Source organism: Sus scrofa, chromosome 9 (assembly GCF_054392235.1).
Source record: "Sus scrofa isolate SSC_HxYL_T2T_F1_AM1 chromosome 9, Sscrofa_HxYL_maternal_Yorkshire_Landrace_v2.0, whole genome shotgun sequence".
NCBI lineage: Eukaryota > Metazoa > Chordata > Mammalia > Artiodactyla > Suidae > Sus > Sus scrofa.
In genome coordinates this window covers 46,930,244-47,070,629 of record NC_139391.1, presented here as the reverse complement: position 1 = coordinate 47,070,629, position 140,386 = coordinate 46,930,244, and the positions used below count along the sequence as shown (strand labels likewise).

General features: G+C 54.7%; 3 protein-coding genes across 10 annotated transcripts; 2 read left to right on the top strand and 1 right to left on the bottom strand.

The window, feature by feature from the left end:
• Nucleotides 1-40,104: 40,104 nt before the first annotated feature.
• On the bottom strand, nt 40,105-49,580 carry LOC146399887 (uncharacterized). 7 transcript variants are annotated; one of them, XR_014816735.1, is made up of 6 exons: nt 49,444-49,580; nt 48,229-48,418; nt 44,556-44,611; nt 43,706-43,800; nt 41,948-42,079; nt 40,105-41,830 (listed from the first exon to the last, which is right to left on the bottom strand). XR_014816735.1 is itself a non-coding variant. In XM_084978353.1 (6 exons), exons 1-5 carry the CDS (start codon nt 49,319-49,321, stop codon nt 41,984-41,986), a joined length of 513 nt encoding a protein of 170 aa, XP_084834479.1. In that variant the 3' UTR covers nt 41,695-41,830; nt 41,948-41,983. The 7 variants fall into 7 exon arrangements, 2 of the variants coding, with proteins under 2 accessions (XP_084834478.1, XP_084834479.1); XR_014816736.1 differs by having other exon boundaries at nt 48,250-48,418; XR_014816734.1 differs by lacking the exon at nt 49,444-49,580 and adding an exon at nt 49,082-49,220 and having other exon boundaries at nt 48,250-48,418.
• On the top strand, nt 48,898-116,562 carry NECTIN1 (nectin cell adhesion molecule 1). Its single transcript, NM_001001262.2, is given in 6 exon segments — nt 48,898-49,637; nt 100,003-100,353; nt 100,893-101,195; nt 101,588-101,705; nt 103,237-103,388; nt 112,257-116,562. Coding segments are annotated over 6 exon segments (1,548 nt in total). The 5' UTR covers nt 48,898-49,558; the 3' UTR covers nt 112,802-116,562.
• Nucleotides 89,683-96,656, top strand: LOC146399886 (uncharacterized). Of its 2 annotated transcripts, XM_084978354.1 has the most exons (3): nt 89,683-91,572; nt 94,551-94,712; nt 94,755-96,650. In XM_084978354.1, exons 2-3 carry the CDS (start codon nt 94,557-94,559, stop codon nt 94,896-94,898), a joined length of 300 nt encoding a protein of 99 aa, XP_084834480.1. In that variant the 5' UTR covers nt 89,683-91,572; nt 94,551-94,556; the 3' UTR covers nt 94,899-96,650. The 2 variants fall into 2 exon arrangements, with proteins under 2 accessions (XP_084834480.1, XP_084834481.1); XM_084978355.1 differs by lacking the exon at nt 89,683-91,572 and having other exon boundaries at nt 94,436-94,643; nt 94,785-96,656.
• Nucleotides 116,563-140,386: the final 23,824 nt, after the last annotated feature.

Genomic DNA, 140,386 nt, shown 5'->3' with positions numbered 1-140,386 from the left:
GTAAGCTGCGGTGGGAAGAAACGCTTGACAAGGATGCAGGAGGCCTGGGCTGTGGTTCTAGGTGTGTCAGTAACTCAGAAGGTCCCCTTCCCCTCTCTGGTCTCTCTTTCCCATTTGCCGGCACAGGAGCTTGATTTAGCAGGGCTGGCTTTTGAGAGTCTGTGGGGGCAGATGCTGGGGACAGGGGCAGGTTGGAGAACAGAGTTTCTGCAATTTGATTTCATTCAGTGGTTTTCTAGGCAGCTTGCCTAGACCAGATGGGCACCTGCCCCTAGACCAGGCCAGGGGAGACCGATCTTGTAAGATTCTGCCTCACCCCTCTTTTTGCAAACATATTGCTCGTTCAACAAAGGGTGGATCCTGGGTGCCGGCCCCTCAGATAGGGGTCCAGGAGTGAAGTCACAGCATGCTCTGGGACCAAGAATCTTTAGTACCTTGGCAAAGTCCAGGCTACCCTCAGGGGAAACAAGGAAACAGTGTAGTTTCCACCCTGCTCAGCAAGATCACGCATGTGGGTTTGAAAGCCAGAAAATGTCAGAAAGCTGCTTTATCCAGTTCTAAGCTGGTGACCAAGCTCCCACGACAGGCTTAACTGTTCTGTTCCAAAGCTCACTTTTCAGCATAGGGGCCAATAAGCTTTGTGGTTTTGTCCATCTGTCACTTCCCTGAAGTGGTTGCACCTCAGCCTCCCACAGACTGGCCACCTTAAGGAAACACAGGCAAGATGACCACCCCCCAGCCCTTGTACCAGGAACACAGAACAGCCCAGTGCGACTGGTACTGAGGGTGACTTGGAAAGAAATGAGACCAGAGTAATCCATAAAGGTCCGATCACGGAAGATCTTACATGATGGGCTGAGGAGTTAGGTGTCAGAGTGGAGGAGTGGCTGATGGGACATGAGCTTAGGAAAATATGCCGACAGCAGTGAGTGACACGGACCAGTATCAGAGGGTGGGAGGGGGCCCCAGCAGCCAGGAGAACACTAGGTGGGGGCCTGAACCAGGCAGAGGGAGTAGAGCTGAAAAGGAGCAGGAGCGGGCAGATGGGAGAGATTATTTACAAGGCAGAACACACAGGACTTAACCACTGACCAGAAGTGGGAGGCCAAGGGGAGGGAGGAAAGGGGAGGTAGCCTTGGAAAGTTCCAACTTTCCTCCCAGCATAGATCCAGCAAATCACACACCTCAAATCACAAAACACTATAGGACTGTCTACACAGCACAAAATACTGCTGACTCGAAACATTCAGAAAGCCCTCAGATGCCATCAGGTCCCCAAATATCTGGAGAGCCGCTCTGCCTTTTGTCTAAATGCTTGCAAAGGGCATGGGAGTCATTTGGCATCTCTGTCTTTAGCCCTCACGGTCCCCACAAAGCACTCGGCAGGCAGCAAGGCAGCTGAGAGCCAAGGTGCCCAGCAGTGGGGGAGTCAAGCCCCTGCTCTCATCAGAAGCCACGCCGGTATTTTTAGCGCTGCAATCAACAGCAGGGCCCGCCTCTGGTTGGGCTCAGGCAGCAGCCTAGGCCGAGCAGGGCTGTTAAAAATGGAATGGCACACACAGCAATCAGTTGTGGCGGGCAAGGGGGACTGACAGGGCAGCAGCTGTGGCATCTGAAGCTATTGGCCCTCGAGCTGGCAGGTGGATGGGGGAGCAGCCTCCCAGAGCTGGAGTTTCAAGGTCCCGCTGCCGTCCCATATCTCAGGTCCCATATCCACCTATGATGTCCCCGAGGCATCCAGGATTCAGGCCCCTGCCCTAAAGCACTGCCTTCCCCCCCTGCTCTTTACTGGGCCAGGAGCCCCAGAGTTAGCATCCACACCCTGCAGGCTTCTCTGTTACCCGCCAGGGTCTCTGGGGAGCCTTGGGCCAAGGACGGGAGGGGTTGTAGACCAGTGGTGCCCAGGGCCGGAGGACAGGACAGAGAGGGCCATCGGGTCCTCTGAAATGGGGGGGAACCAGCCATTGCTGCCTCTGCCTCTGCTGCACTTCACTGCCCTGTTTCGAGGGGAAAGGGAGCTGCACAGGGAGCCCCGGCCAGGACAGTGTCCCTTCCAGTAGGGGGTGCTGCAGCAGGTAGCCTGCGACAGTGCTGGTTCACCACACTGAGGCCCAAGAGGCCCGGGTTTGGAGCCATTTCTACCAGTCTGTCATAGCTTTGGGGCCTCGGGTTGCCCCCCTCCACCGCCCCAGCCTCCACGGCTTTATCTGTCAATGACGGGGGTAGGGGGACAGTGGAACACAGACATCCTGGATTCTCTGAACTGGCAGCAGGCTGGCTGCAGAGTGATGGATGCTTTGGGGCCCTGGTCACACCCTCTCCCCCATCCCAGAGCAGCGGACTCCTGAACGAGGCGGGCTGGGCCCCACAAGAGGGGGTGCTCTGGGTGTCACCTTCCAGACCAGGAGCCCTGGGGACCGACTGAAATGGGATGCTTTTGGCATCATGGTCCTGCCCCACCAGGAGCTGAGAGGTCCTTGGGTGGGTGCAGGGAAAACTGGAAGTGGGTCGGGAACCCAGGACACCAGAGTTATCAGAGTAAAGGCCATGCAGTCCCTACCCTTGTTTCACAAAGTCTAGAGCTCCAGTGACCCAGGCAGTGTGCCCGCACGGAGGCGGGCATAGGCAACCAAGGGCCACGAAGCCAGGCCAGCTTCCTCAATACTTCCCCTGGACCCTGCGATCTTCAAGTGCCCCTTCTCTTGGGTCTTCAGAACCCTACTCTGCCCCAACTGAGCCCTCAGCCTCACAGATAGGCTGTGGGCCTTTGCAGTCATCTGCCAGCCTGCATGCAGGAGGGCGGGGGCTGCGGTGTTTATTGAATCCGAGGAGGAACATAAATCTGCTTCGACCTGCCTCAAAACAGTGTTCAGCCAGCAGGCGTGCTGTCTTGGGAAGATGCTTCACTGCCTGTCCTAGAACCTTTACCCCCTGTGAGACAGTTTCAGGCCTGACTAGCTGGGCGCCACGCCTGAAGAGGCACATTGGCAGGTCATTCCTTCCATCCCCCTGGCTTACTTCTCTGGCTGCAGCCATGCCAAGTCAGCATCTCCTTCGCGGCATGCCCTGGACACATGTGCCCCAGAGCTGGTTGGCCCTGCAGATGTTCGGCAGCTGGATGAGTCCCCCTCTGGGCACAGGAAGCTCCCTGCTGCCTTCTCCGCCAGGGCCCAGGGAGCCCACGCTCCTGGAGTCGGTGGCAGGAGAAAACACCCCTGTTCTCCCCCCACCCATCTCTGGCTGCCCTGCAGGTATCACATCCTCCCATCTGGAAGGTGGGTACCTGCACCCAGGGCGGGCAGACTCGAGCACCCCAAGGCTGGCATATGGCAGAGCCAAGTACGTCACCGTGGTGTGGGTTGGTGGTGCATCTCGTGTTTCCTCAACACCTCAGAAGGCGGGATGAGAATCTGCTGTCTGACAGCCTCAGGCCCCGCAGCTTGCCGAGGGCTCAGTCACAAACCTAGTGCTGCAGATGGCTGGGCTGCGTTGGGGGGCGGGGCGGTTGGCTCTCGCTGCTGCTGCTGCTGCTGCTGCTGCTGCTGCTGCTGCTGCTGCTCAGCCTGAGAAATGGGTGTCACCCCCTTCCTCTGTAGCCAGAGGAGAGCTGAGCCCCACCCCCACACTGGGGCTGGCCTGCTGGACTGCAGCGGTTTGGCTACACCCCTTTGAGTCTGGGGAGGCTCTGCTGAGGGTTCAAAGTCCCCAGAAGCTGTGGGAGACCAAGAGAGGAGCTGTCTGGGACTTAGCAGCCAGGGAAGGAAGGAAAGAAGGAGGGAAGGAAGGTAGGAAGGAAGGAAGGAAGGAAAGAAAGGAAAGGAAAGGAAAGGAAATGAAAGGAAAGGAAAGGAGGGAGGAAGGGAGGATAGAGAGAAGGAAGAAGGGCAACAAGAAGACTGGCGTCTTTCCAAAAATAGCTGAGGAGACAGCAACTTCTCCCAGGAGGCTGGAGAGCATCCACCCTCCAAGCCAAGGACCATTCAGGGCTGAAAGAGAGGAGGTTCCCAGGAGGGCAGAGCACCACAAAGGACTGAGAAGAGTCGGGGACAGTGGGTGGGAATGCTTCTGTGTCGCCCCCTCACAATGCAGGGACCGCATTAGGAGATCCATGAGGCTCTCCCAGCTCTGACTTTATGGTTGTAGAAAGGAAAAAACACTGGTCAGTGACTCCATCCCCAACCTTTCCCTCCCCCCCTCTGGAGAAGGGGCAGTGTCATGTACTTAAGTCTACAAATGCTTATAAAATGCTGTGTCCCCATCGCTCTTTCAAGTCCCTGGCCCAACTATTAACTCTTTATATTTTCATGACGACTGTGTGGGACAGGCACTATGATCAGCCCGCTTGTACAGATAAGAAAACTGCAGCAGAGAGGGTGTTTCCATATGGCTCAGAGGGCTAAGAACTGGACTAGTATCCATGAGGATGAGGGTTCAATCCCTGGCCTTGCTCAATGGGTTAAGGATCTGGAGCTGTCACAGAAGTTGCAAATGCAACTCAGATCCTGCGTTGCTGTGGCTGTGGTGTAGGCCAGCAGCTGCTGCTCCGACTCAACCCCTTGCCTGTGAATTTCCATATGAGGCAGGTGCTGCTGGAATGGAAAGGAAGGAAAGGAAAGGAAAAGAAAGGAAGGGAAAGGAAAAAGGGGAGTTCCTGTTGTGGCTCAGTGGAAGTGAATCCAACTAAATCCAACTAGTATCCATGAGGATGTGCGTTCGGTCCCTGGCCTCACTCAGTGGGTCAGGGATCTGGCATTGTCATGAGCTGTGGTGTAAGTCATTGACGTGGCTCAAAGCTGGTGTTGCTGTGTGACCGTGGTGTAGGCCAGCAGCTGCAGCTCTGACTTGACCCCTAGCCTGGGAACTTCCATATACTGTGGGTGTGGCCCTAAAAAAAAAAAAGAAAGAAAAGAAAAAACAAAGAAAACTGTGGCAGAGTTGCTTACTCATCCCCCAGGAGGTAAATCGTGCAGGCAGGACTTAAATCTGGGAGATCCAACTCCAGAATCCACACTCCTAACCCCTGGACTCCACTGTCTTCCTCACACACAGAGCTGTGAAGGAATAGGGAGTCTTTAGCCTGCAGAGGCGACTCAAGAGCAGCCGACAGAGGGCTGCCTGTCCTGCAGGCTGTGGTGGGATCAGTGCTGGGCGACCCAAGACAGCAGCTCAGCCGGGGCATCAGGAAATGCGCAGGAGACAGAATACAGCTCTGTAGGGGGAAGGATGCTGGGTCCTCCTCACGCACCCTCACTCTGTGCTGCTTCTGAGGTTCCCAGGCTCTCCCAGTCCTCTAGGGCACTTATGCCAGATCCTAATTTTTCTAGAGATTTACTGCATATCTGTTTTGTCTCCCCAACTGAACATTACATTGTCTTTAAGGCCAGAAGCTGTATTTTATGTCTCTTTAGACACTCCACTGTCTACTTCCACTCTAAATGACAGATGGAATCATAGAATCTCAAAGTGGGAAGTGACTCCCTGGGGTTCTCCTGCTTGACTTTTCATCCATGGAGAATTCCCCTTTGCATCAGCCCAGCTGCAAGAATATACTAGCCTTGGTCACCTCCAGTAATGGAGAGCTCAGTACCACTTGAGGTACCTATTTCAGTAGTGGGTGGGCAAGTCCATCAGAATGAGAGCTTCTCAATATTCTAGGACATCTTGGGGGTGCAGGGGTATGAGAGGAGGGAAAGGTGATGCAAAATAGAATGTGGGGCCATATAGGCTGAAATCTTCTATGCAAAAGGAAATATAGCACCTTCTATTTGTGGGCAAGCTGAGAAAGCAGGTTAGAGCCTTCTGGTGCTACAGAGAGGAAGCAGAAATGCCCCACCCCCCTTTACAGGAGCAGGTGACAGAGACACAGAGGACCATTCCCAGCTAGTAACAGAGTGAAGAACAGGAGAGATAGAGCATGAACTCAAGATTCGGCTTCCCACAGACTTTCTAACCCACTGACACCCAGCAAAAGGGGTTGGGGTGGCACTTCATACCACATGCATTCAGATGGCCTGTTCTCACCACCAAAAGCTGTTCAAACATGCTGTCCACCCTACCTGGGGCTACTGAGCTCTGGAAAGGCAAACAGTGTGAAATGAGATGTGCTCAAGGTATAAAATCCACCATAGGTTTTGAAAAGAAGAATGTTAAATATCTCATTAATATTTTTTTAATATTGAACACATTGAAATGATACTATTGGGTTACATAAAATATATTATTAAATTTTTAAAAAGACTGTCTAAGCTTAGGCATTGCCAAAATGGAATTAAGACACATATATAAAAGATGAACTCCTTGTCGGTATTAAGGAGTCCAGAGAATCAGGGACCCAGGAATTTAGGAAAGAGAAAACTCATGGCTGTGTGATGAAAGTGTCAGATAAGGGTGAGGTAGTGGCCTTGGGAGAAGCCTTGAAGGATAGATCGGAGGTGGACAGATGTCAAGAGGAAGAAACACACATGGTGCAGGAAAGTAGGGTACAACGAGGAGACTGGCAAGGTTGGGAGAGAAGTTCCTGGTGAGAACAGTATGAAATTCATCAGAGCAGGGAAGATAGCTCTCAACAGAGGTCCACCCCAAATCCTATCTTTATTCCTATCAAACTCCCAATCCAAATTTCACCCTCTGTGGCCTCTTTCCTCAAAATTCAGGCAATAATTAATCATTGAAGAGTACCTACCATGTGCCAGGCATTCTGTTAGGTGTTAGGGGCACAGCAATGAACAGGATTTTCTTGATTCCTGTCCTCAAGGAACTTACAGCTGGGACATCAAACAGCAGAATATGACCTTCCCAAACCCAGTTCCAGTACCTGCAGTCCTGGTAGCACATCCATGAGTCCCCTTCAAAGGAAGAGCCCAACCCGAGGACTCCCTCTTGTTTGCTGACCAGTTCTAGGCAGTCAAGTCTTCTGAGAGTCCAGTTGCAAAAGCCCAATCCACCCAGTATCCTCAGGGCCCAGATCTAGATCTACTGGGAGCTCTGAACATTGGTACCCATGACCACTAGACCCACAGGCCTGGTGTGGGCACCCAAGGACATGAAGGGTGTTCCTGCCTTCTTAGCCCTATGTGGACCCTGTCCAAGGTGCTGAATTTACTGAGGTTCTCCAAAGAGAGAAAGCACTGCTTGACTCTACTACCCAGTCAAACAGTCCTCAAGAAAATAGAGCCATGGACTTTAACTCAAGTTCTCAGATCTGCCATACATGTATTCCCAGTCCTGTCTCTCCCTCTTCTTCAACCAAGTTCACTGAGGGACAAAGCCACAGAAGGCAGAAAGATGGGAGCTGGACACAGTCCTCTCCCTGAACCTCCTAGCCTGACCCAGAGGAAGCCAAAAAATATCAGGAATAAAGCATTCCTGTCTTGCCTGGGTTGGGCTCTAGAACCCATTTACATGAATCCTTGGATCTCCCCAAAACAAGGGGAGACCCCACTGTCATATCGCAGAAATCAGCAATTGAGCTTGGAGTTCTGCATGCATATTAGTACAATGTGTACACAATTAGTACACATTCCACAGCCCTTCCTGACCACCCACCCCCATACACACACACACACCTGGACGCAATAAAAAAGACTAAGGAAACCGTCCACTGTATGGAGGCTTCCTCAGTGTAAGAGGCTCTATCACATCCTGGGCCCCATCAATAGGCTGGCAGCCCATCCTAGTCTTTAAGACAAGGCCCATTACTCAAAGAGGAACCTGGGTGAAGTTGCTCAGAGGTGGGTGTTGGGAAAGGCCATCCTCATGCTTGAAATCTCCTTCACTAAAGACCTTTAACCCACTTTACCCTTTACCTTGCAGCTCTGAACAAACCTATCTGAGACCCTGCCCCTGCTTCCAGAGAATACAAACACAGCAGGAGAAATGGGAGCTGGATAGGAAAACAAACTCTAGAGAAAGAGTCAGGAGAAGCCAGCTTTGTGTGACCTTGAATAAGTCATTTTTCCTTGGGGCCTCCATCCCACCCTTTCAAGGAAAGTGAATGATTGCTGAGGTCCCTGACAGCCTTGACACTGAAGGCTCCTGGGTTACAAGGGCTTGTCCTCTGGAGCCTGGCACACAGACAACACATACATCAGAGAGAACATGAGCAACATATGTGCCAAAGGATGGCAATTGTGTCTGCGGGAAATCAGCCTGGCACTGCCCTCTGTGAGGACATGGAAAGAACACAAAAGCATTCCCCACATTCCAGGATACCCCCCACGGCATCTCTCTGTGTACATTGTTAAATGAGAACAAATGAAAGAGTCTGGCACAGTGCCTGACCCATAGCAGCTACTCCAGAAGGGCCCAATTCCCCTTCCTTCCCCTCTCAAGCCTGGAATGTTTATCTCTTTTCTTAGAAGATGATGGTGACAGGAGGAACTGGAAAGAGCAGGGGAAAGAACAAGGTCAGGGAGGCTGGGAGAATGAGAGGGACCACAGCTGCCATCATTAATCACCTTCCTTGGCAACCTGCATCTTGTGAATCAGCATCTGTGATACTGATAAAGGCTTCTGGAGGGATGGAGGTGACATAGTCACAGGCAGGATGTGATTGCATGGGGGAGGAGGAGGCAAGGGTGAGTTCTGCTTTCAGGGTTTAATCTCAGTTGGATACACACACACACACACACACACACACACACACATACACACACGCACACAAACATTGCCATTCTGCAGGCTGCAGAGCCCCCTCCTCCTGCTGCCACCCCATCTGTGCTCAGACTGCAGCCCCTCTGTTAACTCCCCATGGCCAAGCAGGATGAGGAAGGCAACTGCTATTTAATATTTTATACATTAAAAATTCTATGAGGCCAGTCCCATTAGATGGTCAGGGACTGCGTAATGGGGCAAACTTGTATCGTGGAAAGTGCATGAGATGGCTGAGCACACAGCTGCCCCCTCCCAGTCCTCAAATAGAACCTGCTTGTTGAAAGAGTGGGTATTGGTGGCTTCCCAGTAAACTTTCCTACCAACCAGCTGTGTGCCCTCACACAGCTCACATCTCCTCTCTGGGCCTCAGTTCCATCATCTGTGCAATGTCTGGGTTGGATTACAAGATCCCCAAAACCCCTGCTGGCTCCAACAGTCTGTAATCTTCTGATTCTATAAGCTATTTGCGCATCCCAGCAGATGGCCAACAGCAATAGTCATTGGTTGAGCTGGTTCCCACCAATTCCCCGTAAGAAATGAGCACATACAGCAAATGCTCTTTTTGGTTCCTATCCATGTGACAGCCACTGTTTATAATTAAAATTCTGAATTATCAACTGTTTTCATTATAAGCAAAGAAGAGGAGAGCAGAGCAGAACAGAACTGCAGGTGAGCTCTCAGCAACTCTTTTGTTCTCTACCCACCACTCCCCCTTATCTTTAAATATCCAATTTCTCTTTCTCTCAGTAAAATATTGTGATAGGCAGAATTCTAAGGTTGCCCCAAAATTCCTGCCTCTTTGTGCACATGTCCTGTATAATTTTCTTCCTGCAGGGTGGGTGGGACTCATGAAGATGATGGAGTGAAGTAATTAAGGTCTCAAGTGAGTTCATTTTGAGTTAACTAAATGGAAGGTTATCCTGAGTGGACCTGACTCAACCAGCGAAAGCCCTTACAAGAGGGACTGGGCCTTCCTGAGCAGAGAGAAGGTCTCCTGGTGACCTTAGAAAAGTTAACTGCCATGTGGTGGGGGAAGCTGCGAGAACACTACGGGGCAAGAAACTGTGCACTTCTAGGAGCCAGGAAACGCCCTTGCAAGGCAATTGGGACTCCAGTCTTACAGCTACAAGGAACTGGATTCTGCCAACAACCACATGAGCTTAAAAGAAGACCCCACTCCAGAAAGAACTCCAGGCCAGTCAACCCCTAGATTTCAGCTTTGCGAAAACTTGAGCCAGGAGCCAGTTCGGCTGCGCTTGGACTCCTGACCTACGGAAACTATGAGATGATAAAAGGCATGTTGTTTTAAGCTGGTCAGTTTGTAAGAATTTGTTACCCAGCAATAGAAAATGAATACAAATATCTAATAAATAAGACACCATACACCAGCACTACCTAATAGGATTTGCCCATACCCTGCTCTGATGCCAATCGCAAGTGACCCACCTTCTCCCTGCTACTTGGGAATCGATTAAGACACTCCCTCTGACCCCAATCACTGAGACTAGACCACAAAGACAGCTACTCTACCCAGGGAGATGCTGCCTTCTCCCATATGAAGGCAATGACATCTGTCCAGCCCAGTGTCAACATAGGATGGCACAGACCACCCCAGGGGACAAGTGCCCTTCTATTTCTCCCAGCCAATCGGGTAATGGCAGGCAAATGACTCTATTAGCTCCCAGGGCAACTGACAGCCAAGCCATGCATTATGTAAATTGACTCCAGGGAGGTGCCCCCCCCCCAATTCAGCTACTTGGCCCTCAGTGCTGACGCCTGTCCTCTGCCCTTCCTCCTTCTGCGCTCCCTCCTGCTCCCCTCTCTGCCTGCCCCACGGGGCACCAGCCCTCCCTGCCTCTGCCTGCCGCTTCTGCCTACTGTAGCAGAAGCCTCATCCAATATGACACCAGAGGGCAGGGGGACAGGGAACCCAGCTGAGGCTTTGGACTGTGCCATACCGAGGCCCAGGAGAAGAGGGTGGAGCACAGGGCCCATCCCCCTTAGCCAAGCCCCCCACCCATCCCCTGTCATTCCCACCACATGTACCCCACTCCTTACCTGATCTGTACAGGTTGAGGGGGAGTCAGGAGAACTTCCAGACATGAATAGATCCTATGGTGCCATCCCAGGGCCCAGAGTCTCTTCATTTTCCCCACTCCCCTCCCCTGAATATGCTAAAAGGGCAGCTACCCCCAAGTCCCTGAGCAGAGGTACCTGCTAATTAAGCCTTTCCCTAAAAAGTGGCCCAGAACTTCTCTGTTCACCCCGTCTTCCTTCCCTCATGTCCCTGTCCCCACTTCCCCTTGGAACCAGGCAGGAAGTGAGGAATGCCACTACTAAACAGGGCAGTGAGGTTTCTAGGACTTACCCAAGAAGGGTTTGAAAGTCCTCTATAGTTTATCATTTTATTAAAAGCAGCAAAATTGCATGGGCCCTACCTATCTCTGGAAACTTGAGAAACACAAGAGTAGAAGGAAAAGGAGTTGGCTCATAAAGAAGCCACTGGCCCTGAAAAAGGACCGGCTGGGGTTGATTTGGCCCTCGGGGCTTGCTTGTGCATATCTATAAATGCCCACCCTCCAAGGTCGAGGTCCTAAACACTCAGAAATTGCAACCATTCGCTCCAGCGTCTCTGGGTCCATCTACACCAAGCACCCCCTCCTTCCCCGAACAGGTCAGACCTTCCACTTTCCCTTCATTCACACAGGCTGGGTCAGAGCCTTTCAAAGTGTGGGGCTTGTTAGAGACACAGATTCTTGGCTTTCCGTTGCATACACACCAAAGTTTGAGACCCATTGTCTAGTTTCTCTGCAGGCTTTTACATTTTGCTACCCAGGAAATACCCAGAGAGAAAACCATGTGGGAGCAAGATTACATACTTGATTAATTTGTTGGATTGTGTGGTACTTACCAGGCAGTTTACATAACATCTCTAGGCCTCGGTTTGCCCAAGTATAAAATGGGAATACCCACGTTGCAGTGTTCTTGTAAACATTAAAATAACATCTACTCATTCCACAACTATTAATTGAGTCCATACTCTGTGCCAAGTACGAAAGTAAAATGAGATCGGCCTAATAGGCGAAAATGTCTTAGATACAACACCAAAATGCGTGATCCATAAAGAAGGATATAGAAAATTTTGACTGCAATGAAATTAATAACTTCTGTTCTTTGGAAGACACTAAGAGAATGAAGACACACCAGAGACTGGGAGGAAATATTTACAGATCACAAATCTTATAAAGGACTTATATCCAGAATATAAAAAGTGCATCCCACCACTCAATAAGAAAACAACCTAATTTTGAAAAAGGGATGCAAAATACTTGACAGTTCACTAAAGGAGATCTCTAAATGGCAAAGAAGCACATGAAAAGATACTTAATATCACTAGGGAAGTGGAAATTAAAACCACAATGAGAAACTACTGCATAGCTATTAGAGTAGCTACAAATAAAAGGACTGACCACACCAATTTTTGTCAAGGATATAGAAGAACTGATCTCTCTCATTCATGGCTGGTGGGAATGTGAAATGATGCAACCACTTTGCAAAACAGTTTGGATACTTTCTTTAAAAGTTAAATGGGATTCAGCCCTTTCCCTCTTGGGTATTTACCAAAGAGAAACGACTTGTACATAAATGACCATGCAGTTTAATTTATAACAGCCAGTCCCTGGAAACAACCCAATTGCCCATCAATAGGCGAATGGGTAAACTATGGTGCATCTGTCTGTTCAGTGGAATGCCTCTCAGGGATATAAACAAATAGGAGTTTCCTGGTGGCCCAGCAGGTTAAGGATCCATTGTTGTCACTCCTAAGGCTTGGGTCGCTGCTGTGGCATGGGTTTGATCCCTGGCCTGGGAATTTCTGTATATTGCAGGTGCGGCCATATATATATAAGGAATAGCAATACATGCAATATGGATGATTCTCTAAGTAATTATGCTTTGTGGGGAAAAAAACAACTTTCCTCCCTAAAAAAGAGTATATCCTACAAAACTCCATTTATATGAAATTCTAGAAAATGAAAACTAATGTACAGGACAGAAAGCAGATTAATGTTTGTAAGGGGTGGGGAGAGAAGCCTGGGAGGGATTACAAAGGTGTATGAAGAAAATTTGGGGGTGATGGATGTATTGACAATCTTGATGGTGGTGATGTTTTCACAGGTGCATATGTATGTAGAAATGTATCCACTCGTACATTTTGAATATATGTAACGTGTTTTATGTCAATTATATCTCAATAAATCTGCATTTAAAAATACGGTGATAGGATAAGGAATGTCTCATATCTCACAGGTCGTTTAGATTAGCAATCAGGGAAGACCTCTCTGAGGAGGTGACATTAAGCTGAGATATGGTTGATAAGAAGCAGCAGCCAAACAGAGGTCTGGGGAAGAGCATAACAGGCAGTTGGAACAGCATGAGCAAAAGTCATGGGAGCTGGGGAGACTGGACTATTTGAGGAGCAGACTGGTTTCTTGTCAGGGAGCAGAGAAGTGATGCAAAATAGGATCAGAGGGGCAGGCAGACCCCAAGTCAGGGAGGGCTTTTAGGCCACGCAGAACGGGGGAGGGGGGGCTGTTCTAAGTAGAAGAGAATTCGGTGGATAGTTCCTAAGCAAACGAGGGACATGATCTCACTTCCATTTTTAAAAATCTTTCTGTTTTGTACCAAAGGCATATATTACTTTTTATTTTTTTTAATTTTTATTTATTTATTTACTTTTTGTCTTTTTGCTATTTCTTTGGGCCGCTCCTGTGGCATATGGAGGTTCCCAGGCTAGGGGTCGAATCGGAGCTGTAGCCACCGGCCTACGCCAGAGCCACAGCAATGCCGGATCCAAGCCGCGTCTGCAACCTACACCACAGCTCACAGCAACGCCGGATTGTTAACCCACTGAGCAAGGGCAGGGACGGAACCCGCAACCTCATGGTTCCTAGTCGGATTCGTTAACCACTGCGCCACGACGGGAACTCCTATATTACTTTTTAAAACTAAAACATATATTAGAACAAAATCACTGTCACTGTTATGCAGAAACTAGATTGTGAAAAGGAGCCCCATTAAAAGGCAGCTGCAGCTGCAATTGCTGGGTGAGAGGGGGCTTGGACCGGGGTGGCAGCCATGCACGTTGCAAGGATGCCTTTGGGATCTCATTTGGAGCTAAGGCCTGGAGCATATCCTTGGGAGCAAGATGCAGGGGGGGAGTAAAGTGCGGTTCCTGCAATAGTGTGAGCAGCTGGCCCTCGGACATGGTGGCCCTCTGACCTCCACAGACCTTCTCGGTTGTCCTCTTGCCTGGGCAGCCTAGGGCATCTGGTGCAAACCCTGGCATCACTGTGGTGCATCTTACCATCCTTGTTATATGTCTGGCCCAAGAGCTCTTCTTCCAAGTCCAGCACCTAGTACAGAGCCCAGCACAAGGCGAACACAATAAACGTTTGTTGAGTAAACAAGAAAAAGAATGAATGTCTGATCAGCAAGTTCATTCACGAGAGTGGAGTGAGGGAAGCCCTGCCACCTGCCTTGGCCTCAGCATCAGACCTTCTCCTCCATCCCTGCCCCCCTCCAGCTACTACCCCTCCTCCCCACCAGCAACTTCCCTGTCTTGCTCCCCAGGAGCTGCAACCACGTGGCCAGGCCGCTGGGCAGTCCATGCTGGCCAACTCCTGCTGGCCGGCAGCAGGGCCTGACCTAGTTTGAGGCTGGCCGAGGTGCATGAGCCAGAGCGATGCAGGTCCTCGGGGCTCAGCCTGCTGGGCTCTGAGGCTGGATTCTGCTTTGAATGTCAGAAATTTGGAAAGAGCCCTGTCTGGGGGGATATCTGAGAATGATGGGGGGCAGCTCTGGGGGAGGGTCTTTGGAGAGGCTGCTCGTCTCCTCGGATTGCAGTCTTGGGTTTCTGAGCCCCCTTTGGGGGATCTGGATTGTGGGCTCTGAGAGCTGTCTCACCTGTGCCATGGGGAGGGGGCAGGGACACAGAGAAGGAACAAGGATGGGGAGGACTCCTAGAGCATCTCTCCCATGGCCCTCATCATTGATTATTAATTTGAGCATCTTCTAAACATTTATTAAACCTCAGAAACGTAGGCTGGGCACAGAGCTACTCCTGAGGCAATGAAGACATTGTCCCAATCCTCAGTCATTCCCTGTCAAGAGTCAGGGAGAAACCTCAACCACTAACCATATAGGCAGATATAGTTACAGTGGAGGTGGGCCTGCCAGGGCGGTGTTGGGAGGCAGGACAGGGATAGCGAGAGAGACCATTTCTGCCATCTCCCAGCACGATGCCCAGCATCCCGGCATGACAGCTTTATTCCATCAGAGAACCCATCATTCTCTCTCTGGGCTTTCTTTTCAGAGTCATATGCTCGACCAGGTGAAACGGGCCAGTTTTATGGGCAAGCTGAGAGTACAAAGCTGAAGCCCACCTTGACAGAGCATGGGTGCTCAGTGTCCTACTGAAAGAAGTCTGGGCCCAGGGAAATGATCCAGAGAGGGGGCACCGAAGATAAGGAGGCCAAGGGAGGCCGCACAGTGGAAGTGAGTCTTGTGAAGAGATGCAAAGGACCGGTAGAATCTTTTCAGGTGATGAGGTCAGTCCTAGCAGAGGGGTCAGGCTTTAGGGTGTCAGCAGCCCAGTGGACACAGTGGAAGAGGGAGGTGTTAAGGCTGCAGGCAGAGAAGGGGAGACTAGAGCACAAGGGCTGATGAAGCTGGAAAGGAGGGCTCAGGCCAGACCCCAAGGGGACAGTTAGGAAGGGCTGGGGAGAAGGGGAGGACGCAGCCTCCCGTGCACTGGGGCTCATACACTGACGCACCCCCCCCCCCATGCACTGGAGCCAGGCTCATGCCCTCTACATCCCCAGGCCATCACTCTTCAGGCTGGGTACCTGCAGAGCCCTGTGTGCCCCAAACCCTTTCTGCCCCAGGGACATGACCTGTGTCCTCTCCACTCTCCCTTGGCTGCCCATTGCCCCCTCATCCTCAACCTAAAGCCATGTACAGAGGACATGGGGGAGAGTGGCAGACACAAAGCTGAAGACAAGCAAGGCAGGAGGGGGAGCCATGCTGGGGCAGAGCCTCAGGTCTCCCCGTGAGCCTATCAGCATTCTCCCCTGGAGGAGGTAAGGGCGGAGGGTCTGCCCCATCACAGGGTGCCCCTGCATCCAGGACTCTGTAGGGCATCACCTCTGGGCTGAGCCCATAGAGACAGATTGAGGGGTTCTCGAAGCTTGGACTCTCCCCACCAAACCAGGACCTAGGTGCCTGCCGCTGGGGAGGCCAGGTGGAGCTGTTAAGGGGTCAAACCTTCTTGTCCCCAATTGAACACTCAGTCCCTACAAAGTGGCACCTCCCAAAGGCACCCAAGAGAGGCTAACTGTATCCCCAGGGGTCAGGAATGCCACGGGGAACAGCATCCAACAGGAGGAAGGGAGAGCGGGCCAGACAGCTGATCTCTTGGCTGGCGGGGGTAGGCCCTGTGTGCCCGCCTAATGCGGTATGACACCCAGGCCCCCATGGCAGCATAAACACTCTGTGTCATAGTAACTGAATCTGACATCTCTACCCTGGCACTCCTGGTGTGCGCCTTCCCCAGCCGTGTCTACTCCTAGACCCCCCAGGAGGCAGGGCCAGGCAAGCCAAGGCCCCAAGCCCCACTGTTGTCACAACAGGTTTCCCCTGCAGGAGCAGGCCTGCCGCTACACCAGCACAGCGGGATGGGAGGGGATTCTCCTAGGCCTGTGAGTCAGCCGGATGAAGCGAAGGGCAGTGACGGAGGAGAGAGGGATCAGAAGAACGGATGTGTTGGTTCAACGGAGGCAGGGGAAGAAAGGCAGTTCGGTAGGACAGAAAGAGCCTGGGACGTAAGAAACCCTGTTCTCACCCCGGCTGGGACACTCACTTTGGCCGAGTCACTGAGCCTCCCTGAACCTCAGTATCTTCATCTGTAAAAGGGAACAGTAGCACCACTGCCACATGTACCACAAGTAACAGTACCACCACTCCTGTGGAAAATGGATACATAAGGGAGAGCTCATTGAAAAGAAAACGCTAGACAAAGATCAGTCAAGGTTATGGAGAGATGAAGACAATTCCAATGGCAATAAGTTGAGGGCAGCCAGGCTGGGCAGGAAAGTCAAATTCTCCCTCCCAGTAAACAGAGGTGCCCATTGGGGAAGGCAGTGTTGAGACTGCTGGATGGGATTGGCCCCATCCTTTACCCAGGGAATGGTCAAGGATTAAGATTCTGGGGGTTCAGCCTCCTCAAGTCCTAATAAACTGTCCCTTGCCACAGTCTAAAGGGAGGAGGCAAAGATTAGTCAGCACCCCCCCCCCAAGGCCACAGATAACCCCATCACTCAGCCCACTCACCCTGGGCCTTTCTGATGGACCGCTTTAAAATCCACCTTGACCTTCAAGAATCAAACCACTGTTATCACAGAAACTACCTGTCAGTTAAATTGTACCAAGCAGAACTAAGTAACGATATATGTCCAGCCATAACAGTAGCAATAGCTACTGGCATTTGAACAGCACTATAGAATTTGCATAGCTCCTCCGCCTTTAATTATCTCCTTTAAACCTCACTGCCGCCCTAGGAAGTAGATGCTAAATTATTATGCCCATTTTTCAGATGAGGAAACTGAGGCCTAAGGAAGTAAATGAGTTGCCCAATTTCACACAGTTGTGTGGCAACTGAACTCCCTCTGCTGCCCCCACACCACCAGCTAGCAGACATTGCCTAAGTATCTGTTTACAGATGCTGTGGGGGCCACTGGTGATATGAGTGCGACATGGACACTCAAGGACAGATTCACAAGCTCTGGGATGCAAAATCCCATGACTTCACCTCAGGAACCTTTGCAGGGTGTAACCCAGGCTCCTCATTTCACAGGTGAAGAAAGGGAGAGGCAGACAGAAGCTTCTAGACAAGGGACAGAAAACACTTTCTGTAAAACCCCAGACAGTAAGTATTTTAGGCTCTGCAGCCATAGATGTCTCTGCAGCATATTATTCTTGGATTTTTTTTTTTTAACAATCCACCCCTTTAAAAATGTAGAAACCCTTCTTAGCTTGAGGGCTATACAAAATAACCTGGCTGTAGGCAGGATTGGACCCGCAGGCTAGAGTTTGCCAGCCCCCGATCTAGGGGCTCACAGAGCCAGTTGCTTCCTGAGCTGGGGTTCATTCAACCAAACAAATAATTTTTTGAGCCCCTGCTGTGTTTCAAGCACTGAGCCAAGAGGTGGAGGTACAGAAATGATGTCACCCAGCCTGTGCCCTCGGGTTGCCTGCAGTTGGCGGAGAAGGCAGACAGGTAAGGAAATAAGGTCGCCTCAGCGCCTGATAGAAGGCTGGGCAGGACAAGATTCTCAGAGCAGGGAGAGGCCAGCCAGCTCTTCCTGGGGTGTCCTGGGTTCTGCCCCCCATGGCAGCAGATCCCAGGGTATTTTAATCCCTGTTTTCTTCTCTGTGCTCACACCCCCGGTCTGTATGTTACCTGGAGTCAATGGCCTGTGTCCTTGTTGTCCACTATGCCATCCCAGCACCTGGGACAGTGCCTGGCAGTGGTACACATGCAACATTTGCTGAATGAATGAATGAGTAGTAGCAACTTCAGAGCTCCAGCTCCAGTGCCAGGGTGGGGCGGCTGGGGAGATTGAAGGCTTGTTCACCCTGTCCCCCTCAATTGTGGAACAAAGTGGGTTGATGGAGCCCGGAAATCCAGCCCCAGGCACCAACAGCCTTCTCTTCACTCTCTCTGCATCCCCGCCGCCGGTCCTCTCCCGGTCCTGGCCCTCTGCTGACTCATAGCAGCTGCTAATCACACCCCAGTCAAGCATCCTTAATTAAGCCCCAGTTACCCACAGCTTCCTAGCAAGAGGAAAGGCTGGGACTCCAGTTGCGTGTGGAGCCGGAGGGGGCTGGGCTGGGTGTGGGATCTGGCGAGGAGACACATGCGGGTGACAGGCAGGCTTTCAGTGGGATCCTGCCATAGACAAGGAAATGATAATAATGATAATGCAGATTTTCAGAACACCTACTCTACGCCAGGGACGACTCTAGTGCTTTCTCTGTGTTACCCTAAGTGTCTTCACAGCAAACTTACATCAGTATTATTATCAGCTCCCTTTACAGGTGAGGAAATAAGGCTCAGAGAGACTCCAGGACCTGCCCAGAGTCATACAACTAGTAAGTAACAGAATTGAAAGGAGTCCCCTTTCCTGTTTTCCGTGGCCCTGGGGGAGGGAGTGTTCAGGAAGAGGAGGGGCAACCATGTCCAGGGCCCTGACCCTGCTGCCCAGCAGCCTGGGCTCCTCCAGGGAGTAAGGCCACCCATGTCTAGAGATGCAAATCCATTTTAAACTCAACCCACATTTATCATACATCGACTGTGTGCCAGCTCCTGAAGACAGGATTTGAGGAAACAGAGTCCCTCCCACAGAAAGCTCGCAGACCCACAGCGGGCAGGTGTCCCCACTGTGGGAGCAGCGCTACACACACAGCAATAAATACACGTCCTGGTGCACAGGACTGGAGCAGGGATGGAAAGGAGCATCTACTGGATACCTCAGGGATCAGGCACCAAGGATATCACACCCTTCACTTTTCCTTTGCAACCTATAATTATACAAGTATTGGTGCCATGTTTATTGCGGTTACTGGTATGATAGACTGTTTCACACGAGACCATGTGCTCTGTGACACGGGCCAAGTGTCCCAGCATCATGCACGGTGCCTGGCATAAAGGTGGCGCTCAATAAGCATTTTTAAATGAGTGAACGGGGGTTCCCACTGTGGCTCAACAGGTTAAGTCTCCAACATAGTCCTGGAGAGAATGTGGGTTTGATCCTTGGCCTCGCTCAGTGGGTTAAGGATCCAGGGTTGCCACAAGCTGTGGTGTAGGTCACAGATGCGGCTCAGATCTGGCATTGCCGTGGCTGTGGCATAAGCTGGCAACTGTGGCTCTGATTTGACCCCTAGCCCAGGAACTTCCATACGCTGCAAGTGTGGCTGTACAAAGGAAAAAAAGAGTGAATGAATGAATAACACAGTTCCTGCCCTCAGAAACGTGCAGTCTTGGAGGGGAAGTAGAGATTTTCAGCGATGATTGCAACGCAGTGCAGTGGATCCAATACAGGAACAAGAAGACATAGGTGCATGGGAGGGGGGAGAAGGGACCCACCGGGAGCAGGAAAGCTAGCAAGGTGTCCCTGGGGCAGATGCAGAAGCCTGGTCTTGAAGAAAGAGCCGGGGCATCCCAGGGAGATGGGGAAGGGGCAGGAGATGAAGGGAGGACCTCGGAGCTGAGAGCAGGCTTGGAGATACAACCCATCAGCTCTGCTAGAGAAGCTCTCGGCGGCTTCATGAGGCTTTATAATGCGTGGGGTGCGAGTGGAGAGGGAAACAAGAGGCACAGCTGGGGAGAGGGCTGGGACCAGATCTCAGAGGGCCTTGCTGCCTCACAGGGACATTGGACCTCATCCCTTAGACAGTACGGAGTTCTCATTCCACCTGAGCCGTGGGATGCAGGGTTCAACGTCTGTTTTAGAAAATGGCCCTGGCAGGGTGTGCAGGCTGCGCCGGAAGATGAGCTCGGGGGCAGGCAGCCCCATTAGGAGCCTGGACAAAGCCGTGGGTGTTTAAAGTGACAGAAACAGTAAGGATGACAAGGAAGCGAAAAGAGGCATGAAAATGAGACTGAATGGACAGACTGAGTGACCATTTGGCTGTGAAAGAGGAAAGAGGTCACTTAAGCTCTTAGAGTCGCAGTCTCCCCCGCCCCTCATAACATGAGAATAAGATGATCTACCCCCCCACACCCCACCCCGGGTCCTGGCAACCCTTCATCGAGCAGACACTAAAGGACTGCATGGGGTCTGGTGGGCAGCAGATGGCTTTCTCCTCTTCGCACCTCGCTGTTCCTTTGTGCCATGTCTTAGGCTTTTGCAGCAGAGTCAGAGAGAATGAGCGATACTGGGACAGGAGGAAGGCGCCCCGGGCTCCAGCAGCACAGGGGCACGTGCCCCAGCAGCGGGACAGTGTGTTTTGCCCAGAACAAGCCCTCCACGTCTGTGGGATTCCAGGTCCCAGGCAGATCACACCTGCTCAGACCCGCTGCTCATACACGGGCTTCCCTCTGCAAGGAGGACCCAGCACAGCCCCTCACACATCCCACTGAGCTCAGAGAGAAAACAGAAGCCAGTTCAGGGCTTTCAAGCAGAGGGATTTAAATGAGGGGGTTGGTTGTACAGGCAGCAGAAGAGGAAGAACAACCCAGAGGTCAGCAATAGCAAGAAGCCTCCACCTTCCTGGGGCTGGATGGAGGAGGCAGGGTTCCAGGAGCCCAAGAGCTGTGGTCCCCAGGCAGAGCTGGACCGGCTGCGGACCTTTCAGAGGGAGCTGGGCTGTGTAGGAAGAGGCTGTCCTGCAGGAACAAAAAGGAGACCTGGATGCCACAGAGACCTGGCTGGAAACAGAGCAAGGGAAGAAAGGGCTCTTCCCCCTCCTCCCACCCTCTACCTTCTCCCAGCACCTCTTATTGGCTGAACCCATCCAGAAAGCCAGTAGGTAAGGGAGCCTGGGAAATGTAGTTCCCTGTGCCTCAAAACGGGGCAGAGGAGGCCAGAAATGGATCTTGGAGCAATAGGAAACGACCAGCACCCTCACTGATCCCTTCACTCACTCATTCAGTAAACATTTACTGAGCGCCCAGGTGCTAGGGAGGTAATGACAAACAAGGGCTTGGCGTCCTGCAGCACCCAGACTGCACCCCTTCCTGCCCATGCCCCAGCCAGCCGTGGGTGCCTGCCCAGCTAGCCTTCAGAGTCGGGTGGGTGCAGAGCCTCTGGGACCCTTGGTAGCTTCCAGGGTGCAGGAAGGATGGAGCCAGGCTCTGCTCAGGCTATGGATCTGGAGGAGCAGCCTCTCAGCCAGCTCTGCTTCCTCCCCAGCTGAAAGCTCACAGCTCAGAAGGAAATGCCTCCAAAAAGGAAAGAAAACCCTTAAATCCCACTGTTTGTCTTTGGAGCCTGGGAAGCGAGGATCTAATGAACATGAAACGTGCGGGCCGCTCAGAAGTTGCCTTTGAAACCTCCCCAGGCCGGCTTTGTCAAGGAGCAGCATTGCCTTTCAAAGCTGCCTGGCTCCAAACTCTCCTCTCCTCCTTCCTCGGTAGCAGGCAATGGCTAATTAGCCAGAGATGTTAAATGCTCCCTAATTCATGGAAGTCCCCGGGCTTCTGGAGAACTGATAGCAGGGCTGGTGAGCTGAGTATTTCCACTCCTCCTTCCCCCCCAACCCAGGGCCTCCACGTTCTCCCTGCCGGCCCCACGCCCAGCTCCCACCCTGAGCCTCCTGGGTCTCCTGCTCCAGGGCCAGGCTTGCCCTCTCCACCTCCTCGCACTAGCCTGTGTGTAACCACAACCCCTGTTTCCTGAAGTCTTGTCTTCTGGAATCTGCCTCTTCCAAGACGTCTCCCCAGATGTACCGCATAAGGGATGACCAGCCACGCCCTGACGCTTCGCCCTCAGTGGGGCCCTTATACACACGTCTCGTCACGTGTGCAGACCCGTGGGTTCCCTCACTGCCCACCACTCGGTGTGGCCCACCCCAGATTTCTGATTCAGCAGGACAGGGGTGGGGTCTCCTGAGAACTTGCACTGCTGATGAGTCTCCAGCTGCTGCTGCTTCTTCTGGTCCAGGGGCCACACTGGAGAACAGGGCTCGAGGGAGGGATTTTAAGCTGTGTTTTTCAAAGCTCTAAACCCATTCACCGAAGAGGCAGCAGGAATGGTGATGGGGGGGTGATGCTGGGTAGGCTGGTCCCCCGCCCCCACCACCTTACCCCCAGCAGTTTGACTTTCATCAGTTTTGTTTGTTTGCATGTCCAGGTAAGGGCTGGTCTGAACCAAGGATCTTTGCTTTAAGTGAAATATTTGGAACCTGCCGACTAGACTAGCCGTCAAGGCGGCCCCTTCCTGCTCATTCCCAGGCCCTCTGGCTCATTCCTTACACCCTCCTGGGCTTCTCCCACCTCCTTTTCTTCTTTGCAGTTGGGGAGTATGAGGAGCACAGCAAGAACAGGACTGTGGATTCAGTCTTTACTATCAGGGGAGGGGGTGTGGGAATGGGTGGAGGGGCTGGCTCGCGAAGTCCCGAGTCATTGTCATTACGGAGAGCACGTTCCACCCAGAGACGTACTCAAAGTGATGTGCGTGTGTGTGTGCATGTGCATGCATGTAAATGCATTTGCATATGCCTCACACATGCACACAGATAGCCTTCTACGTGCAACCCCCACCCTGAAAAGGGGCCTGGGGCCCAGCTGAGTTGAGGAAGTTCCTGGAAAACATAGCGCAGCTGCATTTGGAGGGGGTGGGTGGTGCATGCGTGTGTCTACATGTTTGCATGGATGGTGCCTGTGCATGCAAATGAGCTACAAAGAGCGATCAGGAAGGATCAGGGTGTAGACAGATTTTAAATTAAGCAAAGGTCTCCTAGAGTCTCAGCGTTTCCAAACTACACTAGAAATCATCCGCTCCAAGGCCCTGGAATATCTGATGAGGAAACCAATGTTCTGGAGCTGGAACCAGGGTTTCCTAACTCCGGGTCAGCACGCTGCACCCCTCCTCACCCCCACCTTCATGCTCTACATGGACGTCAAGCCTCTCCCAGGCACCAGAATGACATCAGCTGAAACCAATGAAACCTCATGGCAAGTGGACAGAAATGCTCACAGAAAAGAATCCAAGGCAAACAAACGGCTTCCCAGCCCTGCCCGCCCCCACCCACAGAGCCGTTCCCTGGCCAGCTGCTCCTGGGGATGCCACTGCCAGGAGGGGCCTGCCCAGCCCCGTGGCCAGGCTCAGGCAGCCTGCAAGGATAGTGGTAAGGAGGAAAACAAGAGACGAAATCGCCCAGTCCTTTAAAGATGCATGCAGTTCTCTGGAACCTAGAGTTGTGCCTGGATTAGAGAGAAAGACCAGTGGACAAACAGCTGAGAAGCAGAGGGCTAAAAGGAGGGAGTTGTGTGTGTGTGTGTGTGTGTGTGTCAAGGAGACACACAACAGAGATTATCAGACTGTGCATATATGTTTATGCAAACCCAAGAGAAGCCAACAAACAGTGGAGCATTCTGCAAGCTGAGAAAGAAGACATGCACGTGCATGCGTGCACACACACACATACACACACACACGCAGACTAGATGTGGGAGGGGCTGGGAACAGAAGAACCAAGGTGAGCACCAGGAGTGAAGCAGATGGAGCCAGGGCGCAGGCCGTGTCTATGACGGGGGGTGTGACACTGGAGGTCAGAGCACGCCTGGGCATGTGTGCGGTGTGAGCCTGCTCCCGGGACCTGGCAAGGGAGCAGGGAGGGCGGGCAGTCTGCAGCACCAGAGGCCCTTCGCAGACACGTTCTCACACTTCTGGGGGCCTGGCATCCTGCCACCCGTGTCCCCTTCCCTGGGACCGAGGCTGACAGTCTCTCTCAGGGACTACAAGGGGTCCTCTCCTGCTTTCACCTCCCACAATCAGCCCCCCACCCCTCAGCCAGGGAGTTTCCTCCTTCCTCCCCAAGGGTGAAAGTCCCTGCAATATGATAGTCTCCAGCCTGGGACAAGTCTCCGCTGTCCGTACAGCAGCCACTGTCCCGGCCCACGCCCAGCCCCACACCCCCACCCCTGCACCCACTTCTGCCTCCAAGCAGGGCACCCAAGGCAAACCTTGAGTTACACAACCGCAACCTGAGATTTTATCTCTGCTTCTTATACTGTGTGACCTTGAGCCATACTTAGGCCTTTCTGTCTTGGTTTCTTCTGTTTAAAAAAAGAAGAAGAATAGAGCTCTTGTGAGGATTAAATGAGATAACGTGCGTGAAGCCCCTGGCCTTGTGCCAACTGCAAAGCAGGTCCTGCCCTTTCTAGCCTCTTAATTCATATTCCTGGGGGGGTGGTTTTTGTTTCAAAGCCCCAGGGCCTCCCCAAGCAGCACCAACTTCTTGAATCCCTAAAGCTGGAAGGAACCTTCAAAGTCACGTGGTCTAAATAATATAAGGGAAGACACGAGGCTTGAAGAGACGTAACTTGTTTTAATAATGGAGCTGAGACCAAAATACAGCTCCTCTGCTTCACAACCACCAACTTTCAGCTTTCTCCCTTCAGCCAGGGCTAGAGCATGTCCCCCACAGTGATCTACTTGGAAGGTTTATTCCATGTTGGTTTGTGGGTGAGACCAAGCCCTGACGTGCGGGCTGGGGCATTGGGCAGAGAAGGAGCCCTCTGCAGAACAGAGCCCTGACTCCCTCAAGTCCTGAGCAGTTCAGCTCTGGCCCCCAACTTGCATTCCCAAGCAGTGAAGCCAAAGCTCTATGGCGAATTGGATTCCCTCCCCACTCCCCGCACTGCCACTTAGAAGGCCGTTCCATGCCATCTCTGCGGTCCCTCTCATGGGATCCCTTGGGGGTTCCATTGTAAGTGATCAAAGGATTTTGTCCACCTACACCCTATACTCTCCCTGAAAGAAAAAATCTCAAGCCATGCCAGGCTTCTTCACTTAATATTTCTGCAGTACAGACCAGTGCCCCTGTCTCACCAGGCCTGCATGTGGCTCTTTAACCTGGCTCTTCTCCTCAGTCATGGCCAACGGGATCCACAGTGCTGAGCACTTCAGGCTGTGCTCAAACATGCCCCCTCCCTGGAGGACAGGAGTCCTAGGGGAGGAGCTAAGGCTGGTTGCCCAGAGGATGTTCCTTGCGTTTGCTCATGGCACAGGAGGAGAAGGTTCCTGGGAGACGCTCGTGCATGGGCAGGAAGTGACTGCAGCAGGGGGAGGTCTGGCCCCCAAAAGAGCAGGACACACCAGGAACCACGTGTGGGGAAGAGAAATGCTGAAGGGGGTACAAGGATATCAGGCAGGCATGGGGCACAACTGGGGGACCAATGTGTAAGAACCAGGGACCAAGGAGTAGAAGTATTTCCAGATTCATCTTCCTCACCCCCTCCTGCAATGACAAAGCAGTCTCCCCAGCCCCACCCCCATCAACAGGTGCTTCTTTGGACACAAAAAGCCTGGGAAGAGGCGGAGTCCAGGACAGGAAATTCAGGTTCCCAAGCCCATGCCTGTTCTCCTGGAATTTCCTTAATCCTAGAGAGAGAAAGACAGGAACCAGGGCAAGTTAGAGCCCCCTGATGTGCAGCGCCACCCCCACCCCCACCCCACCATTCAGCACCTGCCTGAGGAGAGGCTGGGCATTAGGCAGGAGAGTTTCTCCAGAGGGTCCTTAAAGACCATTAGAGTTCTGTTCATCAGGCGCATGCAGCCTAATCTGCAGGAGTCACGCCATCCACACTCTCCCCCAAAACTCATCTGTCTAAATACAGTGCCCATGAGAAACAACTAATGTGCGCCCTTCATTCATCCCTTTAGAGGACTGGTATGGCACTGCCACTGAAAGCGTGAACTCCGGAGGCAAACTGCCTGGCTTGGTGGTTGTGTGACCTTGGACAAGTAACTCAACCCCTCTGAACCTCAGTTTCCTCCTCTGTAAAATAGGGATAATATCAGTAACTTCCTCCTAAGAGTACCATGAGGTTTAAATTGATCAAGGCACGTTGAGTGCTTAGGATCATGGCTGGCACATAATAAAAGCTAAACAAGTACTAGTTACTATTATTATTTATTCAGTCATCGAAAAGTGATTAAGCACTGAGTGCATGCCAGGTGCTGGTCCGAACCCTGGGAGCCCACGGTGAGCTGACCAGACGTGATCGCTGCTCTCAGGCACTTAGGTTTTAGGTGGGGAGACAAACATGCAATATTCACGAAAAAAAATTTACATATTTACAAATTGTGACAAGAGCTGTAAAGACAAAAATAGAGAGCTGTGAGGGCGTGTAACAGGCGACCTGACAGATTTGCCGGCCAGGGAAGGCTCTTTGGGGTGTGATGTTTCTCTCGATCTTCCCCCTGAGTCTGACCATTCTGGGTGTGCCAACCCCGTTAGCAGGCGCCCATCCGTGCCTTTCACGGGGCTGCCCACAGCAGTGCATCTGCTCCCTCTTGGTGTGAGGAGCCCAGCAGAGCCAAATCCCCAGTACGTCACCTGTCACCACTGCCACCCCACTTCTGGACTTGGGAGGGCCGGGAACAGAACCAGCAGTCCTGCTCCGGGTGTTCACAGTGTTCAAGCCAGAGCAGCTACTCAGAAGGACATGACTGTCAGGATCCCGGGGTTCCCATCATGGCTCAGTGGTTAACGAATCCGACTAGGAACCATGAGGTTGCAGGTTCGATCTCTGGCCTCGCTCAGTGGGTTAAGGAGCCGGTGTTGCCGTGAGCTGTGGTGTAGGTTGCAGACGCAGCTTGGAACCCGCGTTGCTGTGACTGTGGTAGGCCGGCCGCTAAGCTCCAATTAGACCCTTAAACTGGGAACCTCCATATGCCGTGGGTGTGGCCCTAGAAAAGGCAAAAAAAAAAAAAAAAAAAGACGGTCAGGATCCCCACCTGCTCCCTTAGAGACAGTCCTTAATCTAATAACAGCCAGGAAGAGGAAGCAATGTATTATGCTAGGCGCATTTAGTAAATTTATTTAGATGTCTCATTTAATCATCACGACTCCAAGAAGTTGTCGTTATCATTATTATTATTATTATTATTATTAATTAGATCTATTTTACAGAAAAAGAAAAGGATAAGCCACTTGCTCAGGGTCACAGAGCTTATTCATGGAACAGCTAGGACTCCAACCTAGGTCTGCTGGACTCCAGACCCTACAGTCTTAAAATAACTTAATAAGGGCCCCCCCCCCAAAAAAAAGGCGAAAAGACAACAACAACAAAAAAGTAACATGGTCTTTTTAATAACATGAGTGATAGTATAATAGCTAATACCTCTATAAAACTTTCTATACGACAGGTGCCATTTTATATGTTTCATGTAATTTAATCACTTAATCATAACAATCTCATGATGTGGATATTATTCTTGTTCTTATTTTACGGCGGGGAAACCAAAGCACAGAGGGGTGAAGCCATGTGCCCAGGGCCAGTTAGAGGAGCCACAGGTCAGGTGGAACACAGAATGGTGGCATCCAAGGACCTTAGCAGCCTCAGGTGGAAGCTGAGGGAGGAAGAGTGGACTCTCAGCTGCGGTGGAGCTGCTGGTACCTGGGCAGAGCCTGGGCCACTCCCCACTGTCCCCACATATCCAGGTCTGGGCTTCCCTGGGGACCTGGTCCTCTCCTCCCCTCCCCCCAGTTCACGTGTGAGCCAGGGCATGGGCACTGCCCCATCCAGCTCCGTCTCTCTTCCATGTTCAACACACCACCTGGCCCTGGTGTTCAACACACCTGCGAGGCTGGGCGTCCAGGGCTGCCCCGCCCACTGTGACAGAAAAAGCAAAGGAAGAGGGTCCGCGGATGGCCCTAGGGGCAGGGTGGCCCCTCCAGCTCACTTGGGTCCCTTTCTCCAGAAGGGGACCTCAACCCAGCACAGCACCTATGGTAGAAAACCAGACCCCGGGGCAGCACAGGGGCGAGGGGTGCCCCTTGGAATGTCACGGCTCCTACTCACAGAAGGGTTCAGACAACATTTCCTCTGTCTCAGATACCCCTGCACCCCTCCTGCCCCATTCCAGCTAAGACTCTGCCCTTATCAGGCCCTTTCGGTGCCAGCCCTCCCCATGGGGCACAGGCCCGCCTCTGTCCCTGTCACAGGAAGAGCATAGAGTTATGGACAAGCATGGGGAGGCAAGGATTAAAGGTGGCCGAGGACCTGGGAAGCTGGAGAATTCATCTTATTTTTTTTTTTTTTTTTTGGTTTTTTTAGCTATTTCTTGGGCCGCTCCCGCGGCATATGGAGGTTCCCAGGCTAGGGGTCGAATCGGAGCTGTAGCCACACGGCCTACACCAGAGCCACAGCAACGCCGGATCCGAGCCGCGTCTGCAACCTACACCACAGCTCACGGCAACGCCGGATCCTTAACCCACTGAGCAAGGGCAGAGACTGAACCCGCAACCTCATGGTTCCTAGTTGGATTCGTTAACCACTGCGCCACGACGGGAACTCCCATCTTACTTTTGTCCTTGCCTCTATGGCACCACCTTGGTTTCCTTCTACTCGGTCTGTGCACCTCTAGAGAGCCCAGCCCCCGCAAGGGGAAGGGTTTGATGGGAAGTCATCCCAGCAGGAAAGTGGGAGCCCTTCCAGCAGGCGGGGCAGGTGATGTGGGAGCTCAGAGGGGGAAGGGACAGGGGCAGGCAGCAAGGTGACTTGTTATTGTGTTTCTCCCACCTCTGGCTCCTGGGCTTGAGTCTCCAGAGGTCTTATGTGGAGGACGAAGCTGAGTATGAAGAAAAAGGAGCCACCAAGCGAGGCTGAAAGGGCCCCGTGGACTGGATGCTGATTCTAGCCATCCCCGCAGACAGGAAAGCAAGGCCTGTGTGGGTTGGGGAGGGGGCTGCCAATCCTATTGAGGGGGCGCCCTCCCTCCACGTTGCTCAGAAGCATCTAGATGAGTCCTTGTGCTGAACCAGCGTGTTTCTGCCTCCCAGCTGGACCACAAAATGGGAGGAAACATCCATAAAGTACCCGAGCTGCCTCTGTGGCCGGAAGCTCTGCCAAGGGGCTGCTGGTTCCCTCTCTAATTGGTCTTAATTTCCATGATTTGCAGGTCCCAAGTTCACCCAGGGCCCATTCGCCATCATGATGGGGGGACAGGAAGAGTCAGCCTGGCAAGCCGGCCCCCAAGGGCTCTGGGCTGGTCCAGCAGAGTCCTGCAGAGGGCAGGGCAACCCAGTCCTCCACCTGAGCCCACCCAGAGTCCCAGGCCCTACGCCCACTAGAGCCCAAGGCTTTCTCCCAGCTAACCTCCCAGCTAGAGGGCTCCACCCCTTCACACAACAATAGGAAAGAGAATGAGCTTAGTACCGGGGCTACCACTGGCATTTCATCCCACCCTTCCGGAGGCCCCTCCCAGGACCTGGCACTTAGTAGGTTCTCAATAAACACCAATGGAGCCACTGCTCAGCCGATCTAGGGGGACTTTCCCTTATACCATGTGAAACTTGGACATCTTCTGCTTCCTGCTCTCTGCTTTTTTTCTCAGCCACTAAGGTACAACTCTGGAGTCCGGCTGCCTTAATATGAATCCCGAATACATTGCTACTTGCAAGGTAACCTAGCTTCTCTGTGCCTCAGTTCCCTTATCTGTGAAGTGAAGGTAATTATTCTACTGACCTCATGCGTCCATTATATGAAAAAGTTCATGTCAACGGTAGCAGCAGAAGAGTGGACCCTGCAGATGTCTGTGCCTAATCCCCAGGCCCTGTGAATGTGTTTCTCACATGGCAAAGGAACTCTGCAGATGTGTCTAAAGTAAGCCCCTTGAGATGGAGGGATTATCATGGATTATCCCGTTGGGTCCAACCTAATCACATGAGTCCTTAAAAGCAGAGAGGCTTTCCAGGCTGGGCTGCAGAGAGAGATGTGATGACAGAAGCATCCGAGGGATACAATGTTGCTGGCTTTGAAGATGGAGGAGGGGGCCACGAGCCAAGGGCTGCAGGCTCTGGAAGCCATAAAAGAAGGAGGAACGGAATTGCCTCTAGCATCAGTAGGAAACGAATGTGGCCCTTCTGCACCTAGATTTTTAGTCCAGTAAGATCCATGTCAGACCTCAACCTACAGAACTGTAAGATAATTTTGTGCTATTTTAGACCATGAAGTCTGGGGTCGCTTGTTACAGCAGCAACAGCAAACTGATACATATTAGTGAGTAAGCGCTTAGAATGGTGTCTGGTACGTAAATGCTAGCTCTTGATTATCATTATCATCATCATCACTGTTATTGCTGTTGTAATGCAGGTAGAGGACCCACTCTTGCTTCCGTCTCAGGGCAGCTCCTTCTCCAGTTCGAGCTGCTCAGAGCCCAGATCCCAATTCCCTGGATTCTGGAGACTGAATGCAGGTTGTCCAGGGGGCAGGGAACATCCTCAAAACAAAATGGCCCTTGGCACACCCCCGCTGTGAGTGCGAGACACACGACCAGCCTCCCTGTGGCCCCTTTCTTGTAAAGAACACGAGTTGGGGCACCGGGGAGTAGGGTGCGCCTGCCTGGCCCAGGCACAAGGACGGGCCTGTGCTCCATTCCATCTCCACCCAACTGGGACTGCCCAGGAGACAGGCTTGGCACCCAAACTTGTGCTCGCCAGACTGTGTGGGAACGAGCAGGAACTGCAGTATGAACAACCCGAGTTAGACATTGGGAGGACTTTCCCTTGTGAAAAAGCATCAGATGCCAGGTAATGCAGGGTGTCAGATTTACTCAGGAAGGGGGAGGGACACGAAATGTAACAAGCCCCGCTCGGTGCCCCCTTCCCATGTCCCACCTTCTCAGTCAACCCCTCCCCCAACCAAGTGAAAATGGGGCTTTGCCCCCCTCAGAGACCTCCCGAGCCTGTGCACCTCCCCTCCTCCCTTCCAGAAGCCCTTCATCCGCAGGTTTCCTCCAAAGTGACCCCGCATCCTCCCTGGGTGCTGGGGGGGCCTCAGAAATATGTCCCCACTCCATCTCTTACTTCCCAGGAGCCAATGAGGCCCAAATCAGTGGCCTCTCATACTCCTCAGATGGAGGTAAGACCCTTTGCCTCAGACCAGACTGAGCCCCGGGGAGGGCCAGGCCTGTCCCACAATGTCCACAGACCTCCCGTCTCTGGGGACAAAGGCCATTTCCTTTTAGACCCGTGGACAAAAGCACTGTGAGACCGTAAGCTTCCTGAGGGCAGCTTCATTCACCACAGGGCCGGGCCCAGAGAGGGCCTCCAAAACCATGTGCTGGGTTAAGAAATACCCTCTAAAAGCCTACAGCCCTCTCGGGGGGCCCTGGGGAAAAACCCTTCCCACTCCCTCTATTGGGGGCCCAGCAAAAAAAGGTACCCCCAAGGGACCGACTGCATTGGGGTGACAGGATACAGGAGTAAGCCAGGCTCGGGGGACAGGGAAAACCACTTCTCCCAGGAACACCTTGACCTCAGCCCAAGAGACATCCATATGGGTTGCCCACTCTCAGCTCAGACTTGCCTCCCTCCCTTCCCCTCCCCACCTGTTTAGCTGAGAGCTGGTATTTCCCCACTGCTCACCCAGAATTTTCTAGACGTTCATGGACCATGAAACCTCTCTTTGGAGTTCCTGTTGTGGCTCAGCGGGTTATGAACCCAACTAGTATCCATGAGGATGCAGATTAGATCCCTGGCCCTGCTCAGTGGGTTCAGGATCTGAGGTTGCTGTGGCTGTGGCCAACAGCTGCAGCTCTGATTCAACCCCTAGCCTGGGAACCTCCATGTGCTGCAGGTGCGGCCCTAAAAAGCAAAAAAAAAAAAAAAAAAAAAAAAACTCTCCTTGTCCCTCCTTCCATATCCCAACCCACGATCTCACTTTCTGATTTAAAAAACAAGAGTTCTCCTCCCACCACCCCAACTCTACCTCCCACTATGGGAACCCTTGCCTATGCTGACCCATATGCGATACCTCATCATGATTTAGACAGATGTGGGTCCCATTGCCATGTGCAGCCTGATGAGAAAAGCATAGGCTGGATTTTAGTCCCCATCTCTTGGCTGAGTATGCTTGCACAGTGCACAACCTGCCCAGCTGTACACAACAGCCTGGTTGGACAGACCTCAGATAGTACACCCCCTGAAGGGGCCTGAGAGACCAGCAAGTCTTGACCCTTCATTTTACAAGTGAGGAAGTGGAGACCCAGGAGGGCAGGGTAACTTATCAAAGGTCTCACACCAAGTTGGTGGCAGACCCAAGGCCAAAGAGCCAGGTGTCCCAACTCCCCATCCAGTGCTTGTTCCCTTGCCCTCCTCTACCCAGTTCACAGTCTTGGGAGCAGATGGCAAAGCCAAGACAGCAGGAGAGCTCCCGATAGCAGCGCCTGGGGAAGCCTTCTCACACTAATTAGAGGAGAAGTGATCACCTCATCCCAAACTCTGTCTAGACATAAAATTGAACATAAAACTCTCTGAACCGTGCACCACCTCACCCTTGGCTGGTGTGGAAGGTAAATGTAGCTCTTCCCCAGTTATTCCCCATCTACAACCACGTCTAGCCGACGCTGCTGTGAGGCTGTCCCCTATCGTCTGTCTAGGCCCGTACATCTGTCTTGGCCTGCAGACTCCCAGGTCTTGCTTCCGGAGAACCCTGAGCACACATGCATGCTCAAAAGATGACTTTCGATTTAGATGAAGGTGAAGGCGAGGGTGACGAAGAAGGGGGAGGGGGAGGAGGAGAAGCAGTTTGGGACAAGGAGAAAAAGAAGAAGAAGGGCAATTGCTAATATATTCATTTCTTGCCCTGGGTTCCTGGTTGCCTGCGATATAACTGAGCTGTGCTTCCTGGAAATGGAGGTGAAGCATTTCTCTCTCTCTCTCTCTCTCTCTCTCTCTCTCTCTCTCTCTCTCCCCTTCTCTCTCTCTCTCTTTGTGGTGCCTACAGTAAAATGTGGTGATTAAACTAAGGCAGAGCCAAACCTCCTGTTTTTTGCTTGTTTGTTTTTTCACCTCTGCCATAGGGAGTTCCCAGACCAGGGCTCAAATCCAAGCTGCAGCTTCAGCAACCCTGGATCCCTAACCCACTGTGCCAGGCTGGGGATCAAACCCGCATCCCCGCTAACCAACATGCCGCCAATACTGTTGTGCCACAGCAGGAACTCCAGACCTGCTGGTTTTGAATCCTGGCTTTGCCACTACTAGGCTGTGAAATTTCAGGCAAAGACCTTAACTTCTCTGTACCTCAGTTTCCTCTTCAATAAAATGGACCAACAACAAACATGACCTCATAGCGTTTTCTGAAGATTATGAGGGTGGCTATATGGGCAACATTCAGTGCAGGGCCTGGCTGAGAACAGGTATGCAGTAAGCACTGATTATAAACATAGTGGGGTGCTATTTCCTAACACCTTGCCTCGGCCCTGTTTTCCTACGGTGTTGAGGTGGGGGGTTATCCAGGCTGCCTGGAACAATTACCAGCTCAGTATCCCAACTATCAGAGCAGGGATGGACCGCCTTAAGAACTAGTGAGCTCCCTGTCACTAGGAACGATCAAGCAGAATCCAGATGAGCATTTGGCAAGGAGGAGGCACAAGCGGGGTCGGGGTGAGGGATCTCTTTCAAAGTCTTTCCGGGCCCAGTAGACTGTGCATGTGTGAATAAATGCACATCTCCCGACACCCACACGGGCAGAGCTTTGCCCACAATGGGGACGTACATTCAAGGACTTACATCCCACACTGGCTTTGGGGACCAGGAAGAAGCTTTGAAGCCAGGCGAGCCGGCATCCCCAGCGAGCCCCTCCCCCGCACGCAGCCTATGCCTGTGTACACACAGGCATCCGGGTGGCCAGCAGGAGCTTTCAGGGAGCCCCAGGTGGGTTTTCAAGGCGCTTCTTTCCTACTGCTCCCAGTCGTCTTTTTCTAGGCACCAACAGCCAGCCTCCCCACCCCCACTGCAGGCCAGCTCTGAGACAGCGTGGGGGCAGGCGACCAGGAATCGGGCAAGGTAGTTGGATGTGGGCTCTACCTCTGATGTAAGTGGACTGATTGAAAACCTGAGGCAGTCCTGGCAGCTCTGGCCTTTAAAGGGCCAGGGTGCCCAGAATTCGGATGTCATGAACGATAAGGATCTCCCTTATCACCAAAGGAATAAAGCAGGAATTTGTAGGAGGGTCAGAAGCACCCCTCCCAGCCAAAATTACTCCTCTCCTTGCCTTCTTCCATCTGGCACACGCCTCACACAACACCTCCCCCCAACACTCCCCCGGGTGCTGTGTACCATCTATTAGCCATTCCATGGTGAGGGCAAAGGGCTGATAAACCAGAGCAGCAGCACATTCAAACCTTCCCATCAGCCGGGGATGCATTACTGCATATTATTTGTCTGCAGCAGCTGCAACAGTGGTTCCTAACAATATTGGCTTCGCCTGGCATTAAAAAGAGACGCTAAGGGCCACCAACATTTTTGCTAGGAGAAGAGGCCATACCCTGGCGGGAATGGGCATGTGGGCTAGCCTGGGATGAACCTTTTGCTCCGGATCAGTCCAAAGGTGGATGCAGAAATGAGGTGGGGGAGGAGGAGGCAGAGCAGGAGAGAAATGAGGAAGCTGCCTGAGCCACAGAGCTTCTCTGAGGACCAGTACACCCAGCCTCAGTCTGCGAGAGGCAGAGGGTGTGTGTGTGTGTGTGTGTGAATGAGTGTGTGTGTGTGTCTCGGCCACACGTCCTCTTCAGCTTCCCTACCACAACCCAGCTACTCTTCCCAATCAATGGCCTCTTTGTGGCTGAGAAGGTACGGGAATCAGTACAAGAAGTGGGGGGCAGGGAGACCTCATAGACACTCAGGCCCGTACGACCCAGACTTGCTGCCTTCGGGGCCAGGGCTCCCGAGAAGGGTCTCCACATCTCCAAGCAGGGGATGGGGTGGCCAAGGGCAATGGCTGGATCCTCCCCCACTCCCCAGTGAGGCAGTAGCCTGCCTGTCCCACAGTCCCAGACGATGCGCTCTCCCAGCCCACGCCCACTAGGTGGCGCTGGGCAGTCGTGCTCCTCCCACCCCGGGCCGCCCCAGCAGCCTCAGAGGCCCTGAGGTGCCTGCCTGGACTGGAGGGGGGCTGGGATGGCAGGTTCTTGGTCAAGGGTGCACCACGACAGGGGTGGGGCTTGGGGGGGGTGGTTTAGGAGTAGCGTTCCTTCCTTCACTGATTCATGTCTGGTGAATTTCTGAGGCCTCGGTGCTGGGTTGCATGTCCTTCTCTTGAAGGTCTCAATGCTCCAGTTGTCTGAGAGACAAGAGATCCAGGAAAAGTTAATACAAGGTAATCTATGTAAAAGGCCAAGTGGCAGGTACAGCCAGAGCTCTGAATTCAGAAACAGCCCACAATGGGGACTTACATTCAAGGACGCACTCTCCTCACTGGCTTTGGGGACCAGGAAGAAGCTTTGAAGCCAGGCCCTCCCCCGCACGCAGCCTGTGCCTGGCACAGGCATCCAGGTGGCCATCCAAACCCCAGCCCGGCCCAGTGGGTTATGTTTCTGTGGGATAAGACACCACGGAGCTCTGATAAGGGGTTATCTTGACCATTCTGCTCTGGACCAATCAGCAGGGTGAGAGTTGGAGTTCCCCAGGTAGCTCAGTGGTATCCATGAGGATTCATCCTTGGTCCCACTCAGTGGGTTAAGCATCCTGCGTTGCCCTGAACTGCAGTGTAGATCTCGAATGTGGCTTGGATCTTGCGTGACTGTAGCTGTGGTGTAAGGCAGCGGCTGCATCTCCAATTTGACCCCTAGCCTGGGAACTTTCATATAAGCCACAGGCGCAGCCATAAAAAGAGCAAGAAAAAAAAAAAAAGGTAAGAGTCAGCCATTCCATTCCTTCCTGAGCCAGGAAGCTTATGACCAAGCATCAGCTTATGACCAGGTAACACAGTCCCTGTCCTCAGAGAATTTGTAGCCGAGTGAGGGAGAGAGACATCAGGCAGATAGCCACACAAATAATTAACTGACTACTATTGCCATGCATGTATAGGTGTATAAAGAGGAGGAAGATTCCATACTCACCCTGGGTTGCCTGCTCCAGCCCCAAGCAGGGCTGGAAGTGAGAAAGTTTGCATTATAAAGAATGTGAAGAGTTCCCATTGTGGCTCAGCAGGTTAAGAACCCAACTAGTATCCATGAGGATGTGGGTTCAATCCCTGGCCTTGCTCAGTGGGTTAAAGATCCGGCATTGCCACAAGCTGCAGCATAGGTTGAAGACATGGCTTGGATCTGGCATTGCTGTGGCTGTGGTGTAGGCCATCAGCTGCAGCTCCGATTCGACCCCTAGCCTGGGAACTTCCAGGTGTGGCCCTGGGGGTGGGGGGGGGAATAAAAGGAACATGAGCCCACTTCCTCTTAGTAGACATAAGAAAGAGTTGCCTGACATCCAAAGCACAGTCAAGGCCAGGGCGACACTCTTCCTCTGGATAAACTGGGAAAAGAACCCATGTTTCCTGAGTGCTGAGTTCCATGTACCAGCGTGGTTGATGTCTTCTCCTTCAGTCTTCATTTCACTCTGTGGTATGGAGATTAAATCGGCTCACAAAAGAGGAGACTGAGGCTCAGGGAGGTTAAGGAATTAGCCCAAGTTGCCAAGAACCAGCCTGTGGCGGTGCTAGGACCGGAACCCCGAAGTGCCTGAGTCCAAATCGCATCCCTCTTCTGCTGTAACATGCTGCCTCTGGGGCCACGTCCTCATGCCTTGCTGGGGCCAATGCCGGGAGTGTAGGGGAGGGGAGAGAGAAAAAGAAAGAAGAAACTTGTAGGCTCAGAGACCACAAGATGGGGGCCCTGTCGCCAGCTCTTGTTTGTCACAGCTAGCCCTTTCCCGACATCCTGACCAAACCACCACCCGTTTAACATTCCGCTCAGTTTCCACTCCATTCCGACTCCAAATGTTTATCAACACATGCTGTAATGTAATCAGCTCCTGGGAAAATACACACCAGGTAACGGATGCTGACAAGAGTGTCAAACAGATGTCCCTACCCTGTCCCTCCCTCCCTCCCTCCCCGCCACAGCCGGCACTCCCTCTTGCCACACTACTCCTCCAGCCCCTGCAGGGGAAGCCCTCCCTCATCAGGAGACTGGCCATGCAGCGGTGTGCCAGGCGCAGTGCTCAGGGCTCAGGACTCGGGACTCACACACCGCAACTCATCTCACCCCCTGGGCGGCACTGTAGGTTGGTCTTCTGAAGCCCATTTTGCAGATGGAAAAACTAAGGCACACAGTGACCATGAAACCAAAGTGAAGCAACAACACGATCAGAAGCAAAAGCAGGGATGACTGCCCTCTCTGCTCTTTCACCAGGAGGCCACCTCCCCTGCAGAGCACCGGCCTTTGAAGAAAGTTGTCTGTCACTTTCGAAGTGGTTGGATCTGAGGCTTCGGGGCCTGGGCTCCATGGACTCGGCAGGCCAGGTGTAGGGCTGGCAGTCTGTTCTTCATTTCTGCCCCAGCCAGACTGGGGACAGGATGCTGAAGGCTCAGGACAGAGCAAAAGAGAGAGGCGCCCCCTGCAGTGAGGAGGAGACAGGGGTCCGAGGCAGGTGGAGGTGGCTTCCTCCTTTCCTCTCCCTTTCTCCCAGGACCCAAAGGCCAGCCCACCAGAGGAGAGGGAAGTGCCCAGAGACGACAGCGAGATCTCAGAGGGGACAGGACTCCCTACCCAGGACCTCTGGATCAGCTGTTCGGAGCAATCCTAAAGGAAACTGGTGTTTGCTTTTCTCTCCTATGCGGTCAATGGCTCCTTCCCTCTGACAGGAGTTGTAAATGAGACTTTATGGGATTTCTAATCATGGCAGTTTCCCTTTATCAGCCTCCAATTCCCACTTCTCAGCCCCGGTTGACTCTGGGAAAGGTTTTGAACCAGGAATTCCAATTCCAGCAGCACCCCACCCCACCCCACCCCCACCCCCTGCTTTCCATAGCGAGAGCTGAAGTCATCGAGCGGGCATGGGAGGCCAGGCAAAGCTCACGACGGAGAAGTCAGATCTGGGTTCCAGGCCGCCTCCCAGATGGTGTATTTAACCTCTCTGGCTTCTGCTTCTTCAACCATAAACCGGGGCTAATAATGCCTGCTCCACCCACCTACCTCACCCGGCTGCTGTGAGGATCAAATGAGATTATAGGCCTGAAAGCCCTTTGAAAAATATAAAGCAATCACCCAGCCTGGTTTTGCTATTATTATTATTGCTGTTGTGATTGTGTGTAGGTGCAACTGGGAAAGAAAATTATGACAACCCATGTGTCTCTGAGAGTGAGCTTGTTTGTGGACACAGGGGTATGTGTACCAGCTTCGTGGTAGGATGGAGTTCTTGTGTCGGCATCTGCCTTTAAAGGCATATATGGTTAGTTTCCCAGTCAGGGGACCCCCCCCCCAAAAAAAGGCACATTCGGAGCAATGTATGTGGCTGTGAGGTTCCTGGCACCTGGGCACACATTCAAGCGTCTTAGTATCAAATCTAAATACAACAGTAGGGAGTTCCCATTGTGGCTCAGCGGAAACAAATCTGACTAGCATCCGTGAGGATGCAGGTTCTACCCATGGCCTCACTCAGGGGGTTAAGGGTCCGGCATTGCCTCCGTGAGTTGTGGGGTAGGTCACAGACACAGCTTGGATCCCCTGTTTCTGTGGCTGGGGTGTAGGCCAGCAGCTACAGCTCTGATTCAACCCCTAGCCTGGGAACCTCCATATGCCACAGGTGCAGCCCTAAAAAGACCAATATACATATATATATATATAATATATGAAATAATCCTATGTGTCAGGCATTTTGCTCAAGACTTGATACAGAGGTTGGGTCAGCGCAGCTGTCCACATCTACGTGAGGCTGGCGTGGAGCATCTGTAACAGCTGCATGTCAGTGCTGGGTGAACGTGACACAACGTGAGCCTGTCCCGCTCATGTACATAGCAGGGCATCTCTCTGTGTGCTGGCTTGAGTTTCAGGGAACGTGTGGACATAAATATTAGTGGATCTGAGCGTGTGCACGCAAGCGTATGTGTGTGCACGTATGTGCATGTGGGTGTACACCCATCTCCCTGCACTCGGGTTGATGGTATAATTGTTCATTATTTGTCAGCTGCCGGGGCTGCACGAGCCCCCAGCAGGCCCTCAGCTCATTGCCACTTAGCCATCAAGCCCACACACACATTGTGGTGACAGCAGCATGCCTGGGAGGGGGGCACCACTCTACTCTCTGGAGCCCCAGTCTGTGCCAGGCAGCAGGGGCCCTGCCAGGGGAAGGTACAGATTGACTACCCCATGCTTGAAGCCACAGGAGCACTCAGCAGATGGGCCAGGCTCGGGGGGCCTTGGACGCAGAAAAGACAGCTGGCACCTTCAGATCCAGAGGACATAGCCATAACAGGCTCAACCCGGTGCCTGGCACAGGGCACTCCATCTTAGCACAACACAGGTTGGGGCTTCCGGGTGGCCAGGTGTGAAACATCCTTGCTCTGCTAGGCCTACCACGTTTCCTCACTGCTCTCAGGATTAAGTCCAAAGACCATAACGGTGTGCAAGGCCCCAGCCCCCGCCCTCCGCCCCCCCGCCCCCGGCACCTTGCCCTGCACCCAGGGTGCTAAGGCTATACTCCTCCCAGTCCTTTGATGTACCCAGCTCCCTGGGACTCCCTGTTGCCTTTCCTCCTTACAGATGCCTCTACATCCCTGGCTCGTCAGTCCTCACCTCTCCAGGCTCCACTCACCTCTGCAGGAAAGCCCCCCTGACCCCACCCACCTGACTCTCCTATAGCCCCTAGATTTCCTTATCACCCCATATCCTAGTAGATCCTTTCTTCCCCATTAGACTTTGGCCCCGGGAAGGAAGGGAGTATATCTCAGTAGTACATGGCTTTATTCCAATGCCTAGCATGGTACTTGGTCATAGGTGGTGCATCAATATTTGTTGAATGAATTGTCGTTACAAGTCTCTTGAGAGAGAGTGGCTGGCTCAAGCTCTCTACATATACATCACAGGGTGCTTCGAAGAGGCCCCTGGTCTCTTTGATCTCAAGGTTCCCCGACTCCTGGCCCCGGTTCCACACCACCAGTAATAACCATCATCCTCATCCGGCGTGAAGATGGTGGAGTCCCCAGAGTGCTTTTACAAAGGTTCTGAAAGTCAGCAGCATCCTTTTACAAATGAGGAAACTGAAGCAGAGAGAGGTTAATATATACATAGGATGAACTAGCTCCCTCTGGCTTGCCCAGAACGTTCTCCTGGTTTTAAGACAGAAAGATCCATATCCCAGGAACCCTTGCTCAGGCCCAGGCAAAATGGGACAACTGGTCACCCTTCTTGCCCAGGACACAAAGCTAGGACTCTGGACTCCAACCACATGCCCGCCACCTGCTCGACTGCCTCCTGAGGATCCTCAAAAGTCAGTGACCCACCCTTTGGACGTCCTCTCCAGGCCACCTGGCTCCATCCTGGAGCATCTTTCCCCAGAAGCATGTGCTCAAAGCACACAGGGCATTGATATTAACCTAAATCAAATTCAATTCATAGGCTTATTTTTTGGAAGAAAAGCACTTTACATAATATAGAAAAAGTTAAATCATTAAATCGTATCATTAAAGTAACTTCATGATATCAAAGCAAAATTTCAAAATAAAAACCCTTTACCCACAAATTGTTTTCCTTTCTCTATGTTGCCTCTGAATTTTTCTCTTTCTAGGTGGGGATTTTTCACAGACCTGACCTGCAATGAAGTGTGTATCAGGCTTGTTCTTTTTTTTCACTTTACGTTTCAGAACTCTGCTTCAGATGTGTCTCATTCTGGATCCTTCATGTCACGAACACCCCTCATTAGCCTGGATCACAGGGACTTTGGGTTCAGGGTTGCCTCCTGCCTGAAATACCCTTTCTCAGCAGGGACTGCTAAGTCAGGGCCGCAGCTGGGCTCCTGCAGGTTGCCATGTAAACACTGACCTTGTGCATGTGTGCCGTTTGCAGGGCAGAGGGACACAGCTTTCATCAGATCCTAAAAAGATCAGCGCCCTGGAGAAGGGTGCTTGGCTTCACCTCCACTTCCAGCATGTCTACCAGGCACTTTCTCAGCAGGGCTTGGGCTGACTCAAGAGCACTGGTCCTCCCTTACAATAAGTTCCATTCTGGGGGCTTCCGTATGGCTCTCAAAAAATATCAGGTTCCTCTCAACAAGTAGTCCATCCTGATAATTATCGTGGCCACAGTGCCCCCTCCACCCTGGATCTAAAGGCACCATCGAAGGAGAGAGAGTACGGGTGGGAGGTTGAGGGTCTTTTTTTCTCTAAGTCTTTTCCCTGTCACCTCTTTCTGCAATAGATGTGCTCCAGGCTAGAGCTCCACCCAGCCCCGTCCCATCTCTCTGTCTAAGCTCCCTGGGCCACACGGATCCTCACCAAAACCCTCTTCTCAGTTCCAATTGAGTTTTAGGCACTCCCGCCGCAAACCAAGAATGCACCTGCAAGTCCATCCAGAATTCCTTAGGATTTGGGATATGATTATTCACAGGAACGTGCTGAGGGCCTTCTGACCAGAAATGGGGTGCTGGCTAATTTTCCTTCTGGAATCCCTTCTTCCTGGAGAATTGGGTGGTTCAAGAGGGAACTGGATCTTTCAATCACTGCTCAGACCTCCAACACCCAAAGCCAGGAGACCCCTGGGATGCCACGGCCCACAAGGGAGAGGCTGGCTACCTGTTAGCCACTGGGGTACCACTTTGACATAGTAGATCATTGGACCGGGGGGTGGGGGCAGCTGCCTTCAGCTGATCTATCGTCTTGAAGAGCAGTGGCAATCGTGGCAATAGGGAGGCTCTGCAGGGATCTCTGTAAGAATAACAATAATTAAATGTTGCTAAGCACTGTGGGATACAGAGGCACCATCATAATCACCACAGCTACCAGGGTGATGATAACAGTAATTAGATGCTGTGGTTTCCCAACTACCCCCCAGGAGTACCGCCTGGGGCGAGGCTGGCCTGGCAGGTTAGGGAAGGGGGCGCCCATGCCAGTGGGTCCTCTTCCCAGCTGCTGAGGGCTTTGGCCATACTTTCTCCTCCAGATTCCTCCTCCTCCCCTTCTCTCCCCTTGTCCTCAGCCTTAGCTTTGCCTAGAGGAGACTGGAGACAGAGGAGAGGTGACTCCACCTCTAATATACGTTTGAGTTTATCTAGTCCTATCAACAGATTTCAGAGGATTAGGGAATCTTGGGGACTTTTTAACAGCAGTCCCCTCACATCCAAGTGGGCTTTATTAGCCAATTACTGAATGACACAGAGGGGCCTGGGAGATGGCCAGGAGGAGAAGTCATTATTGTATTGTATAGCCTTTCCCCAGCCCAACAGCTGCCTCTCTGGAAGAGCCCGTGGAACTGAAGGAGGGCAGTGGGGACAGGTCCTGGGGAGGGCACCTTCCTCAGGACTGGTCTCTGTCTGCCCACTGTCCCCAGCCACAAGGAAGGTAAGAAAGGTGAGTCTGAGTGCCTGTCTGTTGAGCCGGCCACCATTCCTGAAGTCATGGAGCCTGAGTTCATTCCTTGTCCCTTCCCCAAACAGTCTTTCTTAGACACACTGAAAGCTACTTCCCAACACCCCCTGCCCATTGGTCATGACTCTCCTCTATGAAAGCACACAGGCTGTGTGTGTTCCTTTCCCCTCGGGGTTTTAGAAGCTTGCTAATCACGCCTCCCTTCCACCTCCTTTGGCTTTCTCCTTGATAAGATCTGAAGCCACCTTCCAGTTCTCTCTGCACTTAACTCCAACTCCTAACTGACTGCAATGACCTTCTAAAGAACTGCCCTGATTTCCACCCCAAAACTTCCATCTCCACTGCTCGCATCACCTTTCTTCCTGGCTCAGAGAAAGATAAGTCCTTTCCTTGCCAAGGCTGACCCCTCACCCACCCTAGTCCCGCCAGCCACGCCTCCTCCAGGGTCTGCTCCGCGACAAGCCCTCCTCTTTCGCTTCTTGCACTGGTTTTGCCAACCCTCGCTGGCCACCAGCTCTCTTCTTCCTGCCTCAAGATGCTCAGGAGCTTTTGATTTCCCATCACAAAGGGATAAATAAGCCCCTTGCTCTCTGTCGTGCTAAGCCTCTCCAAGCTTCTGATCCATGTTGCCCATTCTGTCCACCACCAAACTTCTCAAGAGCAGCGTGGACACCAGCTGCCTCTGCGTTTTCACTTTCCACATCCTTCTCTTCCCACTTTGATCTGGGTTCTGCTCTTACTCTGCCCCCAGCCCTACTCTCTCAAAGGTCACTGGGGTTTTCGCCACTGTATCCAAAGCCTTCCTCTGATCCCCCCCGCCACCCGCCCCGCGCTCTGTAGCATCAGACACTGTTGGCAGCCTCCTCCTCCTCCTCCACTAAATCCTCTCCTCACTTGGCTTCCATGACAACCTTCTCTTTTCGCTGCCCTCCTGCTCCCTGACCAATCCTCCTCTGACCGTCCTACCCATGTTATTGCCAGATTCATCTCCTGGAAGCACAGCTCCGACAGCTCCCAATAAGCACTTCTCTGTTCAGAAACCTTCAATGGCTCACCATTGCCTGCAGGAAAAAAAAAAAATCATGGAGTTATAAGATGATGCAACTATATGTGATACATAATGTACAGTGTAATAATATGTCAGGGGGTCAAACCTCTTTACTCAGCAGAATCCACTTAAGAAGACCCTTTCTCAGAGTTCCTGCTGTGGCATAGTGGGTTAAAAATCTGACTACAGCTGGAGTCACTGTGGATGTGTGGGTTCAATCCCCAGCCTGGCATAGTGGGTTAAGGATCTGGCACTGCCACCACTGAGGCATAGCAGCAACTGAGGCTGCAACTCAGACTCGATCCTGGCCTAGGAACTTTTGTATGCTGCGGCTGCAGCCAAAAAAATAAGAAGAAGGTTCTCCGAAGCCTAATGTTTAAAGAGCATGAAAACAGTGTGCTCTTTAAACATGATGCCTATTGAAGCAGGAAATGGGGGTCCCAGGAAACTCTAGGACTTTCAAACCACAATTGGAAACCACGGAAAAAATTAAATTCCTTAGTCTATAGATGAGAAAACGGGCCCAGAGAGGAGAAGTAATTGGTTGAAAGTGGCCTAAGATGTGAATTAATCAATCAACACATTTTCATTAAGTGCCCGCTGAGTGCCAGGCACATCCTAGGTGCTGGGACTAAAGCAGAGGACAAGGCCGAAGTGGTCCTACCCTGCGGGGCCGGCAGCCCGGTGGGGAGTGAAGCAAGTGTTAGAAACAACTACTGACATGGTCACAAGTATGCAGACTGTGAAACTGTACAGGAAGGGACTCACCTGGTCCGAAGGGCAGAGTGGGCTCCACGGAGGGAGCGACAGGTGTAAACTGAGCCCTAAAGGAGAGATAAGTAGCTGGTCAACAGAAGCGGAAGAGCATTAGGGCAGATGGAACAGCCTGGGTGAAGGCCAAGGAAGAGAGGTTGGTGGCTGGAAAGCCAGGAAAGCTCAGTGCTCCTGCTCAAAGCCCTGGAGCAGGGTGACACAGGGCTGCAGTAGCAGGCAGCCCCGTTGGCCTTGCTGAGAATTTGACACTGGCCTCAGAGGCTGGCTGGCCAAGGAAGCATTCTCAGGCATTAGGACCTAATCATTTGTCTTAGAAGAGGGTCCACTGCCAAATGCAGTCGTGTTGTAGCTTGGATCCAGGAACATAAAACAGACATTATTGGAAAGACAAGAAATCTGAATAAATTCTGTACTTCAGTTAATAGTATCATACCAATGCTTATTTCCTAGTTTTGACAAAGGGACCACAGTTACATAAAACATTAATATTGGAGGAAGTTGGATGAAGGATGAATGGAAACTGTACCACTTTTGCAACTCTTCTGTCAATCCAAAACTATTTCACAATTTAAAGATTTTAAAATGCACATATGCAGAGTTCCCACTGTGGCTCAGTGGGTTAAGAACCTGACATGGTGTCCATAAGAATGCAGGTTTGATCCCTGGCCTCACTCAGTGGGTTAAGGATTCGGCATTGCCTCAAGTTGCAGCATAGGTCACAGATGCAGCTCGGATCTATTTTTTGCTATGGCTGTGGCATATGCCAGCTGCTGCAGCTCTGATTCAACCCCTAACCTGGAAACGGCCCTAAAAAGAAAGAAATATATATATATATATATCCTTCTGACACCCTGGCAAAGAGGAGCAAACTGGATTCAGGGAGAGAGATTACAGTAATGATGATGACTAACACTGAAAGAGTTCTTCCTGTACATGAGGCATTGTTCCAAGCACTTAATGTGTTTAACTCACTTAATCCTCACAACTCCATGAGCTAAGTACTTTATTTCCCTTCATTTTGCAGATGAGGAAGCTGAGCACAGAGAGGTTAAGTCAGTGGCCTGAGAACACACAGCTACTGAGTGGCAGAGCCAGGGGTTAAGGATTCAAATCCAGGCAGTCTAGCTCCAGAGTCCCCCGTGCTTGACCATTACTTTGTATCCCATCCCCTCAGGCAGAAATCATGAGTGCACGGACGAGGGAGAAGCCGTAGAAATGGAGCCATGTCCCTAGACTTAAGACATATTCGGAGGGAGTTCCCGTCGTGGATCGGAGGTTAACAAACCCAACTAGCATCCATGAGGATGTGGGTTCGGTCCCTGGCCTCGCTCAGTGGGTTAAGGATCCAGCATTGCCATGAGCTGTGTGTAGGTCAGGTCATAGACGCAGCTAGGATCCCGCATTGCTGTGGCTATGGTGTAGGCTGGCAGCTGAAGCTCCAAATCGACCCCTAGCTCGGGAAACTCCATATGTCATGGGTGTGGTCCTAAAAAGACAAAAAAAAGAGACGTATATGAAGGCACACTCAACATTTGTTTTTGAATTGGGATGTGGTGGTCGAAGAAAAAGGAAGAAGCAGGAATGACTCCTGGGCTTCCTTCCAGCTTAAGAGTAGGGACCAGAACTTAGTCTCCTGATGCTTGGTCCTGTGCTTCTTCCTGTCACTGCGAGAAACATTCCAGATCTTTCACAGTCTGATTGCACCTCTCAGTCTCTTTTTCTTATCATCTTCAAAATGCAAAACAACTGGAGAGCCTGTTGTTCCCAAAGGGCCCCCGACCGCTCCCACCTCCATGTCCTGGTACAAGCTGTTCCCTCCGCTGAAATTCCCTCCTCCATTCCCCTTGGTCTGAATCTGATCCACCCTTCAGGGCCACCTCTTCCAGAAGACTTCCTGGCTCTCCACTGTGAGAAGCACTCACTCTCTCTGCTAGATGCAGGCAGTTGAGGGCTCTCTTTGGTAGCTAACAACTTCCATCTTAGAATTATTTGAGTAGGGTCTTGGTTCTAGCTCGATACATAGCATAGTAGGTGCTCAAAAATATGTTTGTTCAATGACTCATCTATCTGAGTAAGCAAGCTCTATCTTAGTTCTATTTGCCCATTCCTGGCTCCGTTTCCTGCCCACTACAACCCACAACACACTCACACACACACACACACACACACACACACACACACCTGGCACTCATGGTGGTGCTTTGCATGTTTCAGGGACTTGTTTAAAGATGAGGGAACAAGCATACGCTCTCATTTACCCACTTCCATCTTCTCCACCCAACCCATCCCGAGGCAGCCCCCATATCAACCGCCAGACACAGTCTCTTTGGAAGCCTATTGAAGAGCAGAAGGTCAAAAACGCCTTACTCAAGGATGGAGAGGTAGGAGAACAGAAGCAGGGAACCAGTGGGCCTTGGGGGAACTGCTCCCCCTCACCCATCCATTCAGCTCCTACAACGTGCCTGCACTGGAGGAGACAACAGCCCAGTGGGAAATGAATCAAGTATTCAAAGGCAGCGTCTGAGACCACTGCCGTGAACTCAATCCAGCTCTGATCCTTAAAGTCTTTAGGGGCAGACTGGACGACCACAAGCCACACTGATAAGGCATTCCAGCATAAAACCTTCCTGGTGGCTCATGGCATTTCATTCACTGTAGGGCTCACCTTTCCCCAAGTCTTAGGCTCAGGCTACAGCTACCTTGAATCCAGCCTCCTCAATGCCTCTGCCCTCCAGCACATGTCTGATAAATGACTCCCGCAGCCCCTGTGTCCCTTCCCCCTAGAAGCCTCCCCTGATCCTCACCCCACCCCAGGCTGAACGGGGCATTTGCTCTGAGACCCATCAAATGCTGTGTGTGCATCTCTGGAACACACCACGCACATTAAATGCCTGTTTATAACATCTGCTTCTGTCTGTCTCCACACACGCCCCCCCCCCAACCAGACTGAGTGCCCTTAGGGCAATGATGACATCTCTGTATCCCCAAGCTTGGTATGGTCTTTGGTACAAAAAAAGCATTTGTTAAACGTAAAAGATGCGCACATGAATGCGAGTGTTCAGTGAGCACTGAATTAGTCTGCGGACCTCAGCAGGAAACCAAGAGACACTCCACGAACAGATCCCAAAGAGTGGGCAAGGGGTGCCTTCTTTGCCCATCCTCCTGCTGTTCCTACTCCCAGGAACTAGCGTTTACATTTTATCAGGAACGCACCACTTCCCTTCCGTTCCTGCCTGCTGGGCAAAGGGCAGCAATGGGCAAAGGGAGCATTGTCTGGTCAGGAGTCTGGGGAGAACATTTTTCTCCTCCATAGTGGGAACTCTGTCTGTCTGTCTGTCTGTCTGCCTCCTCCTGGGGGAGAGGATAGGGTCCACAGGAAAGGAACAGAGGGCAGGCTTGGGCTGCCAAGAGCCCAGAGGGCCCAGGCGCCTTGGCAGGAAGCCAAGCACACCCGGATGTGGAGAGTCCCTGCCTTGCTACCCACGCGGACTGGATGGGTCACTTTCTCGGGAATCCTGCAAATCCCTCAAAACAGAAGTTCTGCAAAGGGGACAGAGCTCAATTTCTTGCACTATTTAGGGAGAGGCGGGGCTTCGGTTTTGGAAAAGGAACTCCCAAAGGGAGCGTGAATTAGAAAAGACCAGAAACCTCAGTGACCCGATCTCACCCACTAATGCCCATCACCGACATTTCTGGCAGCTTCCGGAGAGTCCTCGCATAGCTGCCTCTTCATTTAGCGTTCCGTGATGCAGAGGAGAGGGAGCTCAGGCTACTCGTTTCTAGTCCAAACCGTGCCACGTTCTGCTCGAGCCCCTGGGCGAGTCGCCTTACCAGTCTTTGCGCCTTTGTTTCCTCATCTGTAAAATGGGGCGAGGGTCGGAGGAGAGGGCTTGTAGAAGCCCTTTGGGCTCGGACATTGCTGGGTCCTGGATTCTCCATACTGCACGCCCCCTCCTCCACAGTGCCCCCTCCCCGCCCCGCCTCCACCCGGCCCTAACTCCACCCCCACCCAACAGCTTCTCCCCCGACGCTGGCCGCTAGGGGTCACTGCCTCCCTTTGTCAGCGACAGAGGAGGGCGGCTGGCCCTCCGGCCCTCTTCCCCGCGGAAAGGCGACCGAAGGGGCATCTCCCGAGCCATTGGGCCTGAACGCGACCCCACGGCCCTCGCTGGGGACCCGCCTCCGTCTCGGGCCGGAAGGTGTGCGCGGTGAGGCGGAGGCCGGGGCCAAGCGCGGGCCGCGCGTGGGAGCCAGGAGGGGGTTAACGCCAACCCCTCCCGCTCGGGCTGACATCACGGGGAGAGCGGCTGAGAGGCTGGAGCTCGGCGAGTGAGAGAAAGAGAGGGAGAGGAGCAAGCGAGGCTCTACTCGGCGCCCGAGCAGCTCCACATTGTTGCGGATCGCCGGGATCCGGCACAGCGAGCCGCAGCAGCGCGGCAGGGACGCGGCACCCCCGGCTTGCTCTTCTCCCGCGGAGCCGCACCGCCAGATCGCCCCCTCCGCCTGGGCCCCGAGCTCACCGCGCCACTCGACCCGCCGCCCTCGCTTGTCCCGCCGCCCTCGGAGGACGGCCGGCCATGGATGCCTGCAAGTTGGAGCCGAGCGGGAGAGTGTGAGAGCGCCGGGGGCCGGGAGCCCGCGCCGCGCAGCGGGGCAGCCGGGCGCGCCGGGGGTGGGTCCCTCTCCCCAGGCCGGCTTTGCGTGGAAGAAGAGGGCGGGGACCGGCGCGGGGAGGAGAGCAGAGGAGGAGAAGGGGGCATGACTCGTGCAACTTGCGGCGGGCATCTGCCGAGCCTCTGAGCCGGCGGCGGCCCGGGGCCCGGATTGCGGCCGCGCGGATCCCACCCAGCCCACCCCGCCCCGGCCGACGGCTGAGGCTGACCTGGATCCTCCGAGAACCCGCCGGCCGGCAGGGATCGCCTTCGTCTTCCGGGCTGCTTTCTGGAGAGCGAGGAGCGCTCTCCTCGCGGCTCCTCTCTCCGGACCCCCGGACCCCGATGGCTCGGATGGGGCTTGCGGGCGCCGCTGGACGCTGGTGGGGACTCGCTTTAGGTTTGACCGCCTTCTTCCTCCCAGGTAAGCGCGTTCCGCCTCTGCTTTCCACCCCCCCCCCCTTCCTCCCATCCACTGCCTCCCAGGGGCTGGGAGCTGGATGGCGGGCACGTCAGGGTTGTAGGGAGTGAAAGGAGCCAGAAAAGTTGGGTCACGGCTTAGGTAAGGGGGGTGCGGGTGGCACGGCGGAGAAAGAGAGGTCGAGGAACCGAACAGCCAGCCCTGCAGGGAAGCAGTCGGATGCACGTCTCTGTATAGCAAGAAAGCACTTTCTCCGCGCAGTTTTTCACACAAAAATAATAATATGTAATAGCGTTCTATTTATTTAATAACCAGCTCTCAGCTCGGGAAGCAGTTTGGAAACACTGCATGTTACATAAATGCAAAATAATCACCGTAATCACCGTCTCGGGGTACGAGACAACAGCCCCAGGGGGAGGGCGTCAGTCTCGGCGCTGGTGGGCTCTGGGCTTGGAGGATGGCAGGGGGGCTTCGTTTCTCCAGTCCGCCCATTTGCCAGGCTGTTCCGGGCGCTTGAGCCCCCTCCCGCACCGCGTCGCCCCACCACCGGCGCGGAGAGCCGGCTCCTGCGGCAGAGGCGGCTTCTCGCTCACCTGCGGTTCCTTCCCCGGAGGGTGAGGCCCGGGCCGCGCGGGATCGCAGCCTCCCCGCCTTGCGCGGGGCTGGGCTTAGCCTCGGAACTCCAATCCCAGTTTGGTGGGCTCTCCCCGGGAGAGGCGCTGCGGGCTTCGTGCCAGCCAGGTGGCTGCATGACCCACTTTCCCGAGGGTGCCCCTCGTGTCCTTCCTCGAGATGCTGGCGGCCAAGGGGTTAACCCGACGCCCGACCCCAGGGGTGGCCCGCGGTGGCCTCGCTGACGGGTGGGGTGGGGGCGGAGGCTGGGACCGGCCCCGGGCGTATTGTGCTGGGGAATGAACTGGAAAATGCGTTTAGGAGGCAAATCCGACCGAGTCCCCTTGCCTGGATTTAACCCTTTGTGTCCCCGGGGAACCTGCCCAGCTCCCACGGTAGCTAACGACACCAGCGCAGGTCCCGGCAGGAACTGGGGGCGAGGAGGGGGCATTCCTCCAGCCTTGGTGGAAGAAACCTGAGACAACCTCCCGCCTTAGCTAGCAGGGGCCTTGGAGGGGGGCGGGGTAGGGTGGGGGCTTGCCTGGAGCACGTGGCCCTGGCCTTAGGTGGCAAAATAAGGGGTCGGAGTCCAGAGAGACCAGGTCTGCGTGGGGCAAGAATGTAGAATCTGGCGGCGCTGGCAGCCACAGGGAGGAGATGCCTGCGATGCCCAAGACTTGCAGGGCAGTTTGTTATCTGAGGGGCCCGCCTGGCTGCCGAGCTGTGGGGCCGGGGTGCACTCCTGGAAGGCAGAAACCTGGCCTCATTCACTTTTGCACCAGGTCTGCCGCCCGCTCACCGCCAGGGCGCTGCAAACGTCTCCCAGTGGCGAGTGGCTGATGGCTCGGCAAGCGGTTTGTGAAAGCCGGCACCGTAGTGCCCCCAGCCCTGCACCCTTGGGAGTGCTGCCCTGCTGGGTGTGTGGGGGGTGGGGTGGGGGTAAGTTCCAGGGCACCCAGGTGTCCCTGCTCCTTTCAAAGAGGCGTGACCAAGTCCCTCCCCAGCAGGAGGTTCTGGTGAGAGTGAGAGGTTTTTATTTCACACTGGACCTCCTGGAAGGCCAGCAGGAGATATTAGAAGCTCAGGCTCTGACACTTACTTGTCTGACCACCAGGGTTTGGGCTTCTGGAACCCCGCAATTCCATATTGCCCACACCCGGAACCCAGCAAAAGGACAGCTTCCCTGGGGCCTGGTTGGTCCGGCATACCAGGGGTTAACCTAATCCTGGGTGGACAAAGAGCGGGAAGGTTTGGGGAGGGGGAGCAGACTCACCCCCATTCCAGGCTCCTTTTGTTATTCCCTTCTCCAGCTTTGTGTGCCTTGCATGGTAGTTAATTCCTTCTTTGGAGCAGCTGAAGACCTGCCCCTATTCCATCCCACCCAGGATTGGGGGCAGGGAGGTGACACTCTCACCTGGCTCAAGCGTAGATACTACCTCCCCAAAAATCCAGATTGAGGGGATGGGACACAGAGAAGGAACCACAGCTCAGACAGGCACTTAATAAGCGCTCCTTGATTGATGGTAATTGTTATGGCTGGGTAGCGTCAGCCAGCAGGGCAGCCAAAGTTCCCCAACCAGCCGAGCTCCTCTGTGAAGTGCCTGTGCCCCGGTGTCCCTGTAAAGGGAGGCAGGTGGACATAGTAGTGCCCAGATGACCCTTGGACACAGGCTGGTAGGCCCAGAAGTTGCCCTCCCACACCCCGTTCACCATCACCCCCAGACACCCTCCTGATTGCCCGCTGCTGCTGCTGCCTCTCTCCAGGGACTTGTCAGCCTGATGTTCTTTTCTGGGTTGGGGGGGTGGTGCTGTGGCAGAGAGCACGGGAGGGTGAAGAGAGGAGCCCCAGGGAGGGGTGGGGGTGGGGGAGGGTGCCGTGCAGTGACCCTGCTGACTTCAAAACACTCCAGATCTGGCTATTGATATGTAAGCACAGCAGTCTGTTTTTTGACCACACAGACTTTATGAGGCAGGTGGTGAAGCTCTACAAACCTCTGAGATGCTGGTCTCAGGGGTTCCTGCCTGTTCAGTCAGAGGAGGGGGCCAGTGGGGCCTGGGGGCTGCCTCCCAAAGGGACGGGAGGAGCCCAGGAGTGGAGCGAGAACCTGCCTTGGAAGCAGGTGCGCTGAGCTGGTGTCCCATGTACACCACACCCTCCCTAATTGGCTTCCCCAAACCTTTTGTCTGGAAAGAGCACACCCCCCCAGGTGTCATGCACATCCTGGGAAGACCTGTCAGGGCCACAACACACCCCTTCCCTGCAGCCCATGCAGAGCTCGCCAGGGTGGTGGTTTCCTTCGAAACCCAGGATGTCAGGACTGCTGGGTGATTCCCCATCGCTCACAGACAGCGATGTGCTCAGGCTTGCTGGGCTGGACATTAGAGCAAAACCAATTCTGCTGGCCTGGGGTTTGCAGTGCAGGGAGGCAGGAATCCCAGGTCCATTTCAGAGGCAGCGCTGGAGTGTCTCAGAAACAGATCCAAGGCCAAACAGCCAAGGCCTGAAGGGAGAAGATACTGCAGAGCTGGGCCTAGTGCCCTGGGCTGAGCGGTCTAGAAGGTGTCTTTGAGCCCGACTTTCTGTGCTTATGGGACAAGCAGCCCCTTTCTGCTGGATGCTGGCAGAGACTGTTATCCATTCCCTTCTCGGCCACTCAGCTTCACTCAGTGAATCTACCTCATTGGCCTGACCCCGGACCCAGTTGTATGCTGCCAGGATGGTCTTGGGCCAGAACCTTCATGCAAGTGGGCCAGGCTTGTTGGGGGGGGGGGTCCAGCCCCAGTTTTGTCTGTGATACTGCTATTGTTTAGCAGCTGACTAATGTTCATTGTTCAGCACAAACAGAAAATACCCAAGGGAGGGGTGAACATACCTTCGATTTTCCTGATTATATCTGTCCCTGTTAACCTGATAAATTGAATGACTCCTACCTGCTGGGGTGGGGGGGGGACAAAGAGGCTGTCTGTATATTCACCTGTTTTGCTGATTTTTTTTTTGCACTTTGACTGTTAGCCAGTGGGCCAGGCCAGAATGGTCATTAGCCGGCTATGGGACTTAGGCTATAACATTTCCAACAATCGTCTACGACCTCACCTTCGGTACAGAAGAAGCTACACACACGTGTGCAAAACTATGTGTGCGTGTGTTGGTTATCAACAGTTCACCATGCATATGCCGACCCATGGCACTAGTGCCATAAATATACATCCAAGGTATATTCATATGTAACTGATTTTGATGGCTTTGTGAGTGGCTCTGAGCCTTAACTATGTCAGAATGTCAGCAAGGGTGACTCTGGAGGAGACCTAGGATTTGCCCTCCGCCAGCTCCTCCCAAGAGGAGCTGCCATGTCCTTTGGGAGTGGGAAGGCTAGACACTGCTTGCTTTTTTTTTTTTTTTTTTTTTTGGCTTTTTAGGGCTGCCCCTGCCACATATGGAGGTTCCCAAGCTAGGGGTCGAATCAGTGCTACAGCTGCCAGTCTACACCACAGCCAAAGCAACAGCAGGCTCAAGCCATGTCTGCAACCTACACCACAGGTCACGGCAACGTGGGATCCTTAACCCACTGAGCAAGGCCAGAGATTGAACCCACAACCTCGTGGTTCCCAGTCAGATTGGTTTCTGCTGCGCCACAATGGGAACTCCTAGACACTGCTTTCTTTTCTGCTCTGCCCTTGGCTTTAGACTGGGCCTTTGCATCCTCAAGAGGAAATGCTCACCTGGAGAGCCTCGCCTCTCCTGTCAGCTTCCTCTTGCCTCCCTGGCACACAGAGCAGTGCTGGAACTGGTGTTAAGGGAGGCCTGGCTTGCCCCACAGCTTCTCAGGATTCCCAAACGGCTGGGAGGGGCTGCAGGAAATAGGTTTTCAGCTACTACTTTGGCCTCTTTGCTTCCTACATGAATACTTGGGGGAAAGGATCATCTGGGGAAAGATGATGTACTCTGGGCCTGTAAAAAGGAGCACGAGTTGGGGGCTCTGGCCCTCCGTGAGCAGCCCCGCAGAACCGTGTGTGTGACCAGGTTGGCAACATAACGTGCCTGGAAGCATCCCGGTTTGGGCAGCAGAAATCAGGAGCCCCCTTGTTGGAAAGGCTAGTGGGAATGACAGGCAAGGAGCTGGGAGGAGGGCGGTCTGGGAGCCCAGGACCCTCTGCCCAAGTCCAGCTGGCAAGTGTTTCTCCTGCATGATGCCCACCCCTCTCCATAGAGACCAGGTCGGCAGAGCCAGCAGCAGATGTGCTGGCTGGGGCTGGAGGTAACTTAAGATCTGAGCAGGGATCACCTTGCAAAGGGAAAGCCCTGAGCTGGAGAGAACACCCCTTAGTCCAGTTAACCCTTTAAGTTCTGGATCCTCTCACGCTGTTTGGAGCTGGGCAACGGGGAGAGGGAAAAGATAGGAGAAAATACACCGAACCTAATATCTGAACCCCGACCCATTCCACAAGGAGAGGTGAACACAGTGCAACAGGAGGGACCCAAGAAGAACACAAAGAAGGTCTTCCTGACAGGAGACTGTAGGCTTTTCAAGGCAATGGATAATCCCAAGGTTTAATCCCTGGGTGGGGGAGGGGAAATGGGTATGTATCCTGAGGGGCTCCTGAGATCCGTGCCTTTCGCAGTCTTCTGGGGCAGAGCAGCCATGGCACCAGCCAAGAGGGAGGGAAACATAGCTCGCCTCCTTTCCCCACAAGCGGGAGACCACCCCCATCTTTTCACCCAGCAGAGTGAGACAGAAAAGTGAGGCCTGGTGGACTGGGTTTGAGCCCAGCTCCACCAATTGCCAGCCGCGTGGACTTGGTTAAGTCACTTGGTAGGCCTCTGTTTTCCCATCTGTCAAATGGGTTTCTGCTGCTATAGCTTTCAAAGGAGGTTTGTGAAGATTAGATCAATAGTAATGCATGAAAAGCACTTAGTGCTTTGCTAGGCGTGTGATAAATATGCAGCCCTGGTAACTACTCCTGTTCCCTCTGCCTTTCCTCTGAGAGCTCCTAGCCCCCTCTGTGTCTGCCAGCTGGGCAATGCCAACTTCACACTCCCTTGAGAAAGACCCACTCAGCTGCCTGCCCACTGCTGACCTCACGTCCCCACTAGGAAATGATGGCAAAGGCTCTAGCAGCCCCGGGGGACTCAGGTGGCCTGGTAGGCGGCAGGCACCTGCCTGAACCCAGCTCTGGTGGTCGTGTACTACGTGAGCAGCAGGTGCCGCGTGGCTTTGTTCTGCAGCGTGTCACCAAGGGCTCTCCCTGTCTCCTGCCCCGCTGCCTGGCTGGGGCCCAAATGAGCGCCACAGCCCATCTGGAGCTCTGGCTGTGGTGGCAGCCTGGGCTGGCATGGAGGGCCTGGGACTCAGCCCCTGCCTTCCTGCAAACTTCCACATTTGGGGGAAGGGCAGGCAGGACCCTCTGCCAGCAGTCCACGGTACCATCTCATCCAGCGAGACGGTACAGCCAGAGACGTAGAATCCCGCCCGGAATCATGCCCTCCTCACCGGCAGGAAGTCCTTTCGGTTTCTCCTGCTGCAGGTTGAGTCCCTCTGCCAATAATAATAGTAAGGTGTATGGTGCTCTTTACAGCTCAGAGTTTCAGCTGATCCTCTCAATAACCCCACGTGAGGATGGCGGTAGTTCGCCCATTTTACAGATGACAACAGTGAGATGTAGGTTTCATTCCTCTCGGACCATCTCATGGGTCTTCTGCTCCACAGCCCGTGGATGAGGAAGACGAAGTGGGTTGGGATGGACAGATGCAGAAGAGGCTGAGCCAAGCCTTCAGAGAACATGTCCAAAGAGGTGGTCATTCACTTCGCCTGCAACCACTGGCTTCCACTTGCCCCCACAAGCCCGAGCATGGCGGCTCCCTGGGGAAGTGAGGGATCAGTTAAGGATACAGGCTGGAGGGTGGCCCAGCTGGAGCTGACCACAGGGCCCAGGTTGGCACAGAGCACAAGATGCCCAACAATAGAACAGCTGGAGGGAGAGGGGAGGGGAGGGGGAACATGTCCTGCCAGGTGCTTGAGTATCACCCCCAAGCTCCTACCTGAGATCTGGGCAGGGCCCCTGAGGTGTAAGCACAGAGCCTCAGGGCCCAGGCAGGCACAGAGCCAGGGTGTGGGCCTGGCCTGGGGGCAGAGCGAGGCTTAGAAAGCATTGTGGACGGACCCGGAGCAGCCGAGATGGGGAAGGGGATGAGATTTGGGAGGCAGAGTCGATTCCCTCTCCTGGGCTACCCCCCACACCTCTCTGGTCCACGCAGACCCCAGTTTCATTCCTGGTTTATGAGGAGTCTCATTACCAAGCCACAGACAATAAAACCCGCCCGGCCACTCTGGCCCGGATCTCATTAGAGGACATTAGTTCCGCTGGCTTGGTGGCTCCGTTGGGACACAGCTGCAGGCGTGGCCCAGGCAGCAAAACAGGCCAATGGCCATGGGCACACGAATGTCCCATTGGGAGACTGGTGTGTGGGCTTAAGTGGGGTCCTCCCTCCCCACCCCCACCCACATATTCCTGGAGGGCACGGTCCCCAAGCTTGGAAACATAGAGTCCCTCCTACGCACTTGGACCCACGGTTTTGTCCCTTAGGGAGACAAGGGCACAGCTCCCCCCCTCCCCCCGCCACCCCAGGGCTGTTCCTAGAAGGCCGCCTTCTCTGGGTAGAGTAGCTGAGAAGCTCAGCAAATTGTGGTCGTATCGTGGATGTGGTCTTTGGGGACGAGGGCTGGGGAACAGCACACCCACCTACAACCACAGGTCCGGGGATGCTCTGAGACATGTCCTAGCAGGAGAGGTGGGGTCTGGAGTCCTCCTGTGGCCTTGGACTGAATCTTAGCCCATCTTCCTCTCCCAAAGTGGGGAGGTAAAGACCTGGGGGCCTCTGGCAGGAGCATTTGCTGTCCTCTACAGATTCAGTTTCCCAGCTGGCAGCCTCGGCAGGGACTTCCTGGTCCCACCCCTCTTCCCAGAGTAGAATAACTTGCCCACAATCACTGTGACAGAGCCTCGGTTCCAGTTGGGGATTCTTCCCACCAAAGACAGGATTTTCTTTCTTAGCGGATCCAAGGGTCAGTTGAGAGCCAGCCTCTTCTCTGCCCGTACCCTCCCCCTGCTTTTTCTTTCTCCCCCTGCAGTCCTGCAGAATGGCCCACAAGAAAACCACCAGGGCTCAGTGGAGGTCACCATGAAAAACAAGATGAGGGCAAAGGAAACCTTACCCCCTATGGGTGCCTCAGTCTTGTAGAGAGAAGAGAGTGCCAGGCCGGAGTGACTGGTTCTCAGCGCACTCGGGCTCACTCGTGTGCTCCACGCAGGGGTCACGCAGGCCAGCCCACACTTCAGCACAGGAGCACCCGCCAAATGAGTCAGCGGAGATGGGAGAGCCGATCTGTTGGGGCAGACACGAGTCAGCCCCGCTCTGGAGCAAAGGGGGCCCTGAAAGGCCCTGCAGCTTGTCTGCACTTCGAGCCCAGAGTGAGATTGGTACACTGCCTCCCCTGGGCTCATTGTTCTCCGGCCCTTCCCTCATTTCTGTATCTGGGGGTGGGGGTGGGGGGGCTGGTGTGCAAATGCTGTCAGCTGCTGGGACCAAGGAAGTAGACTGGATGCGGGCTCCGCTGCGGGAGGGGCTGGCTGCTGCATCCTTATCCAGAGAACAGGTGAAGTGCAGCAGCCTCTGGCTCCCCTCCCTCCCTGACTGACCCCTGGCTCTGTGGCTGCAGACTGCCTACAGTGCTTCTTGCATGGTTATACCTGAAACGCACCTAAGAACAACACCCTGGACCACAGAAGCATTTGCTGGCTGCCCCCTCCCTGGCCCAGCTCCCACCACCCCTCCCTGCATGGCAGGCCCAGCCAGTGCACACACGCTGTTTTCCCACCTCAGTGCCTTTACACATGCCTTTCCCCCCACATCCCCTCATCTCCCTTATTTTCCCCATCTGAATGCTGAGGTCAAGAGCCAGATCTAGCATGAAACCTGTGGAGCCACCGCCAGCTGGAGACAACCTCAGATTTCCCCCGCCAGCACCTCCTCCAGGCCACCCGTGGCAATAACCACTCTGCATCTTGCCCTGTAGTTATCTGGACCTGGGGTTTATCTTCATATGACGGAGAGCTCCAAAAGGGCAGGGCCTATTGCGGATGGGGCTTGGAATCCCTAGGGCTGGCCACACTGCGGGCCAGTAGTACGTGCTAGGTGGAGACAGGGTTGCTTGTTTGGACAGTAATGATGATGATCATAACAGCCCACTGTTATCAAGAGCTCTCGGACCCTCAGACACCGCTGTGAAGGTCTCGTGTGTAATAACTTACGCAGTCATCATAACAATACCTCCTTCTCAGAGTTCCCGTCATGGCTCAGTGGTTAATGAATCTGACTAGGAACCATGAGATTGTGGGTTCAATCCCTGGCCTTGCTCAGTGGGTTAAGGATCTGGCATTGCTGTGAGCTGTGGTGTAGGTTGCAGATGCGGTTTGGATCCCACGTTGCTGTGGCTGTGGTGTAGGCTGGTGGCTACAGCTCTGATTAGACCCCAGGCCTGAGAATCTCCCTATGCCTCAGGAGCGGCCCTAGAAAAGGCAAAAAGACAAAAACAAACAAACAAAATAATACCTCCTTCTCGTGGAGGACACGTCTCCTCGTTTTCAACTAGGAACAAACAAGTTACCTAACTTGCCTCTGGTCACCCGGCTAGTGGGTGACAGAGCCAGGGTTCAGATCCAGGAAATCAGGCCCGGTGTCCATGATCCTACCACTGGGCGAAGCCGCCTCGCTTGTGGGTGATGAGGACAGCTTACTAAGCCTGGAGTCATACAAGGCCTTGCCTCTGGAATGCCCACCACCCCTGCATAGCATCTTGGAGCCTACCCTCCTGGTCCCTTTGATGGTGTGGGAATGACCTGGGGCCCCCTGGGGCACTGGGAGTCATTAGCACTTACCCTCCGTCTTGGTAGTCCTTACTCCTGTACCCTTTGGATATCTCACAAGTACCTGACGCTCAGTTTGTCCACTCCTGGGATATCCTGCCAGTTTCTGTTGTGTCTTGGAAGTATTAACGTGGCTATGCTGGAGGGAGATGTCTTGACATTATCATCCTTTCATCTCGTGAGACCTTGGGCACCGCCAATGCCCTTGGGGGGCTTCCCACTATGTTTTGCCATGAGATGCGTGGCAGGTGTAATAGCTCCTCTTGGAGAATCCACCTGGAACTGCCTCCAGCAGGTGTTCCCAGGCTGGCTCCAGATCCTGGGTGGGTCCATAGCTGATCCTATGCCAGGGCCTGTCCTAAGCCCCTGGAAGGTTCCGATTTCTCGCACCCTCACCCAGAGATTCCCAAAAGATGGCAAGGGAGGGGCGCCTACCTGGGGAGAGGGGCAGGGAGAGGATTTAGGGTGTTCACTGAAGCTGGCCGCTTTGATCTCCTGGGATGAAAGGGCTCGATGCTTCCTGCGCCCCAGGCAGGTTCAGGACAGGGAGCCTCGCAGCTGGGGTAGCAAACTGTCCCAGGAAAGAGGATCATGGGGGCAGAAAAATCAAAACCCTTTCCCAGTGTTGTGGCCAAGGACTAAGAATGGACCCCAGGTGGCCCTTGTGTGGATTGTCCTCTCAGGGGTCACCTGGGGTCAGTGCTCCTCCAGCACAGCCTGACCCTGCAGGTCACCACGTGGGCTCAGGCCTCACAAACTCCCTCGCTTAATTAGGAAGGTAACTCGGCTGCAAAACAGTCATCTGATACGTTTCGACGCCAAAGAGAAATTCCTCCTGGACCCTCCGCTGTTCTAGATTATCCATGCTCCGTTAGCTTGAATTACGGCGCGGCCTCTGTGGCCCAGACACGGGCCAGAGCTCTGCAGTCGGTTCTTGGGGCTGGAATCTGCCGGCACCCGGGAAGTCCTTGGAAGCGATAAGGGGAAGGAGGGCCTAAGACCCCTCTGACCTCCCAGCAAACCTAAGGACTGCCTTGTCAGCACAAAGGCGCCTGCTGGGCCCAGAGCCTGCCTGCCCAGGGCCTGCGATGCCCACGGGTGCTTTTGAGTCAAGCCCCTTTCATGCCCTTCTCGTGTGCCCTCTGGGCCAGGCTTCCTTTGAGGGTTTTAAGTCCGTAGTAGAAGCTTCTGCAGCAGCTCCTGGGTAAAAATTAGAGCAGAGGCAATGACAGGCTTCTCCCCAAGTGTAAATAAGATCGGAGTGGAGCGGCCACACTGCACTGGATTATTTTATTATGATCGCCTACCTCTCCCACCCCCAAACTGTCCTGATCTCATTGGCCTAGATTGCTGCCTCTCTCAGAGTGATGGATGGGGCACCTCTCTCTTCCCAGGCAGGGTGGCCGGCCCTGCTGCCGAGACACCTCCTCCCCAGCCCCTTCCCAGATTTATTCCCTGTGTTTACGGTGCCCAGAGAGTAATCAGCATCCTGGGCCAGCTGCGCACTCTGATTATCTCTGTTCGATTGATGGATGGGCCTTTGGGGAACTTAGATGACAGCCCCCAGCCCCTGCTCCCCACCACCCACCCCATCCTGGGCCCCAGCACCCTCCCCAACCCTCATCGCCTCCCAGGAGTCAGATACTGAAAGCAGGGTAGTTGTGGAAGAGGGTAGGCACTGATCCTTGGCCTCCCACCCCCAGCACTGCTGCCAGATACCTGGGAGGGGTTCCTGTGGCTCCAGGGAGTCTGGGGCAGGGGACAAACAGTGCCACCAGGTAGCTTCTCTGGACGTCACACACACACACACACACACACACACACACACACACACACCCTTCCTGGGAAACGGCTCCATTATCCTCTCTCTCCTCCCATCACTCCATAACTCCTACCCCCTCGGCACTTGTGTACACAGTTTGCACTGTAATGATAATTTGTGCTGGTTTATGTGTTTCTTTACAAGTGTTTTTATGTCCTCCGTGTGTGTATGAGAGAGGTTTGTGGTTTGTGTGTGTGTGTGTGTGTGCCTGGGCATGAGGTCACGTGCTCTGTGTGTGTATCAGCTCCTGATCAGACTGATTGCCATCTTCCTCCCCGTGGAGGTGGGGGGATCTCAGCCATTTCTCTGGGTTGGGGAGCAGTGTCTGGATCCTGGGGGGGTGAGGGAAAGATGGGGGGGAGAGGCAAGCAATCAAAGATGATGGCTGTCTAGGCAGGGTCTGCACTGCCCCCCAGCCGCCAGTTAGAGAATGCAGAAGGTCAATCTTAGATAATTGTTTTGTCTATAGGATCCCAAGCAGCTGGTATGACTATTTTTTTCCCCAGCAAACTGACTGAACCCACTGGTTCTTTTGCAGCCAAGTGATCTCTGCCTTTTATTGCTTACATGTGGCTGCGTGTATATCTGTGTCTTCTGTAAACTTGTGTTCCCTTCCCTGGAAATGGGGCTGCGATATGGGAGAAGAGGTAAATAACACAGGGGCCTGATTAGCACGGTGCCTGGTACAGTGTGAGTCTTCACATCACTTGGCTGTTATTCGTCATCAAGGTCCCTGTGTCTCGAGGGAGGTCACTTCCCTGGGGGTGGGAAGTCAGGCCCAGGAGCCATCCCAGCAGTTCATGACCCTGCACACTGGGGGGTAGGGGGGTGGTTGTCCTTTAGCAGGGCTCCTATGACCTCTCCAGGGTGATCCACTCAGGAAGAGGCAGGCGCTCAGGTCCCTGAGCTCCTGGGAAACCACCCGCATGCCCAGATGGTCACCTGAGAGGGTGCCTGGTGACTCTTTGGAGCCATCCTGTGCTCCCTTATTAAAGGGTAGTTAGAAGCAAGAGTTACACACCCTTGATCAAGGTACCCCAGGTGCAGGAGACCAGCTGCCCCGGAGCCCAGTGTCAGCACTTATGAGAATCCCACTGCCCTAGGTGTTTCGTGGGAGGGGTGCCAGGCCCGTCCCTGCACCTGCCCGACCACGTGTGTGCTGGTGCCTCCTCAGAGCTTCCAGTCCAGCTTGGGACGGCATCAGCCTTCTGACCTCACACGCAGCAGGTGACACCTGAGGGTGCCACCTCTTCATGTCCATGGGGCAGTGGCCAGGCTGGGAGATGGAGAGAAGGAGCTGGAGCCTCGTGAGGTGCTATCTGCCTGAACCCAGCACTCTCCCTGCTTGGTCACGAAGGGGCAGGTGTGACTAAGCAGGGGGCTGCCTGCTCCTCTCCCTTAAGGGTTTCATATCTGAGCCTGCTTGTCCCCTCCCAGCCCCAGGTCTGGAAAGAGCCTCCCAGCTGGTCCCTCAGTTGAGGGTACCTCCTGCCCTGCAGGGGAAGGGGTGAGGGACCAGAATGGTAAGTTGCAGAACCTAGAGTCTCAGTGATGGAAGGAGAGTCAAATAATGTAACACCCATTCACTTCTTCAAACCACCAACCACATCCCTACCTGGTGATTGCTCATCCAGTGTCAGCATGAATACCTTCAATGACGGGGAACTCACCACCCTACACAGAAGGCTGTACAGCTCTGACTACCCCAGATTCTTCCTTGTACTGAGCTCAAATCTGCAACCCTGAAGCTCCCACCTATTAGTCCTATTTCTACCCCTTGGCATCGTATGGAACACATCTGATTGTGCACAGGGGGTCCTTCAGGCCTTTAAACATGGCCTCTGGCACCTGGCAGCTTCTCTCCCATGAGCTCAAGTGTCAGCCAAGTCTGACACCCCCGCCATCTCAGATACTTGCCTCGGAACCAAGTTGTCTAGATCCCCAGTAACAGGTGTGATGCTCCACACGCGGGCTGCCTGGCCCAGGGATTTCAGCCTAGGATCCCCCAGCCGCAAGCCCTGTCCCAGAGGCTAGGGGGACGCAGAGGGGCTTGGCTGCCTTCACCCTTCCCACCTCCACCTCACCCCTTCCCAGCCCCTGTTTTCCTTTGGATTAACAGTAAATTGCAGTGAAAGATCCGTTTATCTCCAGTGGGAATTAAGGACTTAAGCTGGCGAGGGGCCTGAGAGAGGGAGCATATTGCAGAGATTCAGGGCATAAAGAGGACAGTGGGGAGGGCGGGGCACAGCGGGGTCTGCGGAGCAGGACCCTCTGCCTGCAATCACTTCCCCCTGCAGTGGGGGTGGCAGCCCCCTCGTTCTCCCAGCGGCCCTAAAGGGCATGGGTGTGGTCGCCGGTGGGAGGCAGCGCACACAGGGAGGCTGTGGAGGGGTGATCTGGCGGCCTCACATGTCACCTGGTGGTGCTTCATGCTATGATGCAGCGGCTCTGTGGCATGTCACGGTGCTGGGAGAGCGAGCCAGGGCATGTGGTGGGGTGAGGCACATCGCCATCCGACCTGGTGATGCAGAGGCTGGAGTTCTGCAGCCGGAAGTGGACTAGCTGGCATGAGGCCATCGGGACTGGCCAGGCACTGAAAGCCCCCAGGCAGAGCCTTGTGGGCATCTTAGCCTTGGAGTCCCAGACGATGGTTAAGCAAGTCTTTGGCCTCCGAAGAGTCTGGGCTCCCCTTTATCTTACGGGTAAACCAGAGGCTTCCTTCCTGAACCCAGAGCTGAGGTTAGTCAGGATCTGCCCCCGCATATGTCTCCACCCTGCTCCGCCCCAGCCCCCACCGTCAAAACCCAGGAAGCGTGGCCTGGAGCCCCTTTCCCCGCTGTCCCACAGGCTTGCTGCTCCTTGCCACCAGACCCCTCCCCTTGCCAAATGCTGAGGCTGAGCAGGGAGAAATGAGGCTTGGCTGGGGATGGGGAGGTGGGACGTGCAGAGGGGAAGGGTCTTCCCCACAGCTGCCTCCAGGTCACGCAGACATGCCCCCCAATAATAGTTTCAATCACTGTCTTCCTCTCTCTCCTGACCCCGCCCCCACCGCCCCCGAGACAGGAGTAGAGGCTGACAGTCGTTAGCAGCGACCACGACAGGCAGGGTAAGATAAAGGGCAAGGCCAGGCCAGAGATAGTCTGCGGGGGGCTGGGCAGAGATGGGGCAGCAGGCTGGGGGGTTGTTCCAGAGGTGTTTGGGATTCAACACAGGCGAAGGAGAGAAGACAGAAATTGGGCCCTCAAGTCCAAAAGTCTAACTGGTTAATAATTAGTGATTCCGGTTAATAAATCATTAGTGTTTTTTTTTTCCCCAGTTTCAACTCCCCCACCTCCAACCCTAGAGATTTTCTGGGCTCTGCCCTGGACTCTGAAAAGAAGTCCCCACCCCCCTTCCTCCTCTTCCGAAGGGTTTCCATCTCCAGGGCCAGCAGGGTGTGTGATCTCCAAGAGGGAGCTGCAGGCCTCCCCCCACAGGCTTTTAGCATGCACCTAGACGTCCCCTGCTGGCAGGGCAGGCCCTGCAACCACCCCAGAGGGCATCTCACTACTCGCCCTCCTTGGCTCCCATGGACTCGCTTGGTTGGGCCCTTTCTACTGGCCAGATGGGTCCTGGGGCGCTCCTGTGGCTAACTCTTCCCCTCATCCTTTAGGTGAGGTCAGTTAGTCAATAGGTGTTTCCTGAGCATCTATTCAATGCCAGGTACTGTATATGGAGAAAAAGTACTTTAAGCCACTCAAATTGGGGTTAAAGGCTTTATTCAAAGGCTGATGTATAGGGAAGGGGAGGAGGGGGAGCATGAGTCCTTGAGATTTGGCCTATGGGTGGCAGTTTTCATCTCTAGCTGCTGGAAAACTGCCCGCTGGAGGTTGTCCGGATTTCCGTGCCTTTTTCTGGGTCCTTGGTGCAACCCTATCCTGGTGGCTATCAAAACCATTCTTTCTAGAACTGTTTTTGTAAGCCACGTGGTCAGAGGAAGGGGAGGTGCCAGAGAAAGGGCAAAAGGGGCAAGGCGACCAGGGCTGAAGCAGGGCCACAGGAGCCTCCCTTGGCTGTTCCAGTCCTTGGCACCAGCTGGGGCCAGGCCACATGCTGATGGACTGTCTGAAAACAGGTGTCCCCCACCCTCGGCGTTGGGGTGGTGCACACAGCAGCCTAGGGAATTACTCCAGTGATCAAAGTATGGCCAGGGCTGCAAAGGAGACACCTGGGAGAGACTTCCTGGGGACGTGACCTTGATGCTGAGACCTGAAGTCTGGGTAGGGGTGTGACCAGGGCAGCCTGAGGGAGGCCAGATGTGGACACACGCGACAGAAGACTGGAGTCTTCTGGAATGTCTTTGGGATGGGAGTGCTGGGAGCTTGTGGCCTTGGAAGAGACAAGGAAGGCTGGGGGGAGGATTTTGGACTTCAGAGAACAGTCCCCTCATCTGCTCTGTCTGGTTGCAGCCTGACCTGCACCCAGAGCCAGCCTGTCTAACTGCCAGCTGGACAGTCCCGCTTCATGCCCTGGGTGCCTGTGCCATCCTCCTCCTCCGAGGACATGGCCCTCCCTGGGTTCTCCCAATTTCTTTGCTCAGAATCCCAATTCTCCCGTTCACTCCTCCATCCTCTGCATCTGATTTGTTCTTAGTTCCTTTTGGTCCCGGGACCCGCCGCCCCACCCCCCAGTCCCAGCACTGCCACCCGCCACTCTCTGAGACATCCCGGGGCCTCTCCTCATTCCTGAGTGGCCTGCACACTGTCAGAGCCAAGAGAAGTCTGCACGCCTTCTCTGCCTGAAACCCTCGTGGGCTCCCCAGTGCCACTGACTTAAGCTCAGACTCTACATTCTAGCCTGAGTTCTCACCCCAGTCAGCGCTCTCAGGTCGTTCTTTGTGCCCGGCTGTCCTCTGCACTGCAGAACGTTTAGCACCATCTCTGGCCTCTACCAGGCGGATGCCAGTAGCATTCTTCCCCCACCCCTCACCATGTGACAATAAAAATATGTCTTGAGACACTACTGGATGTCCGCTGGAGGCAAAGTTACCCCTAGTTGAGCACAACTGGTCTAGACTCTTGCTGTAGCCAGAACCCACTCTTCCAAAGACATCTCCCCCTGCCTGACATGGGCACATTCCAGGCTCCAGCTGGAGATCCCTGTTCCCGGCTCCTCCACCCCGGCCCCTGGGCTTTGGCTCCCACTACTGGAGTCCAAAGCCCCAGTGACCCGTGAAATACCTGCTTCCCAAATGGCCCCTTCCCCTGTCTCCTGGGACTGTGTTATCTCGTACTTTCTTCCTCCCTCCCATCCCCACCCTAGAAGCTGAGCTCCTGAAAGAGAGAACTCAGCCTTACAATCTCTGCAGGCTCCAACTCAGAGCCTTATACACAGTAGGTGCTCCATAAATGTACAGTACACTGATGGGAGCTGCCAGCTCCCCTTCCTTCTCAAGCCCAGTAAGCTCTGAGGTTTTTTTCCCCTGCACCTCTCTGTTTTCTTGGCACTTTGTTTAACCCCAGAGCCAAGATGCAAAAACTTTAGATGCTTCCGTCTCTCCTGACACCTCCACACTCGCCTCGCGTTGTTTGCGGCAAACAAACGCATCTTTTTCCCACGTAGTCAGCATTTACTAAGTACCTCCCATGCATCACGCCCTGGGGTGTGTGTGTGTATGTGTGTGTGTGTGAAGGTGTGTGTGTGAAGGTGTGTGTGTGAAGGGGTGTGTGTGTGTGTGTGTGTGTGTGTGTGTGTGTGTGAGAAGGTGTGTGTGGACGTGTGGTTGCCCAGCAGGTGTGTGCTGCTGCATTGCTAGGTGCAGGTGTTTGTGTTGGAGTCAGAATCTGTGTCATCCTCACCACGGGCTGTTGGAGGGTCCTTCCTTCCACGGGCTGCTCCATCCCCACCCCGCCCCATGCACCCGGGGTTCATCCCCTCTGCGTGCCACTTCTCACCTTTCATTCCACCAGGTCTTTGTGCACACTGTCCCCTCTGCTTGGTGGGTCCTACTTCACTGCCCGACAAAGTCCCAGCCATCCTTCAAGGCCCTTTCTTCCCTAACCCCCCTCCCCAAGGTCATCATTTCCTCCCTGATGCTCTCATGGCGCTTGTGAACATTCCTGTCATAGCACGGGCTCGTATTAGTTCATGGATCCCGTGTCCTTGAGCTCAGGACTGCATCACTCAGAAGGGTGTGTGTGTGTGTAAGCCCTGCTTTCAGGCACTTGATAGCTTTTTAATACATGTTTATTAAGGAAATTGAAATAAATTGCTTATTTTGTTTCCTAAAGCATTTTCTTTGTACTCTTCTAAGGATGTGTCTCTGATTAATGACTTCGCTTAACCTTTCTGCACGTGCCCCGTGTTTCTGTGCCTGTAAACATACACGTCTGTAAACGCACAGTACTCTTTAGTTGCACATGTCCCCTGGGGTGTACATGTATGCATGTGTGTGTCTCTGTTTCAGTGTTTCTGTAGATGCAAATGTGTGTCCCCCCAGTGTGGCCCCTCTCCGAGCCCCTCACCTTTGAGAATTGAAGGAGCAAGAGTGAGGGGGACTGAGTGATGAGTTCCCCTGGGCAGCTTTCTCCACCCACCTGAGATCCCCCTCCCAGAATTCTCTTCTGTCCCAGCCCCAGGTCTGTGGGAGGTGACCAGGGAGTCCCTGCCCATCCTGGGGCAGCCTAGGGTGGGCAGGTTGGGTTGGAGGGCAGAGGCTTCTGTGACCTAGTCATATCACACCCCCTTCCCGATCCATCTCTGCCCTGTTTAATTGGAATTTGGCTAGTGGAGACCATCTGTTCTATTCCGTCCTGTTTCCATGACAACCAAGTGGCTTGAGACTGAGGTTTGTGGTGAGAGAAGTGGCCTGGGGGATGCTGGGAAAAAGCAAGGTCCTCCCCCTCAGACCGGCTCCACCTCGCCTTTTCCTCTCTGCCCTGCCCTCGCCCCCAAGCCTAGAGTGAAAATAAAGCTATTGCCTGCCAGAGCGACTGAAGTCCCCCAGCATCGCTCGTCCAGCCCAGCCCAGCCCTGCTCTCTCCCAGGCTCCTTTGGGCTCCCACACACCGCTCCCTCCTGCTTCCATTCATAAGCTCTGCACTGGAGACTGCGGAGCCAGCCCTGCCCTTCTACCCACATCAGACTGGAAGGGAAGTCTGGGGGCATGAAAGCCTGCAGCTCCTGCCTAGACTTTCTTTTTTTTTTTTTTTTTTTTTGTCTTTTTAGGGCCGCAACCACGTCATATGGAGGTTCCCAGGCTAGGGGTCTAATTGGAGCTGTAGCTGCCAGCCTGTGCCACAGCCACAGCAATGCCAGATCAGAGCTGCATCTGCGACCTACACCACAGCTCACGGCAATGCCGGATCCTTAACCCACTGAGCAAGGCCAGGGATTGAACCCACAACCTGATGGTTCTTAGTCGGATTCATTTTCACCACACCATGATGGGAACTCCCTGACTAGACTTTTTGAGCCTTGGCCACCTCTGCCTCCAAACCACTTCCTCACCCCCTCTGGGCATCTTAAAATCTCCTTCAACAGGAATAGAGTTTGTGTGCTCTCTCTTTCTCACACACACACATACACACTCTTTACAATCATCAGAACTTTCAACCCACTCGTGATGGCTGATGCATTTCCCCTCCCCCACCTGTGTCCAAGGAACCTCAGTCCCCACAGACCTTCCAGGTGACAGGGTTTTGAGAGTGAGGGCCCTTGCTTCCCTCCCAGGGAAGTGGGTGCTCCTTCAGCCCCCTTAGAGACACTTGGAGCCTCACGCAAAGGACTCTGTCAGAGCCTCTTGCCCCCAGGGCTCTCCCACCTGCCCCCTACCCGCCCCCGTGATTGGGGTGGCCCCAGCAAGCTCAAAGCAGATAGAAGAGCTATGAGCCTGGCGGAAAAAAACGCGGCAGCCCCACAGCTGCGTGGTCCCTGGATTCCCAGGAGCTCAGACAGGCCTTAACACACTGTGATGTGGGCGAGGCTTTTTCTCTCCTATTTCTGGACAGACAGTTCTGTTTTCATGGTGTCATTTTCTGCCCTAATTTCCTCGTCTCTAGCAGCCTCTTCCGCGCCTGCTCTATCACCAGGGGACCCGCCTGTCTTCAAAAATAAGTGGTGTGGCCTGTCAGGTGACCCGTCTGTCGCTCAGGTCCCAGGCACGACGTGCCGCTATGCCTTCTGGATAGGGTGGGGGGAGGCTGACGGGAAGAGGGAGTCCCAGGATCTCTCTGGTGTCCCCCACTCCCAGAATGAGTCCTGGGCAGGGGCGGCAGGAAGATCTCAGAAAGTCGGTGCTCAGAGCAGTAGTGCCGAGCGGGAGACCCCCACTTTTGGGGGGCGCTGCGGCTTTGCAGAGGTCTAGCAGCCGGCCTGCATCTGGCGGGATGGGATCTAGCTCCTCACCATCCATCCTTCTTGATGCGCCTCTTCTTTTATTATTGAGACATAATTCACATGCCATAAAATTCACCCTCTTCAGTGTACAATGCGGTGGGTTTTAGTATAGTCACAAAGTGGTGTAGCCATCATGACTGCCTGCTAGGGAACATTTTCATCACCCCAGAAAGAAACCCTGTACCCATCTGCCATCCGTTCCATGACCTCTGGCCCCCCCCCCCCCCCCCCGGTGATCTACTTCTGTGTCTGGGGATTTGCCTGTTCTGCACAGTTCATATAAGTGGCATCACACAGAGTGGCCTTTTGAGGTTGGTGTCTTCCACCGAGCATCCCATGTGCCTCTTTCTGTGTCACCACCCTGCCCCCATAGCACCACTGGCTCCCCGTTGCCAGCAGGGTGAAGGGCAGCCCCTGGTGTCATACAGGGCGCTCTTTAAACTGGCACCAACCTCCCTTTCCTTTCACCTCTGCACCACACAGCCAGCACCTCGCCACAGCCGTGCCTGGAAATACCCTCTTCCTTCTCCCTCTTCCCTGTTCTTGCTCTGAGGGACTCCTGCTTATCCTGCACAACTAGGCTAAAACTCTCCCCTCTCCTGTGATCCCTCCAGCACTCTCAGAATCACTCCTCGTCTCAACTCCCATCGATGTTGGTTCATACTTTAAAAAACAAACAAACAAAACACAGCGCTTATCACTCAGTAATTGTTTGTTTTCTCCTCTGGTCCCCTGCTAGACTGAGCTTGCACAGGAAAAGAAAACGTCTTATTCCTTCTCGCTCTTTTACCTTCCCACCTCTTGCCGCTACCATCTGCCCAGATGAATGAGCACTGTGCTTGGCACATAGGATAGGCTCAGTAATGCACCAGAGACACGCGAGAGCCGATGCCTAAAAGAGCCTGGAGGAGAGAGCCCAGCCCAGGGGGTGGGGAGGCAGTGTGAGGCTTCGGCCAGTGGGATGAGCTTTGCGACAAGGGAAGGGTGGTGGCCTTTGCACCTGTATGTGAGGCAAACCTCCCCATCCTTCAAGGATCACTTCAGGATGGATAGGCTCTCCCCAACCATCCTGGTCCGCAGGGCTATCCGGTCCTCGGCAGATGAAATACCAGGAAGCCAACAATGGATTCTAACACCCTCTCCCACCTCACACAGCCCCATAGGGAAGGACTGAGGGTCCTCGCTGTCTCTCAGTTTCTCCCCCTATAGATAGTGGCCAAGTGAGTATAAAAGTGAGATGACAGGAGTTCCCGTTATGGCGCAGCGGTTAACGAACCTGACTAGCATCCATGAGGACGTGAGTTCAATCCCTGACCTCGCTCAGTGGGTTAAGGATTCGGCGTTGCTGTGAACTGTGGTATAGGTTGCAGACGCGGCTCGGATCCCACGTTGCTATGGCTGTGGTGTAGGCCGGCAGCTACAGCTCTGATCTGACTCCCAGCCTGGGAACCTCCATATGCCTCGGGTGCAAAGACAAAAGACAAAAAAAAAAAGTGAGATGACAATAATACGTACTTGGAGGGTTTCCTCGGAGATTAAATGGGACAGGGCAAGCAGGTGCTCTGAAAGGGCTGGGGAAGCCTGTATTTTCACGTGTGCTATCAGCTCAGAGTAACTGAGGGAGGAAGGGGAGGTCCGGGGTCTCTGGTTTGAAGGAATTGCCAAGGCCCCTTCTCTTTTCTTATCCTTTATGTCATTTCCAAGAGGTAGAAACCCCGGGGAGTTCCCATCGTGGCGCAGTGGTTAACGAATCTGACTAGGAACCATGAGGTTGCAGGTTCAGTCCCTGGCCTTGCTCAGTGGGTTAACGATCCGGCGTTGCCGTGAGCTGTGGTGTAGGTTGCAGACTCGGCTCAGATCCCGCGTTGCTGTGGCTCTGGCGTAGGCCGGTGGCTACAGCTCCGATTAGATCCCTAGCCTGGGAACCTCCATATGCCTCGGGAGCGGCCCAAGAGATAGCAAAAAAAGACCAAAAAAGAAAAAGTAAAATAAAATAAATAAATAAACTTAAAAAAAAAAAAGAAAAAAAAGAAACCCCGATGGGGGCAGTTCCATGCTGTTTATTGGAAATAGGCTGGAGAGCGATCAGAATTGTCTTTTCTTGGGGAGAGGGGATGAGGGGGACAAAATAAGCCCCCATCCCTACTCCCAGTGCGTGGGTATGTGAATCAGAGAGCAGTGCCAGGATCGGGGGGGTTCCTCCTGAGCACCCAGAAGCTCCGGAGCAGAGGGAAGCGGGGCCTTCCTGCTGCTGGGACAATGGTGAGGGGCTGCGGGCCAGGGTGGGGTGGAACGGACGTGAGGCCGCCAGCCTTCTCCTCCTCAGGGACTCACCAGAGCCACTGGCCCTCCCCACGGTGGGATCCGGTTCCCAAGGAGGGTGCCAGGCAGACCTTCTGCCCCTGAGAAAACAAAGCTGCCTAATTGCCTTTTAATCTGGGGCTGTCGGTCCGCTGGTGTGGGTGCTGAATTGTAAGGGGAGATAATATCTTCGCCTTTGAGTGAAAAGTTATTTGATCTCTGTGTGTCAGAGGAAGGCCCGCACCCAGGGAAGAGGTGGGTCGGAAGGGAAGATGGAAGGAGAGAGGGGAGCAAGGGGCTGGCTCCTGGCCGAGCTGAGGCTTTATTTCTCCCCATAACAATCCTAAATAAAGGGGAACAAGCATCGCTCTTGTCTTGGCTCAAGGCCATTGTTTGGTGCAGGCTTCCTCCTCACCCCTGCCCCTCCCAGCCTCCCTTTCAGGCCCAGGGTGGGGAAGACAGCTTGTCTGCAGGGAGTGGAGCGGGCCGCCAGCTGTCTCACCTGGAGGGGCGGGAGAGGTGGAGAGGTGGGCTCCCCAGACCTGGCTCTGCCCCTCCTCTGTCCCTGGCTTCTGGCCTTGGCTCTCCCTCCCCCATCTCTGCAGAGGCCGCTGAGATGTCCCAGGTAATTGCCAGAGCCTCCTAACCAGTGCCCCTGCCCCCACTCCCCACAGTGTCAGCCCTCTTGGTCCCTCCCCTCGGACACTCTCCAGTGGCTCTCATCTCGCTTGGAGGAGATGCCTGGGCCCTCGTCATCTGGCTCCTGAACTCTCCCCACCACCCACAGCCACCAGACTTACCAGGCACACACCCACCTCAGGGCCTTTGCACCTCTCCTTTCTCTGCCTAGAATGCTTTTCTCCTGGGCAGCCACATGATGGGCAGGCTCCCTCCTTGGTTCTTTCCTCGAATGTCCCCTCTCTCAGTGAGACCTTCGCTGGCCACCCTTGATCTAAAATTAAGTAGCCCTGGGACACACCCACGCAAACACACTCATACAGTCCCCTTGAAAGACCCGCTGGCTCGCCACAACCTGCTCCAGGAGCCGTGCCTGAAGGGCGCATCGCGGCCCCTCGGAGAGTGTCGGTTCCTGCAGGGTTTATAGCAGCTGTAGAGTGCGCTCACCTCATCCTCCCAGTGACCCCTGCAGGGCAGGGTGGTCCTCCCTGTTTTATACTTGAGGAAGGTTCAGAGAGGCCCAGGACTCACTGGAGAAGTCCACATGTGAGCTGAAGACTCTTAGCCGCACACATTTTCTACAGAAGCTGCACCTGGGCTGAATGCGGCATGTCCGAGCCCTCCCCCTGGGCTTGGGTCTGACCCCCGTGCCCTTGGATGCCAGCTGGCTTGCCCTGGGAGCAGCTCACCACCTGCTATCCAGGGTCCCAGCTCATCCGGGTCCCCTCCCGCCTCTTCCCGTCAGTCTCTGGTGCACACAGGCACAGCGGGTCTTTCAGCCCTTGTCTGCATTTCTCCACCTGGCTGCAGAGAACCTCCTAGAATGGGGCAGGCTGGCCTGCCTTTACTCCAGGGCAGGGGGCAGTCAGACACCCTCTGAGCCCTTATAGCACTTCGTTCACCAAGTTATAGATGGAGGAGTGGATGCTGGGAGGGCCCAGGGGACCCCTTCCTAAACTCTGCTCAGCCCTGTACCTCCAGAAGACCTTCTGTCATGGCTCTGGGCTCTTTCTAGTCAAGAAACATGAGGAGAGTCGCAGGAAAGATCCAGAGAAGGAGGGAGACAGGTCTTCTCGGTGCACGAGCAGGAACACGATGGCAGGCAGGGACAGGCCACCAACTATATGGCCTTGGGAAGGTGGCCTCCTTCCACGCCAGATCCCTGTCCCTAGTGCTAAGGTGGGGTCCTGGAGCCGGGAGCTGGAGGTTCCCAGGGGCTTGGGGAGAGTGGTGACTGGTCTGGAGAGGAGGCGGGACATGGTGGAGGGGGCAGTCTGAAAGGGCAGAGCGCACATTAATTAACCCGGCAGGCGGCTACCGTGCAGTGGACAGGATCGATCCTTTGGGGATCTCACTCGGAGCGTTGAAGGGGGAGTTACTTTGGCAGTAATGCAGGGTGACAGGAATCGAATGTGGCAGTCACACAGGACGCAGGTGTGCTCACATGGGCCAAGTGTGCGAGCTCCAGCCTCAGGATTAGGAGTCCCACTCAGCTACTTGCTGGCCGAGTCACCCTGGGCAGTCTCTGGCCTCAGTTTCCCCATCTGTACAGCAAGAGCGTCAGACTAGTTGCCCCTGTGCTGTCCGTTCTGGCCCATCCTCCATGCACAGTGATGCATGTAGGACCAATGACTGGGCTTCACCACTTGGGCCACCAAGAAGGCCTCAGAAGATGGTGCTGCTGGGACTTCCCAGAGGCCAGCTGGTCCCTGAGCTCTGGGGATGTCCAAATGCCTTTGCCGTAAGACGTCTCCTCCGTCCCTTCAGCCAGCATAAAGCCCCTTTCTGACTACCTTTGGGCTTCAGTGTGGAGCCAGGCAGGACCTATCCCTCCCTCTCTGTCTCTGCCAGGAGTGTTTCTCAAACATGCCCAGGTCCCAGACCCTTTCCACTGGGGTGAGGGAGGTTCAGCACTTTGGCCTCCCAGGGGTGCCAGGCATCAGTCAGCTCTGGGTGACTGATCACTAAGGCCCATGTGCAGGCCCTGGCCGGGCACTGAGATCCATCCATATTCTCTTGGAGCTTATGGTCTAGCAGGGGACAGGCAGTGAACAATGTGTGGCAATGGCCAAAGGGATGGCCTGGCGGGAACAGAGAGCAAGGGGGCTTGACTCCATCTGGGGAGAAGGAAAGAATGAAGGGGTGTTAAAAAAAAGAGAGAGAGAAAAGGGAAGGGCTCCTGTGGGGGCCCTGCACCTACAGAAGGCGTGCTGCCCCTGGGAGCAGTAGGCATGATGGGCAGTGGCACCTCAAGTTAATATCTCCTGCACCAGGCTCTGCTCGCAGGGCTTTGCTTCTAGAAATTCATTTAATCTTCCCAACAAGCTATGAAGAAGTTACTGGCATTTGCTCCATTGTTCTAGATGAGGAAACAAGTGTAATACAGAAAGCATACAGTCACACAGGCAGGGTGGCTGAGCTGGGATTTGAACCCAGGAGCCAGAGCCTCTGTGCTGTATAACTAGAGAGAACTAGAGTGTCCAGCAGACGCCTCTGATGAGGTAGGACAAGGACAGGGGTAAGTGGCAGGGCCAGGCCATCCCCGCCAAAATCAAAAGGGAAGGCATGCTTTCTTGCAGCACAGAGCTGGCCTCACACAGAGAGCCTCTTTCCCCAACGCTGGGCTGGCCTGGATGCCGTCTGGTGGGGACGGACCCTCTCCCAGGTTCTGTATCAAAAGACATGGGGAAATGCACTTGCTTTTCAGCGAAAGGGATCAGGACGAAACAGCAGGAAGATTTTCCCAGCTGTCATGCCCATACGCTATTAAAACAGGCAGCCGAGGGCGGCGGAGGCCCCTCGCGGAGAAGGTCAATGTCTTGGTTGCTCAGAGCTGCAGAAGCGGGGAGTGGAGGCAGCGGGTGTGTGCAGCATGACCCCTCCCGCTGGGACTCCGCTCCACTCAGAAGGTGAGATGATGTCAGACAGATCGAAGGCACTGTCCCGCAGAAAGGGATGATCCACCGTCCCCAGGCTGGTGCCACCCTCTTCCTGGGACCCTGTCTACCCCAGCCATGCCATTGGACTTCATTAAATTGCATTTTCCCAGAGCAGGGCAGGCTGGTGACAGAATGAGTCAACGCCAGCTTGCTACAACTGTCGCCCCTGGAGCCAGTAGGCGTAGAGGGAGGTAATTGGGAGTGGTTTGACAGCTTAATGTCTGGGGTTGGCTCCCCGGAGCAGTGGGGCGGGGGGCGGCCAGCGAGGAGGAGGCAGGGTGATTTGACCCCCACCACCAGCACCTTTCCCCTCCATTTCCCTATCAGCGGCTTGTTGGGCAGGAAAATAAAGCACAGGGAAGGAAATTACATCTGGAGAATAAATGAGGCTTTCTTTATTAATTTGTCAGAACTAATTAACATCTCCCCCAGATTCATCTCCTTTCCAGCTGCCCCACCCCCACCCGCAAGCAGGAGGAAGCGGGGAGTCTGGAAAAGGGCAGATCTGGGCTTCAGGGTCCTGTACGAGGGACCGCAAGCTGAGAGGGACCCTGCTGAGTTCTCTTGTCCACTCACCTATTATGGATGATGGGGCTCAGGTGTGGAGCCCCAGAAAACCCCAGGACCAGGTCTCAGTTACTTTACCTCCCTGAGCTCCTACCACTGCATCCACAAAACTGAGTCAACCCCTGCCCCATCCGAGGTGTCTGGAGAATGTGAAGCAGCAGGTGCCCACGTGGTCCAAAGCCAGCTCTCTGGGAGGTGGCACTGAGTAAAGCAGTGGGAAGGGCTTAGAGTTCATTCATAAACAAGGTCATTTGGCTTTGACCCTAACGGTGATCTCAGGAGATGTTCAGAAGCAGTCACTGGTGTTCCCGTTTCACAGATGAGCAAAAAGGGAGCACAGAGTGGTTAAGTACCTGATGGAAACCACACAGCCAATTGCTGCAGAGGCAGGATGGGAACTCAGCTGGGCTGCCTGGTCTGTCCCATCCCACCCACCCTGGGCTCTGCAGAGACCTGACTCACGGCCAGAGGCTCACTAATAGATGCCTCACTTCCTGGGTTTGAGCCCAGGAGCTCCCCAGCTCCTTCAGCCTGGCCTTTGACTTGGGCGAGAGCAAGGCTTCCTCTCACAGAGTGGGGGCCTTCCCTCACTACTCACCCCGATCCCAGAACGGGGCCCAGCCCTGCCCTTTTGGAGAATAGTCAGCTCTGAGAAACGCCTCTCCACACCAGGCAGAGGAGAAAGCCCTTGGGAAACAGCCCCGCCTTGCTTGCAAAATCCACCTTGTTCTCTCGCCTGCCGTGCTGTGGTAGCGTCCTAGAGGTTCTGTTTCTGCCAATCGGCAGCTCCTGGGTCCTGAAAACCCACGGAGGTGAACACTGCCCACCCGGCAGCATCTGTGGCCCGGCCTGCTGCCTTCTGCTTGCAGAGCCGGCGGGGGGCTGGCTCCTGAGCAGGGACTTCCCGACTGGCCAGGCCAGGGAAACCTGAAGGAAGCATTGATTGTCCAGCTCCTGTATTTGAATGAGGAAACAGGCCTGGAAAGAGAAAGTCACATCTTTCACTGGCTCATGGCAGCACCTGGGTCTCCTGACTCCGGCCTGGGCCCTTTTGGGAACTAGGTGTTAGCGCTTGGTGAAAAGCATCATTGCAAGATGAATTTGTTACACCAGGGATCCTATGAGCCAGGAACAGCCTGAGGGCTGGTGGCAGCCGGATGGCGCAGCATCCCTTGGAGCAGGGGGGTTCACACCTGCCCAGTGGGACCAGACCACAAGCCCTAGTGAGATCACGACCCCCACGCCCTCCAGGCCCCCTGGCAGAGCTCTCCGGGGGACCTCACCCCTACAGGGCACACGGCCCTGCCCCATGGCCTCCAATCATGGACCAGTAGTGGCCAGACACCTCTCCTCCAGCAGGTTCTTTTAGAACTCGTCTCATTCGATGCTTTCAGCAAACCCACAGGGGCTGGCTTGCTAGTGGTTAGAATCCCCGCTGTGCAGATGGGGAACAGAGACCTGGAAAGGTTCTGGGCTTCCCTGTCCTTGTGGACATGAAAAGCAGAGTCTTCATTCTGGAGGTCTTGGCGAGGAGGGGGTTTGTCTGGGCTCCTGGGCTCACAGATTTGGGTGGTCTGAGTGCCTCTGAGCCTGTTTCCTCAGCTGTCCCCTAACGCCTGCTCTGGAAGGCAGAGCGAGGACCTAGGAGCCAGATGAGCTGATGCCCAGTGAGCCCACCAGTGTCTTTCAAGGAGCCCTACCCCAGGCTCTGCCTCCATCCCTCACAGGTTTCAGAGCCACAAGGGAGCAGGGAGAGATGTCAGCGGGGGGGCCCTCCCAGCCATCCTGTGACTCCGGCCAGGCCCAGAGGCCCCAGGTGCCAGAGTGCAAGTGTGAGGCGGGCAGCCAGGATAGGGACCTCTGCTCTCCAGGACTCAGGGCCAGACCCTGGTGGAGCTGGGTGTGGCTGGCCTGGGGTGGTGGGGAGAAGGACGCGGGGAGAGGGCGGAGTTGGCGTCGGCTGGCTGGACGGGGGAAAGAGTCCCAGAGTTCTCGTGAGGACACGCAGAACTTCTCAGACTCGCAGCCCTGGGGAAGGAGGTCGCGGAAAGCCCCTCCATCCATGTCAAACCTCTGGCCCCTCCGGTTCTTTTTGCTTCTGCATCTTCAGGGCCCACAGTGTGGATACAAATCTGGGCTGGCACCCACCCCAGAGGCCCCCTACTCTGCAGGGAGTACAGTCCAATCTCTCCTGGGTCCCCAACCCCCTTGTCATGGGACTCCAGGACCAGGCCACACACCAGACTGAAGACGCTGATTTGGGGGGAAAGCAACTGAGCGGTCTGAGATCTATCATGGAGCTTTGGAGCTGCCCGTTCTTCTGCAGGAAGGCACAGGGCAGTTTCTAGAATCCAGACAAGTAGGAGTAGCCTTGGTCTTTGGGGAGAGTCTGGAGGCTACTTTGGGCTTCTGGAAAAGGCCCGCACCAGCCTCGAGGGGTGGTCTCAGCTTATTGGCTCTGTCCATGACTCCCAAGCACCTGCATACCAGCTGCCACCTCCTGAGAATCACTCTGTATCACATTATCCGTGAGCATACATTATTTTTCTTGAATCCTTATAGCTATCTTTGTGCTCAAATGTTAAGACCATTTTACAGACAATGAAACAGAGGCTCATGAAGGCTCAATGACAGTGAGTGAAAGAGCTGAACCCAGGTCTTTTTGCTACCCAAGTCCCCTCCCTACCTCTCCTGTCCTCTTCTTAAGAGGAGGACCTGCCTGATCTCCAGCCCTGGTACATGCTCCAACAGGTCCAAGCACACCACAGGGCAGAGTGTGCTTCCACCGTGGTAGGAGGGATTGAGGACAGACTTTAGGAAGAACTTCTTTGTCAACAAAGTACCTAGAACATCTGAGCCATTTCCCAGGGGAAATGGTAGCATGTCCTACTATGAAGACCTTGAAAGAAGGGGAAGAGGAGCTCCCATTGTGGCTCAATGTGTTAAGAACCTGACATAGTCTCTGTGAGGATGCGGATTCAATCCCTGGACTTGCTCAGTGGGTTAAGGATCCAGTGTTGCCACAAGCTGCAGCCTAGGTTGCAGACGTGGCTTGGATCCTGCATTGCTGTGGCTGTGGTGCGGGCCTACAGCTGCAGCTCCAGTTCAACCCCTAGTCCAAGAACTTCCTTATGCTGTAGGGGTGGCTGCAAAAAGGAGAGAGAGAGAAGGAGAGAGAAATGGGGAGAGAAAGGGAAAAAATTTATTTAATCACCCAGGTGGAGTTTTGAGGGTAAAACCTTGTCAGAGACAGAGGATAGTTGGGCAGTTCAGAGGCAAAGCTTCCTCCTCTGACTGGGCATGACTGCCCTCTGCTGCCGCCACCCGGCCCAGAGGGTCAGGCATGGATGTCGCCTTTCCAGGGACATGCTTTCTTTCCCAAGTCCACCTGGAGCTTTTGCTAACTGGTGCCTGGGGCGGCATCAGGCAGGGCACGGCCTGCAATAGGTGTGGTGCCCAGCTACCTCTCTGGGCACCAGCTGGCTCCATGGGGAGAGCTCAGCTACTCCAAAACCCCAGTCTTTGCTCCTTCCCCCTCCCTTGCTCCCAGAACTGGGCGGGGAGACCCAGACTGGGCAGGTCACTGAAGGCTTTAACCCCTGAGATCCATTCTGTCCTGTTCACCTGAGCAGATCTGCAGAGAACCTACGAATGCCAGCCAGTGAGTTGGGCACTGCCTGTCTAGAGGGCTGAAATCTTGTCTTAAGAGGGATTCTAATTGAACAGACAGAAAAACAGAAGGCAGTCTTATGCTGAAAGTACACAGAAGACTGCATCTCAAGCTCTGGACCACTTTTTAGCTATGCAACTTGACAAATTTCTCAACCACTGGGCCTCAGTTTCTTCCTCTGTAAATTGGGAATACCAATACTTGCTCCAGAGGATGGGCGTGGAAATGATATGAGATCCTAAATGGGAAACTCTACCCAGTGTCTGGTAACATTGGAGGGGTTCAGTTAGTGTTGGAGGAAATAAAATAACTGGCTGCTAGAATTCTGGGAGGCAGAAGCACAAGTACCCGTACTTTTTTAGGGGTGAGGGAACCTGCCAAAGAGGGGGACTGAGCCTTGTAAAAACTTAGGGACACACAGTCTGTCTAATCCCTTTGAAGACGAAAAGTTGCTGGGACATGCCAACCATTCTGATGGGACCAGGGCTGGAGCAAAGATGAAGAGACACAGCGGGGCAGATTGTGCAAAATAAAATGCATATTTTTAATTGCTTGAGTTCACATCTCGTAAAAGAAAAGAAAAGAAAAAAAAGCACAAGTCCTGGCCATAACCCCACCCGCCTCCTTTCTCTGCTGTGAGTCAAGAACCAGTTCCCACCAGTCTGTCTTGGGTTCAGAGCGTCTCCTCACCCTAATTCTCACCCTGACCTCCCCACCCCCTGCATCTCCTGTGGATGAGCGGGCCCATCCCCTGAGCAGCGTGGGCACTGCCCCTCCCCCGGGCCGGCCCCTGCCCCGCTGTGGTGGTGGCACTCAGAGTCTGATGGGAGATGAGGCGGGGGTGATGGGAGATGGGAGATAAAGCAGCTGCCCCCACCTCTGGCTGCCAGGCCTCCTGTTGATTGTAGCTCATTGTCAGGGTGAAGAGGCACAGCTCTCTGTATTATCAGGCCTCGCAAGGTTCTTCCGCAGACAATGGAGGCTGGATGCTGCTTCCTACCTTGCCCCTATCTGCAGCCAGCAGTCCTGCTTCTCGGGCCTGTCTGAGCCTGTAACCTGGGAGGCAGGGGCCTCGGGCCAAAGCCCTCTGAGCCAACTTCGCTTCCTTCCCACCCTGGGAACCCACCCTCTCCCAGGTTCCTGCCAGCCCTGGTCCCCGCGTCCTCTGAGGTGGGACAGACCTCCCAGCCCCCCCGCCTGCCCCTCTCTGTTCTCTCCTTCGCTCCTCCCACCCCGCAGCCCTGACTCACTCGCTCACTTCCCACTCAAGCGGTTCTTCGGGGACGAGTCGAGACAGGGCGCCTGGGTTCTGGTCCTACAGGCTCGGGCTCTGCCCGCTCTCAGTGGGGGTGGGGCACTCAGAGAGGATTTGCTTTGACCTGCTTCTTCGGGCTTCCCTCCCTCTTCCACCCCAACCCGGAGGGGGGGGCAGGTGAACTCCAGAGCACCTCCTGATGGCAGCCTGAAGGGGCCCGGCCTGGGGCCACTGGGGGCAGGAGAGGGAGGGGTGCTACCCATCTTCTGGCCAACCCAGGTCTCTGAGCACCGGGCACCTGCCCTCCAAAGACTCCTACCCAGAGGCCTTCATTCAGCCAGGGGCCGTATCTGCACCATCCATCTGCCTCATCCCGTTGGGACGAGGAAAGTAAAAGAAGAGTCAAGAGACCTGGATTTGTGCTCTGCTCTCAGTGCATTTATTGTGCAGTAATCACCTCACCCTCCCGGGTCTCAATTTCAGCATCTGCCAGATGGGTAGCAGCTTCCTCTGGATCATTCCAGAACCTAGGGTCATCCAGGTAAATGGGGCTGGAAGAGCAGAGTGGAGGAATTAGCCCCAGCAGGCTGGCTGGATTGTAAGGGAAGGGAGGTCTCCCACTCCCTGCGGGGCCTCTCAAACTTTCCCTTCTAGAGTAGGCGTCCTTCCTACAAATAATCATGGCATTCTCCAGGGAGTCTGGTCCTCCTTCCATCAGGAGCTTCCGAAGAAGTCTTGACTGAAAGATCTTGGCGATCGGAGCGGTCCCAGAGCAGCCCTCTTCTCTTGAGATTTGACTCTAGCCGGGCTCGCAGTTCACTGAGCAAACACGGATTGGGGTCCTGTCCTGTGCAGGTGCTGGTGCTTCATAGTAGCTCAGAGATAATCAACCAGCACTGCACGCCCTGGGGAGCGCTATTGGCCGTGACACCTGGGTAGGAGCTTTCCACAGCGGCTGGTGTGGAGGGTGGGGACGTGGGAGCGACTGGAAAAGAAGCTGGGGAAACAGGCAGAGACAGATTGGAAAGGCTGATAAACAGATCAGATTTGCCTGAGATTTACCCCGAGGCAGTGGAGAGCTGGGTCTTGTGTGATAAGTTCTGCTTAGTGTTCAAGTCCACTTAGGGCCTGGACAGACCACTTCGCCAGCCTGAGTCTCAGTTGCCCAACATGCACAGGAAGGCCTCTCTGGAAGGACTTGTGTGAGAATGAATGAGAGTCCGTGCCTAATGATACCTCTTAGATGGTGCTCGGTACCTTTTAGATGCCTCTTAGAACTAAGGGTTGGCTGGTTTTAGCGTTGATGGCACCAGGATTCCCCATTAGAAATGGTGGAGGCCTAAATTTCCAGTGGAGCTGCAGTATGGACCAGGAGGTCAGGGGCTGTATTTTAGAAATTTGGGGGAAGGAGAGTCAAATGGATATAATGAGATGACTGACGTGATGGGGTCCTGGGAGGGAGAGGGTGCTCGAGGAAGCAGCTGGAGAGAAGAATTCAGGGTGGGCACGTGGAGATGCCCAGTTGGCAGCTGGATTCGGGGTGGGCCTTCAGCATGGAGATATCATTGAGGCCATGGGGACCCCTACAGGGGACCAGACATCCTCCCCCAGGCAGCCAGTCCTCTCTCCTCCGTCCCCCAGTCTCATCTCTCCCCAGAAGAGCACAAAACCTGTAGGTCACCGTGAAGTTCAGGGGCAAATGGCTTATCCCCTTCACCCTCCTCCCCATCACTTCAGGATGAGGCTGGTGGATGTGAGCCAAGCAGGAAAGATACAGGAGATGCCTTAAGAGATGCCCGTCCATCCCTTTCCATATGGACCAGAGGGCAGAGCTCCATGGCTAGAGGTGGTGTAGAGGAGGAAGCCTCCCACTACCTGCCCACCGCTCTCGCTCTTTCCACACCTGAGTGCCTCCTGATGAGCTCTCTGCTTATCTGATGATCCAGAGGCGGGGCCTTTGTAACCAAGAGAGAAACAACCACAGTACATTGCTAGGGGCTGGTGTCTGGCTGATAACGCTCGCTCCCGCTCCCGGGGTGCTCTCACCCGGGGTGCTCTCACGTCCTTATCACAGGATTGAGCCCAGGCTGGCTAAAGTCACACCTTCCCACCAGCACTGTTCTTCCAGGGCTCAGCCTTGCCAGCCAGCCCCTCCTTCCCCCATTCCCTCCAACTTCTCAGCAACTTTGGATGAGTTGCTTTTCTCTGCACCTCTGTTTCCTCACCTATAAATGGGGACCTTAGGCCAGATGGTCCCCATCTGAGGGACCCACCACCCCAGCTTGAGGGATTCTTAGCCTGGCCTTTCCTCCCTGGGTCTCCTTCTAGCTCTCCATCCCTTTGACTTCTCTCTATTTATACACAGAATTCACCCACAACATTTCAGTTTTCCAATAGCATCATTAATTACCCCAGTAATTAAACCCAATTAGCAGTTGTAGGGGCCTTTCTGAGCGAGGAGCCATTAGCCAGGGTGGAAATGCATGGGAATGAGAGAGAAAGAAAACCCACCCTTTCCCAGCATTAAAAATGAAAGCAGGAGACGGCGGCAAAGCAGAGGGCCCCAATTAAGCTGGGGCCTCACTCATTAAGCTAATTTGACATGCCATCCCAGCAGCCTCTGATGGGAAGCCCTCCGGTGGAGCTGGCTGGCAGATGTGTCCAAGCTTCCTGCTCACCTTGGGGGATAAGCCGAGCCCCAAAGTACCCCCTCCAGGCCTCCAGCCCCCTGCTCAGGGAGGGGTGTGAAGAGTCAGTCGATTCTTCATTAGCACCCGCTGCCCACTTCCTGGACATCAGGGCAGCTAATAACCCAGAGTGGGCAGCGTTAGGCCAGGGGAAGGGGAGGGGAGGGGAGGGGGTGGTGCAGGCCAGGTGGGAGAAGCAGGGATGGAAAATGAGAAGGAAAAGAAAAACCCTACTTTCAGGGGAGCCTCAGGAAAGGCAGAGGCTGACAGTCACTCCCCTCTGGGTCCAAGGCTGCGGGGACGCTCCCCCACCCCTACCCCCGGGGATGGCTGTGAAGATTCAGTGAGATTATGTATGTCAGTGCCCAGCACATCACAGCAGTTTAATTGGTGGTGGCCGGCGTTAGCCCTGTGCACGCCTGGTCCTCCCAGCCCCACTGCCCGGGAGGCGACAGGGGACGATGCCATGATTCACAGGTAGGGAATCCCAGGGACAGGAAAAGGAAGATTCACCACCAGAGATGGGCAGAGTTCAGGCTGGATGTCATGTTTCTTAATTCTGGACTAGGAAGGAAAGAGAGCAGGGCGAGAGTATGTCTGGAGTGTCATCCCTTGGTCCAGGGCCACCCTAGGCTCATCCAGGCCTGTAGTCCTGCTACGAGTGGCAGAGCCCAGCCTCACTCAGCCTGGAGGAGGGGTGGAGGGGCCTTGCCAACAAAGAGCCCTTCCCAGCCCCACCAGCATGGCTGCCCGCAGGCAGGGGTCCCCTGTATCGTGTCCACCCTCCCCCATGACTCTGGGGTATAGTAGGTGTGTGCTGGCCACTCATCCCATGAAAGAGGGGGAGGGAGGCCACGGGCAGCCATGTGGTGCTGAAGAGCAGAGCCTCTGGAGCCAGACCGCCGGGTCAGGTCAGCTTTGCAGACTGTGTGACCCTGGGCAGGTTACTTGACCTCTCTGTTTCCTCACCTTGAAAAGGGAGACAGTAATCGTACACGGCTCCCAGAGTTGTTGTGAGGATTAAGTGAGCTAATATCTGTAAACACGCAGGCCTGGCACAGACAGGTAATGTACACGTGTGAACTGTTCTTACCATCTGGCAGCAGGGCCTGCCAGGAACCGTCAGCCTCTTGTACTTTCCTAGGAAGGAAAGGGAGCATGTGAGACCCAGCTTCTGCTGCTGAGGGCATGGGCCCGGCTTGGGGAGGTTGCGGTAGCAGGTGGCACCCTTCCCACGCTTAGGAGAGGGTGGGGGATATACCCGCCCCACACACATACAGACCCCTGCCAGGGGCCACCGCTGGGCCTTCAGGGGCCACTCTGGACAGTGTGGTGGGCAGGGCAAGGAGGCCATGGGGATGGATGGGGGGGAAGGGAAGAGAAGCAGGTGGCCACTGGGGCTGGGCCACATCCCCACAGCTGGGCGCTGTGCCCCGCTGCCTACGTGCTAGCTGTCTCTGCAAGGCAAGAGGAGAAGCAGGTCCTGGCACGCCGGGCCCCTACCCAGTGACTCCTGAAACCCCAACAAGTCTGAGCTGGAAGTGGGACTGGGCGAGGCTCCTAAAAGATCTGTGCTGGGCCCAGGGATGGTGGGGAGGAGGGGGCTAGGAGAATGGGAAAGACCCCCAACTAGAAAGTCCAGCGCTGCCAGTGACCAGGGAGAGTGGACAGGGCTCCTGGGGGAGTGACCAGGGCGTGGGGTTTTGTCCCCCTGCCTTTTGGGTCCCCATATCCCACCTGCCCCTGCCTGAGGGGACAGGAAGAGGACAGGCTGTGACAACGGCAGGGACCTGTTTCTCTCAGCATTTTGCCAAGAAGAGGGTGATGATTTCAGTGCTGCTGAGAAAGGAAGAGGAGGAGAAGGGAGGGGGAGGAAGAGGGTATGGCAGTGGGGTGCTGGGAATACAGTGGAGCCAGGCAGGGAGGTTCCAGGACCCCGGGACATGGAGGGCGTTTCATCAGATGCCCTCATTTCATCCTTACCCCAGCCAAAGAGGTGCATGTGCTTAAGCCCATTTTATAGGTGAAGCAGGCTGGGCTTCGGGAAGGTTGGGACGTGTTCTGGGTCCCACTGCTAGTGATCACTGATGCTGAATTGCAGCAGGACGGAATGGCTACTACATCCTGGGTGCTGGGGAAGGGGCAGCCCAAGGACAGGACGTGTCCACAAGGTCCTGGGCCGTGGGGAGTCTTGGGGAGAGAGCAGGATGAGCCCCCGGTCAGGCAGACTCACCCCCACAGGGAGGCTGCACCCCCATATCAGGACCCTCTGAAGGCCCCGCTTTCTCTGGCCATTCTAAGTGGGGGACCACGGGTAGGAAGACAGCGGTGAGCCATGACTGCCTGCCCTCTGCCACAAAGCCGAGGCAGAGTTCAGACAGACCTGGAGTGAGCAGAGGTTAGAACCACACATAAGGTTCTGCTTCGTTCTGTGGTTAAAACCAGAAGAGGTTAGCGCAAGGGTCAGGGGCGTGACCCCGGTCTTGTGGTCTAGGTTGGCACTGACATTGAGACGCAGCCGGGGCTAGTGTTGCGGGATTCATGTTGGTTGAGGAGGATGCTGTCCTGGGTCACATGGTGGGGGGGGTGGGTACAGTGAGTTGGGGGTTTCACAACGAAGGGCTCTCATCAGAGAGGTTGGTTGGGGGTCCAGCAGCCACCGCTTGTGTTTGGAGGGGAAATGTTCACTTTCATTTGAACCTTGGACTGGGCAGAGGATGGGGCCGGGGGAGCTGGCTGGGCCTGAGCGGGTCGAGTGTGGGGGCTTTCAGAAAGGCATGGGTTCTGAATGTGACGGAAGGACCCTTAAAAGACTCTTCCTTTTTCCCCAATCCTACTCACCTGTTGCCTCCTGGAATGATCCAGGTCACCCCAGGCCTCATTCAGATGCTCCCCAGACATAAGCCTGAATTGCAGAGGCATCAGAAGTCTGTGCTCTATGGGGTTTGGCTTCTCCCCTCGGCCAACGGAGAAGCCCCGCAAGCCTGCAGCTCGGGTCTGCTAGGGCCTGGGGGCCTGGCTTCCTGGCTCACTCCCAGCCCCCTACTGGAGACCCTTTAGGGCAGGCTTCTGGGGCCACACCAGCTGAAGGTCAGTCAAAGAGGAGCTGTGACCCCGAGCATTTGCCAATTCCCTGCTTCTTGCGTCCCCCTCTGGTCTGCACTATCGATCCTGCCCAGCAGAGAGGCTTCTCACTGCCCAGAGTGCAGCAGATTGAGACTGCTCCCCGCCCACCTGAAGCCCAGGAGCAGACCGGGGGCAGGCGGGGGGCGGGGGAGGGGAGAGACACCCCTGACCGGGAGGTGTGGAGACTGACCTGCTGGAGTCTGGGACCAGACTATGGCAATGGAGGGGCTTCACCAAGTTGGGGGCACCCCCCCGCACCCGAGTCAGGCCTAGAGGAGACCCATCTGCAGGCCCTGGAGCTCCCCATTCCCATGCTTGACCCCCAAAATCTGCAGAAAGAGTCCCAGGCGCTAACCCTCAAGGGCTGGCTCTGTTCTTATACCATCTGTACAGAGAGGGAGCTAAACTTTGGGCTGCAGTGTAGCTACAATATCACTCCTTTGGTCCTGACCAGAGCCTCCTGCCCGGAAATGAGGTAGCAGGTGTGGTTCCTGCGGCAGGCACCTTCTCCATCTCAGGCCCCTTCTCCTTGTCAAGCTGCTTTGGAAGCAGGTGGAAGGGAAGAGGTTGCCTGTCCAAGAGTCCAGAGTCACCAGCTGTGGCTCCAGAGCATCTTCGCAGAGGCCACTACATTTCAGCTCTGGGGACCAGTGAGACCACGGCCTTCCTGCGCGGCAGGGTCAAGAGCCAGCCTCCCCACTGCGCCCCAGCATCCCTCTCCAGACCTCGCCACTGCACCAGCAGGGCTAGTCGAGCGCAATCCCGCCGCCTTGGTAGAGTGTGTAGACACGGCCTCCTGAGCTGCGGGGCTGCCTCCCCCTCATCCCGTGAAGAGCAGTGCTTCACCCCATAGCCTGCGGCTGGCTCCCACTCCAGCCCTAGAGTCCCTCCCGGCAGGAGAAATTCTAACCCTAAAGCCCTGCCTAGGAGGAGCCCCCAGAGGCAGGGCTGGGCAGGCGGCAGAGCGGCCGGCCCACGTGGAGAAGCCCGGGCGTGGACAGAGGTGCTGGGAGCCACAAATGCCAGCCCAGGGTGGGACGGATGCAAGGCTAGTGCTGTAGGGTCCAAATGCCATGGGGAGGGAGTGGCGTGTGTGTGTGTGTGTGTGTGTGTGTGTGTGTGTGTGTGTGTGTGAGAGAGAGAGAGTGAGAGTGAGTGAGAGAGAGAGAGAGATTCATCTTCTAAGGCCTCAAGGCTGAACAACCTGCGTGGCAGCAATCAGGCTGCCTGCGTTAAAAAGAAAGACAGAGGAGAGCCAGGCCTGGGGTGAGAAGAGCAAACGGCAAAACTTAATGACTTTAATATGAAAGAATTTGCCACTAATTAAGCACAAACACTCCACTAATGCAGAGAACACATGTTGTGGATTTCACTTAAGCAGGAACCAAATGAGGTGAAAATCCTTGCGAAATGATAGCAGTTTACCAGCCCAAGGAAGATGCTGCCCGGCCTCGTTTCTGCTCTAGAAACACAGCCCCTGGTCTCTGCAGCCTCTTTGCGCGGCGTGTCTCCCTGTCTGTGGCTCTTCCCTGAACCACCCCTTCCAATGTTTGCCGTCCCCTGGGGACTGCAGGCCACCCCATACGGAACACCCCTGTCCTGAGAGTAAACAGATCGGCTCCAAATTCCCCGAGTCTCCCCTTCCCTCCAAACACATCTCGCTGCCCCTCCTCCTACTGGCCAGAGCGGGCTCTCCAAACAGGAACCTGCAGCTCCTCTGCCCCAGGACAGATCAGGACACCTCCCCTCTGGAGCCCCCCAGCCCTGTTCCCCACTCCCCTTCTCACCCAGCTGGCTCCATCCCACACTCCAGCACCCCTGCCTGAGCTTCAAGCCCCTTCCTCTAGGCTGGTGGTCTTACCTGGAGGTAGTTTTGCGCCCCCCCGCCCCCCGAACACGGAGCAATGTCTAGAGATGTTTCAGGCTGTCACACTTGAAGAAAGGTGCTACTGTGAGGAGCGGGTAGATGCCAGCGATGCTGCTAAACACCATGCGGTGCCTGAACCGATCCCCACAAGGGGGGATTATCAGGCCCCCGAGTGTCACAGCACTTATCACAGCAGGTGCTGCTCAAGATCACACGGTGGTGGAGTTCTCTTGGCATAGTGGGTTAAGGATCCAACACTGTCACTGCAGTGGCTCAGGTGGCTGCTATGACACAGGTTCAATCCCTCGCTGGGAACCTTCCACATGCCTCGGGCATGGGCAAACAGAAAGAGTCACAGGGTGGGTTGGTAGAGCCAGGATGGAAACCCGCTTCCCTGACTCCTAGGCTATAATGGTAATAATAATATGACCTTTCTCCAGGATTATAATAATAATAATAATACGACCACTCGTGTAGTAGAACTTTATGCCAGGCACTGGGCTGAGAGCGTATGTACATTATCTCACTTAATCCGCAAATTCACGGGAGGAGATTGTACTATAATTGTTTCCTTTTTGGCTGCACCCAGATCAGGGATGGAACCTGCACCACAGCAGTGTCCCAAGCCACAGCCATGACAATGCCAAGTCCTTCACCTGCTGGCACAGAGAGGTTGATGCAGCTGACTCTGTCACCCAGTAAATAAGGAGCAGTGACAAGGCTAGGTCTGTCTGAATCCCAAGTCAGCGCTCACGGAGGAATTACTTCTATAACCACCACCCCATATTCCTCTTAACCCGCTCCCTTTCAGTCTCCCACCCCAGCCCTGCCCTTTTAGCATGAGCCTTTCCTGAAGCTGGCACCATATACCCACCTGACTGCCTTGCTCTCCCCACATCGGTCCAACCCCCAGCCATCAGTGCAGGCAGCTGCCTGGAGCTGGACAGGGCACCCACAGAGCTGGGTACTGGGGTGGTCTGACAGGCCCCTCCTGGTAAGAGGCAGATGGAGAGACTTCCGCTTCTAGACAGGTGGTGACCATTGGCATGGAACCTGCAGGGTTCAGGCAATGCACCTGTCACCCCTGAGCTTTAAAAAGGTTCTCCTTGGGAGGCCTGGGGAATTCTTCCTCTGCTTTCTCAGAAGCCTCCATCCTCTCCCCCCCACCCCCCTGCCACTCTACCCAAGACACACACACACACACACACACACACACACACACACACACACACACAACACACACACTAGCCTTCTGAGAAGGCCGCTGCCTGCAATCCCCAAAATGTGTCGTTAAAGACGCACACTTGCTGAGGGGAATCCGGGCTGCCGCGTGTCTGCTGTGAGACGTGTCTGCTGTGAGACGTGTCTGCTGTGAGACATGTCTGCTGCTGCAGCTGAGGTAGAGAGGCTGGCGCTGGCTGCAGAGGTGGCACCTGTCTGAATCCTGGCCTTAGAGCCAGGGGGTTCCAGGTCTTTGAGGCCTCAAGAGCCAGGCCAGGCCGGGAGAAATCCAGGCCATGTCGGGAGGGGTACAGAGCTGGGAAGCGTGCAGATTTTGCAGGGCTGAGACCTTGGGAGCAGGGCTTCAGGGCCACAGCTTGCTGGGGTGAGAAGAAGATTTTTCACCTTCTGGTCTGGAGTGAGGACAGTGGGGCTGGGTGCTAAGAACTGGGACAGAGGAGAGAGAGAGAGACAGACATCAGGACATGGCAAGCAGGGTCGGGGGCAGACAAGCTCAGACAGCCCTGCACCCTTTGGGAGTGTAGCCTCCTGGTGTCTGTCAAGGAGGAGATTTGGGCCCTGACCTGCGTCCCTTCCATGCCGACGTGAGGCCTCACCTCCTGTTTCTGTCATCCAGCCCTACCTGCCCAGGCCGTGCTGTGTCCTCCTGTATAGGCCCTGCTCCTTGGCTAATGTGCAGTTTCCAGGAAGTGACAGTCAGACCTGAGAAACAGCTAACCTTGGCCCAGCACCCCAACTGGCTCAGAGCCTTCTCCACCAGCCGCTTGAGGCCCCCTTATGCTTACTAGATGCCAGGTCCGGGGCTGGAGTGCTAGTCTTTCTGCTCAGTACGGGAAATGCTGTGACAGATGTATGATGAGGCACTGGGGCCCTCAGGGTACAGGAACTCCTCACTCATGGTGGGGGAAGTGAGGGAAAGCCTCCCCAAAAGTCAAGGCTAAGGTCATTCAGGAAGGATGAAAAAGGAGTGGGTTAGTAGCCAGTATCTGCTTTTAGCGGAGGGAAGAACACGGCAGGGACCTGGTGGTCTGAGCCTACGTGACAGGAGAGAGCAGGGGAAGGACAAGGCTGGGCACTGGGATGCTGAAGATAAGGTCCAGAGTCCCAAAGGACTTTGAACTTGATCCTGATAGCTGCAGGAAGCCATGGAAGGATTCTAAATCGGGAATGATTTCTATTTTAGAGAGCAGAGAATGGATTCGAGGGGGTGGCCTGGAGGCAGGTGTGTGTACCTGGCATTGTAGCACAGTGGCCTAGGTGAGAGCTCACTGTGGCCTGCAGCAGGGGCAAGGCCTGGGGAGAAGGAGGGGACAGGGTTGCCGAGATGAGATGGTGGGTGCTGGGTTCAAAGGAAAGGGATTGGAGTAGTCCCAACCCAGGAATGTTGAGAAAATAAGGAAGTAAGACTCTGCTGGAGGTAGGCGGCAGGGAAGGGGCTGAGCTGGGTCGGGGTAGGGGGAGCTCAGGAAGACTCTGGATGGGGGCCAGTGGGGGATGGAGAACAAAGATGAATTCAAAAGCATTTAGGAGCTGGCATCAGCTGTGCTTGGTGAGTACGTGGCTTGGAAGGGCCCTGTGCACCCCGGCTCTGCCGTCATGCAGCCTACATTTTCCTGGCATTCCATGTGATCTGGGTGGGCTCCTTGGAGAGGCCGGGCAGTGAACAGAGATAGAACAGCCACTTAGTAGGGAAGTTCCAGAGGCTGATCCAGAGAAGGTGCAGAGCGGGGACAGAGAGAGAGCTAGACAGGTGACATCTAAAGCCTCGTCTTCCAGGGTCGTGGGGTCCAACACTCTCATCTTATAGGAAAGGAAATAAAGGCAGAGAAGCAAACTCTCCCAACTAAGGCCATACAGAAAAAAGTGACCAAGTAGTGGGGACCAGAGCCTGCCTCTCCCAGTTTCCAGTGGGTACCTTCCCTCCCCACCACCCAGCCAGAGGAAAGGTGGCAGGTAGGCCATGAGCAGTACAGAGAGGACTGAGGGGTGGAGCCTGAAGCCCCAGATGGAGGGGGCCAAAGAGGCTTCCTGTTCCTCGGATGCTGCTGATGACCAGCCCTGCCCTGGGCTTTGGGGACAGGCAGCCAGCATGAAACAGGCCCGTCGCAGAGCCATCCAGGTGTCTGATTCATCCTTGTCTCCCAGCCTGTCCTGCTAGGTTTCAGAGAGAGAGAGATGGGACTTTCCAGAGCAGCCTGCACTGACACCACTACCTCTGGGCTCCTGCACTGCAAGGGAGCAGGGCTGGCCCGGCCTGTCTGGAGGATCCTCGGCTCCTGCTCCAGCTCCTTCTGGGGCTTTTCCCAGGCTGCCGCGCCCCCTCCTCACCCACGCACTGTCCTCACCCGCCCAAGGCGCCGGGCGCCAGCCCCACAGCCCATCATTAACCAGCTCCATGTGGGGAGTCGGGGGGGTGGGGGCGGTTATACATCAGCCAAGAGGAAAACATCGGCAGTTTCTGTGACCCCAAATGAGGGGCAGAGGCGCCTGGGTTTGGACAGTAGCAATTAGCCCCTGACTGTGGGATCTTGGGATGTTATCACCTCTGCGGGCAAGGTGGATGTGGAGAGGACTCAGGGCCCCAGGACACCTTCCCCAGGAGAAGAGCTAGCACTGAGCTAACAGCGGCAAGGGACAGGGGCCCTTGGCCCAGACTGGGCCCTCGCACCTTCTTGCTCTTCTGAGCATGCTCGGATCCAAAGACGGGAGGCCAGGGGCGCAGGGATGAGAGCCTGCCAGCTGCCGCTTCTCTGTTCCCTTACTCAGCCCTTTGTCCTGGGCCACCCTGGACCCCATTCTGGGTGTGGAGGGGAGGCTGCAGATGCAGCTTGGGTGCTTGGGGAGCTCCCGGACTCAGGGAAACGTGCCTGGGGCATAGATACGAGACAGGACAAGTTCAAAGGACTTCAGCGAGGACCCTGCTCATGTGGGTTCTTGCTGGCAGAACGACTGGGTCCAGGCAACACTGATGGACAAAACTTCCCAGGGGAGGGGACCCTAGCAAGAGGTTTCTCTCTGAATCTTACCCTCCACCTCGCCAGCCTCTCCCCTGGGTGGGCAGGCCTTAGCACGGGAAAGTGAGGAGCTAGCCAGCCCTGGGAGTTGACATTTGGAGAAGTGGCTGCCTTGGGAGGTGGGGACCTCTAACCTTTAAGTCACTGCTGACTCAGCAAGGATGTCTGGAGGCCCCCCCCTCCTCTCCACCAGTGAGTGAGTCATCCCCACTTACCACTTTGCTGGTTTCTCACCGGATGTCCTGTTCCTTTTCTGCCAGTTCCAGGGCGGGGAGCAGGGGAGCATCCCTGGAAAGCCCTAGAATAGATCCCAAAGTATATTGGTTGCAGAGAGGCTCTCATCGGGAAGCCCAGTGCCTCCCACTCAAGCCAGGCCTGCCACTTCTGCCCATCCCACTGAGGGCACATGGGCAGAGTCTCAGGGCACAGAGGAAGAGGCGGCCACACCAGAAATCCCTGAATCCCCTGTCCCCAGCCCTGCCCTTCACCCACCACAGGGGCCCAATCCCCGCCTGCCTGGCTAGGGAGAGAGGGGTCTGAGGTTTCAAAGATTGGGAAGAGAAACTGGTCGAGGTGGGTATGGGGAGGAGAGTGCCCCCCCACACACATACACTCTCTGGGCCACACCCCGCTGCGTGGGAACTTGTGGCCCCAGCCTGGGATTAGCTCGGTGGCAGGCAGGGCAGGCGGGCAGGACCCTGGGGAGCAGGTTTGTCGGCCACAACTGAGGAGCCTTTGTGTTTTGTTGCTGAGCTGGGGCTTTCGCAGGTCCATGACGTCTCAGGGGCCGGCCCAACGCCTGCCTTGTTGGCTCAGCACTTCTGAGAAGCCACGATGGCAGCTCGTACTGCCCAACCCCAGCAACAATGGGGAAACTGAGGCACTTGAGCACAGAGACCTGGGACTGGGTCCCTGACCCTAGGGCTCCCAGGGTGGCCAGGGAGAAAATAGGCAGTTCTTGAGGTCAGGAAAAGAAATAGTCTTTAATAGCCCCCCTGGACACAGGAGCCTCTCTGCTGAGCACTCGGGTTCCTGTGGTTCTCTTCACTGGCACTCCCCACCGCTCTGGCTTCTTCCTTCTCTGCACATAGCGTCTCCTGCAGGCGCCTCTAGCTGGGGCTCCATCTTTAGCCCCCAGCCCCCTGACCCAATCCCCCACCAAGCCCACAGGGTCCAGGGTGGCCCACAGGCACCGTGGCTGCAGTATTGTAGCTGGTGTTTGTGCCATTTCTACAATCTGGAGATTATACTCCAGGAGGGACACCACCTCAAATGAGGCCCTGGGGAGTTAGATTGAGAACCTGATTGATTCTATTTTTAATGGCCCAGTGGGAAGAGCTCCTGGCTAGGTGCTGCTGTTCAGTGTCCCTGAGCAAGTGATCCAGCCTCTCTGGACCCTGGTGTCCTCCTTTGTAAAATGATGAGTTGCATGGTCCACTGAGCTCCACTGTGCTACCATCTTGGAGGCGGTGGTTCCCACATCTGGGGCAGCTTCATGTAAGAGGGAGCCTGTGGGGAAGAAGAGATGGTCCCTTCTGTGGACCAGCCCTAGCTAGGGAACCAGAGAGAGTCTGAGGTTCCAGGAAAGATCACCTACTGCTAAAGAAGAGATGATGGTGGTGGTGGTGGTGGTGATGGAGGTGGTGGTGATGGAGGTGGTGGTGATGGTGGTGGTGGTGATGGAGGTGGTGGTAATGGAGGTGGTGGTGATGGTGTTAGAGGTGGTGGTGATGGTGGTGGTGGTGGTGGTAGAGGTGGTGATGGTGGTAGAGGTGGTGGTGGTGATGATGGTGATGATGGTGGTAGAGGTGGTGGTGATGGTGGTGATGGTGGTAGAGGTGGTGATGGTGATGATGGTGATGATGGTGTTAGAGGTGGTGGTGATGGTGGTGGTGGTGGTGGTAGAGGTGGTGATGGTGATGGTGGTAGAGGTGGTGGTGGTGATGATGGTGATGATGGTGTTAGAGGTGGTGGTGATGGTGGTGGTGGTGGTGGTAGAGGTGGTGATGGTGATGGTGATGGTGGTGGTGGTGGTGGTAGAGGTGGTGATGGTGATGGTGATGGTGGTAGAGGTGGTGGTGGTGATGATGGTGATGATGGTGATGGTGGTAGAGGTGGTGGTGATGGTGATGAAGATGGTAGCAGTGATCATAGAGACTAACACTGAGCACTCAATTTTGTGCTGACCTCTAAGTTTCACATGTACTCATTTAATCATGACAGCAATTTTATGCGGTAGACATTATTATAATCCTCATGTTGCAGATGTGCAACCTCAGTGCCAGCGGAGGCACAGAGAAGTTAAGTCGTTTGCCCAAATTTTCACAGCTCGTAAGTGAGACAGAGAGAATGCAAACCCACACTGTCTGGCTCTTCCCAACCTACTGTACTGCCGGATGGTGACAGGATATCCCTTGAGAGGGTGGGTGGAGCTTAGATAACGTGGCGGAGACACAGGCATCAGCGTTCGGGCCGTCAGGGCTGGTGCGCTTGGTGGAGAAGCATGGACCGGCTGAGAACAGCAGCTGTGTGGTCTCCAAGGGGCCTCCCCTGATGTCTACCCCTTCTGCTGGGCCTTCCAGAGAAGACTTACGGTTCGCTTCTTCCTGCACAGAGCAGGGCCCTCTTCCTGGATCCCTGCCTGCATCCAGCCCTTTCTGTCCCTTTTTGGTGGTGACTACAACATTCTGACCCTGCCTGTCAGAGTCATGGGGTGGGATGTGCCTGCCTCTCTGAAAGCCTCCCAATCTGCCCAACCTAAAGAATGGGGGAGGAGTTCCTATCGTGGTGCTGCAGAAACGAACCCGACTAGTATCTGTGAGGGTGTGGGTCTGATACCTGGCCTCACTCAGTGGGCCAGGGATCGAGCATTGCAGTGAGCTGTGGTGTAGGTCGCAGATGCAGCTCGGATCATGCCTTGCTGTGACTGTGGTGTAGGCCAGCAGCTACAGCTCTGATTCAGCCCTTAGCCTGGGAACTTACATATGCTGTGGGTGCAGCTCTAAAAGCAAAAAAAAGAAAAAAGAAAAAAGGGAGGGGGGCATTCTGGCATCGTCTGACCAAGATCAGGGATGGGGATTGGGGGCTCTGGGTCCCTAAGCCTGGAGTAGGGGGAGGGGTAAGGGAGGGTCCTCAGACCTTACCAGGCTTCCCAGCCCCTCCCAGTTCCAAAACGCAGGCTCCCCACCGTCAGTGACCCCAAGCCCCACACTCCAAGAGTTGCCTTTGCCCACCCCCCCAGCGCCCCCTCCCCTGGCCCTGCTAACAGCACTTCTAGGCACTTTCACTGAAAGCATTTTCACTGCAAACATTTTGCTGCATAACCAAGTGGCCACGAGGCAGTTTTGCCTCGAAAGATAAAATAACTGGTTGACAGTTTGGTTTGACAGTTTGGTTTCAACTCGTTGAGATGCGCTAGCGCTTCCTCCAGTTAGCGACGTTTCTGATGGCTTTATCGAGCTGACAGAAGACGATGATTCGCCTCAAGAGTTGGTTCCGTATTTTGAAACACACTACATTGGAGGAGAAAGAGGCTGAGGGCCTCAAAGGCACAGAGCTGAGCCTCCGTTTTCCGTAGAACTTTGGAGAGTCTATCAACGAACGTGAGGCAGTGTGCCGAGAACACACGAAAGCACGGAGGCCTTCACAACGCAAAGTGGGGTTCACTTACACATGCACCCCCGTGTTTCTAAACGGATATCTCTCTTAATGAAGGAAGAAATTTTGGTGAAAAATAAAAAGTTTGATGCCAAATAAGGAGATGAATCGACAAGCCAAAAAAAAAATGTATGAAATACTATGAACAGGAGTTCTCCTGTGGCACAGCCAGTTAAGGATCCTGCATTGTCATTGCAGTGGCTTGGGTCGCTGCTGTGGCTCGAGTTTGAGCCCTGGCCCAGGAACTTCCACATGCCACAGGCAACGCAAAAAAAAAAAAAAAAAAATACTGTGAACAAAAGACTTGAAGACGGGTGCTTACTGCTGAACAAATACAACCCACAAAATAAAATCATTTTTTTGCACAGGATCACCATGCATCTACACACATTTTAAATTCCAATATTTTGTACTTCATGAAAAAGTCTTTTTAATTTTGTTATTCATTTATTCCATTTCATTATATCCTGTTTCATGCCCTTTTTGATTTTTTATTATTTTGTCTTTTTTGGTAAAATTGTTTTATGGCCAGTTAGTTGTGGGGCAAAGATGCTTATGATGAAAATAGCGGACAAGGTGAACGCCCTCTCTGTGGGCAGAGAGGCCGGTGCCAGGATGAGCCTGCCTGCTCCTGAGAGGTCCTCCCAGCCTGATCGTCATGGGGCAGAGGAGCGACGGCCCAGGGAACCCACTTGGTGCCCGCCATGGGGTTGCTCTGGGAACCTCACACTGGAGAGGAGACGGCAGCCTCAACCCACACAGGCGTGGGCTGGGGAGGCCCACCTCAGCCTGCTGAGGCACTGATGGATGAGAGGGGCCTTCTGGGGGCCTGAACCCCTTGCAGTGGCCTCCCGTCCCCACACCCAGGCCGCTATCAGCCATCTCCCCTCCTGGTATTCACAGCACTGCAGAGTGAGGTCACTGCTGAGAATGTGGCCAACGAATGTCAGCCTGTGCTCTAGGCACTGAACCCGCTTGTCCTCAAACCCCTAAGGGGTTAGAGGAGATGGGGTCTCGGCAGGCTTGGTGGGCTGTGTCCCGCTCTAGCCCCCCCCCCCGTGCCCTGGTACCAATCCCAAGATGGATCTCGGTGTCCACACCCCTACCCCCCTCCACCACCTGTGGCCCAAGCCCTCCCAACTGGCTTTTCTTGTTCCTAGCTTTGGGTGGTGAAAGTTCCCCAATTATACCCACATTAGCTCAGCTGCTGGGCAGCCTCCAGCAGGCTGGGTGAGTAGAGGTTGGGGCATGGGGGAGGGAGTACCCATTTATCCGGCTGGGAGGGCCTCGGGCCTAGCCGCTTGCCAACTGGCCAGTCAGCAGAAGTGCTGCTGGGCAGACTGGCCCACTGACCTCACTGTGGGACTGTGTCTGGGGTGGGGCCACAGCTGGGCTGGGCTGCAGTTCAGGGAACCAGACAGTCAGGGCCAGAAGGGGCCACTGGGACTCGGGGGTGCAGCCTGCTCCCTGACAGGGGAGGAAAATCAGGCTTAGGAAGGGGCAGTGACCGGCCAAGGTGCCAAGGTGGGCTCACCATGAGGTAGGCTGGAAGCCAGCCCTCCTGACTCCCCGCCCTCTCCAGGCTTCTCCTACCAGTGCATAGTGTTCTCTGCTGGGGACATGTCAGGACCCCACAGATGGGCCATGGGGACAACTGGAGAGGTGGGGTGAGGACACCACAGGTGGGCCTTGAAGGGCTGTGCGGATGTGAATGGGTGTAGAGAAAGAAGGGGGCACATCACGGAAGCTTTCAGAGCATGGCAAGGGCCTGGCCTGGAGGGTCAACGATGTATTTATTCAGCAAGCATTTCTTAAGTGCCTACTGTGTGCCAAACACAGAAGATACTGCAGTGACCTGGAGACACCTGACCTGTACACCTGTACCCTCTTGAGGGGAGGTGTGTGGGGGTGGGGAGGGGAGCATATTTCATTGACCATGACCTTTAGAGCCCTTAGGGGAGTATGCGCTGATCCCAGCTCCATCATGCAGAGGCAAGCCTGAGACCCGAGTTCCCACTCTGGAACACCGGACTCCCTTGGGGGGGCTGGTGGGGGGCACATTAGTCCGGGGCCTGGCACTGACGTTATTGATGGAGCCCAATAAAGTTCCTGAGTGAAGGAGGCATGCAAGGACAGCCAATGATGAAGCTGGGAGTGAGCCCCCGGAAGGGACGGCGGCCCCAGGTTAGGGGCCTGAACCAAGTTCACGGTTAAGGAAAAGCTCAAACAAAACCATTCTAGATGGAGTAAAGTAAATCGGTGGGGAGACTAGAGGGGATTTACTCATTCATTTGATGCCACTGATCATTCCCTCTTTCTTGCACGTCTCATGGCTTCCGTTGCCATTTATCTAGCCCCAGATATTTACTGAGCACCTACTGTGTGCCAGCTGCTGGGCTGGGTGCCAGGGTTACAGGGATAGAAAAGACAGACGCTGCTCTGGAGGAGCTCACTCTCTGGCAGAGGAGAAGCCAGAGGTGTGAACAACCACATTTCCAGGCAGAAAAGAGTTGGGAGGATTCGGGAAGCTTTCCAGAGGGGGTGGCCTGAGTGGGATGGCCATAGGCGGAGAAGAGGAAGGGCTTTCCAGGGCCTTCTTGGGAACATTGGGAACAGGGGTCTAGAAGTGCAGTGTCTGCAGGCTCTGTGCTTCTTGGAGGGTGGGACTGAATTGCTTGTCGATGTGACTCTAATGCAGATAATAGACCCAGAACATTGGTGTATAAATGGGCGGAGGGAGGGAGGAAACCCAGAAACGTGGCACCTTCTGAGGAAGGGCCCGGTCTGACATGGTTGGAGGACATCACGTACAGAGAAATGTGGACAAAAAGGCAGCGCCCGGATGATGGGAACCTCAAATGTGAAGTTAAGACTTGATTGTGAGGCCAGCGGGAGCCAAAGGGGGCTGAACCCATGCAGTTCCCACTTGTCTCTGCCTGTCTGGGCAAGAGGCAGTGCACCCCGGGGCCTGGGCACCCAGCCCTTCCTGAGGGAGAAGGTGATGGGGTGGCCATAATGACGGCCACTGCGGGCCCTGGTGCTCACCCAGCACTTCCTGCCTCCTGACACTGCCTCATCCATCATATCATTTGGTTCTCCCAGCAACCTGTGACAGCATTATCCGCCCCATTTATCAGACGAGGGAACCGAGGCCCAGGAAGGTGAAGCAGCTGGCAGCTCCTCAGCAGGGCCTCTGCTCAAAAAGCAGCACATTGGACCCTCCTCGTCAAAAATGAGGGTGTGGATGGCTATTTATTGCCATGGAACCACATTGATGGTATATCACTAAGTGAAAAGGCAGTCCATGGAACAATGTGTACAATATGATTCTGATTTTGTTTAAAAAAAAAAAAAAAGATGATCACCTAAATATATAGAGAAAAAAGTAAAAGAGGATACTTCTTATAAGATTATCAGTGATATGTCTGAGTGGCGGGGTCATGGGTTCTTGTCATCGTCTTCTCAGTATTTGTCAGTATTGCCCACAGTGTTTCTATAACAAACAATTGTTATTTTTATCGCCAGAATCTTTTTACATCATGGCTCTGCTAGAAAAGAAAAGACCAGCATGCAGGGAGTTGGGGTGGGGACTGTAGCAGTCCCTGACCACCCTCTGCCATCTCCCTCCACCAGGTGCCCACACCCAGGTGGTCCAGGTGAACGACTCCATGTATGGTTTCATCGGCACAGATGTGGTGCTGCACTGCAGCTTCGCAAACCCTCTGCCTGGCGTGAAGATCACCCAGGTCACGTGGCAGAAGGCCACCAATGGCTCCAAGCAGAATGTGGCCATCTACAACCCCGCCATGGGCGTCTCGGTGCTGGCCCCCTACCGGGAGCGCGTGGAGTTCCTGCGACCCTCCTTCACTGACGGCACCATCCGCCTCTCCCGCCTGGAGCTGGAGGACGAGGGCGTCTACATCTGCGAGTTTGCCACCTTCCCTGCGGGCAATCGAGAGAGCCAGCTCAACCTCACTGTGATGGGTAAGCTGACCGACCACTCTGCTCGGCAATGGCCAGGGGCTTGGCCATCCTCGATGGCCCCAGGTGGTCCCCTTCGGTTGGCATGCTCCTGTGCTCCGGGCATGGCCCTTCCGGTCCCTTCTGGCCAGGCTCTTCTAGTTCACTGGGGATGGGAGCTGGGCTTCAGCTGTGGGCAGAGCTGAGGATCAGTATTCAACCTGGAGACCCATGGTGGGGCACCTTCCAGGTGGCCAAGAAGCAGGCAGACGCCATGGTAATGGGGAGAGCCTCTTGAGCTGCGTGCCTTGAGCGCGCCAAGAGTCCAGGACGACTTCCGCTCAACAAAAGGTGATATAGACATTAGAGCAGGAAGGTCGTGGGTTAAAGCCAAAGAGTTCCCTGTGAGAAGTGCTGGGAGGAGCTTTGGTGAAACACAGCTGAGAGACGAGGGTGATCAGGGGGACCTGAAGCAAAGCCTGGAAGGTACCTGCCCTCCCGGGCTTGTGCCCCCTTGATGAAGCAGCAGGGCTGGACCCATGATGTTCTCTGATTGCCCGCAGCCAAACCCACCAACTGGATAGAGGGCACCCAGGCGGTGCTTCGAGCCAAGAAAGGGAAGGATGACAAGGTCCTGGTAGCCACCTGCACCTCGGCCAATGGGAAGCCTCCCAGTGTGGTGTCCTGGGAAACGCACCTGAAGGGCGAGGCAGAGTACCAGGAGATCCGGAACCCCAATGGCACAGTGACTGTCATCAGCCGCTACCGCCTGGTGCCCAGCCGGGAAGACCACCAGCAGTCCCTGGCCTGCATCGTCAACTACCACATGGACCGCTTCCGGGAGAGCCTCACCCTCAATGTGCAGTGTGAGCGGGGCCGGGCATCCCGGGCGGGCACCATGGTCCCCTGCCCCATCCCCACCCTCACCAGCCCTCCCTCTTTTGGTCTCACCTCTTGGCGCTCTCCCCACTCCCTCCTTCCGTCACCCCCTTATCATTCCTCATCCTCCCTTTGTCTTTCTGAGGGTGCTCTGTCCTCCCCTCCTCTCCGCCCCTACTGCTCACGTTGCCCACCGTCTCCCTGCTCCTCCTTCGTTCCCCTTGCTGCTTCTGCTCTGAGGGTCTGTGACCGCCATTCCCCCTGTCACTCTTCCCCCTCTTCTGGCTGCTGCCATGTCACTGTCCTTGTCTGAGACTCCCTCACCCAAGTCCCGCTCTCCTGACCTCACCCTTTTCAAACATCATCCTTTGCCCCACAGATGAGCCCGAGGTGACCATCGAGGGGTTTGATGGGAACTGGTACCTGCAGCGAATGGATGTGAAGCTGACGTGCAAAGCTGATGCCAACCCCCCAGCCACCGAGTACCACTGGACCACGTAAGTGCCTCAGACTGGCTGGCTGCCTTGCAAGGAAACTTGCTGGTCCTTGGCGGGGAGGGGGCACCCACCCCACCTCCAGGAGCCTTACACAGGGAGGAAACAAGGGTCTAGCCTCAGGTTTCTCTGTGAGAAGGGGAGGGGTCGCCCCCGTGTTTGACATCGGCGTCAGTGGGACAGGCCATTCTGCTGGGGGGCTTCCCTCATGATCTGCCGCCCTTCTTCTCCCTAATAAAGAATTTTGTCATTCTCCTTTGGTGATTCAGTCTGAATCACTCCCACCCCAGCCCCCAGTATTTATTTTTATCAAGGTGTCCCCAGGGAAGCTGGCTTTCTGGAGCACCCCAGATCTTTCTTTGTTCCTATTCCTTCTCTCCAGCACCCCCAGATTCTCAGGGAGAAGGCGGCAGTCAGCCCAGCATGCCTGTGTTCGTGGAGCACCTGCCCCAAAGCCCATCATCCCATTCATGGCCTCATGGTCTTTGTGCCTGGACCTCAAAGGATCCAGCTTCCCCCTCCAGCCAGCTCTGATGGCCTGAGCCAAGGGTCTTCCATAGAAGAGCTGGATAGAACACACAGAAAGACAGAGATGTGGGGAAGCCAAGAAGTGGGTGAATATGGGTGGTCAGAAGATGGCTTCCGGGAAGTAGAGGACATGGCACAGCTCAGCCCTTGGTTACCACCCACTTCCTGGAACCAGGAGCGCTTCAAAGGTGCGAGTGGGCAGGACCCAAGAGGCTGCTGGGTCCAACAGAATAATTGGCATCAAGGATCAGGAAGAAGGAAGAAGGTCCCCCGTGTTCAGGAAACTTCTAGGATACTCCCCCACATGAAAAAAAGCCTCTGACTTGAACCAGAAAGAAAGCAAGATAATGAAGTGGAACCCAATACCTCAATGTGGATCACATCTTATTATCTTGTTAAAATTCTGGGCCATGGAGTTCCTGCCGGGGCACAGTGGGTTAAGGATTGGGCATTGCCATAGCTATGATGTAGGTCGCTACTGAGGCTCAGATTTGATCCCTGACCCAGGAACTTCCATATGCTGTGGGTGCGGGAGGGGGAAAAATTCTAGGCCGTGACTCCAGTGGTGCAGCTTCAACAGATTTGGGGTTAGGACCCCTGATTATTAACCAGCTACCCAGGAAGTCAAGGACCAACTACCAGGAACCATGAGTAGTGAAAAGAATACTGCCAAGAGCCCAAAGATCTGGCTAGAGCTCCAGGTGACACTTACTGGCTGTGTTTCCTTGGCCTTGAACCTCATTTCTCCTCTGTTAAGTGGGACCAGTACCACCTGTCCTGTCTATGTTTCAGTGCTATAATCATCAAATGTGCAACACTGAATAATATAAAACCACCACATGCAAGCAATAATTGTTGTTTTTATTGTTTTTAATCCTTCCAAGACAGACCCCGCCTATTGACTCAGCCAAAGGGCAGGGGGTCTTGGAGTCAGGTGGGTGACACAGGGGCAGCTTCTTGGGGCTGGAGGGTCATAACCCTCTACCTTGTCTCCCCATCTCTACAGGCTGAATGGCTCCCTTCCCAAGGGTGTGGAGGCCCAGAATAGAACGCTCTTCTTCAGGGGACCTATCAACTACAGCATGGCAGGAACCTACATCTGTGAGGCCACCAACCCCATCGGTACCCGCTCGGGCCAGGTGGAGGTCAATATCACAGGTAGGACGCTGTGTCCTTCCCTGCCTCTCCCGCCACCTCTTCTTCCGCTGCCAGCATCCCCCACCTTTGGGTTGTGTCATTGGAGGAAGTTTGCATCTCCTTTTCCTGTTTCTCTGGTTCTCCTTTGAGCTCTGGCCATTGGTCTTGCTTTGCTTTGCTTTTTCCTCTGTGAAGGTTGTGCATGAGACAGGGTGACTCTGGTCGGAGAGGGGCAGGAGGGAGGCTCCGGGAGGGCGGAAGTAAGTGCTGTTTGCAACAGTGCTGTTGGGGGCGGGGTGTGGTTAGAGCTGCCCGTGGGTCTGCCCACAGAGCACACCCAGAACACACCGTGTGATGCTGGCTTGCTGGCTTGGTGGGGTGGGCTTGCAAGAGAAGCTTGTCTTCTCCCAGCTCTGCTCCTGCAGTTCAGGAAAGCCCTGTGGGCTGGAGGCGAAGCTTGCCTCAAGCAGGAATATGGAGGGAAAGCCAGGATGGAACCCAAAGCCATGGTGGTTTGTGTGCTCTGTGCCTGGAATGCTGTTTTCCCTGCATTTTCCTCTGTCAGTGCAGGTGGGAGGGCGATTCAGCCACCTGCCCTCTCAGGGCAAAGGGAGCACAGGAGCTGGGATGCCCTAGGGGAGACGACATGTGGGATATAAAAGGAGCGTGGGCGTCCAGGTCAAACAGCAGGACAAGCCCTCATCTGTAAAATGGGGATAATATGATGTGCCTTGAGGGCTTATTGTCAGAATTTACATTATGTAGGTCAAGCACCTAGCACAGACCAGTCCGTCAGTCAGTGCCCTCTGTTCTCTGATTATTTATCTTAACTCCGTCATTACCGTTCTTAGTGGAAAGATCAAAACAAGCCAGTCGAGGGGTAAATTACCATCACAGCTTCACACCCGGGGTATCTTTAACCCTGTACCTGAGCTGGTTGCAGGGTGAGAAAGTGGTAGAAAGAACCTCCCAGGCCCGGAAGTGATGTCATGCTGCTGCTGAGCTGGACAGGAAGTGTCAGAGGCAGAGCCTGGGGAAAGCCAAGACGGCGCTTCCCCCAGGCTAGGGCTTGGGGGTGCCAGTAGGTTGGCAAGGATGGGAAGGCCAGAGTCACACCCTTCTTGGCCCCTGGAAGAAGTTTGAGCAAAGCTCAGTAAGAGCCTCCCAGGTGCCTGAGCTCTGGTCCCAGGGCAGCGAGGCCACAAAGGGTAAAGAATAGTCCTAAGGGAACCTGACTCCCTTCAGGACAGCAGGTCCTGTGAGGCATAGCACAGCCCTGGCCTGAGCGTGTTCGCATGCTGGCTCTTCCTGGCTGAGTGGTCTTCCCCTCTCTGAGCCTCTGCTTCTTGATCTGTCATATGGACTGTCACCATCATACTTATCTCAGGTCTCTTAGGATCAGGCCAAATGCATCATCCACTGCCTGGCACACAGCATGGGTTCCTTGTGTAAGGACACCTTACCCAGCCGTGGGCCACCAGTGTCACCTCTGCACCCCCTCCACCACTCCGGCTCTCTGGGGAAACTCCTGATTAGGAAATCAGGGGCTGAGGCCAAGAAACTCGGGAGCAGTGACCTCCCATCGATCCTACTCCCCAGCATGAGCAGACCGGCCAAGGCCCTGCTAGGCTGATGGGACCAAGTGGTGCTGCCCAACCCCAGAGGCAGGGCTGGCACAGGAAAGTCAGGGCCTCCCTTCACCCAAAATTCAGGAGGACGCAGGATGACCGTGAGTCCAGGAAGTCATCAGGGCATCACACCAGGTCTAGGAGCAGGGAGGGAGGAAAGGCGGCAGCTTCCCAGGCCCAGGCAGGGAAACTGTGGAGGTGAGCCGTCTCCTTGGCTGTGACTGCTCCAGGGCTGCCCTTCATGGGATCTGTGTTCAGGCTTAGGTGGCCTTGCGGGCAGGTGGGCTGGGGCTGCCCAGGGCTCCAGCTGGAAGAGGCACACAGCATATCCTCCCCTGCTCCTCAAAGTACAGAGTGGGACAGGGATGTCACCAAAAGGTACACACATGGGCGATGAGAAGGGGCCTGCATAAGGGGACTCTGTGGCTGACAGCTCAGTTAGGCAGAAGCCAGGGACGTGTGATGCTGACTGAATCACTGATAGGGCCCAGGAGCAACTTAGCTGGCTGTCCCAAGGGAAGGTCTCCAGCCCCCTCAGGAAGGCTCAGCCAAGCAGCCTGAGCCTTTTCAGAGCTATTTGTTCCTGTACTTATGGGTGATTTCCATGCAGCCACCAACCCCAGCAGCCTTCATCCCACACGGGCTAGTCTCCGGGGACACAGCCATACCTGTGCTCCAAGCCCTGCTGGTCTGGAGGGAATGCATGAAGGAGATGGATAAGTGGAAATTTAATTTTTCATTCTGGCCATCCGTTCGGGTAATAGCTTTGCCCTGGGCACATCTGGAGAGGGAAATGAAGAGACGGGCGGGGGAGGCATGCAGCGGGGTGTGCACCAGAGACACGAGTATGCAGTCACGCTTACGCAGGGCAGCTGCACCACCTGCACAGACACACTTGGGCGTAGGTTTCTCCGGGTCTCAGATCCGGGGGAAGATGACCTTTGAGCTGTTCCCACCAGCGTGCATGGGTGGGCAGCCGTAGAGGGCAGGGGTTCCCGGGCAGGGGATGTGTGTGGGAAAGAATGGCTTGGAGCTGAGTGGGTAGGAACAGAGAGAGTGGGGCTTCCTCTCTCCTGACCACAGGGAGCCTCTGAAGGGTTCTCAGCAGAGAAGCAGCTTCGCTTGGTTCACACTGAGTGCCTGGGAGGATGCGTGGATGGCACTGGGGACCAGTTAGGGGCCATGTGTACAATGAGGGTTTTCCTAGAGAGAAACAAACAAGTCCAGGCTGCAGCCATGCGGCTGAGAAATCAGAGAAAACAAATTCACCATAATTTGCAGGTACACTTCCAGGGGCCTGGGGCCCTCTGAGAAGCCCATTTCCCAGGAGCAATGTCATGGGGTTGGCCCAATAGTCACAAAACAAACTCATAAGGTCCCCTCCCTTCGGCCCCTGGGGGCCATGCTGAGGGTGGGGAGGGATGCAAGGGATGGCCTTGACCAGACTAAAGTGGCCAAAGGAGGCAGTGGCTGTCCCTGGGACTGGGGGTGCCTGGAGAAGAGTGTCCAGGGCACTCCCCGGAGCAGGGCGGGGAAGGCCACTGGAGTGCAGGGAGTCTGTGCCAATTTCTACTTCCAGTGCAGCGCCAGCTCAGCCGTGCGGGGCAAAGGCAATAGGCTCTGCGCAGGAGGGCGGGAGTCCTTCAGACCAAGGGTTGGTGGGGCTTCAGGCTCCATCTGGAAGGAAGGGGGGTGGTGTGAGCCTGCGTGTGTGCGTGCCCAGGCATGAGTGTGGGCGTGTGCCTCTGCGTGTGTAAACATGCACCAGCAAGCAGGCAAATGATGTCTGGGTGCTGAGGGTGCAGGAGGGGGCCCGTGGCTGTGCTGTGGGCAAACTTGCCCACCTCTGGGGCCGAGAGGGCAGCGTGGTGGGGAGCCTGTGAGGAGGCAGCAGCTCGCAGCCCTGGGAGGATTCCTGTCCTCCTCTGGCGGGAGGAGCCCCTGCCCACTGGTCTCGGCGGTGCACAGCTGCTGCAGCTGCAGGAGAAGAAGGGCTTCCCAGATCTTGACCTCAGGCCTTCCCACCCTCCCTGGCCAGCAGCACTGCATGCTGGGAGGTGTAGTTCTCATGCTTCCTGGCCTAGCCTGGCGCCAGAGCATTGCCCGCCAGCCTGGCGGAAGCTGCAGGCATTGGTTTTAGAAGCCCAAATATTCTCTTTGACCCCAAACCTCCTCCAGATCCTAGAATCAGGCTGTAAACTCTAACCTTCACTTCACCTCCCATCCATCCCAAGCCCCCGTACCAGCCTACCCACCCCAGTCAACAGACCAGGGCCCCAAAGGAATGCAAAGCCCCCACTGTCTCAGGGTCCCAGCAAGACTGGGATCCCAGAGGGGAGGCTGCAACCCTTCAGCAGTGGGGCCGGGCTGCCCTCTTTTAAAAGGAAGCAAGGGGAGCCGGCTGGGCCCCCACCAGGAAGCGCACATGACCCCCCCACGGCCCAGCTCTTCTCTCTCCCGCCAGCTGCGCCCTTTGAGGCTCTGCTCCTGGCACAGAGACAGGAGCTACTGGCTGAATGTGACAGCTGGAGGGGTAGGAGGGGAGGGCACTCCGTTCCACAGCAGACAGCCACCTCTGCTTACAAATGAGTCCCCATATCCACTCCCTCCACACCCTCACTCGGCGTCTTCACTTTGAAGCCTGCAGAGCTGGACGTTTGCTTAGCCAATCTTCTTTTAGGCAGGCCTGGCCCTCAACTAGGCAAAATAACCAGGGTTCCCAAAAATCTCCAAGAAAGAATAAACCTACTTAGAACTTGGGGGAGTGGTGGGAATTAAACAGAAGGCCCTGGAGGAGAAAGAGACCCAGTGGCTCACCTTGAAGTCATGGCCTTGCTTTCATAGAACTCACTCACCAAACGTTCTTGAGCTTCAGCCATGTGCGAGGCAGTCTCGGTGCCGGCAGGTACATCAGTGAAGCCACGCAAAGTCCCTGTCCCCATGAAGCTTACACTTCAGCACAGGAGGACAGACAACAAGTAACAGATAAGATACATTTGAAAAATTATGTAGTCATTTTGAAGGTGACATGGGAAAAAAGCAAAGCAGAGTTAGGGGTTCCCGAGGGCCTGGGGTGAGGGTTTGTGAGCTGTGATTTTCAAGAAGGAGTCAAGGAAGACCTCAGTGAGAAGGTGGCCTTGATGAGAAGTTTGAGCCAAGTCCTGAAAGAGGCGAGGGAGTGAACATGGGACACCAGGGGAGAAGCCTTCCTGGTTCCAGAGCCGCCCGTGCAAAGGCCCTGAGGAAGCTGAGAGGGGAGCCAGCTGGGAGGAAAGCCAGAGATGGAGGCAGAGGCATAAATCATGTGGAGCATTTTCAGCTCTCAGACCTAACAGGATCTCTGTGGCTGCAGTGGGGAAATGAGTTTATAGTGGAAAAGTGTAGAATTGGGAAAGCCAGTTAGGCGGCTACTGCAATAATCCCAGTGAGAGATGATAGTGGCTGGGAACAGGCTGGTAATGATGGAGGCAGTGAGAAGAGATCAGGTTCTAGATTGACTCTGAACACAAATTTGCAGACTAGTTTGGGCCACCAGCCACTTTCGTGCAGCTCTACCAGGCTATGATTATGGGGTCCAAAAAATTCAATCTAGTTCAGGAAAATGTGGGAGAGATTTGCTTTTCCTTGGGTCTCGGCTACAAAAAAAAAGCATAAGAGTAAATATAGTGGAACTAATATTGTACACAACTGGAACACACTAAATTGGGTCAATCCCAAATTACCAAGACGCTGCCACTTCCTCAACCCCTCTCCCTGTTCCTGGAGAAGAGAAGAACTTTAGCCACTTGAGAGCTGCCAGAAAGACCAGAGCCAATCATGGTAGATCCTAATTTGCATTTACTGCAGGGTGTCCTATCACAGGCTTTACTGTAATACATTAGTATATGATTAATGGAAGGGAATAAGCTATTGTTTATACCAGAACGAGAGCTACAGACCACTAGTATGTAAAAATTCTAAAGAGAAAAGGTAAGTGTGAGCTGGAGAAGAGACGACCACACAAAGACAGGACTGAGGCACTGAAATAGGCCACAGGGGATGAGGAAGGGCATTCTTGATAGGGGGAACAGCATGAGCAAAAGTTTGCAGTAAACAGTCAACTTGAACAGCAAAAACGGTGAGTTGGCCAAACCCAAGATCAAGTTTCATGATGCGAGCTTTGAAGACCGGCGTGGTCTAACGGGCAGTGGGGGAGTCATTGCTAGTGTTTGAGAAAGGGAGTGGTGGTGTCCACATAGTGAAAATTAACCTGGTGACTATGGATGAAGTGACTAAAGGGGGGCAGAGACCAAATGAAGGTGGGAAATTGAGGGATCTCCTATAACAGTACGACCTGGCATCAAATGAGAAGCTATCGAATAGGAAGAGTCAATAAGATTTGATGGTGAAATCTCCACCCAAGAGGTAAAGGAAGAGTCACAGGTGAATGGGAGTCTAAGCTGGCAGAGTAGATGAATGGTGGTGGAAGATGTGCTGTTGAACAAGAGGAAGGGAAGGTGGTGAGCCAGGGTGAGCAAGATGGGTTTTAAGGGGGCAAAGAGAATTCCAGAATGAGGATGTGCTGAATAGAAGAGTTTGCTAAGTGTGTCCCCAAATACTGGTCCTGTGAATGGTCCTTGAGTCAGGAGGGGTGGGGTTGGGTTCCAGTAGGTTGGGAAACACTTCCTGTTCCTCTTACAGTTCAGTGTGTTTGCGAAGATGAAGGGCTCTGATGCTCTGTGCACACCAACATTTCCTGAAAGGTTTGACCCCAGTATTTTTGCAAACCCTCGGAGCCAATGACTTGCAGTTCTATGGCCACTGCTTGGGAACTGCTGAGGCCTTTAAAGATAAAGCCCCAAAGTTCAATGAGAGCCTGCTACCCGAAATGGTTTGCAGGACCCAGGTCATTTCTGACACTGACACCAGGTCTATCCCTAGGAAGGAAAGCAGAGGGTACCGGCTGAAGGTCCAAGGATGGAGCCTCCAACCAGATGGCTGGAGCAGAGAGAAGGCCCAGACAGAACACTTGGAAAATAAAGCTGAGAGTCAGGGGCCCCTTTTATTTGTAGGAAACACGTCGAAAGGAAAGGCCCGGTCCCTCCACTCGGTGCCTTCCTTATTCTGCCAGCCTCTCCAAGTCCTAGTCATCCTTCAAGCCTTGGCCTAAGTCTTCTCTCCTCCAAGAAGCCTTTTCAAACTCCAGGCCACGGTCCTCTCTTCCCCACACTCCCGAAGCACCCATCTGCCAGCGCCCTCGACATCCACACACTGCTTTGCCTCTAAGAGAGTCATTTGGTCCCTCAGCTGGGCCATGGGTTCTTTGTCTCCCAGGATTAGCGAAATAGATGCTCGATACGTGTTTGCTGAGTGGATGAGTGGGTGGGTGGGTGGATGGAGCGATGATGAGGCAGGTGGCAAGAGGAGAGAGCACGCAGGTATGGGGTAAGAACTGAAGAGGCAGCCGGCAGGTTGAAAGCACAGAGGCGGCTAGGTTCCTGCCAGCTGCCTCTTGGGCATTTCTTGTGGTGGCAGCTCCCACCTCATGGAGAGCAGGTGTGCAGCCCTTTTCGAGGCAGTAAAACAGATGGGACCTGGTGAACCAGAAGAAGAAGCTTGAGGTTCAGGGAGACTGTTCTGGAAGTGGGCGGTGAGGACAGATATTCAATAAATATTTATTGGGCAGCCACTCAGTGACCTGCACTGAGGACACAGTGGTGACAAGTGGGAAGCTGAGCCTTCAATACTCCTGCTTCCCTCTGCCAGCTCCCGCCTGCGGGAGCCTCTGGGTGGTCCCAGCTTAGCCATAGCCATGTGACTTGGGCGAATCGCCTCCCTTCTTTGGCCCCACGTTTCCATGAGCCCTTCCAGCCTGAACTCCTGGAAGGCCCTTTGTCTTCTCTTTCAGAATCTTTACCCACCCCACCCCCAGCCCTGCAGACAGCACCCTCCCGCCCTGCTGTTTCCCCCCCCCCCGCCGCCCCCCACCGGCTCACACACAAGACAGGCTCCACCTCTGGGAGGAGGGACTGGTCTCATAGGAAGAACAGGATTCCCATGGAGTGAGTGATGCTGAATCAGGGAGTGAGCTGGCAGAAACCAATTCCCAGAGGCCAGAACCTGGGCCCAAATCGACCCTCTCCCTTGGCCTGAAGAGAGGAGGGCTGAGAGCAGCCGAGGTCAGCCTTCCAGGCCTGCCCTGGACCTGTCTACCGGCGCCTGCTGTCCAAGGCCAGCTGCGGTCTCCGGTGCCACCCTGTGGTGGCGCTGGGAACCGCCTCCCTCGGCCTCACCTGGGGACCCCTGTGGCCTCTGGCCCAGTCCCCCAGCAGTCACCTTCTCTGCCTGCCCACCCGCCTCCTTTCTCTTTTCCCTCCTCTGGCTTCTTGTTTCTACTCTGTTCTCAGTGGGCACATGTTTGCACACACGTTCCTTACCTCAGATGTGTGGGCTGGTGGTGACAATGAGGGCGTGTGCCCGCAAGCGTGCTCTCTTGTGGATACTTGTCATCTTTGCTGCTCACATGCTCCCATACCCACTTTCGATGGGGCCACATTGAGCATCTTATGCTCATAGCCTGGGTCGGCTGCACACCCCGCCCCCACTTAGCCCCGCTGGGTCAGGCCACAGCCAAGAACCACAACCCCGGGTTTCTGGCAGTTATGGGGCATCTACAGGGCCAGCACCTGGGAGCCCAGGTCATCCTCTTCCCTGCACCCTGGGACCAGATGACATCAAGCCTGGGGCACCCAGTCTGCTCCAGGATCCGAATCTCAGAAGCCAAGGTACGGTGCTGGGGCAGTTACCAGCAGGTGTCAGGCAGAGGGGCAGTGACATTTGCACAGACTTTGCGTGCGAGAGAACCAACGATGCATCTCTGGCTGGTGGCCTCGGGCAAGTTGTTTAACCTCTCTAAGCCTGACTCTTCGCGTGCTGGATGGAAATTAATAGCAGATCTCTTCCACGGGGTGTCATGGTGGTTACTGGCTTCTGGAGGACACTGGGTCATGGGTGGGCGGGTACCACGTCCAAGGAGAAAGACAGCGCGGAGGTTCTGAGACCACCGGACTGTCTCTGCCTCTCTCATCTCTCGTCCAGCTACCATCACTGCGGCTGCTGGAGGGTGGTGCTGGGGTGCTGTGGAACCGAGCTGGCCTTGGGCCCTGGGCCCACTCCCTGGCTTTTCCTCCCCTGCCTCCCTCCCTCTTTCCCTCCCTGCCACCCCTGCTGACTCCTCAGGAGCAGACACTGACTGTCCCCTCCATCTCTTTTCCTCACCCAGAGTTCCCCTACACCCCGTCTCCTCCCGAACACGGGCGGCGTGCAGGGCAGGTGCCCACGGCCATCATTGGGGGCGTGGTGGGCAGCATCCTGCTGGTGCTATTTGTGGTCGGCGGGATCGTGGTGGCACTGCGCCGGCGCCGTCACACCTTCAAGGGTGACTACAGCACCAAGAAGCACGTATACGGCAATGGCTACAGCAAGGCGGGCATCCCCCAGCACCACCCGCCCATGGCCCAGAACCTGCAGTACCCCGAGGACTCGGACGACGAGAAGAAAGCCGGTCCCCTGGGTGGAAGCAGCTACGAGGAGGAAGAGGAGGAGGAGGGCGGAGGGGGTGAGCGCAAGGTGGGTGGCCCCCACCCCAAATACGACGAGGATGCCAAGCGGCCCTACTTCACCGTGGATGAGGCAGAGGCCCGTCAGGACGGCTACGGGGACCGGACTCTGGGCTACCAGTACGACCCTGAGCAGCTGGACTTGGCCGAGAACATGGTTTCTCAGAACGACGGGTCTTTCATTTCCAAGAAGGAGTGGTACGTGTAGCCCCCCTCTCCAGAGCCTCCGTCCCAGCCCCCACCCGCACGCCCCCTGCCCACCCCCCACCGCCCACTCCTCCAGGAGCTCGCCAGAGACTCACCCAGCTGCCCAAAGCTGGCCCCCAGCTCCTGGGGCACCAGGGAGCCCAGGACGCCTGCCCAGGCTTTGTCTTGGTTCCCTCCCATCCCCTGCGTCCCCCATGGTGTTGTGTTCACTGTGGCTTCGGTGTTGCTGATCCCTTTCTCCTCTGACCCCACCTGCCACCCTCTGCGGGAGCCCCATTTTCTCGTCTTGTGTACCCGGGCGTGCCCCCAGGGCTTGGGGAGCCAGCCCTCCCCCGCCCCCAACACTGGAATTTGTGTGTGTCCCCTCCTTGCGGGCGGAGGGCTGAAGGGGCTCCAAGAGGAAAAGCCCCACCCCTGCCGTCCCCAGACCCCCGATGCTGCTCCTTTTTCCCCAGGAGAGGGAACCCGGCACACCCCCACCCCCAATCCCACCATGAGCTGACGCAGTGGGAGTTTGGACCCCCAGTCTAGGCAGCCTTTGCACCCAAGAGGTAGGGGGTGGGGGGGGGGTGGCTTTTCCAAAGCAGCCAGGGTTGTCCATGTTTGTTAAGTGAATCAAGTTGAGGTCCCCACCCCGGGCCTTGAGCAGCGTGTTTTCCTGGCAGGGTTGGTGTTGCATTTTTTTTCCTCACTGGCCTCCAGAGTTTCGTTGGCTCGGTTCTGGTGTGCCTGCTCCCACAGAGCGGGTCACCAGGTAGACCTGGCCCACGTGACTTCCCGTACCTCTGCCAACATGTCCACACACCTACATGCACATAAACGCCACTCGTGTCTACCCCTGTGCTCCCCCTGGGGTCACATGCCTTACCCAGGCTGGACACTGCCCAAGGTCACCTCGCCGTTCCACCTCTTCCCCCTTCCTTCCCGCTGAGGATGGGGACAGCCTTCCGAAGCTTCCAGGGATATAGCTGAGATGAGGCCCCTCGGCACCTCCACCCTCGGGTCTCACTCAGGCTGGCCCTGAACCGCTTCTTACAGCATGGAAGTTTCTCCGATTTCTGCCTTCCCTGTCAAGTGCTAGCAGCTCTTGATTCTCTCTGGGAGTCAGAGCTGGGAGCCCAGGAGGGAATTACCTCCGGGAGTGCCAGGCACAGGAGTGTCCACAGGAAGGGCATCGGAGAAGGAAGCTGGCACAGGGGAAGCGGGCGGAGTCCGCTGAGACTCCGGAGGGTCGTCGGTGTCAGTGTAGAGGTTCCAGGCCTGCCGGGAAGTGGGGAAGTGCGATGAGAGCAGGTGGCCGGGGATCCTGAGTCAGAAGCTCCTGCTCGGCACCCTCCCATCCTGCTCAGCTCTCCCTGGTCTCCATTCCGGATTGGGGCTGCGGGGGGACCGTGGAGAAGCTTTCCCTTTGAATCGTCCATTCCCTTCTTGAACGGGGCACTGGGGGCCTGTCGGTCACCCAAGACTGATGGTTTTCCCGTCTGGACTGTGGAGGAAGGCCCCTCCCAGCTCTCACTCAGTTCCCCCAGCTCAAAGTGCCTCAGTTCCTCCATCTGCTCACCCCAGCCCTCCAGCACTCTAGATGGGAAAGACCCTGGGATGGGAGAGGCAGGTTCAGGCCTGCCCATTAGGATTCTGGTTAACTCAGCCCAGGGTGCAGGGGCTCTGTGGGATGGCAAGTGTTGAGGGGAGGGAGGCAGACCACTCTGTGCCCCACGGGCACCAACCTACCCTGCCATGGGCTTCCCAAGGGAGCCCCCAGCCCCCGCCCTACTCCTCCCCTCCCTGGTGCTGCTGTTGAACCCCCAGCCAGCTCCATCTCTGCCCTGGCAACCCTGGACCCACTAGCTGGGCGACCCTCCTCTCCCAGCCCCCACTGCCCTAGCCCCAGCCCAGACCACCCAGTAGCCACGTAGCAGAAGTCTGAAGCCATGCCAGCCCTGGGGCAGATCTCCCCTCTCTTGGCATTGGGGGTACTGGATGGGGTGGAGTTGGGAGAAAATTCTGGGGTCTTTCTAGCCACAGGGCAGAGGGGGATGGAGGAGCTGGGCTGCATCTCCCAGCAGTGTTAGTGTCCGCCCCCCTCCCCCCTCCCAGGGCAGAGGACCTTTTCCATGTCACATCACTGCCCCATCCCACCTCACACCACTCTGGTCCCTCTGCTTGGTCCCCTCGCCCGCCCCCAGGCAGGAGGCAATCCCAGGGGCTTGCCTGATGGAGGCATTCTCTGTCCCCTTGAAGACTGAAAGGACTCCTCCTCTCGTGTGTCCCTTATCCTGCACTGCCACCCCGTCTTCTTTATTATGTGATGGACTTAGGAGGCCCCCGGGGCCTAGCCAAAGCACTGAGTCCCCCCCTTAAGACACCTCCATGCCCTCTCCTCCAGCAAAGCACAAATCGTGGGGTTCAAGCCCCATGCATGGGCCACTTGGAAGGCTCCTGCCTTGTGAGGGCCCCATCAGCAGGGCAGCTGCTACCCCGGGGCTGAGAGTGGACCTGAGGCGGGGGTCGGCACTTGGGTGTGGGGAGACGGGGTCTTCTGTGGCCCAAGTTTGTGGGGCAGTGCTACTGCTGGGCCACAGCCGGCTGGCAACGTGGAGGTCCTGCCCAGCGGCCAGATGAGGACATCTTGCTTCTCCTCCGAGCCCCCAGCATGAGCTGAGCTTCTGCCTTTGCTGGAAATGAAATAAACTTGGTCTTCATTGTGCCAAGGCCTCCCCAGTTGTCATCCTGCCTCTTGTTGCCCCTCTGTCCTTGCCCGCCCCCCCACTTCACCGATATCCCTATTTCCTTAAGATTTTGATATTGTTCTAATGTGTAACAGAACCCTCCGAGTCCCCTTTGATCAGAAGGCTCTGAAGAGCAGCAGCACGGAATCGGGGAACACAGGCACGCACGTGCAGCCCGGCCCACGCGTGCACGGGGACGCACACCTGCGGCCAGGCCCAAGCACCAGTGCCCCGCACAAGCCTGGCTACTTACAGCCCTGCAGACATGCCAGGGGCATGGGCTGGTCCTGCTGAAAGCCCTTCAGGAAAAGCAGGGACTTCCCAGAGCCAGGGTCCTCACAGAGGTTCACAGGGGCCCTGTTTCCCTGGCACGTGCTCCCTCTGCCAACCCCCTCCTATGTGCCCAAGTCACTGGTGCAAACGTTTTTTTCTCCCTCATCCAAGCAGAGAAGTCAGGGATTGTGTTAGGCGATGCGGGCAGCTCACCTGGGAGGAGGGGAGGCTGGGGGGCCAGACAGAGGCCTCCGAGGAGCCCTCTCCCACCTGGAGCCCTCTCCTGGAAGGGAGCAGATGGGTCCCTCCAGCCCCACACCCGTGGGGAGACCCACCCTGGCCCCTGTGCGGTGGCCCAGGCAGCGAGGGCTTCGGCAGCATCTCTGCTGCCTGATGGAGTGTAAGGCCCAAGGAGCACCCGCCCCACCGCCCCGGTGCTGCTGCTCTTCCGACTCCTGCTGTGAGGAATGGGATTCTCGGCTGGAAAAAAAAAAAAAAAAAATGGTTTTCTTTTTTTGTATAAATGGAAACAAAATCCAGGAGAAGCTGCCCCCCACCCCAAGTTTGACACACTACCTTTGCTTCAGTTTCTTAGTCACTGTTTTCGTCTTTGGTCCCGGGGACGGCCCAGCAGATTCTCCTGGTTCTAACCCAGGGGGTGTTTGCATCACCCCCTTTTACTTGTATAAAAAAAATGATGGGTTGAAAATGTACTGAGGAAAAAAAATGTACTTTTTTATAAATAAAGTCTTTAAAACAACTCTGGTTGCCTCGTGTCACTCCTCTCATCTCCCTCAGGGGCGGAGCCCTTCCCCACAGCCGTGGAAGGGGGACAGGGCCCAGCTGGGGTGAGACCAGCATCCTAGCGAAAGGAAGAGAGCCCCCGTGCCCAGGTCCCAGGGTTCTGGGAAAGTGACACGGACCCCAGAGGAGCCCCCTCGCACAGGCGAAGGAGCCCCAAGGGCCAGTGTGAGGGTCCCGCCTGAGTGGTCACCCAGCTCCTGGGCTGAGCCATCTTCCATACAAGTGGGAGCACCGTGGACAGAAGCCTCGGGAGGGGTGGCTGCTCAGGAACAAATAAGGAGCCTGGGGGCCAAGTGGAGGGGGGGGTCCTGTGCTGGCTGGAGACCCCCGTCCCCCTGCCCCAGGGCTCCTACTCAGGCCCCTCCAATTCCTCCCCTCACCCCACTGCCCGCTGTCCTGCTCCTTCTTGCCACACCCCCCCCAGCCCCCACCACGTCTGTTTGGAAAAGAAAACCAGCAGTGTCACACCTGTTGTGTTAGACAGATCCCTGGGGACAGGGAAGAGGGGGAGCTTTATCCTTTCATCTTTTTTGGAGGGGGGAAATACTGGCCGGCCTATCCCCTGCAAGCGCTCTCAGAGACCCCGCCCCCTTTCTCCAGGGGCCCCCAGTCGAAGGAAGGTCTCCTAGCTCCTTGGTTACCTCCCCCCTCCCCACTCCAACGCCATCTGCTTCCCATCTCCTGGGCTGGAATGCAGGACAAATCGATCCTGGGGTGGGAGTAGCAGGGGCTTTGGTGACTGCCCCCTCCCAGCTACCACCTCCCAACCCCGGCAGCATCTTCTTTCACTGTAATCCACACCATACACCCCTGAGAAAAAGGGATGAGTATACTGGGAGCAAAGTTGGCTGCCAAGCAGAAAGCCCTCTGGCCCATCTGGGTCAAGACCACGCCCTCCACACCTAGGACTGGGGCGGGCAGGAGAAGCCAGCAGCTGTTGGCAGCTGGCTGGACCCCTCACTGGAAGACCAGACCCAGCACCCTAGACTGTGTTTAGATCTTGAGACCTGAATGAGATCTTGAATGAAATGCAAATTGGTTGTTTAAGCGGTCACTTCCTCAGTTTTCCAGGCTGTCCGTTTAAGTTAATTTTTAATTTGCGCAGGCAATAAATGCTTAATTACAATATTAATATATTGCAAGAGAGCAGTGGACAGAATGTCGTAATTGGCATTTAACTAGAGCGTTCCGGCAAATTAGCCAAGACTTTCTGCGGCAGAGGAAGGAGGGCAAGCCAATTAGTCCTATGCGCAGCCTCTCTGGGCTGGAGGAGCCAGACCCAGCCCCATCCCCCAGGATGCCAGCAGACCAGGACACAGCTAGCTTTCTAGTTGAGCTAGGCTTGGGAAGAACTTTCTGCTAGTTAGGCTACTTGTGTCCAAACCTCAACCCCTGTGCCCATCTCTCCACCCCCATCCTCAGCAGAACAGAGGACCAAACATTGAGGGGCTGGGAAACCCAAGCCACATAGTGGCTAAGGTCCCCCTGGGGCATGTCCACTGTTGCCTTAGTTAGACTGTGGGCCCAGAACTGACACAGCTGGGCAGCCAAAGCCCCTCTCCGGGTACCATGAAGGCTTCTCTCCCATCCTCCTTCCCTTCCCCCTGCAGATGGTTAAGGAAATGAACTTGGTGAACCGAGGGATTCATTTTTCCCTCAGTTCATTTGTCCTCCCTGGGCCAGGCACTGTGAGACACTGTGATAGTACCACCCAGCATCCCTGCACTCAAAGATCCCGAGTCTCCAGGGTCCCAAACCCCAAAACAGTGCCATGTTGGCTGTGTGTAAAGTGCTGTGGTAGCAAAGAATGGAAATGGCTCATTTTGCATGCAAAGGTCCGAAAGGTTTGATAGATGAGGTGACATATCCCTTGGGCCTTGAGGGATGTGTAGGAGTTCTCCAGACCAGAGGTGTGTTAGGAATATTCCAGGCCAACTTGGAATTTAACATCTTATAATAACAGTTCTAAAAGAAAATGTTTTAGTCCAACACACTCATTTGTATATGGAAAATTGCTAGAAGCAGAAAGGAAACTAAGATTTGGCCACCAGATCATCAGAAAGCACAGCTAAACATGATCTAGTGCAAAGCCATGTCCTGAGAGCAATAGATCAAAAGGAATTCAGGGGAAGGGGTGGCACCAGCTTAATTTCTGGGCTGGGAGGGTGGATTCTAGATCTACCCACCAAGAGTAGTGTGAACACCCATGGGGGCATAAACTGGGCTTTGGGGAGCCACATGTGGTGTTGAGTGGAGCCATCAGAGTCAGGGTCCATAGGGAAGTCTTCCTGGAAAAGGCACTATGATTCTTTTTTTTTTTTTTTTTTTGCTTTTTAGGACCGCACCCGTGGCATATGGAAGTTCCCAGGCTAGGGGTTGAATCAGAGCTGTAGCCTCCAGCCTACACAGCCACAGCAACACAGGATCTGAGCCGCATCTCCTACTACACCACAGCTCACAGCAATGCCAGATCCTTAACCCACTGAGTGAGGCCAGGGATCGAACCTGCATCCTCATGGATCCTGGTCGTGTTTGTTAACAGCTGAGCCATGAAGGGAACTCCCAGCAGTATGATTCTGATACGGTTTTTCTCCCACACCACCAAGCAATCAACCCAATTCAACAGTATGTACCTGGAGACATCAGGGTTCAAAAGTGAAAGGCTCAGTCCCACAAAACTGCTCCCACTTCAGCTGCCACCTGTGCTTCTGACAACTGGCTATAAATCAGAGGTTCCCATGACCCCCTCCTTGGGTTCGAGTAATACGCTAGAGCAGCTTATAGAACTTAGGAAATCAGTTTACTCACTAGATTACTGGTTTATTGTCAAAGGATCCAAATCAGGAACTGCCAGATGGCAGAGACACTGGGGCAAAGTATACAGGAAGGGCCAGGCGCTTCCCTGCCCTCTCTGGAGTGTGCCCTCTCCTAGCACCTGCATGTGTTCACCAACCTAGAAGCTCTCCAAACCTGTTCTTTGGGGGCTTTATAGAGGCTTTTTCACATAGGCATGATCAAGTAAATTATTGGCCATTGGTAACTGAACTCAGTTTCCAGTCCCTCTCCCCTCACCAGAGGTCAGGGGTGGGGCCAAAATTTCCAACCCTCTAACCACTTCCTTGGTTGGCTTGGAAACCAACCCCCATATTTTGGGGCTTCCCAAAAGTCATCTCTTTTTTTTTTGTCTTCTTGCCTTTTCTAGGGCTGCTCCCGCGGCATATGGAGGTACCCAGGCTAGGGATCTAATCGGAGCTGTAGCCACAGGCCTACACCAGAGCCACAGCAACTCGGGATCCAAGCCTCGTCTGCGATCTACACCACAGCCCACGACAACGCCGGATCCCCAACCCACTGAGCAAGGCCAGGGATTGAACCCGCAACCTCATGGTTTCTAGTCGGATTCGTTAACCACTGAGCCACGATGGGAACTCCCAAAAGTCACCTCATTAATGTAAACTCAGCTATGGTTGAAAGGGATGTCTTAAGAATATCAAGACACCTTTATCACACTTATTCCTTAGGAAATTCCAAGGGTTTTAGGAACTTTGTGCCAGGAGCAGGACCAAGGGCAAATGTATACTTCCCATCATAAGTCATAATGTCACAGATCGTATCTGCAATTGTTAAGAGAATGGGAGGCACATGGGTTGATGAAAAAGTGGAGGAAGAAAAGGCTCTGTGAGAGCTTAAGAGGGGCACCTGCCAGACCTTGCTCCTGGCCCTCCCTCTGCGCTGTCCCCATGGCCTGACACTTCCAGGGAGCAGTCCTTGGGCTCCCCATAGGTACCAGCTTGTGGGGCCCCCAAACCCCATTTTCTCTCCTCCCCCATTTACAGGCCTAATGGCAGAGCTAAGTCACATTTCACTACCCCCCCCCCATCGATTCCAGATGAGAAGCTGCAGGCACTGCCCTCTTCCCTTCCTCCCCTTTGCCAGCCACTCCTTCCCCAGCGGGAGGGCAACCATGCTCCATTGCCTGGAGCCTCATCCATCTAAACTGGCACCTCTGGCCCTGCTGCATCCAAGCTCATCTTGAGCCAGGAAGGGTAGAGAACTAGCCTTGCTTGGCTCAAGAACCAGCCCAAGGCATCATCAACATACACCACAGGCTCCACTGAACCAGAGCTAAACCCTAGACATGTTCCCCAGTCACCTGCAGATTTAAAAAATCAAATATCCAAGCCCTACTCCCAGGCCAAGAGGGTCAGAACTCTGGGGTTGGTACCCAGGCAGGTATAGTTTCAACAAGTTACCCAGGAAGTTCCAAGGGACAGGCAGATTTGGGGCTCCCAGTGTGCAGGCAGAGGCCACCTGAAGTGTCAGTCTGAAGGAAGAGGCAGATCCTGAAATGGGAAACAGAGACTGAGAGATGGGTAAGCAGTTGGGTGATTTGGTGAGTTAATGCACGTACAAGTGTGGGCACGAAATCAGCTATGTGTTGTCACCATAATCATCCATCATCTTCATCATTACCATCATCATCCCCTATGAGACAGGATCCCCCGGATGACAGTGACTGCCACAGAGGCCAATACCTGGAGACAAGGAGGGAGCCAGGATGGAGCCGACCTTGTAAGGCTAGTGAAGCAGGTTTTCTGGTTGCAGACCGTCCCTGGGTGCTTGGTCGCTGGGTGCCTGTCAGAAAGGCAAGCGGGATTCTGAGCTCAAAGACGGGACAGGCAGTCTTGCCAGCCCTCCAAGAATGGGGGTCTTGCTCCTTAGTGTTGTCGCCTTGGAAGAATCGAATGAAGTTTATGAAGGACAGTGACAGTCCTCTTAGAGCCCTGATATGCAGATGAGGGAGGCCCCTCGGAGAGAGGCAGAGGGAGCAGGTGGCACATAGTAATGCCCCAGGCACATTACCGAACACAAGGCTGTAAGCCCCCCAAGGACTGCATTGCCAGTTTATTCATCCCCAGCACCTGGGCTGTGAGCACCCCCACCCCAAAGGGCTGGACTCCCATCTTATTCATTCCCGCCAATGAGGCTCTAAGCCTCCCCTCACCACCACCCTGCCAGTGTCGGCTGGGCTTCCATCTTATTCATCCCCAGCACCTAGCCCGGGGTGGGCAGAGTGTGCGGTCCATAAAGGTTGAACCAAGTTGAACTCTTCCAAGTCGGAGTCAAGAGACTTCCGGGGATGTGGCCCAACCTCCCCAGGGCAGGAATGTCCTGGCACCCCAGGTGCCCCTGGAGGGGCAGCTCCTGCCTCCAGAGCTAAGCCCTCATCATGGGGCAATTTCTCTGTTCAGACAAAATCTCCCTCTAGGTCCCATCCACTGGTCTCAGTATTTTCCCGGGAAGCTACATGGCCTGGCCTTCCCAGGACCGTCCTGCAGATGTTTGGAGGCGGTTACTCCTGGCCGAACCTCTTTTTCATGTGTTTCTCCCTCCTCGTCTTCAGGCCGTTCAGCAACACATCTGTTAGGAACCTGGAGTTAGGAGTCTGGCCAACCTGGGTTCAAGTCTCGGCTGTGATGACCAGCAGCTATGGAGAAGCATTATCACAATGCCCAGCACAGGGAAAGCTCTCAAACCCACATCAAAAATCCCAGTTACCGAAAGGAAAAAGAGAAAAAATCCTAATTGCCTTTGGATTTTGGATGGTCATAGCATATCCATAGAGGATCCTTGATTGTAACAAATAGACAGCTCTGGGAGTTCCCATCGTGGTTCAGTGGTTAACAAATCTGACTAGCATCCATGAGGACCCAAGTTTGATCCATGGCCTCACTCAGTGGGTTAAAGATCCAGCATTGCCGTGAGCTATGGTGCAGATCGCAGGCACGGCTTGGATCCTGCAGTTACTGTGGCTGGGGTTGTGGCCGGCAGCTCTAGCTCCAATTTGATCCCCAGCCTGGGAACTTCCATATGCAGTGGGTATGACCCCCAAACACCAAAAAAACAAAACAAAACAAAAAAACCACCACCACCAACAAAAAAGACAAATGTATACTTCTGGTGCAGGATTCTGATAGTAGAGGCTGTGCATATAATATATATATGGCCGGGTAGGGGGGTAATATGGGAAATCTCTGTATTTTTCACTCAATTTTTCTGTGAACCTAAAACTGCTCTTGAAAATAACCTTTTTTAAAAAAAATCCAGTTCTCCAGCCGTTCCTTAAAATAAAATTTAAAAAAAAATTAAACCATTACCAGCTCACTCTCATTCTGAGGACCAGATAGTAAATACTCATTTCCTGGCACTGATCTGACCAGCAGCAGTGGGGGGGTGGGGTCCTTCCTGAACGTGGCCTGCTCTCTCACATTGGGGGTGCAGCCAAGCCAGCTGACCTCTTGGTGTTGGCCTGGAAACAGGGGGGCTCCATCCCGGTTAAATTTCTGAGTGGGGTGGTGGATGCATGGCTGGCTGGCTGGATGAGTAAACCTTTGAGCCTTTTCATGCGTGCTGCCTCTGAGCAGATCTCTCTCACCTTATTGTTGGGCTATTTTTCCCTTACATGTGGTGATTTTCATATCTCTGCTATACTTTATCTTAATGCGCGAGTCAGCATTTCAGCCTGTTGTGATCTTCTTAGATGCTGCTTCTATCATCAGTTTAGTTCACACCAGACATGTATCGAAAACCTGGTAAAAGGCAAGGGGCAGGGCTTTAGGGTCCTCTGACTTGGATGCATTCCCTAGTTCTACCACTTACCTGCTGTGTGGACCTTAGACAAGTTGCTTGCCTGCCCTGAGCTTATTTCTCGATCCATGTGAGTAGGCGGCTGGGATGAATAAGGATAGTCTGCAGAGAGCAGGTTAGCTGTTCAGCAGGTAACAGTGGCACCTACCACAGAGGGCTGCTGTGGGGATTAAAGGAGACTGGTCCCTTTGTAAAGTACTTAACACAATGCCTGGAATAGAGTGCGTGCTCATTTAAGGATCGTATCATCTCTTACCATTATTTTCACCGCTGCGCTTCTGCCCTAAGCAGGGAAACAGAACCTTCGGTGGAAACGACAACAGGCATCAGGCATCCTGCCCGCGGGGCGAGCCCCGTCCCCTGAGCTTCTGCCTCTCTGACAGCATCACCCCACAGCACAACCCACAGCTGGTGGGAGGGACGCAGGCGTGGAGGGGCTGCAGTGTGCCCCTTGCTAGCATGGCCTCAGTGGGGATCCCTACCCTGGGCCACCCCTGAATGCTGGGGGACTGGGGCCAGACGTGGGAACATGAGGCCATGTTTACTCCAGAACAAAGGCCCTCATACGCCCCTCTATTGTTTCATCTGCAGAAACGCCCCAGGGCCCCCTGAGGTGGAGGACAAGAGAATGGGTCTCAATTTCCTGCTGTTTTACTTGTCAGGATTCTGTGTAAGGTTTTACTACTTTGTTTTTTGTTTTTGCCTTTTTTTAGGGCCGCACTCAAGGCATTTGGAGGTTCCCAGGCGAGGGGTCAAATCGGAGCTGCAGCTGCCAGCCTATGCCACAGCCACGGCAACAAGGGATCTGAGCCGCCTCTGCGATTTACACCACAGCTCACGGCAATGCCAGATCCTTAACCCACTGTGCAAGGCCAGGGATTGAACCCGCAACCTCATGGATGCTTGTCAGATTCATTTTCACTGAGCCAGGACGGGAACTCCCACTTTGTTACATTTAACTTAAAAACATTTATTGAGGAATTAAACAGTAAAATGTCAAATCTTAAGGGAACAGCTCCATATGCCTGCGCTCATGTCATACTCATACCTCCACACTGGCAGCCCCAGATCAAAACTCAGAGGCTCACTCAAGCTTCTTCAAAGGCCACACCCCATTCTGGAACTTCACTTAAACGGAATCATACAAAGCGTGCATTAACTTGCATGTCTGGCTTCTTTCACGCAACATGATGCCTGTGACATGTATCCATGTGGCGTGTTTTCCTCACTGTATAATATGCCATCGTGTAAATGTGCCACAATGTAGTCCTCTATTCTGACATCAGAGGACATGCGTAGAGTTTCCAGTTTGGGGCAGTTGTGGAAAAAGTTGCTACAACCATTCTTATATGTAACTTTGGGGTACTTAATACTCATTTCCAAGAGCAGACTTAGGATTGTTAGATACAGCCAGTTTTTCAAAGTGGTTGTGCCAACTTATGCCTCCCCAGGTGTATAAGGAGTCTGATGCCCCCACTTCTTTGCCCACACTTGGCATCATCTGTCCTTCTATGTTTAGCCAGTTGGCAAGGGCATAGAGCTACCTTATTGTGATTTTAATTTGCATTTCCTTGGCAACAAAGGATGTCACGTACTTTCACATGACTACCAGAGATTCGGAATTTTGAAAAGGTACTTAGGCTTTTTAAAAAAATGTTTGACTATTTATTACATTTAGAATGGAGAAGAAATGAGGTCCTACTGTACAGTGCAAGGAACTATATCCAGTCTCTTGGGGTAGACCATGATGGAAGATAATATAAGAAAGGGAATGTATATATGTAAGGCTGGGTCACTTTGCTGTGCAGCAGAAATTCATACTACATTATAAATCAACTATAATTACATTTTTAAAAAATGTTTATAAACGCATGTTATGCATTCCTTGGAAGAAGGGGTTAGTGTCCATGCAGCTATGCTGTGGTCCTCTGAGGACAGGTCCCTGTTCTGGGTGCCTAGGAGGCACCGGGGAGGTGGAGACAGGATGGATAGAGCTGGAGCAAGAGGGAGGATGGTGCGTGCCCTGAAGGAGTCCCGGGGAGCAGGAAGGAAGGGCCAGCCATCAGAAAATAGGAATTCTGGCACAAAACACAAAGCAATGCCCTGCAGCTACAATGAGCCGTTGAAGTGTCATGATGACCACACTGGGAGGAATTAGCTGGGAAATCCTCCTCTGCCCCCCCACGATCGATTCCTAAGCAGTACAGATTTCCTGGGGGCTCACCAAAGAAAGGGCAGGGGACAGTGAGCCACACCCAGCTGGGCTTTTCACTGGTGACTATAATGGGTTGGCAGGGAAGTGCAGGTGGTCAAGGCTGGACCACAGGCAGGAGGCAGGTAACGTGCTGGAAAGATGCCTGGACTAGGAGTCAGGAGGCTTAGCTCTGCTTCCTCTCCGCCACTTCCCACCGAATGACCTTGAGCAAAACCCTCCACTTCTCTGATTCCATGACTTTCTACATATGGAACTAAGAGCCTGGGAGATGGAGGCTTGGTGACTTCTCCTGGGCTACCCCTAAAGACAAAGTGGGGCTGGGGTGGCAGGTCCCCAGGCTGCCTTGACAGTGATGAATCACCACACCCCATTCCGATGCCTCGATCTGCTGTAATTGATCCGGAGGTCAGGTGTCCGGGGTGATAGTGGCCAGGGACAGTTTCCAAAGGAGTCTGGCTCCTGGCAGCATTGAGGGTGTGGGGGAGGGTACGGCAGCCCCCTCACTGGTGAGAACACCCCACCCTACCCTCCTCTGCAGAGAAGAGACAGATCTGCCCTGCTCCAGAGCAGAGGTCCAAGTCTCTACAAGAGCTGGGCAGAGAAAGGGTCCCCACTGGGAAAACCACAGTGGGAGTGGGCTCCCCATGTCCCCTCTGGCCTCCAAGAAGGACTGTAATTGCTATTATTCTCTAGGGTTTTCCTCCAGAGAAGTTCGCCCTAGGAAGATCTGAGGTTTTGATCAATTGAAAATGTAGGTCCCCAGAGTTCCTTGGTGGCTCAGTGGGTTAAGGATCAGTGTTGTCATCGCTGTGGCTCGGGTTGCTGCTATCGGGATGGGTTCAATCCCAAGCCTGGGAACTTCCACCTGTCACAGGCCCAGCCTAAAAAAGAAAAGTGTCGGTCCCTTCCATGCAGGTGTTTCAGGCGCCATTGCAGGCTGGCATGGGAACCAGTGCCCAGAGCTCATTGGTACTGGCCTTCCCGCAGGCTCTGAGTAAAAATGGCATGCAAGGCCTCTCTGATTGGAAGGCTCGTCCATCAACATCTGCCTGCTTTCTGCCATCACTTCCCAGGTGTCAGCTTCTTTCTTCCTGAGCCTGCATCCTGGGCTACCCTGCCCTGTTCTTTTGCCCCTACAGGGCAACCCATGCGGACCCCAAGCAGGACATCGATCTACCCGTAGTTTCAGAATTATAGACCGTTTGAACCAGAGCAACCTCAAAGATCATTTTCCCCAACCCACGAATGGGGAAACTGAGTCCCAGAAGGCTCAGAACAGTAAGAATTGCTTACATTTATAGGATGTTTGGAAATGACAAAGTGAATCAAGATCTTTTAATAATAGCTAAGACAATATCACTCACTAAGGACCAGGCACAGTTCAAAGTACTTTATTATATCAAACTCTTGCCTCAAACTTAGAATTATTATTGCCGTCATTAGCAGGGAAATGAAAAGTATTGCCACAGTCACAAAGTTTGCTGGTGGGGAGTTGAGCTTTGAACCCAGGCAGTCTGGCCTCAGAGGCCACGCTCTAACCACTGTGCTAACCTACCCACCACCTGCATCCTCTTGGAAAGGGCAAAGCCATGCCCTGGCAAGAGAGCCAGGAGAAGGGGCCACATCAGCCTCACCCCCGAGGGGATCCTGGGCCTGACCCAAGTTTCACAGTCCCAGGCAGGATTCAACTGAGCTTGTGGGAACCCCATCTGGTATCAGATGGAGTCATCAGAGGCAGGTGGGGCTCACGGGGAAAGACTTCCTGGAAGAGATGGTATCAGGGATGATTTTGTGAAATGGAAGTGATCTGGCAAAGTGTAGAATACCCAGCACGGGGGAGAACCTCCACGAAAATGTTTGGAGCAGGAATCAGCTAGACTAGACCAGGCACCTTGGGCTGCCAGAGGGAACTCAGCACCCCAGGGTCCTCACAGCCAGCTGGGGAGGTCATGGTTAACCCAAGGCTCGGGGATGTTCAATGTCAGGCCCCAGGTCACACAGTGGTGAGCCACTGGGACCCAGGCCTTCTGACTCCAAGCCAAGCGCTCTTTGCTCTGTATTAAATCTCCCATTAAAAAGAAACAAAATGCCACCATGGTCACACTTTTATGGGGGATCATAACTTATGAAATGCACGGAACAACACAGTCCCTTTTAGGCAGCACTCCGGAGCCTCAAAGAACAGCTAGGTGCATGTGCAAACATGGGTGGATAGGCCCAGTTTGGGAGACATAGGGCCTAGGTACGTCACCACCTCTGTCTCTGACCAGCTCAGTGCCTTGGGGCAAATGTGGTAAAATGGAGACAATGACGCCTCCTTGGAAGGCTGCAGCGAGGGGCCAGCGTCATAAGGCACAGGCCCGAGCACAGGAAATACTGTTCTGCACTGCCCCCAGCCCAGCTCCGTGCCCCCCACCCAAATGCCCACCCCAATCCAAGTCTCATCTCTCCCGGTGTCTCTTGCAAGAAGGATCCATGGTCCAGGTATCCCCATTTCTTTTCTTGAGGTTATTTTCCTCTCGACTTGAGAGGGCCCAACAACTTACTCACATCTTCTCTCGGACGCTTGGTGTGGTGCCACTGAGAACTGGCCAGAATGGGGCTGCCCCACCCCACTCCTCCTACCTCCCTAGACAGGCCAGATCCCAAAGTCTTCCAGATTGCCTGGGTTCCCCCCACCCCAGGGTATTGGAGCTCAGCCGCTTTGCAGTTTTAGAACCAGAGCTCCTCTAGGGGAGCTGATTTGCACCTTCCACTTTGGCAAGACCCAGGGAAGCGCCATTGAATTTCATGGCATTTTAATATAAGAATTGTCGTATCTAAATCCCCTCATTTCAATGACTACAGACCGCGCTGAGGTTCTTCTCAATACACACTTGATTTGGGAGATTTGCCATATGGAGAGGGGTCCTGCAGAGGCCCCTGCCCAGGATGGACACACAGCCCCTCAGCGTGTCCAGCTCTTTGCTTCCAGAATTCTAGCCTTTTGAGTCTCCTCCCCCAGCCAGCCCCTCCTGGAAGCCTCAAGAGCACCCCCAGTCTATCTTGTTAATGTGTCCTTGTGACAATGCTTCCACTCTCCCTGCTAAGGGCCTGTCAGCTCCAGAATCACCTCCTGCCACCTCCTAAGGACCCTGTAAATGTGGTCCAACCTGGCAGAGGGACAGGTGGCAGGATGGGCTCCTAGGAGCAAATGAATCAGAAAAGAACCATGGGGCCCTTAGGTGGGAACTGCACAGCCCCATGGCTCAAAATGTGAATCCCAGGAGTACTCATCGAGGCTCGGTAGAAACGAATTTGACTGGCATCCATGAGGACACATGTTCGACCCCTGGCCTCGCTCAGTGGGTTAAGGATCAGCATTGCCGTGAGCTCTGGTATAGGTCACAGACACACCTTGGATCCCGCATTGCTGTGGCTGTGGTGTAGGCCAGCAGCTGCAGCTCCGATTCGACCCCTAGCCTGGGAACCTCCATATGCCATGGGTGCGGCCCTAAAAAATGTGAATTCCAGCAAGTGTGGTCACCACCTCCCTCTCTGTGACTTTGGGGAAGCCACTTCTCTCCTGTCCCTCAGTTTTCTCATCTTAGAGACATCAGTCCTTGCTTTGCCTAATTCTTAGGATTACACCAAAGATAGGAGCATGCAAGTGAAAGCCCTCTGTAAACCCTGAAGTTCTATGGGGAAGGAAAGGATTGTCTTTATGTAGTGAGCGTTCAAGGTCATTCTCCACCCAGGAGGCATCAAGGCCCTGCTAGAAAACCTCCAGGGACAGACCCCGCTTCCTCGCAGGGCAGCCAAGCTCTCTGCCAGCCGTGCTGACCTTCGGAGATTTCTAATGAGTCTGGGTCTGGATGGTAAATTACCTTAGGAGAAGAGGCAGGTTCTCCATGACCTCTGTCACCCCTGTGTTTTTGTATTTCCTATTTTTCTTGTTTTCCTAGTAACAGTCCTTTTGGAAAATGCTCCTCATCTTGTCCAAGATAAAAAAGTGGGAGAATCCCTTATCCTCATAGGCAGTGACTCTTATGGCAGGAAGTTCAGGCTTTGGGGGACAGGGGGTTGAGGACCCCCCCAACAGCCAGAGCCTGTTGAGAGGGAGGCCAGCAGGGGAAGAGCCTAAAACAACCCCTTCCCCAGCCATGCTTCAGACCTCACAGGGGAAGAGCTGGGGTTTGTGGGTGGGTGAGGATATTCTGGGGCACCCACCAAGACTGGGAGGAGAGATGGGTGCCCAAAACAGGAAAGAGGGGTTTGAACCACAGGCTGTCCCTGAGACCTGGGGCAGTCAGGCTGCTACCCCCTGCCCCTACCACCACTCACACCCTGAACCAGCTCCAGACCAGGCCCTTGGCTGAGCCTGCCCTGGCATCCGCTGGCTGATTGTCCCAGCTGCCCTTGACCTCACATCCTTCTGCTCCTTGCACAGAGCTGATGCCACCATGCCACAGTGGGCAGGGTCAGGCCTGACTGCTTCGATGTTGTCACTCACCATCACACCCCAGCCCCAGGGAGGCAGGCCATGGGTGGAAAACTCCAACCAGACTAAAGAGAGATGGGGTGCCCTCAGGGCCGCCCTGACCCACTGGAAACCGCTGCCTTTGCAGGGGACAGTGGGGGCTCCCTCAGTGCAGGGGGCATGGCTGTGCAGCACCAGTACCCAGCAGCTGAGACTGGGAAAATGGCTGGGGAGCCTGGCTGAGACCACGGGCCACAAAGCCCGTGAGATTTGGTTTCTGTGGGGACAGAGCCGGGGATCCCTTGCTGCCCCCAGCTCTTCTACTGGGTGTTGGACCGTGTCTCCAGAGGACAGCAGGTGGGGGATGATGAAGAAGGATCTACTGGGGCTGGAAGAGTCTGGAGCTCACAACATGTGGCCAGTTTCCCCCCCTCCCCCATGCAGGCAAAGGAGAGAAGCCTCTGGCCCCACCCTGCTGTTCTTCAGCGTCGGAAGACGAGGAAGAGCACAGAGTTAGGACACTGCGGTTGCTGCTGCGATTCCTAGCGGCTGCTCTGTGCCAGCGCCCCATGTGCGTCATCTTGCTCATTTGCACCATTTCTCCCCTGTCCCAGGGAGATGACTGTGGGGCTCAGAACAGCTAAAAGCCACAGCCCTGGAAACACAGGAGCATCCAGGCCATTTTCCCCACTGCTCTGTGCACCTTCTCAGATTTGGTCCTTTCCCCCTTCAAAGCTGCCCTTTATGAGAAGAGGAGGGAGGGAAGAGTGAGGAAAGGGATGCCCTGGAGGCACCAGGAGGGGGTGCCCAACCGGCAGGCAGGGGGCGGGGGAGGGGGTGGACAAAGGGCCTCGCTGTGCCCCGCCCCCACCTGGCTGGGCAACATCCTCACTCATCTCCCTCCCTCCAAGGGCTGGGGTCACATCCCTTCCCGGCAGGGTCCCCAGCACGGAGATTGGAGATGGGAGATCATCCCTCTCCCCCCAGGAATGTGCGTGAAATCCCAGTAACTTGCTCCAGCTGGAGCCGACCTTGGAGGGGGCTCAGAGAGCAAACCCTGTGGCCAGGGCCGGGCTTCTGGGAAAGTCAGCCTCCATCAGGTTCCTTTTCTTCCTAATGACACCTCAAGGGGTGCAGGGCTGGGTGGGAGGGGCCGGGACCCTAGTGACATTGAGGAGAGCAGTCCAGCTAGTGGGAATGCTGTGGGCAAAGTGGGAAGTGACTGCCCTTAACCCTGCCCAAGGTGTCACAGTCTCTCTCCCTCTCTCTCCCTCTCTCTCTCTCTCTCTCACACACACACACACACACACACACATATGCGCATGTGCGACACGCGTGCACGTGCACAGGTCTAGACAACTTGGGGTTTGCAGATCTTGACCAGCAAGGGACTAAGGAAAGCTGAGGGCAGGAGTGAGAGAGGGCAACAAGCAGGGGTCCCAGGCCCAGCTGCCCGGGAGCAGCCCAAGGAGCAGACACGTCTCCTGCCTGCCTAAAACCAATGCTTACTAAGCACAGACTGGGCACAGGCACGGTGCCGAGGGCTCTAGCATGCATTACCTCATTGTCGGCTGACAACAACCCTATCGTGAGCCCCATTTCACAGATGAGGACACTGAGGCTCAGAGAATATGAGTGACTTGCTCCAGGTCCTCCAGCTAAGTCAGTGGCCAACTCAGGAGGGAGCTGGCCTGTCTTCCTCAGCAGATGAACGGGGAGCGGATCCTCATCAAGGCCACTTGGAGCTCTGCACTGAGGATCCAGATGCCTGGGTCCCTAGCTCGCTTCCATCATTGTAAGCTGTGTGACCTTGAGGATTTCACTAAACTTCTCTGAGCCTCCAGTTAGCTATCTGTCAATAGAAGCAAAGGGTGGGGGCATCATGGAAGATATGTGTGGTATCATATGATATGTGGCTAAGCTGGTATAATTTGGCCAGTGGGCTAGCTTCGGGAAGAAGCCAGGACTCCAGGGAGAGGAGAAGCACCAATATCGTCATCATCACCAGCATCACTACATCACCAGCATCGCCAGCGTCATCACTCCCATCAACAGGCATGTATGGAGGAGCTAATGACAAAAATAGCAGCTATTTATTACGTATTGACTATGTGCCAGGCCCTGTGCTAAGCACGTTCCATAATTCACGTCTGCTCCGGACAAGTGACATGGACGTCAGGGCTGAGGGAGAAAAAGAGGGCGGGGCAGCAGAGCCCAGAGCACAGGGCCTCCACCCAGGAGGGCTGAAGGAGGCGACTCCAAACTGGCCTCCCCCTGAGCGAGGGCAGAGCCCGAGAAATTCTGTGGCAAAGAGAAAGGGCTTTTTGCACTCATCCTAATACACCAGGGTAGATAGAGCACCGCAGGGCAACCCAGCCCAGTGCAGGGGGGAGAGACCAGGGGCCCACCCCAGGGAAGAGGCAGGCCGGAGGCTCCCAGCAGCTTCAGCCCTTCAGGTCAGCCTCCTAGGGAAGGGGAAGGCGGAGGCCTGGCTCCGTCCGATGTAGAGTCACACTGGCTGCACAGGCCGAGGAAAAAGCTCTGTGAAGCCTTCAGTCCCAGGCCTCTAAGGGAGCTCCCTCACCACCGGGGTCATAAGAAAGCACCTGAAAGGGTCCTTTCTGCGTGGTCTGAGCGGGAAAGGTGAGAAAATGTGTCCCCCCCAACCCCGCCGCTGCCCCCAGCCCCTGGCCCCAGGCAAGGAAGGAAGAGATTCCCACAAGCCCTCAGTGTGACAATGCTGCTGCCACCCAGCTCGGCGTCCTGGGAAGAAAGCATTGAAATAGAGTCAGGGAGGCAGGAAGCTGGAGCGGGCTGATCATAGAGTCTCAGCTGCCCGCCTCTGACCAGCAGGAAGGAGCCACTCAGGCACACCTGGGCTGGAGAAAAGGCTGGGGACTCTGACCTGGTGGGCTGGCCCTCCACCCCCAGCCCATCCTACCTGCCAGCATCTGCACCAAGTCCTGACACCCAGCCTCCTCTGAGCTCCTGGTCCCCCAGAAACACCTCATCTGCTTGTGTCACAGGAGGCAAGCAGAGGGCAGACCAACCCAGGACAGCTTCGTGGGCAAGGACCCTGGAAAGGGCAGCCCACGGGAGAGCCTTGCTCAGACCAGCTCCTGAGAAAGTGTCTCTGTGCCAAGGCAGAGAGAGAGTGTTGCATTACCTACAGATAAAACCTAACCTCTGAACCAGGTCTATCGCCATACCTCTCCCCAGATTCCTGCCCAGTCTATGCCCTCTTGCACCCCATTTCCCAAACACAGGCAGTGCTGGGAATTCCCCTTATCCACCCCACATCTCACACACATGTGTCCCTGAAGCACTCCTCACTCTGCCTACAATATTCTCCCTTTATGCTCCTGGCAAACTCCTATTATGCCTTCAAAGCCCTGCTCAAAAGGCCCCTCATCTGTGAAGCCATGAAATCACTCTCTTCTCTACACTCATTCTGGACCTTGGATAGGTTTCTCTTGAAGCATAAATTATAAAATAGGGTAGGAGTTCCCATCATGGCGCAGCAGAAACGAATCCGACTAGGAGCCATGAGGTTGCAGGTTCCATCCCTGGCCTCACCTAGTGGGTTAAGGATCCAGTGTTGCCATGATCCATGGTGTAGGTCGCAGACGCAGCTTGGATCTGGTGTTGCTGTGGCTGTGGCGTAGGCCTGCAGCTGTAGCTTCGATTAGATCCCTAGCCTGGGAACCTCCATATACTGCAGGTGTGGCTCTAAAAATAAAAAATAAAATAAAATATGGTGCTTATTTGTATACATACCTGACTCCCCCATTAGCCAGGGGGCAAGACCCCCAGCACCTGGCACAGTGCCTGGCACACAGAAGGTTTATGGAACTAAGAGGGGGCAGCAGGTAGGCAAATGAGCAGACTGAGGAGCAGGATGGCAGGGTCTACTTTCCACCACCAAGCACGGGCTGGGACTCAGGACCAGCGAGGTCTGGCTGAGCGGTGGGTGGAGGGAAGAAGCAGACTGAGGTTGATGATACTCAGGTGGGATCCCAAGCCCCTCCCAGCACCTCTTCAGGGCCTCAGGGCAGCAAGCAGTTCTGATTCCCAGAAGAGCCAAGATTCCCTTGACTCTTCTCGGCCTGCAGTGCCCACCCTCCCCGCCACCCCACCCCAAAACTGAAACCCAAGTCTGTGTTTCCCTCCCAACTGGGCATTTTACTTTTTAGTCTGAGAAACAGGAAAACCAGGCATGCTGTCACCAAGTGGCAACTAACAGCACTGAGGCTTAGGAGAGGTTACTGGTGTGACCCCAGAAACAGGCAAGAAGGAGTTGGTTGGGGACATCCTTGGAGCCTGAGTCAGGACCAATGCAGACTCTGCCTAGAGAGAGGAGGTCCTGGGACGTAGAGGTGACACTGTAAGGGAAAAAAGGACTTCAGAAGTTGATCTGGATCCAATTCCAGCTCTGGCATTCCCAGCTGTGGGCCTCTGGACACCTGACTTAACCCCTCTGAGCCTTCTCCATAGAGTAAGACCAACATGACCAGCCTCGGTCCAGTACCCAGCCTGGCACACCGAAGATGCTGTCTGGGCCCCCTTCCTCACATCTTAGTTCCCAGCTCTCCCAAGCCCAGCACTCCGGCCCTGGCCAGGCCCAGCTGCCTGCAGGTGATCCATCCCTAAAGCCTGTGGAGCTGGGGCTGGGGGAACAGATTTGTCCTGGTGTAACCAGAGAACGTCTGGGGGCTCAGTGCCAGGGCTCCAGCTGGAGCCAGCGCCAGGCCCCCACCTCACAGCTGTCAAGGGGAGGAGGCTCAGAGACAAAGCAGCTGGGGGCACGGAAGTAGGTAGGGATGGGTCTGGGAAGGGGTGGGGGGTGGTAGCTCCCCACGTGTGAGGGACCAGGACTACTAATAAGACCCCGCAGCCTGATCGGGGAATGTCACATGATGCAGGTGCCAAGGCTTGCTCTGCCATCAACTAGCCGGGTGACCCCGGGCACATCTCTTAACCTCTTTGAGCCTCATTTTGCTTGCCAGAAGGCCAGCTAACTTCGCCGGCTTGTTCTGAGGATCAAAGAAACTCCAAATCAGCCAAGGCACAGGGCAGTGCCCGGCATGCCAGAGACGTCAGGCCGAGTTTCCTCTTTCCCCTTTTCTTGTCCGCATTTCTCATTTTCCCTCCACTAGTATTTCTTCCACCAAAGTGGGGCCATCCGAGTGGAGCAGACAGCCCCAGGGGCTTCAAGGGAACTTGCACTTATATTTTCAAGGGGGGGTGGGACATGGAGAGCGAGCAACTTGAGGGAACAAAATCAGAGTCATCCACTCTGGCCCTGGCACCTTTGAGCCCTGCCACCAGCATTTCGCCCTTTTAGGCCTTTGATTTTTCTAATGCCCATTGTGGTACCTTTACAAACTCACTTGTCATATACCATTATTTGCACCCTACGGCCCCTTAGGAGGACAGCTCCCTCCTTTCCTTGTTCCAGTGGCCCCAGAACCAGAGGGGGTGATGGGTGAGAGGCCCTGGAATGGGGCACCTGGAAGCAGGGAGCCAAGGCAGGGCTGATGCATAGCTGTCTCTCTCTCTCTCTGGCCTGGATTCCACGCAAGGCTGGTCCCCAGCCGAGCTGGCTCTGGCAGGAGAAAAACCTGAACTTTGTGAGCCAGGCAGGGTGTGTACACATATGTATCTCTGTTGCCCAGTGTCAGAGCAGTGCCTTGGGACACACTAGATGTTCCAGAAATGTTTGCTAAACTGAAGGAGAGGCAGAGTCAGAAGTGCTGGAGTGGAAGCAGAAAGGCTTAAAGATGAAGAGGACAGACTGGTGGTTGCCAAGGGGGAGGGGGAGGCAGTGGGATGGATGTGCAGTTTGGGGTTGGCAGATGCAAACTACTGCATTTAGAATGGATCAGCAATAAGGTCCTGCTGTACAGCACGGAGAATTGTATCCAGTCTCTGGGGATAGACCATGATGGAAGATAGTATGAGAAAAAGAATGTTTACATTTGTATGACTACGGGGTCACTACGCTGTACAGAAGACATTGACACAACACTGTGAATCAGCTACTCTAATAAAAAGAAAAAAAAAGTGAAGAGGGACTACCAAGGAGATGACGGTGAATGCTAAGAAGCTATGGTTTGGAGGAAAGGGGACAAGGTTTGTTTAATTGATTACAGTATTCCAGCCAAAGAGGTCAACGAAAGGAGAGGAGAGACAGTACCGGAGGAGGGTCAAGGGTCGGCGGAGGAGTCTGGGGTTCCTAAGTCCCTCTGCTACCTGCTTGCTGACGCTGCCCTCCCAGTGCGACCATAGCCCACCAGCTGTGCACGGACGGAGCCTTTGCAGGGTCCTCTTTCGGATTACTGTCAGGAGCCCAGCCAGAGGGGCTGTGGATTCACTGGGAGCCAGGCTGGTCCTGAGGTTCCCCGCCAGACACTCCCTTCTTCGGGGCCCTGGGATGGATCGGGGCGGGGGTGGGGGGCAGGTGCTTGTCAATTCTGCTGTAGGAAAATTGGCTCCATGATGTTTATCACAAACTGCAATTTAGCATCTCTATTCAGGGGCTCTCTTGTTTAATTATCTGTAACACGGTGTGGGGAGGGAGGAGGGAACGGAGTGTATATGTATATTTCTCTTCAATCCCTTCCTCCCCGGGTGTTGGGAAGGTCAGAGGTGAGAAATGGAGCCCAGCAGAGGGAGAGAAGGGAAAGGCCTGGCGCCATCCACAGCTTCCCAAGCCAACAGAGCTGGCAGGAAAGTGGCCTGTGCCTCTGGCCCGGGGCTTAGTCACAGAAGCCTCACGGCATCCTTATCTTCAGGGACCACCAGTGGCCCCAGCTCAGGCAGAGATGTCATTCAATGAACCTTCACAGCCTCCCAGGCCCTTCTCTTTCCAAGGCCCAGAGACACTGGGTGACTTGCCCCAGTGATCAAATTGAAGAGGCTGCCCTAAACCCCAGCCCCACTTCCCACCCACGGGGCCAGTGCTCTGGGCACAAAGGCCAGGTGGGTCCAGACAGCAGGCAGGCTTTGTCCCCTCACCTTAGACACCAGCCTTCTGAGTTTTTCTGTTTCTCTGTACCAGACAGGCTAGGTTTCGCCCAAGGATCCCCATCCATCCTCCCCGCTCCCATCATCCCCTCTCTGGATCCTCAATCTCTCTCTAGAGCGGGGAGGGCAAAGCACCAATTAGTTCATGGGCTTGTTTAATTGGGTAGGAAGGGGAAGGAAATTAAACTCAACAGGGATCTTCCCTGCAGGGCCAGAGATGGAGTGAGGGGGGTGGGGACCCCCATCCCCGAGCCCCCTTTGCCCAGCCTGTGTTCCCATCCCCCGTTCCCACCTCCATGCCCCAGATCCCAAGATCAGAGCAGAGGCTGGGATTATAGGGCTCTGGGGAGCCCGTGGATGAGGTCCGTCCCACCCTAACTGGGACAGCCCCTCCCAGAACTGGGGCAGGAAGGGGGAGAGGAGCTGCAGGGGAGGGGTTAGGGCAGGACGCTGCCTCAGGCTCTAATTCTCTTTTTGCATCTCTCTCTCTCTCCTTCTCTCACTCATTCTCTGCCTTGGTTTCTTGGTTCCAGAAAAGCCCCTCTCCCAGGGGGGCCTAGGAAGTATGGCCAGTTTCCTGGGGTGCACCGTGGCCCTGGTTGTCATCCTCGGTGTGGCTCCAACCATCTTCCTTCTGTATCACTGGCAGCGGAAGAGCCGGCTGGAGATGGAGGGGGACGGGTGAGTACAGACAAGCCCATCCTTCGCCCACCCAGACCTCCCTCCCACTCCTGCTGCCCACCCCCATGGGCTCCTGCGGTAGCTCCTGCACTTGTAAGGGACTCTGGACTACCCCACACCCCAAGGCCTCGTTCTCTCCTCCTGCCACCTGTGAGGTGAGGCGGGGGTGGCTGTAACCCTTGTGTTGACAAAGCTGAGCCTTCGACGTCTCCCTGTAGGCAGGCGCAGCCCCGTGTTTACACTGTGTTATCAAGATGCACTTTATTCTCTTAGCATTCTGAGAGGGACCGGTGCAATTGCAAGCCAGAGTTTATGGGTAAGGAAACTGAGGCACAGAGGTGAATAGCTCACACTAGTTTACCTTCTCCCGGCAGTGACAAGGGGCAAGGGTGGGACCTGGACCAGGGTGAGCTGAGTGGGGCACTTGCCTCTGTTTAATAAATTGAATAAGGTACCAAATTCCTCCGTCATCCTGAGATGGAGGCAATATGTTTTTAAAAATCAAAATGAATGCCCCAAATCCACAAAGAACAAACTACCAACACTTTAAATAAAGACAGGATTAGTATTACTGATTTTTCTTTCTCGACAGGTTCCAATATGGCTTAGCGTGGCCCTACCGATCTTTGCTTAAAATACTAATATTTTGTTCATCCTGGATTTCTGCATGAATTTTGAGGTTTTAAATATTTCATTAAAACATTCTCTGCGGTGATGACTGAGACGTATGGTGCCCCATAGGATTTGTACCTGAGGCCTCAGTCTGCTCTCCCAGGCTCTGGCCCTGGCCCCTGCTCCGGGCCCATGTGGAATTCCCACTGTCCTTCAAGCTAGGACACCTGAGATTCACTTGGTTCCTGTGCCCAGGCTGGAGCGAGGGACAGGTCAGGCTGGGCTGGGGACAGGGACACTGGGGAAGATGGGAGGGGCTTTCTCATGCCCTCTGAGTCACCATATCCCAAGCTCTGGCCACTCAGGAGGCGCCTGGGAAGAGAGCCCTGGGGCCATCCTTGTGACAAGGGCAGGGAGCCGGTAACTGTCAGATGGCCTGTCTGGGAAAGAGAGCCCGTGAGTGAGCCTCCTTCTGTTCCCCCAGGACTGCCCTACCCAGCTCCCAGAAGCTGGAGCCTTCTCCCAACAGGCAGAGTCTCCTTGCACCTGAGGACATCCAGGTGAGCCTGGGTCCCTTGAGTGAGGGGCAGGCAGAAAACCTGGGAGATGGGCCTCACGAGGGGGCCCAAGCCGAATGCAGAGCTCTCCCAGGTCCATGGGTTCCCGAACAGCCCCCGGCATTAGCCCTGGCCAGGTCCCACAAGGCCAGGTCCAGGCTAGAGACTGTGGTCTGGGCTTCCCACCCCCCCCAACCCTGAGCACTGACAAACCAGGACCCTTCCAACCCAGGGCCTCCGGGGGGACTTCTTCCCCCACCTCGCAGATCATTCATTAAAAAACCACTGATGCCTGGCCCCAGGCTGCTCACCGGTAGAGCCCGCAAAGCTAAAGGTTCAGGCTGCCCTGTGCCTCCCAAATGCCACCAGAGTGGTGAACGCCAGGATGGGGTGCAGGGGAACAGAGGAGGGGAGTCCCTGACCCATGGGGGGGCCAAGAGGGCCACCTGGAGCAGGGCAGCCGCTCACCCGCTTCTCTTCCAGACCCTTCATCTGGAGCCTGGAAAGCCACAGCCACAGCAGGATGAGGAAGAACAGCAGAAACTGCCCCCGCAGCCCCCCTACTATGATCTGGGGGCCTCCCCTTCCTACCACCCCTGGGTAAGGATCCCTGAACCTCGAGGATGCTGTCCCTAACCCAGATCCACCTGGCCCGGCCATAAGCCCAGCTACCTTAGAGGGAAGGGGACAGAGGCAGGTGAGGAAGGTGGGCAGAGGGCACAGGGAGGCCAACCCGGGACAAGGGAGGTCCCCCATAGTTGCACCACTGCAGGCACCCTGGGCAAAATAGGTACTGGATGCTGACAGACCGGGGAGGAGAGGGTTTCCAGTGAGGCCGAGCCCCAACCTGATGCCCATCTCTCCCTCCCCCCAGCCCCACCCCTAGCTCTGTACCCTGCACCCTAGTCCCTGGTCCTGCCAATGACCACCAGATAGCCAGCCACAACCCCTCCTCCTGGCCCCACTCCCAGCTGCTCAGAGGACCAGCGTCCACTTGAATGGCTGCCACCTCTGCCCATCGCCCGCTTCTTTCAGCAGACTTGAGGGCTGGGGCGGTACCCATGTGGTGCCAGCGCAGAGATCCAGGCCAGACCGCCTGGGCCCAAAGATAACACATTCCATCCTGGCACTGAGACAAGGGCCAGGGCTTTGTCTCTGTAGCATAGCCATCCTCTCTCTCTGTTGGAGGTGCCAAAGCGAGACCATCTTGAGATGCCAAATCCTGCCCCCAGGGGAGGTTGCATTCCTATCCCAGGGTGCCAAGCCCAGAGGGCCACCCAGCCCCCTCCTTCCGATTCTACACGGGGATGAGAAGACCACCAGCACTTTGTTATTCTTCTGTCAACCTAGAGCCTTGGAAGTGAGTCGAAACTCACTGTGGACACAAGGTCCATTCCCAAGACAGCAGCTGGACAACCCCTCCCCATGAGAGGGTGCACGCACCCTCTGTGTGGCCCTGCCAGTTCCAACAGAGGGATCCCGGTGGCCGTGCTGAGAATGGGCTGTGTGCCAGAAATTTTGTTGAGACTTTTCAAACACTATTTAATCCTCACAGCCATCAGTATGAATAAGTCCTATCATT

What these genes read in the sequence shown, in the direction of transcription:
- LOC146399887 (XM_084978352.1), bottom strand. Translation starts at nt 49,321, where the DNA reads ATGCCCCCTTCTCCTCCTCTGCTCTCCTCCCCGCGCCGGTCCCCGCCC. An exon ending in AAACAAAGGCGCAAAGACTG is followed by an intron (nt 44,612 to 48,392) that starts GTAAGGCGACTC and finishes TCTCTCCTTTAG; the next exon opens with GGCTCAGTTTACACCTGTCG. An exon ending in TGAATCTGGCAATAACATGG is followed by an intron (nt 42,080 to 43,705) that starts GTAGGACGGTCA and finishes TTATTCTTACAG; the next exon opens with AGATCCCTGCAGAGCCTCCC.
- LOC146399886 (XM_084978355.1), top strand. Translation starts at nt 94,443, where the DNA reads ATGGTGGTGGTGGTGGTGGTAGAGGTGGTGATGGTGGTAGAGGTGGTG. An exon ending in TGATGGTGATGGTGGTAGAG is followed by an intron (nt 94,644 to 94,784) that starts GTGGTGGTGGTG and finishes ATGGTGGTAGAG; the next exon opens with GTGGTGGTGGTGATGATGGT.